Source organism: Hyperolius riggenbachi, chromosome 1 (genome assembly GCF_040937935.1).
Source record: "Hyperolius riggenbachi isolate aHypRig1 chromosome 1, aHypRig1.pri, whole genome shotgun sequence".
Taxonomy (NCBI): Eukaryota; Metazoa; Chordata; class Amphibia; order Anura; family Hyperoliidae; genus Hyperolius; species Hyperolius riggenbachi.
This window is the reverse complement of record NC_090646.1, coordinates 594,262,506-594,402,376: the sequence shown is the minus strand read 5'-3', so window position 1 is coordinate 594,402,376 and position 139,871 is coordinate 594,262,506. Positions and strand designations below refer to the sequence as shown.

The 139,871-nt window shown below is 47.4% G+C and overlaps 1 protein-coding gene across 2 annotated transcripts; it reads right to left on the bottom strand.

Annotated features, from left to right (window-relative positions):
* Positions 1–28,183: 28,183 nt before the first annotated feature.
* Positions 28,184–94,985, bottom strand: LOC137528058 (granzyme A-like). 2 transcript variants are annotated; one of them, XM_068249309.1, is made up of 5 exons: positions 94,921–94,985; positions 63,078–63,219; positions 51,259–51,400; positions 43,666–43,929; positions 28,184–28,613 (listed from the first exon to the last, which is right to left on the bottom strand). In XM_068249309.1, the coding sequence occupies exons 2-5, from the start codon at positions 63,209–63,211 to the stop codon at positions 28,395–28,397; spliced, it is 759 nt and encodes a 252-aa protein (XP_068105410.1). In that variant the 5' UTR covers positions 63,212–63,219; positions 94,921–94,985; the 3' UTR covers positions 28,184–28,394. The 2 variants fall into 2 exon arrangements, with proteins under 2 accessions (XP_068105410.1, XP_068105400.1); XM_068249299.1 differs by lacking the exon at positions 94,921–94,985 and adding an exon at positions 66,326–66,410.
* Between the last annotated feature and the right edge of the window lie 44,886 nt (positions 94,986–139,871).

Sequence of the window (139,871 nt, the reverse complement as noted above, 5' to 3'; positions counted from 1 at the left end):
ATGTGGGCCAAGCAGGGGACGTGGGTCAACTGTCCCCTGCTGATGGCAGCCAGCAGGTTTGCCGCATTGTCGGACACCACCAATCCCACTCTCAGGCCTCTGTGGGTCAGCCACGTCCTCTCCTGAACCCTCAGGTAGTAGAGCATGTTGGCTGCTGTCAAGCTGTTCTTCCCCAGGCTTCTCATCTCCAGCAGTGCTTGGCAGTGGCGGGCCTTAACGCTGCTTTGGCTGTGCGGTCGCTTGGCGGTGGGAGCTGCTGCTTCTCCCCAGACCCCGCGTGGTGGCACCACATAGTGGGCGACTGGTGCTGCTGCTGCCGCTGATGCACCTGAGGATGGACCTGCTGCTTCCTCGCTGGCGCATTCCACCAGGCTGTCCCACTGAGCCGTGAAGGACAGGTAGTGGTCTGTCCTAAAGCGGCTGCTCCACGAATCCATTGTTATGTGGATCTGCTCACTCACAGCGTGATCGAGCAAGCGGCCCACATTCACCATAGCGAATCGATGGAGTGCTGGGATCGCCCTGCGGGAGAAGTAGTGGCAGCTGGGGACTTGCCACTCCGGGGTCCCAAACTGCAGCAGTGCTCTTATTTCACTCCCCTCCTGCACAAAGGAGTGTGGCAGGAGCTGGGAGCACATGGCCTGGGCAAGCAACCCGTTCAGCACCTGGATGCGCCTGCCAGCAGCGGCGGCAGCACGGAGGAATCAGCAGGCATTACTAGGCAGCAGCAACCACTCACTTCTCATCACAGCCCTCCATGATGCTGTGTATACAAAGCAGGAAGGCAGATCCAGGAGGGGGAGGGCTTGAAATGACTTCACAGCAGATGGACTCAGCTAATCTGATTCCAGGTCAAACTTAGACTGAAGGCTCAGTCGGGATTCTTATCACAGCTGCTAACAGACTAATTGGACAGAGAGGAATTAAACTAAAAGCAGGGTAGGTGTTTACTGTCATGTTCCCACTGATATTTAGGATAAAATACATGAGGGTGCTTTGTCTCTGGTTCTCTTTAATTTTAAAATGTTGGGGACCATAAATATGATCATAGTTTATGCATAGTAACAGTAAAACCAGTAATGCAAGTAACAGAAATACATAGATCATGTATGGTTCAAAAAACCCTTATCAGCAGAATAGGTACATTTTCATCTGATAGAATAAGTACCGCAGAAATGAGAAACACGAGGGGAAGGACAGGACACTGCCCTTCAAGTTTATCAGCTACACAAGAAATATACAATGCTAAGGTAAAGATGTAGCTCTGTGCTAAGGTGAACTCTAGCTCTTCCTGCCACTCTGTTGGCATCTTTGTTTAAATGGATTAGGTTAGGCAGAGATGTGTTGGTACAGGTAACAAGCGTTTCTAGAAAAATTGTCTGCATACATCAAAGAAGAAAAATTTCACCAAAATGCCAAATTGCTGATAATTAGGAAAATAGCACCGTAGCTGTACAGATACTCATTGACAGCTTTCTCCTATTGTAGCAGGCAACTATAGGTAGGTAGTATAGTTGCCCCTATACTGGGGGCAACTATACTACCTACCTATACTGGAGGCACCTACCTGGCAAACCTATACTGGGGGCAATTATACTGGCTACCAATACTGGGGTATCTATGCCTGTTTACCTATACTGAGGGTACCTATAGCTTGCTACCTATACTGGGTGCAACTAGACCCGGCTAACCTATACTGCTGGCACCTATACCTGGCTCCACAGTAAATATGGGGGTGCAATTTTTAAACCCTCGCCCTGGATGCAATTTAGCCGAGAAACTGCCCTGCACGGCATGCTGTATAAACATTTTAGGATGTTTAGGATCAACTAACAGGTTCTAAAAAAATTATGATAAAACCTTTAGAATAAGTCTGTTTCGTCCTGTACCCACGACGTCACATATTTATTTCTCATAAAAGTGTTAAAATACATCATCACATACAGGCTGTAATATCTAGAGAAAAAGGGACACCGAGAGCCCAATATAGTGTAGTATGTATAATAAGGGGTATAATGAAAGTAAGTAAATACCGCAGTGGGAGTCACAAACCAGGGTTACCGTATAGGAAACCACTGTAAATGCAGGTGGGGAGATTAAGGCCTGTCCCCACACAGGATTAAGATGTCGCTCTCTGTAGATTGGAAGATAAAGGGTATAACACCCCTCCACCAGGGGTGGACACAGGTATCGCAGAAAAAGTAAACAGAGGTGCCAACATATTCTAGAGTATGCAAATAACATTTTTGTTTAAAAATCAACAGTTTCATGTCTGTTTCGGGGAGGTAAGTACCCCACTGCCTCCCTAGAAATTTTAAAGATTTTAGCATTTTTTATCCTGTTGGCGTCTCTGTTTACCTTTTCTGTGAGGCTGTAATATCTGTATAGCTTGTGAAATTAAGAATTCCACTCAGAAAACTGGAATTACATCGTAATAAGAATTCTGGTACTACAACCATTCCTATGAAAAAACAACATACTGTATCTATTACAAGCCAGCACACTGTCTATCATAAGCAGTGCTTAGCTTGCAACTGTATTTGTGATTGAACGTACAATAGGATATCTCTGTGCAGTGCTGCTCAGATACCCCTTTTCAAAATCCGAATTGAATTCCCAGATATCCGGATCCGAATCGAATATCCGAACTTTTTGGTATCCGAGTAGAATCGGATAGAAAACCGGAAGTGACGTTTAAATAGCTTAAAATGCTTTCAAATATCTCTCTCTCTCTCTCTCTCTCTCTCTCTCTCTCTCTCTCTCTCTCTCTCCTCTCTCTCTCCCCTCTCTCTCTCTCTCTCTCTCTCTCTCTCTAGGACTCAATGCCTCCCAAGTGAATTTTGCCTTGAAAGGCTCTATTCAGATATCCAAACTTACTATCCGTCAGGATTCCAGATTTTACATAGAAATCCGAATTTGCTCGGATAGTGCAATTCGGATTTAGACAGATATCCGGAATCTGAATCAAAGTTCCGATAGTGGAAAAAGTTCTGATTATCTGGGTGGTTCGGATACCCGAATATTGGATGAGCAGCACTATCTCTGTGTGTGTGTTAAAGTACACAGCCCTGTGATACACACACACAGCTGCTGTGTATTTGACACTGATTGTGTGCCTCTTTGTGATTACACACACTACCACTAATGAATATTGTGAGTATTACTGCATAACCCCAATATGGAAAAAATGGCAGGCAGAGGCAGGCCAGCCCTCAGGTCTTTTCAAGGTCGTGCTGGTGTGATTTTGTGTGGCCCTCGACCAATGCACAGTGTTCAGACGGCACGTACCATCAACCCTCAAAATTCTGAGGACTTAGTTGACTTAACGATGACATATCTTCCTCCTCCTACTCTGATTCTGGCGCCCTACAACTATTTACCACTCAGCCAGCAGCCACCACCACTACTACTAGCACCACACCCACTCCACTTGAAATGTTGGATGAATTTACTGATGCACAACCATTTTTGGTACAAGATAAAGGCGCTAAGGATGTTACACCAACACCACCTCATATGTCTGAGTTAGGCCTCACTACACACATGGATGTAAGTTGTCAGGATTATGATAAACTACCTGTTGTTTTTAATGTTTTGGAAGTGACTGATACAAGCAAAGCTATGGATGATGATGATGATGTGGGCGTGGATGCCACGTGGGAGCCCAGAAGACGAGATGAGCCTGGGGACAGTTCAGAGGGGGAGACAGAGAGAAAGCGGAGATGAGTTGCTGTAAGCAGCAGGGGGAGCTCTTCACAAACAGCTCGTGGCAGTGTCGGACGGCATATATCGCCACCTAGGGTCAGCCAGCCAAAAGGCCCTTCAACGCCTGCCGCTGCCACCACCAGAATGCCATTATCCCAGAGCTCACCAGAGTGGCATTTTTTTGTGTCTCTGCCTCAGATTACAGCGATGAAAAAAGCAACACCTACCTAGGGACAACTGCCTTACGAAGGCATTTAATCTCCTATCACAGACACCAAAGGGATAAGCACATAAGGAAAAGCAGCACACAAATGCAAAGACACCCTCCGCCTCCTCTTCCTCCTCCAGGTGCAGCATCTTCAGCCGCTTTATCCTCTGTTACCCTTGCACCTTCACAGCCACCCTTTTCCACTCCGACTCTTACCTTGAGCAGTTCCTGCTCCTATGTCCACAGCCAGGTGTCCGTTAAGGAAATATTTGTGCAGAAAAAGCCAATGTCTGCCAGTCACCCCCTTGCCTGGCATCTGACAGCTGGCTTGTCGGAACTGTCAGTCCACTAGCTGCTACCATACAAGCTGGTGGACTCTGAGACCTTCTGAAAATTTGTGGCAATTTGGGCACCCCAGTGGAAGATACCAGGCTGCAATTATTTTTCAAAAAAGGCGATACCCAAACTGTACTGTGATGTTGAAAGGCAAGTGGTGTCATCTCTGGCACACAGCTTTGGGTCAAGGGTCTGCAAAGCATGGTCAGGGCAGGTATATTACTTATACGGCACATTGGGTAAACCTGCTGACCACTACCAAGCATGGAGTATGTGGCTGTGCAGCGGACTCCTTGGCTGAATCCTACTCTACTGCTGCGCTCTCCTCTCAAACTGCACACCCCCAGCTCCCCTGGGCCTATTCCACATGCCAGGTATGACAGTATCACGCCATCTTGGACATGTCTTGCCTTAAAGCCGAGAGTCACACTGGACCAGCACTCCTGGCCGCTCTGAACAAACAGGTAGATCAGTGGCTGACCCCGCACCAACTGGAGATCGGCAACATGGTGTGTGACAATGGAAGCAATCTCTTGTCGGCTTTGAGTTTGGGCAGGTTGACACATGTGCCCTGCATCGCACATGTGCTGAATCTTATACTGTAATCCAACGATTTGTGTGTAAGTTCCCAGGCTTACAGGAGGTCCTGAAGCAGTCCAGGAAGGTGTGTTGACATTTCAGGCATTCCTACACGTCCATGGCGCACTTCACCGATATTCAGCAGAAAAAGAACTTGCCATTGAGGCGCTTGATTTGCGGTAGCTCGACTCGCTGGAATTCAACACTCCTCAAAATTGACCGCCTGCTATAACAGGAGAAAGCCATCAATGAGTATCTGTACAGCTACGGTGCTAGGGCAGGATCTAGGGGGCAAGGGATTTTCTTGCTGAGGTACTGGACACTCATGTGTAATGCCATGCAGGCGCATGCATCCGTTTGAGGAGGTGACAAACCTGGTGAGTCGCAGTGAAGGTACCATCAGCGACCTGATCCCATACGCCAGGTGCGAGCTAGGGGGGGTCGGGGTAGGACAAGTGCCCCGGGGCGCCTGGTCCCCAAGGGCGCCCAGCTGAGCTTCGGTTTTTTTTTAAAAAAAATTTATAATTTTTTTTGCGGGGGGGGGGGGGGGGGGGTGAGGGGAGCAGCGCAGAGAAGAGGGAGAGCTGTGCGGACGGTGGGGAAGGGGGGCCATCTCCAGCCTCCTTCCCTCCCCTTAGGTGCTCTCCCTTCCTCGCTCTCCCCTCCAATGTCCGGGTGGCTGGCTGGCAGCGGCGGGCGGAACTCACCTCCGTCTCGCTCCAGCGCCGGCCGGAAGTTCGGGTGCGTAGCCGCTGCTCTGGTCTGGACCAGACCAGAGTAGTGGCAGATCCATCCGGCGCTGCGACGAGACGGAGGTAAGTTCCGCCCGCCGCTGCCAGCCAGCCACCCGGACATTGGAGGGGAGAGCGAGGAACGGAGAGCAGCTCTTCTCTGCGCTGCTCCCCTCCTGCTGGGGAGGGGGACACCTGGCTACCTACTCTGGGCACATATACCCCTGCCTACATATATTGGGCACATATACCCCTAACTACATATACTGGGCATATACCCCTGGCTACCTACTCTGGGCACATATACCCCTGGCTACCTACTCTGGGCACATATACCCCTGCCTACATTGGGCACATATACCTCTAACTACATATACTGGGCATATACCCCTGGCTACCTACTCTGGGCACATATACCCCTGCCTACATATATTGGGCATATACCCCTAACTACATATACTGGGCATATACCCCTGGCTACCTACTCTGGGCACATATACCCCTGGCTACCTACTCTGGGCACATATACCCCTGACTACATATATTGGGCACATATACCCCTAACTACATATACTGGGCATATACTCCTGGCTACCTACTCTGGGCACATATACCCCTGGCTACCTACTCTGGGCACATATACCCCTGCCTACATACGGTATACTGGGCACATAAACCCCTAACTACATATACTGGGTGCATATACCCCTGGCTACATATACTGGGCATATATACCCCTGGCTACATATACTGGGCACATATACCCCTGGCTACATATACTGGGCATATATACCCCTGGCTACATATACTGGGCACATATACCCCTGACTATATATACTGGGCACATATTATACCCCTGGCTACATATACTGGACACATATAACCCTGACTACATATACTGGGCACATATACCCCTGGCTACATATACTGGGCACATATACCCCTGGCTATATATACTGGGCACATATACCCCTGACTATATATACTGGGCACATATATCCCTGGCTACATATACTGGGCACATATACTGGAGACACATACCCCTGCCTACATATACTGGGCACATATACCCCTGGCTACCTGTTCTGTGGACATCTCTACCCCTGGCTACCTGTTCTGGGGACATCTATACTGCTGGCCACCTATTCTGGGGACACCTATAGACCTGGGGCTACCTATTTTTGGGGAAGCACTGCTGTCAGATTGAGTGTATTTTGGGGAACTGCTGCCAGGTGAGAGGTGTCTACCATATTAAGGGGGCATTCTGCCTATTTAAGTGAAATGCTGTCTATTTATGTGCCTCATGACTGCTGAATTTGTCTTGTTGGGGGCCTCATGGTTACTGAATTTGTCTTGTTGGGGGCCTCATGATTTGTTGGGGGCCTCAAGATCGCTGAATTTGTCTTGTTAGGGGTCTCATGATTGCTGAATTTGTCTTGTTAGAGGCCTCATGATTGCTGAATTTGTCTTGTTGGGGGCCTCAGGATTGCCAAATTTGTCTTGTTGGGGGCCTCATGATTGCTGAGTTGGTCATGTTGGGGGCCTCATGTTTGCTCATGATTGCGGAATTTGTCTTGATGGGGGGGGCTCATGATTGCTGAATTTGTCTTGGAACATGCTGGAAGGTACATACTGAGGGAGGGTGGGTGAGCGTGAGCCTGCTAACCTCCATGTACATTTGAAGGGGCGTGACCAAATGTGGAGCACCCATAACCACGCCACATTTGGTCACGACCCTTCACCTTAGGGGGCGCATTAATAGTCTTTGTCCCCGGGCGCTAAAAAACCCTAGCTACGCCTCTGCCATACGCTTTCTTCCTGGAGTGTGCCATGAATAGAGTGGTGGATCAAGCTGTATAGGAGCATGAACAGAAAAAGAAAGAGTTGTGGGCACCATCACCACCAGAACCAGATTTGTCATCAACACCTGCGACAGCACAGAGAGGGGGGAGGATGAGGAGTCTGAGGAAGAGAAGTCAGAGGAGGAAGGTGGCTTAGAAGAGCAGATGGAAGAACAACCACAGCAGCAGTGGTGCTCAGCAAGATTTCTGATATCCGAACTACCCAGATAATCCAACCTTTTTCCACTATCCGAACTTCGAATAGCAATTTGGATATTTTTTAAAATCTGAATAGACTATCCGAGCAAACTCAGATTTCCCATAGTTAGTTAGTTCAGATATCCGAGCAGAAGCCAAAATCACCTTCAAGGGAAAAAATCCCTTTCGGAGAGAGAGAGAGAGAGAAGAGGAGAGAGAGAGAGGGAGAGAGAGAGAGGGAGAGAGAGAGAGAGAGAGAGAAGAGAGAGAGAGAGAGAGAGAGAGAGAGAGAGACCACCAAAAGGGATTTTGGCCATTTGAAGAGACTTTTGGAAGCATTTTGAGCCATTTTCAGGTCACTTCCGGTTTTCTATCTGGATACCCGTATCCGGCCAGATACTGAGGTCGGATATCCGATTCGGATCCGGATTGGAAAATTTTAAACTCGATATCCGACCTGGATCGGATATCTGGGTATCCGAATCCGAATTGGATCCAGATAGTGAAAAGTGGTATCCGAGCAGCACTGCACAGCAGATGTCGCAGGGGGCTTTTGCTGCTCACCTTTCAGGTACCCGTGGTATTGATCGTGGCTGGGGGGAGGAGGAGAACTTCCATGACATCAGTGAGGAAGAGGAAGAGGAGATGACGACTAGGTCAGAATTCAACCTTGTGCAGATGGGGTCTTTCATGCTATCCAATTTGTTGAGTGACCCTCGGATAAAAAAAATCAAGGCAAAGTGGCGGAGATGTTACCAAATTACCAGAAGGCTGAAAAGATGCAGCACTTACACAACAATCTGGCAAGTATGCTTTACACTACATTTAAGGGTGATGTCACAACACAATGGGAAAGAGGTGCCAGTATTCTTCCTCCTCTTCCTCCTATGTCCACGCAGGCAAGGACAGGATGCTCTAGCGATCTGATGGTTATGTTGGACATGCGGACATGTGGACATTTCTTTAGTCCAAAGCGTCACCTCAGCCCTTCGGGATCCACCATCTAACAATGGCTTCGACTGGCAGGTAGCCGACTACCTGACCTTAAGTGCGGATATAGACACTATGAGCACATGTCACAATTTGCCATCCAACTTCTGGCTTGCCCCGCCTCAATCTTCCTGTCAGAAAGGACCTTCAGCGCAGCGGGAGGCATTGTCACTGCCAAGTAGAGATGGAGCAAACCTCAGATTTTCTTTGGGGACAGGGGAAGGGCGGACGTCTCCCCTCCCTTCCCTCACCTTGGGGCTCCCCTTCCTGGCTCTCCCCTCCGGTATTTTTTAAATCTCGGCGGCTAAAGTGGGCGGAGACTTACCACCGTTCCTCCAGCCGCAAGGGACGGTCTGCTCTGTGTGCGGCTAGTCTGGTCTTGAGTAGATCAGACTAGCCGTGCACAGAGTAGAGCTCCATCCAGCGTCTGGAAGAACGGTGGTAAGTCTCCGCCCACTTTAGCCTCCGAGATTTAAAAAATACCGGAGGGGAGAGCCAGGAAGGGGAGCCCCAAGCTGAGGGAAGGGAGGGGAGACATCTGCCCTTCCCCGCTGTCCCCAAAGCTCTCCTTCTCTGCGCTGCTCCCCTCCTGCTGGGGGGACACCTGGCTACCTGGGGACATATACACCTGCCTACATATACTGGTCACATATCCCCCTGCCTACATATACTGGGCACATATCCCCCTGCCTACATATACTGGGCACATATCCCCCTGCCTACATATACTGGGCACATATCCCCCTGCCTACATATACTGGGGACATATCCCCCTGGCTACATATACTGGGCACATTTACCCCTGGCTACATATACTGGGGACTACTATACCCCTGACTACATATACTGGGGACTACTATACCCCTGACTACATATACTGGGGACTACTATACATCTGGCTACATATACTGGGCACATATACCCCTGACTACATATACTGGGGACATATACCCCTGATTACATATACTGGGGACTACTATACACCTGCCTATATATGCTGGGCACATATACCCCTGACTACATATACTGGGGACATATACCCCTGCCTACATATACTGGGCACATATACCCCTGACTACATATACTGGGCATATATACCACTGACTACATATACTGGGCACATATACCCCTGACTACATATACTGGGCACATATCCCCCTGACTACATATACTGAGCACATTTTCCCCTGCCTACATATACTGGGCACATATACGCCTGCCTACATATACTGGGCACACATACCCCTGGTTACATATACTGGTCACATATACACCTGGCTACATATACTGGGGACATATTCCCCTGCCTACATATACTGGGCACATATACCCCTGACTACATATACTGGGCATATATACCACTGACTACATATACTGGGCACATATACCCCTGACTACATATACTGGGCACATATCCCCCTGACTACATATACTGGGCACATATCCCCCTGCCTACATATACTGGGCACATATACGCCTGCCTACATATACTGGGCACACATACCCCTGGTTACATATACTGGGCACATATACCCCTGGCTACATTTACTGGGGACTACTATACCCCTGACCACATATACTGGGCCCCTATACCCCTTGCTACATATACTAGGTACATATACCTCTGCCTACATATACTGGGGATATATACCCCTGCCTACATATACTGGGGATATATACCCCTGCCTACATATACTGGGGATATATACCCCTGCCTACATATACTGGGCACATATACCCCTGCCTACTTTTAATGGGCACATATACCTCTGGCTACATATACTGGGCACATATACCTCTGGTTACATATACTGGGCACATATACCCCCTGGCTACATCTACTGGGGACAGCTATACACCTGGCTACATATACTGGGGACTACTACACACCTGGCTACTTATGGAACATATATACCTGGCCACCTATTCTGTGGACATCTATACACATGGCTACCTATTCTGGGGACATTATACACCTGGCTACCTATTCTGGGGACAACTATACTCATGGCTTCTTATACTGGGGACACCTGTAGACCTGTCTACCTATGCTGGGGGTACCTATTTTGGGGGAACTGCTGTCAGATTATCTGCATTTTTGGGGAACCACTGTTAACAGATTAAGTGTATTTTGGGGAACCGCTGCCAGATTATGTGTATGTTAGGGGAATGGCTGCTGCCAGATTTCACGTATTTCGGGGAACTGCTGCCAGGTTGTGTATGTTTGGGGGACCACTGCTGCCAGATTACATGTATTTTGGGTGTTACATGTATTTTGGGTGATCCGCTGTCAGGTTTTGCGTATTTTGGGGAACTGCTTCCAGATTATGTGTATGTTGGGGGAACTGCTACTGCCACATTGTCTGTTTTGGGGGAACCGAACCACTGCCATATTATCTGTATTTTGGAGGAACTTCTACCAGATTACGTGTCTTTTTGGTGAAATGCTGTCAGATTACATCTATTTTGGGGGGATACACTACGGCAGAGCTCAAACTTCCCCGGCAGACCTTTTACATCACTGCTAAGGTCATGTATAGTTGGCCCCACCCATTACCACACCCATGTTGTGCTTGACCACGCCCATTTTTGGTGCACCGCGCGTAGGTTTTCGGGGTGAGTCCACTCACCTCTTTTCCTAGGACTAGACCCCTGCTTTCAATGGTTCTTTCTCTAGCATTGTTAAAGCTTACATGTATTTTTTTTAATTACTTTACACGCAGGTACAGAGAAAATGAATAAATGCAGTGACTGCTGCTGGTAGTATATAATACAATTACTGTGGTCACACACAGGTACAGGTATGCAGCGTGGACTGGGGGTGGTATGGTCTTAAACAATTCAATGTGCGGCTTACACACACATGCAGGTACAGAGAAAATGAATAAATACAGTGACTGCTTCTGCTGGTGAGGTGACATATAATACAATTACTGCGGTCACACACAGGTATGCAGCGTGGACTGGTGGTGGTATGGTCTTACACAATTCAATGTGTGGCTTTCACACACGCAGGTACATTGAAAATGAATAAATGCAGTGACTGCTGCTGGTGGTGATATATACTGTAATACAATTAGAGATGTTGCGATCATCCGATTTTTGGTTTGCGAACCCAGTTCACTCATGCTGGCCAGAAAAGTGATGGAAAAGATGTTTCAAGGGCTCTAACACCTGGAGGGGGGCATGGCGGAGTGGCATACATGCCAAAAGTCCTGGGGAAAAATCTGGATTTGACGCAAAGCAGCGTTTTAAGGGCAGAAATCACATTGAATGCTAAATTGCAGGCCTAAAGTGCTTTAAAACATCTTGCATGTGTATACATCAATCAGGTAGTGTAATTAGTGTACTGCTTCACACCAAACTCACTATGTTACGCACCGCAACCAGCTGTTTGTGTAGTGACAGCCGTGCTGGACTGGTGTGCAACATGGCGAGACTGCAGGCCGTGGCAATTTTCCAGCCCATATGGTCGCCGGGCTGTGGTAGCTCAATGATAGAACAACAGTGACTGTCCAGCTAATCAAATTTGGTCTGACCACAATGAAGCAACGACCTTATTATCTTTGGTGTGCCATCCCCACCCGAGACACTCATATAGCCGGCGGTCATTGCTTCATTGTAATACGCAAGCCCCTTCACCACGGCAAGGTAATGATCACGCAGTGCAGCCAGAAAAATGAGGCAGGCATGTACACGCACCAGAAAAATTACTATAACGGCTGCGGCTAGCAGTGGCCTTAAAAATTCAGGAATTCGCCTAGAGTCCTGGACCCTGTTGGTGGTGACGGAGAAGGCAAGCGGCCTGCAGGCAGAGATGCTGTGTGTGGGGACTGACTTAGTCTTCGGGCGGGCAGTAGCCCTCCGGGATCCATGCCTCATTCATTTTGATAAAGGTGAGGTACTGAACACTTTTGTGACTTAGGCGACTTCTCTTCTCAGTGACAATGCCTCCAGCTGCACTGAAGGTCCTTTCTAAAAGGACGCTTGCGGCAGGGCAAGAGAGAAGTTAGATGGCAAATCGGGACAGCTCTGGCCACAGGTCAAGCCTGCACACCCAGTAGTCCAAGGGTTCATCATCGCTGCTCGCAGTGTCTACATCCACAGTTAAGGCCAGGTAGTCGGCTACCTGCCGGTCCAGGCGTTGGTGGAGGGTGGATCCGGAAGGGCTACGGCGAGGCGTTGGACTAAAGAATGTCCGCATGTCTGACATCACCATGAGATCGCTGGAGCGTCCTGTCCTTGCCTGCGTGGACATGGGAGGAGGATTACTGGCAGTGGTACCTTTGCGTTGTGGTGTGACATCACCCTTAAATTCATTGTAAAGCATACTTGCCAGCTTGTTCTGCAAGTGCTGCATACTTTCCACCTTCTGTTGAGTTGGTAACAGGTCCGCCACTTTGTGCCTGTACCGAGGGTCTAGTAGCGTGGTCACCCAGTACAGGTCATTCCCTTTGAGTTTTTTGATACGGGGGTCCCTCAACAGGCTGGACAACATGAAAGAGGCCATCTGCACAAAGTCGGATCCATACATACTATCCATCTCCTCTTGCTCTTCCTGAGTGACGTCACGTAAGTCCTCTTCCTCCCCCCCAGCCACGAACAATACCATGGGAACGTGGAGCAGCACAAGCCCCCTGTGACGGCTGCTGCGGTTGTTCTTCTGTCGCCGCCTCTTCCTCCTCCACAGAAACACCTTCCTCATCATTCGAGTCTGACTCCTCTTCTTCCCCACATGACTCCTCTTCTTCCTCCTCCTCCCCCCCTCTGTGCTGCCGCAGGTGTTGAGGAAACATCTGGTGCCTTCAGCGTGACTCACCAGGTTGGTCACCTCCTCGAACGGCCGCATGATCCTGCATGCATTTCACATCAGTGTCCAGTTGTTGGGCCACAACATCCCCATCTTCCCAGATTGTGTCCTTCTACTGTAATTGTACAGGTACTGGGTGACGGCTTTCTCCTGGTCTAGCAGGCGAGAGAACATGAGCAGGGTCGAATTCCAGCGAGTCGGACTATCGCATATCAAGAATCTCACCGGCAAGTTGTTTCTCCGTTGAATGTCCGCAAAGCGTGGCATGGCCGTGTAACACCGCCTGAAATGCCCACACAACTTCCTGGCCTGCTTCAGGACGTCCTCTAAGCCTGGGTATTTTGACACAAATCTTTGAACGACCAGATTCAGCACATGTGCCATGCAGGGTACATGTGTCAGCTTTCCCAAATTCAAAGTGGAAAGGAGATTGCTGTCGTTGTCACACACCACGTTGCCAATCTCCAGCTGGTGCGGGGTCAGCCATTGCTCCACCTGTTTGTTAAGAGCAGCCAGGAGAGCTGGTCCAGTGTGACTCTCCGCTTTGAGGCAAGACATGTCTAAAATGGCGTGACACGGTCGTACCTGGCATGCAGCGTAGGCTCTGGGGAGATGGGGCTGTGTAGCTGGAGAGGAGGAGATGGCAGAACCACTAGAGTTGAACTGCCACTCAGCCAAGGAGGAGGAGGAGGATGACAGCGAAGAGGATGTAGCAGGAGGAGAAGGAGAGGAGGTGGCAGGAAGCCTGCCTGCAAGCCGTGGAGGTGCCACAAGTTGGTCCGCTGCGCAGCCACATACTCCCTGCTTGCCATCGGTCACCAGGTTGACCCAATGGGCTGTGTACGTAATGTAGCGGCCCTGCCCGTGCTTGGCAGACCAGGCATCCGTGGTCAGGTGGACCCTTGACCCAACACTCTTCGCCAGAGATGACATCACTTGCCTCTCAACTGCACAGTACAGTTTGGGTATGGCCTTTTTTGAAAAATAATTGCGGCCTGGTATCTTGAACTGTGGTGTCCCAATGGCCACACATTTACGGAAAGCCTCAGTCTCCACCAGCTTGTATGGTAATAGCTAGCGAGCTAATAGTTCCGCAGAAATGGGCTTCTCCCGCTCAAAGACTTCCTTCACGGACACCTGGCTGCTGTGGGCAGAGGAGCAGGAACCGCTCAAGGGCAGAGGTGGTGTGGAGGAGGGTGGCTGTGAAGGTGCAAGGGAGAAAGCGGCTGAAGATGATGCACGTGAAGGAGGAAGAGGAGGCGGAGGGTGGCTTGTCTTTTGGGTGCTGCTTTTCCTCAGGTGTTCTTGCCATAGCTGTTTGTGCCTTTTTTCCAGGTGCCTTCGTAAGGCACTTGTCCCTACGTGAGTTTTGGCCTTTCCACGGCAGAGACAACAGATGGCTTTGCTCCGATCTGAGGCACACACGTTAAAAAATGTCCAAACCGCTGAGCTCCCCTGGGGTGATGGCACTATGGTGGCATCAGCAGGTGACGTTGTAGGGCATGTTGGCTGGCTGTCCATAGCTGGCAATACATGGCGCCGGACACTGCCCCCAGCTTTTTCTGAGGATGAGCTCCCTCTGCTTCTTTCATGGACTCGTCTCCTCCTACTCCTCTCTGACTCCCCCTCTAAACTGTCCCCCTGGTGATCTCCTCTATTGGGAACATACGTGGCATCCGTATAATCATCATCATAATCCTCCTGCCCAGCTCCACTTTCCTCAGACACCTCCAAAACTGCACCAACACCAGGTACTTCATCATCCCCCTCCTCAAACGTTACGTCCATACTATTGCCACCTAACTCAGTTGTATGGGGTGGTGTAACTTGCTTCATCTTGTTGTAGCAGTATTGGCTGTGAATCAGTGATTTCCACACCAAATAACTCCTGCAAAGTGTTAAATGCAGCGGATGTGGTGCTTGTAGTAGCGCTGGTGGCTGCGGGAGATGAGGTGTTCTGTGTTAAATAGTCAAGCACGTCCTGACAACCTTGGGAAGTGATGGCACGTGCCTTCTTCTGAGCACTGTACTTTGGACCAGGGCCGCACAAAATCACATCAACACAACCTTGCACAGACCTGCCAGTGCCAGGTGGCCTTCCTCTGGGTCTGCCTCTACCTCTTCCTCTACCTGGTTTGTCCATTTTGTCCATCTCGGGGGGATGCTAGGTGTATGCAGTGAGGTGGGTTCACTGAACACAAAAGGTAGTTATATGCATTGAGGTGGGTTCACTCAACACAACAGCTAGGTATATGCAGTGAGGTGGGTTCACTGAACACAAAAGGTAGGTAGATGCAGTGAGGTGGGTTCACTGAACACAAAAGGTAGTTATATGCAGTCAGGTGGGTTAACTCAACACAACAGCTAGGTATATGCAGTGAGGTGGGTTCACTGAACACAAAAGGTAGTTAGATGCAGTGAAGTAGGTTCACTGAACGCAAAAGGTAGTTATATGCAAATAGGTGGGTTCACTCAACACAAAAGGTAGTTAGATGCAGTGAGGTGGGTTCACTGAACGCAAAAGGTAGTTATATGCAGTGAGGTGGGTTAACTCAACACACAGTTAGAATTATCAAGGCTGTGTATGCAACACAAGTGTCAGTGGGACACACATAAGAAAAAAAATAGATCACAAGAACAGGATTAGCTCTGAAAAGAGCTGTTGTGGGGTGCTATTACAGCAATAAGATTCAGCCAGGAGCAAGCTAACAAGCCAAGAGCCTAACTATTCTTTCCCTAGGAGAAACAATCTGCGGCAGCTTACCCTAATCTGACTATTGCAGCCACACGAGTGAGTGTAATGGCCGGCGGAGCCTGCTTTATATAAGGGGGGGAGCGGCTCCAGGGCTGAGTGTAGCCTGATTGGCTACAATGTGCCTGCTGACTGTAGAGGGTCAAAGTTGACCCTAATAGAGCACTATGGGGCAAATCGAACTTCCAGGAAAGTTCGCCTTCGCCGTTCGGGTGAACCGTTCGGGCCATCTCTAAATACAATCACTGCGGTCACACACAGTTACAGGTATGCATTGTGGACTGGTGGTGGTATGGTATTACACAATACAGTACAATGTGCAACTGGCACAGTCTGTCACACACACAGGTCCAATGCCAGTGAAGTATACAGTAAATGTGCTGGCCCTGGCTGGCACAGTATTAATTAGCAATTGCAAGGGGCAGCTGCAACACACAGCAGGGCTGTATAATGCAGTGCAGTGGGCCAGACACACACACAAAAAAACAGATCACACTATAACAGTAGTTCTGAAAAGAACTGTTTGGGTGGTGCTTCTCAGCAACAAATAGCAGCTAGGAGGAAGCTACAAGAGCATAACTACGCTTTCCCTATCTCCAGCAAGCACTGTCCCTTCCTCTCACTATAGCAAGATCAGCAGAATGAGATATTGGCCCGACGCTGCGCTGTTTTTATAGGGGGGGGGGCGTGGGTCCAGGAGGGTGTGCAGTCTGATTGGCTGCCATGTGTCTGCTGACTGTGATGTATAGGGTCAAAGTTTAGCCCCATGATGTGGTATAGGGGGCAGGTCGAACTCGCTATGTGTTCGCGGTTCGCGAACCACCAAGGTTTGAGCGACAAGTTCGCCGGCGAACCGTTCGGGCCATCTCTACTGACAAGAGAAGTAACCTAGATCAAAAAAGTGTTCAGCATCTCACCTTTATTAAAATGAATGAGGCATGGATCCCGCAGGGCTACTGCCTGCCCGAAGACTAAGTCAGTCCCCACACGGCATCTCTGCCTGCACACCGCATGACTGCCTGCCCGAAGAGTGAAGACTAACTCCCCACAAGGCATATCTGCCTGCAGGTATCTCTGCCTGACTGCCTGTCCGAAGACTAAGTCAGTCCCTACACACAGCATCTCTGCCTGCAGGCCGCTTGACTGCCTTCTCCGCCACCACCAACAGGGTCCAGAACTCCTGGTGGATTCCTGAATGTTTAAGGCCACTGCTAGCAGCAGCCGCTACCAAAAATTTATATTTTTTCCTGGTTTGTGTACATGCCTAATTTTTCTGGATGTACTGTGGCTGCAACAACAACAAAACAAAAGGCATGTACATGTGTCAATTCCCCTTTGTGATCATTAACTTGCTGCGGTGAAGGGGCTTGCATATTCCAATGAAGCAATGACCTATATGAGTGTGTTGGGGGGCACACCCAAGGTAATAAGGTCTTTGCTTTATTGTGGAAAGACCAAATTCAATCAGCTGGACAGTCACTGTTGTTCTGTCATGGAGCTACCTCAGCCCGACCACATGGGCTATAAAACCGCCACCACCTGCTCTCTCGCCAACGTGCACAACAACACGGCCATCACTACACAAACAACTGTTTGTGGTGCATTAAACAGTGAGTTTGGTCTGTCAGTGTGAAGCAGTACACTACTTACACTACCTGATCGATGTATACAGTCCTGGCCAAAAGTTTTGAGACTGTCAAAAATATTAGTTTTCACAAAGTTTGCTGCTAAACTGCGTTTAGATCTTTGTTTCAGTTGTTTATGTGATGTACTGACATATAATTATAAGCACTTCATATGTTTCAAAGGCTTTTATTGACAATTACATGAGATTTATGCAAAGAGTCAGTATTTGCAGTCAGTGGCGTAGCTAAGGAGCTGTGGGCCCCGATGCAAGTTTTACAATGGGGCCCCCCCATGCACTCTATACATAACAATTGATACGGCGCACTAAAAGCTGGCAATGGCAACTACAGTGTCAGAGGTGCAAGAAGGGGATGGGGAACAGTTTGTTAATGATTACCACTATTCAAAGTATATATAGAAATGATTATTATGAGCACAGGAGCAATATAGAGCTAATACTGTAGTTGAGGTAGGGCCATTCGGGGCCCCACTGGCCCAAGGGCCCCGATGCGGTCGCTACCTCTGCACCCCCTATTGCTACGCCCCTGTTTGCAGTGTTGGCCCTTCTTTTTCAGGACCTCTTCTATTCGACTGGGCATGCTCTCAATTAACTTCTGGGCCAAATCCTGACTGATAGCAGCACTTTCTTTCATAATCACTTCTTTCAGTTTCTCAGAATTAGTTGGTTTTTGTTTGTACACCCGGGAGTTTCCAGGCCATGGACCCAAAAATTTCAAAGTTTTGGTCCCAGAGCCACTTAGTTATCACTTTTGCCTTATTACTCCATCGTGCTGGAAAATGCATTGTTCTTCACCAAACTGTTGTTGGATTGTTGGAAGAAGTTGCTGTTGGAGGGTGTTTTGGTACCATTCTTTATTCATGGCTGTGTTTTTTTGGCAAAATTGTGAGTGAGCCGACTCCCTTGGATGAGAAGCAACCCCACACATGAATGGTCTCAGGATGCTTTACTGTTGGCATGACACAGGGCTGATGGTAGCGCTCACCTTTTCTTCTCCTGACAAGCCTTTTTCCAGATGCCCCAAACAATCGGAAAGGGGCTTCATCAGAGAATATGACTTTGCCCCAGTCCTCAGCCGTCCATTCACCATACTTTCTGCAGAAGATCAATCTGTCCCTGATGTTTTTTTGGGAGAGAAGTGGCTTCTTTGCTTCCCTTCTTGATACCAGGCCATTTTCCAAAAGTCTTGACCTCACTGTGCGTGCAGATGCGCTCACACCTGCCTGCTGCCATTTCTGAGCAACCTCTGCACTGGTTGCACTCCGATCCCGCAGCTGAATCCTCTTTAAAGAGAATCTGTATTGATAAAATCGCACAAAAGTTAACATACCAGTGCGTTAGGGGACATCTCCCATTACCCTCTGTCACAATTTCGCCGCTCCCCGCCGCATTAAAAGTGGTTAACAACAGTTTTAGAAAGTTTGTTTGTAAACAAACAAAATGGCCACCAAAACAGGAAGTAGGTTGACGTACACATAGAAAATACATCCATACACAAGCAGGCTGTATACAGCCTTCCTTTTTAATCTCAAGAGATCATTTGTGTGTTTCTTTCCCTCTGCAGCTATCTTCCACTGAAGTGTCAGGCTGTTTCTTCCTGCAGAGTGCAGACAGCTCTGCCTGTATGTAATTCTTCAGTATGTGAAAGCCCAGCCAGCTCAGAGGAGGATTTATCCAGCTTGTAAAAGATAATAGAGCAGAGAGAAGCTGCACTAATCTAAATAATACACAGGCAGTGTGCAGAGAGGGGCCTGGAGGGGGAGATGCATCACAGAACCACAACACTGAAGAACTTGGCAGCCTTCCAGACACAGGCTGACAAGTCTGACAAGAGAGAGATAAGTTGATTTATTACAGAGATGGTGATAGTAGAACGTGCTGCAGTAAGCCAGAACACATTAGAATAGCTTTTGGAACTTGTAGGATGGAAGAAAACCGGATGAAATTTTTGTTACGGAGTCTCTTTAAGAGATGATCCTGGCACTAGTGTTGGGCGAACACCTAGATGTTCGGGTTCGGGCCGAACAGGTCGAACATGGCCGCGATGTCCGGGTGTTCGAGCTGAACTCCGAACATAATGGAAGTCAATGGGGACCCGAACTTTTGTGCTTTGTAAAGCCTCCTTACATGCTACATACCCCAAATTTACAGGGTATGTGCACCTTGGGAGTGGGTACAAGAGGAAGAAAAAATTTAGCAAAAAGAGCTTATAGTTTTTGGAAAATCGATTTTAAAGTTTCAAAGGGAAAACTGTCTTTTAAATGGGGGAAATGTCTGTTTTCTTTGCACAGGTAACATGCTTTTTGTCGGCATGCAGTCATAAATGTAATACATATAAGAGGTTCCAGGAAAAGGGACCGGTAACGCTAACCCAGCAGCAGCACACGTGATGGAACAGGAGGAGGGTGGCGCAGGATGAGAAGGCCACGCTTTAAGGGACCCTTAGGGGGAACATGACTGGTGAGTTTCGGGCCCCTAGGCCAAAGAGGTCATAGCCTAGGGTCACAAAAACCTGTTTATTTGGGCTATTTCAATGGTAGTGATGGTGACGTACATAAATCTCAGCTATGGCCGTTAGCAACGTCTGAATTTCACGAAATGTCTCATGCAGGTAGAAGACATATTGTTAGACTTGGATTCCAAAGATGGGGTCCCTACATCTCTGCAAACCAGAGTTACAGGGGTCCAAAATTGGTAAAATCCCCCATAGACTTTCATTGCCTCCCTATTTCACTTTCCAAAATCTCACATCTTTTCAAAGGGCAATGGCTCAGCAGTACTAAATTTTCTAGCATTGTAGGGACCCTTAGGGGGATCATGACTGGTGAGTTTTGCCACTGCTGAGCCATTGCCCTTTGAAATGGTGTGAGATTTTGGAACAGTAAATAGTAGGCCCAATGAAAGCCTATGGGGGATTTTACCAATTTTGGACCCATGTAACTCTGGTTTGCAGAGATGTAGGGACCCCATCTTTGGAATCCAAGTCTAACAATATGTCTTCTACCTGCATGAGACATTTCGTGAAATTCAGACGTTGCCAACGGCCATAGCTGAGATTTATGTACGTCACCATCACTACCATTGAAATAGCCCAAATAAACAGGTTTTTGTGACCCTAGGCTATGACCTCTTTGGCCTAGGGGCCCGAAACTCACCAGTCATGTTCCCCCTAAGGGTCCCTACAATGCTAGAAAATTTGGTACTGCTGAGCCATTGCCCTTTGAAAAGATGTGAGATTTTGGAAAGTGAAATAGGGAGGCAATGAAAGTCTGTGGGGGATTTTACCAATTTTGGACCTCTGTAACTCTGGTTTGCAGAGATGTAGGGACCCCATCTTTGGAATCCAAGTCTAACAATATGTCTTCTACCTGCATGAGACATTTCGTGAAATTCAGACGTTGCTAACGGCCATAGCTGAGATTTATGTACGTCACCATCACTACCATTGAAATAGCCCAAATAAACAGGTTTTTGTGACCCTAGGCTATGACCTCTTTGGCCTAGGGGCCCGAAACTCACCAGTCATGTTCCCCCTAAGGGTCCCTACAATGCTAGAAAATTTGGTACTGCTGAGCCATTGCCCTTTGAAAAGATGTGAGATTTTGGAAAGTGAAATAGGGAGGCAATGAAAGTCTATGGGGGATTTTACCAATTTTGGACCCCTGTAACTCTGGTTTGCAGAGATGTAGGGACCCCATCTTTGGAATCCAAGTCTAACAATATGTCTTCTACCTGCATGAGACATTTCGTGAAATTCAGACGTTGCTAACGCCAAGGCTGAGATTTATGTACATCACCATCACTACCATTGAAATAACCCAAATAAACAGGTTTTTGTGACCCTAGGCTATGACCTCTTTGGCCTAGGGGCCCGAAACTCACCAGTCATGTTCCCCCTTAAGGGTCCCTACAATGCTAGAAAATTTGCCACTGCTGATCAATTGCCCTTTGAAAAGATGTGAGATTTTGGAACTGTAAATAGGAGGCCCAATGAAAGCCTATGGGGGATTTTACCAATTTTGGACCCCTGTAACTCTGGTTTGCAGAGATGTAGGGACCCCATCTTTGGAATCCAAGTCTAACAATATGTCTTCTACCTGCATGAGACATTTCGTGAAATTCAGACGTTGCTAACGGCCATGGCTGAGATTTATGTACGTCACCATCACTACCATTGAAATAGCCCAAATAAACAGGTTTTTGTGACCCTAGGCTATGACCTCTTCGGCCTAGGACTGCATTGAACGCGACCCACGCATTGTGCGCATTCTGGACAACACCAATTACTGGGTTTATACCCTTCTGGATCCACGGTACAAACACAATGTTCCAAAACTGCTTGAAGAAAGAGTCCGACAGGTCAAAATGGAAGAATACCAGCAGGCCCTTGTGGAGACTTTAAAGAGGAGATTGACATCCTCCCCCTCCTCTAGCCAGTTGTTCGCCGACAGACTGACTTCCGCAAACCCAGGACGACCAGGAGGGCAGCAAACAACACAAGCCGCAGCTAGTGCCCAAAAGGGAATGGTATCGGCAGTGTCCTTGGAGTGGGAAAATTTTCTGACACCCATGCAGCAGCACACAGAACAGCAAGCGTGCAGATCCACCTCCAACACCGATCGCCTGGAGAAGATGGTCAAGGACTACATGTCAGATGGCATAGCTGTGTTGAACAATCCATCTGCACCCTTCAACTATTGGGTATCGAAGCTAGACACCTGGCACAAACTGGCAATGTACGCAATAGAGGTGCTGGCTTGCCCGGCAGCCAGCGTTATGTCGGAACGCTGTTTCAGTGCTGCCGGAGGCATTGTCACAGATCGGCGTATCCGCCTCTCCACAGAAAATGCAGACCGTCTGACTCAAATTAAAATGAATCAATCCTGGATTGGAAACGACTACGCAACACTCCCGGACCCCAACCAAGTAACATGAACAATGAACATCTGTGATGTGTTAGCGTTTCCGGTCCCTGTTTATTGAACCTCTCATCTGTATTACATTTATGACTGCATGGCGACAAAACGCAAATTGCTATCCGCACGCTTTTTGTCCTCATGCAAGGCCTGGGTTGTTGTGTCTCAAAGCGTGGCCTTCTCCTCCTGCGCCACCCTCCTCCTGTTCCATCACGTGTGCTGCTGCTGGGTTAGCGTTACCGGTCCCTTTTCCTGGAACCTCTTATATGTATTACATTTATGACTGCATGCCGACAAAAAGCATGTTACCTGTGCAAAGAAAACAGACATTTCCCGCATTTAAAAGACAGTTTTCCCTTTGAAACTTTAAAATCGATTTTCTCAAAAACTATAAGCTCTTTTTGCTAATTTTTTTTCCCTCTTGTACCCACTCCCAAGGTGCATATACCCTGTAAATTTGGGGTATGTAGCATATAAGGAGGCTTTACAAAGCACGAAAGTTCGGGTCCCCATTGACTTCCATTATGTTCGGAGTTCGGCTCGAACACCCGAACATCGCGGCCATGTTCGGCCCGAACCCGAACATCTAGATGTTCGCCCAACACTACACATGACCCGTTCGGCCAATCACAGCGCTAGCCGAACGTTCGGGTAACGTTCGGCCATGCGCTCTTAGTTCGGCCATATGGCCGAACAGTTTGGCCGAACACCATCAGGTGTTCGGCCGAACCCGAACATCACCCGAACAGGGTGATGTTCTGCAGAACCCGAACAGTGGCGAACACTGTTCGCCCAACACTACCTGGCACTTGCTGGACTTTCTTGGATGCCCTGAAGCCTTCTTAACAAGAATTGAACCTCTTTCCTTGAAGTTATTGATGATCCTATAAATTGTTGATTTAGGTGCAATCTTAGTAGCCACAATATTCTTGCCTGTGAACCCATTTTTATGCAACGCAACGATGGCTGCATGCGTTTCTTTGCTGATCACCATGGTTAACAATGGAAGATCAATGATTTCAAGCATCACCCTCCTTTTAACATGTCAAGTCTGCCAATCTAGCCCAATCAGCCTGACATAATGATCTCCAGCCTTGTGCTCGACAACATTCTCACCTGATTTAACAAGACCAGGGCCGGGCCGAGGCATAGGCTGGAGAGGCTCCAGCCTCAGGGCGCAGTGTAGGAGGGGGCGCAGAATTCATTCAGCTGTCATTCCTAATTGTGTTTGAAGCAGAAAGAAATAAGAAAAGGGGATACATGGCAGTGACTGCAAGCCAGATAACTAAATATTAAGGTGTTGGGGAGGTTGTGGGCCCTGTTGCGCGTCTTAGTCTAATAGCAATCAGTGTTTGATGGCTCGGGTGGCAGGGATGGAGGGGCGCACTTTGGTGTCTCAGCCTTGGGTGCTGGAGGACCTTGTCCCGGCTCTGAACAAGACAATTACTGAAATGATCCCAGCAGGTCCTTTAATGACAGCAATGAAATGCAGTGGAAAGGTTTTTTTTGGGATTCATTTAATTTTCATGGCAAAGAAGGACTATGCAATTCATCTGAACACTCTTCAAAACATTCTGAAGTATATGCAAATTGCTATTATAAAAATTTAAGCACCAACTTTTTTCATTTCCAATATTTTTGACAGTCTCAAAACGTTTGGCCAGGACTGTACACACGCAAAATATTTTAAAGCACTTTATGCCTCCAATTTAGAACCGTAATGTGATTTCTGCCCTTACGGATTATAACCCTACTCTGCATCAAATACGTATTTTTTCGAGGGACTTTTCGCATGTATCCCACTCCATCATGCCCCCCCCCCCCCCCCTCCAGGTGTTAGACCCCTTGAAACAACTTTTCCATCACTTTTGTGGCCAGAAATAGTCCCTGCATGTTTTTAAATTTGCCTGCCCAATGAAGTCTATGGTGGTTCGCCCGATTCACGAGAACTCAGACTTTTGTGGAAGTTCGCGTTCGCTGTTCGCGAACCCAAAATCTAATGTTCAGGCCATCTCTAATAACTAAAAATCATGGGGCCCCCCAGCAAAACTTTGATGATGCTACCCATTGTTCACACCTTTTCCAAACTCTACCGCTACTTGGAATAGCCAATCTCCATCTTTGCTATCCCTGCCACTGGCCAGAGTTTGGTGACACAGTACCTGAATTAATCTCTCGCTACTGAACTCTGGCACCTCTGGTAATTTAAAGAGAATCTGAAGCCAGATTAAAAATGGCTTTTTACCTTATATACATGTGAGGCATGTTTGCCCCAGCTAAAATGCTGCTATCACGCGGCATAACGAGGGGTCTTTACCCCCTAAATCCCCTCTGTGGTGCCCGGGGAGAACTTCCGTGTGAGGCAGGGCTATGAGCTGCAGCCCTGCCTCACACACGTCTGTCAGCGGCGGATCTCCGCCTCTCCCCCACCCCTCCCAGTCTTCCTTCACTGAGAGGGGCGGGGAAGAGGCGGAGATACGCGCTGACAGACGCGTGTGAGGCAGGGCTGCAGCTCGTAGCCCGGCCTCACACGGAAGCGCACAGGGGAAGCAAAGTCCACGACCAAGAAAGTCGTGGATTTTGCAGGGGGGGTTTGGGGGGTAAAGACCCCTCGTTATGCCGCAGGATAGCGGCATTTTAGCTGGGGCAAACATGCCTCACATGTACAGTGGTGTGAAAAACTATTTGCCCCCTTCCTGATTTCTTATTATTTTGCATGTTTGTCACACTTAAATGTTTCTGCTCATCAAAAACCGTTAACTATTAGTCAAAGATAACATAATTGAACACAAAATGCAGTTTTAAATGATGGTTTTTATTATTTAGTGAGAAAAATAACTCAAAACCTACATGGCCCTGTGTGAAAAAGAAATTGCCCCCTGAACCTAATAACTGGTTGGGCCACCCTTAGCAGCAATAACTGCAATCAAGCGTTTGCGATAACTTGCAACAAGTTTTTTACAGCGCTCTACAGGAATTTTGGCCCACTCATCTTTGCAGAATTGTTGTAATTCAGCTTTATTTGAGGGTTTTCTAGCATGAACCACCTGTTTAAGGTCATGCCACAACATCTCAATAGGATTCAGGTCAGGACTTTGACTAGGCCACTCCAAAGTCTTCATTTTGTTTTTCTTCAGCCATTCAGAGATGGATTTGCTGGTGTGTTTTGGGTCATTGTCCTGCTGCAGCACCCAAGATCGCTTCAGCTTGAGTTGACGAACAGATGGCCAGACATTCTCCTTCAGGATTTTTTGGTAGACAGTAGAAATCATGGTTCCATCTATCACAGCAAGCCTTCCAGGTCCTGAAGCAGCAAAACAACCCCAGAAAATCACACTACCACCACCATATTTTACTATTGGTATGATGTTCTTTTGCTGAAATTCTGTGTTACTTCTACGCCGGATGTAACGGGACACGCACCTTCCAAAAAGTTCAACTTTTGTCTCGTCGGTCAACAAGGTATTTTCCCAAAAGTCTTGGCAATCATTGAGATGTTTTTTAGCAAAATTGAGACGAGCCTTAATGTTCTTTTTGCTTAAAAGTGGTTTGCGCCTTGGATATCTGCCTTGCAGCCCGTTTTTGCTCAGTCTCTTTCTTATGGTGGAGTCGTGAACACTGACCTTAATTGAGGCAAGTGAGGCCTGCAGTTCTTTAGATGTTGTCCTGGGGTCTTTTGTAGCCTCTCGGATGAGTTTTCTCTGCGCTCTTGGGAAGGTTCATCACTGTTCCATGTTTTTGGCATTTGTGGATAATGGCTCTCACTGTGGTTCGCTGGAGTCCCAAAGCTTTAGAAATGGCTTTATAACCTTTACCAGACTGATAGATCTCAATTACTTTTGTTCTCATGTGTTCCTGAATTGCTTTGGATCTTGGCATGATGTCTAGCTTTTGAGGTGCTTTTGGTCTACTTCTCTGTGTCAGATATCTCCTATTTAAGTGATTTCTTGATTGAAACAGGTGTGGCAGTAATCAGGCCTGGGGGTGACTACAGAAATTGAACTCAGGTGTGATAAACCACAGTTATTTTTTAACAAGGGGGGCAATCACTTTTTCACACAGGGCCATGTAGATTTGGAGTTTTTTTTCTCACTAAATAATAAAAAACATCATTTAAAACTGCATTTTGTGTTCAATGATGTTATCTTTGACTAATAGTTAACATTTTTTGACGAGCAGAAACATTTAAGTGTGACAAACATGCAAAAGAATAAGAAATCAGGAGGGGGGCAAATAGTTTTTCACACCACTGTATATAAGGTAAAAAGCCATTTTTAATCTGGCTTCAGATTCTCTTTAAGAAATTAATTGTGGTGCCTATGGTGGTGCCCAATTTCTGGGCGACAAATCGCGTCAAAATTATCTGCTTCGGATACAGACAGAGATTAGGGAGAGAAAAAGGAGGATAAAGGGGGAGACACAGGGGAGCACAGATAGAGAGATCTGGCCTTGACAGCTCCAAAATGTCTGCTTCTACTATCCTTAAAATGTTTGAAAAGTCAGCAGGAAAGGAGAAGAGATGTTTCTGTTGTGTTAGCAAATCAGTTGAGAGCTAAGTGCAGCACACAGGGGTCAGAAGTCCAGACAGAGACCCACAGGAGACTGCATTACAGCCATCAGTATGTGTGCCTCTGCCAGTCAATCTGCACAGCTGCGCTTCAGATTCCCCCTGTACAGAGCAGTCACCAGGTACTCCCTCTCTGTTGTGCAATATGCAGCCTTTGTGCATTTCTAGCATTGGGTCTCCCGCAGTGCACCAGTTCTCTCCTCTGCTCCACCCCCCGAGTCACATGATACTGAGCAGACTCGAGATTCCAGCTGCCCTTGTGTCTTCTGCAGGACACGGGAGGAGAAAGAGAGTGATCAAAGACACAGCAGCACTGCGCCCCCTAGTGGTTTAAAGGAGGAGTCGCCCATGACACATGCCATGCATGCACCCCTGTAAATGGGCATCTGCATGTGCTACTATTATGTTCCCCTATATAACAAATTCCACCATTATATTACCATGTATAAATGCCACAATGACACCCCCTTTCATGTCTGACGACAAATGCAGGAATCCTGCTATACATCATCCCCACTGTAAATCTTGCACCATGTGGGCCCACATCCCCAGTGCTTTGCTATTGTGTGGACCTCCTGAGGTGGGTTCTTTTGCTAGGTATGACCACCTAAATAGTAAATTATTAGAATGAGGCAGAAGCCTGGAATGATCAGGAACCCCCCTTGTTATCTTCTGTGCCCATGTCTAGTTATGCTGTAGCCGGGTGAGGGGGAGATGGATGCTCATTGCTTGCTGTTGATTACTGGCCTCATAAACCTTTCACTTACTGAATGATTAAGTCATTTTCCTGTAAAAATAATTAGAAATACAAACAAACAAAAAACACACAAGCACAGCCACAAGGTGACTAAATGAATGAAATACTTTATTTCTTTGCACAATATACTAGAAAAAGCAAGGCACAGAATTGCAGTTGTATTAACAAATAGATGGTCCAGACAATGGACTTATTCTCACCTAATATGAGATCTTCATTTTTAAATGTATTTAATTGTTGCTCCAATCTAACTGTTTTTTATCCTTCTCTTCTTTCAGCTACTAATATGGCATTATTGGCAGCAAATAAGCACACAAGCAAGCAAAGAAAACAAAACAGTTGGCAAAAGCTGCTCATTTTCATTTCTTTTTGATTTCTCTTTTAATCCAGTTGACGTTTTTGATTGTTCCTTTAATCCAGTTGACGTTTTTGATTGTTCCTTTAATCCAGTTGACAATATTTTCATTGAGGAAAGCATATCCTGGTGGAAATTCAGTATGTCCACAATTATTTTTTGGGCCAAAAGAAACAACTCCTCGGAGCTCGTCCTGGCAAATCAAAGGTCCTCCAGAATCACCCTAAGGCAAAAAAAGAAAGAAACATCAAATCTATATTATTGATTGTACTGATTGTTGCCCATTGTTGTCTGCAGTTAGGTGATATGTTTTCTGTTTAAATGGTAATTAGTACAGTATAAAGTAAAAGGCTCCTATATTAAAAATACAATAGCCAACATACAGTACATAATTTTTAAATTATAAACTAAGGCTAGGCTCACAGTGCTCAGTTGCATTGCATAATAAGTCTGCATGTGAAATCACTACCCTTACTATTCTATGGGCCTGTTCACATATCTGTGTTGTGAGTGATCCCGTTACTCTAAAGCTTCGTACACACATACAACAAATATCGTTAGTTGTGAACAACGAACAATCTTTTAATTGACGAAAGAACGACCTAGCTTTTAAAGGTGTGTAACAATCTGATCGTTCGTTAACGAACGATCTGTTCCGCCCGCACGTAACGAACGGTTCAAAACGTACGTTACACTGTAAAACTAACGTTACGCATATGACATAACTAAATTTCTATTTCATACTGTCGGTATGTAATAGAGCATCTAGATAATATAGTGTTGACAAAACATAAAAAAATACACTTTGTCCTGTTAAAATAAAAATTATGGTATAATCATGTAGTACACAACACGTCACTGGGCACAATCATAGAACAAACGTTACATCGCGAGGGGAAAATTTAATGTGCTGTGACTATAAAACGAAGTGCGCATGTCTTGCCTACTACGAACGACCGTTTCTTAAAGAGACTCCGTAACAAAAATTGCATCCTGTTTTTTATCATCCTACAAGTTCCAAAAGCTCTTCTAATGTGTTCTGGCTTACTGCAGCACTTTCTGCTATCACAGTCTCTGTAATAAATCAATGTATCTTTCCCCTGTCCGACTTGTCGGCTTGTGTCTGGAAGGCTGCCAAGTTCTTCAGTGTTGTGGTTCTGCTATGAATTCCCCTTTTCAGGACCCTCTCTGCACACTGCCTGTGTGATATTTAAATTAGTGCAGCTTCTCTCTGCTCTCTTATCTTTTACAAGCTGGATAAATCGTCCTCTGAGCTGGCTGGGCTTTCACATACTGAGGAAATTCAGACAAGGGCAAAGCTGTTTGCAGGAAGAAAAGAGCAGCCTGAAACTTCAGTGCATGAGAACAGGGGGAAAGAAACACACAAATGATCTCATGAGATTCAAAAGGAAGGCTGTATACAGCCTGCTTGTGTATGGATGTATTTTCTATGTGTGGACATACTGTACATCAACCTACTTCCTGTGTTGGTGGCCATTTTGTTTGTTTATAAACAAACTTTTAAAAACGGTTTTTAACCACTTTTAATGCGGCGGGGAGCGGCGAAATTGTGACAGAGGGTAATAGGAGATGTCCCCTAACGCACTGGTATGTTTACTTTTGTGCGATTTTAACAATACAGATTCTCTTTAACGATGCACTACTTTTGCTAACGATCGTCATCTAAAAAAATCCGCCAGGACAGATCTTTCATTTTTAACGATCTAGCTCGTCCATCGGTTGACTTAATGATTGTTGGCTGTTTTTTTTAAACGATCGTCGTTTGAAATGATCGGGGAATGATCGTTTCAAGCGACTATAGTCGCATGTGTGTACGCACCTTAACTTGCTGCATGCAAGCTCTGAATCAATGTCTATCTATGTCCAGTCTCCATTGTAGTTCACACACTGTTTAATACATACGTTACAACACACACCGTGAATGTAGCCTTAAAGGACAACTAAAGTGAGAAGACTGTGGAGGCTGTCATGGTTATTTCCTTTAAAACAATGCTAGTTTCTGCAGCTCTGTTGATCTCTGTGGCTGCAGTAGATGGAATCACACAAGGAACAAGTATGCAGCTAATCTTGTCAGATCTGACAATATTGTCAGAAATACCCGATCTGTTGCATGCTTGTTCAGGGGCTATGGCCGAATGTTTTAGAGGCAGAGGACCATCAGGACTGCCAGGCAACTGGTATTGCTTAAATGGAAATAAATATGGCAGTCTCCATATCACTCTCACTTCAGTTGTCCTTTAACCGACAAAAAGTGGTTTTAAAGCACACCTGAACTGAAAGAGCTATGGGGGCCAACATATTTTTTTTATTTTAAACAATGCAAATTAAGTAGTGATCGTAATCGCCAATAATTCCCATAATTACATTCATAATCATTATTATAAATAGAAATGAAAATTATATTACAATTACGGGTCATAATTACTATTAAATAACATACATACACACATACATACATTTAAAGGAACACTATCAAACTAAGTGTTCTAAAATGACAATGTACAAATAATGTTTAAGTAGCTGTGTAAACATTTTCCTACTTTCTATGTTAAATATCAGAGCCAAAAGCTGTACCATATATACTTGAATGTAAGCCGACCCATGTATAAGCCGAGGTACCCACTTTTCCCTCAAAAACCAGGGCAAAGTGATTGACTTGCACATAAGGCCCCTCCCCAGTATAGCCCATCCACAGTAGACAGATGTCCCGCCAGTACAAGTCAGCGCCCCTCCCCACAACCAGATGTGCCCCAAAGATGATACAGCTGTGTTTCAAGATGCCACTAGATGGCATCATTGATAAGACACACAGTGATTGCCATACAGAAAGAATCCCTGATCACTACAATGCTGACATGTTGCTTGCACACTCTGCTCACAAGCAATGGCACACATGTAGTTTTGAACAGAACACTCTGCACACCATGTTGCAGAGGATGGGGCGCACTGACTCAGCAGGGAGTCAGCTGGCAAGAGCAAGACCACTAGTGCACGATCATTACGCTTCTCTGCCAGTAACAAAACCTGCTCCACCATCCGTTCTGTTCCATTGACTCGCATATGAGGCAAGGGGGTAACTTTCCACTATATTTTTTGTGCTGAAAAATTAGGCTTATATATGGATATATAAGGTAATTCATCGTGTGTAGATTTTAGTTTGGTTGGAATGTCTCATTTGCATAGGTGCATCTCAGCAGTCTGACATGCTAAGAACAGTAACAGTATAATATTTAAGCAGAGTTATATGACATGCCTCTGGTGTCAGGTTTCACACTCTATTACAAATGTTTATGTTGCACATAAGATACATTTCCTCTGCTTTCTGCAGAGAGCTCTCAGAGACAGGCAGCTGCAGTGAGAGCTATCTCTCTCACACAGGGTTAACAGATGTACTGTGTCAGCTAAATTTGTGTATTTGTATATACATGTCCATAACTATAATCTAGTGTGGGAAATGCTTTGGTCACAAATTACGAATTAGCAAAATGATTTAGTGGCTTCTGGTGTATATGTCAATCTTATCAGGGAGTTCATACGTTGATACAGGGCTCATTGCACCCCCACATATATCCAATCCAAAATTACTCTAAATGAATTCAACCTTTTCCTGGATGATTCCAGAATTTATTATTGCATTCCCAACAGCTGTTACATAACAGCAAAAAAAGTGCTTTTTTTTTGCTGCTATGTAACCGCTGTTGAGAATGCAACAATAAATTCTGGAATCATTCATGAAAATGTTGAGTTCTGTTGGAATAATTTTGAATTGATTGGTCTTAATCAATACATACATAAGAGATCTCATACTAATTAGAGGCTCTATTCATGCGCCAAGTATGGAAAATGTTTGGGGATTAAATCAAACCTTTGTATGCATAAGAAATATCACACCGGTGAGAATCTCTATGCATGTTCTGAGTGTGGGAAATGTTTTGCCCAGAAATCAGGCCTTGTCAAACACGAGAGATCACACACTCTTGAGAAGCCCTATAGATGTGCTGAGTGTGGGAAATATTTTGCTTGGAAACCACATCTTGTCAAACCAGAGATACAGTGGGCCTGATTCACAAAGCGGTGCTAACAGTTTGCACGCTGGTGAAAAGCCCTTTATCACGCCTAAACTCAGTTTAGGCATGATAAGTTTAGGTGTGATAAGTCTGGGTGTGATAAGTTTAGGCATGATAAGTTTAGGTGTGATAAGTTTAGGCGTGATAAGTTTAAGCACCAACTGGGTTAGCACTGCAGTGCACAGCTGATCAAAAGTTTTGCGCTAGCAAAGTCTGGTGCACTTCGCATAGAGTTTAATGGCGCTGCTTTGCGTGCGGGACTTTGCACGCAATCTAAACTTATCTAAACTTATCATGCCTAAACTTATCATGCCTAAACTTATCAAGCCTAAACTTATCACACCTAAACTGGCTTTTCATCAGCGTGGTGCAATGGTTATCATGCCTAAAGTCTCTAACTGGGTTAGCACCGCTTTGTGAATCGAGCCCAGTATCTCACATTAGCGAGAAACTCTATTCATGTGCTTAGTGTGGGAATGTTTTACACAGAAAACAGAGCTTGTTTCACATAAGGAGATCCTACACTGGTCAGGAGCCCTATTCATGTGCTGCCTTGGCACACCACCCATACCCGCAACCTTCCGGAGGTAACACATGCCACTGAACGGAAATGGAGGAAAACTTGACTCCAAACCAGGATTTCCTACAGTACAAGCCTAACCTGCTGCATTTCCACATGGCCCTTGCTGATGCGAAGCAGGAATACTTTACCAAGCTCATCAAAGCACAAGCTTCCAACCCCCACCCTCCATTCCCTCTGTTTCTGCCATGGATTTAGCCATCCACTTCACCAACAAAATTGTCTCCATCCATCTGGAAATAGCCAGCCTTTAATCCTCATCTCCCACTCCCTCCCATCTAACTCCTCCTCCACCCTATCCTATCATTGAGGAAGTCACCCACCTACTGTAGACTTCCCATACCACTACTTCACCCCTTGATCCTGTCCTTTCTGACTCAACCCGTCTTCACTTCTTGGATTTGGATTTGGCCCCAGTCCTCACTGCCCTGTTTAACCTCTCCCTATCCACAGGCACCTTCCACTCAAACATCAAGCAGGCAACTGTACTACGCCTGCTTAAGAAATCCTTCCTCGACCCCACACTACCCTCCAACTACAGCCCTATCTCCCTCCTTCCCTTTGCCTCAAAACTCCTGGAGCATCTTGTTCACAAATGCCTTACCCAGTACCTAAATGCCACTCCCTACTTGACCCACTGCAATCTGGATTTTGGCCTGCCCACTCAAGTGAAACAGCTCTCTCCAAAGTGGTGAATGACCTCACCTTAGCTAAAGCTGAAGGCAATTACTCAATGCTCCCCCTCCTTGATCTTTCAGCAGCAGCTTTTGACATAGTGGACCATTCCCTGATCTTCCATTGCATCCAGTCCATGGGCATTCATGACCTCACCCTGGCCTAGATCTCATCCGACCTCTCCAACTGCTCCTTCATGACCTTCTCCAATGGTGAGTCCTCATTCACCCCTAACCCCTTCTTGATTGGAGTCGCCCTAGGCTCAGACCTTGCCCTCCTACTTTTCTCCCTATACACATCCTCTATTGGCTAGGTTATCTCCTCCATGGGTTTTAACTATGATTTGTATGCAGATAACACCCAGATCTACTTCCACACCCCTGACCTATCCACCACTTCCAAGGACAAGGTCTCCTCCTGCCTATCAGCCATCTCCTCCTGGATGTCTACTAGGTTCCTGAAACTAAACCTGGACAAAACAGAAGTTATGATTTTCCCACCTTGACCCTCCCAGATGTAAATGTTACTGTTAACCACACTACCATTCGTCCTACCTCTCAAGCCCTCTGTCTGGGTGTCACCCTAGACTCTGCACTCTCCTTCACCTCCCACATCCAAAACCTCACAAAGTCGTGCAACTTCCACCTCCATAACATCTGCAAGATCCACCCTTTCCTGACCTCTGCCACCACCAAACTTCTCACTCATGCCCTCATAATTTCCTGCTTTGACTACTGCAATGCCCTTCTGTCTGGTCTCCCTATGACCCAAATTGCCCCACTGCAGTCCATCATGAATGTGGCAGCCAGAATTATCCACTCCTCCCATCACTCCACCATGGTGGCTCCCCTCTGTAAATCCCTCCACTGGCTTCCTATCCAGTTCAGAATCAGAATTAAGATACTGTGTCTGGCCTAAAAATCGGTCTACTGAACTTGCCCAAACTACATTTCTGCTCTTACTCAGAGGTACACACCTAGCCGCTCACTCCGCTCCTCCAATGAACTCCACCTGACCGCCCCCACATTAACCAGCCCCATGCACGCCTCCAGGTCTTCTCAAGAGCTGCTCCAACACTATGAAACGACCTACTTCCCCCCATTGGGGTTGCCTCCCCCCCCTTCAACATCTTCAAGAAGGCCCTCAGAAGGCACTTTTCCACTCTGACCTATCCCCCCTTACTGGTGTTCTAAACCAGCAGCTGAACTCTGGTCCCCTACTTTTCGTGTCCCTACCTCTCCCTCTAGATTGTAAGCCTTCGGCAGGGTCCTCCTCTTTGTGTCTCCTACCTGTTCACGCACCTCCATTACCATACACCCATGCTATGGATTTGAGTGAATCCTTGAGTGAACTCGACTTGCCCCATGCTCTCCATGCTCCCAACCAGAGATTGACTGAACAATACCTTGTACTCATACTGTGCTGCGTGATCTGGTTTGCGTGTATTCCTGTATTGTCTTATTGCTGTATGTCACCCCTAAATATAGTCTGTCACCCTAACTAATGTGCAGCGCTGTGTAATATGTTGGTGGCACTTTATAAATACAATAAATATATAAGTCCTGTAACATTACAGTGACAAAGCCTAGTGGGGAGTCGGATATTTGGGCAGTGTTCAAGCCTGTATGAGACTGTGCAACCTCTATTGCTGACTACTTACATATGAAGTTCTGGTAAATATCACCAGCCTGGGGAAAAGGATGCAACTTCTATCTAAGAGGTGCTATATATACATATACAGTGACAATACATGCACAAACTCTCCCGTGGGCCATCATCAGGAGTGAAATAAACAGGTGCAGTGCTATTTACAATAAATAGCGCTGTTTTTTTTTTACTCCTGCTTGTTAGTGGATGATGTGCCTGGAGATGTGAGCCTCGGCCGCTTACTCTGTCTTTTCATGTTTGTTTTATGTATGTATTTTTTTACAACCCAACCCGGATAACCTTCACCAGCCAACAATTACTGAGCATTCGGAAATTAGCTGAGTATAATCTACCCCTAGATATTTCATCTACTCTTGACCTTCTGGGAATTCTAAACAGCAGAGCTACTGTGCTGAATCACTCAGCAAGGCTTACAAAAAGAGACAAGTGATCCAGGATCCAGACTCGCTTTTGGTGCAGAAGACTGTGTTCTCTCCACTACCGAGAATCATACTCGCTAATGTCAGGTCGATATTCAACAAACTAGATGAGCTTCAACTACTGATCAGGACAGAGAAAGACTTTTATCTATCTGCTGCTCTTTGCGTCACAGAAATCTGGCTGTCTGAGCTTATACCAGATTACTGGATTTACACTCTATAGATCTGACTAGGACCCACTTATTTCTGGCAAAACCAAAGGTGGAAGACTCTATATTAATGACAGGTGATGCACAATGTTAAAGTTATCAAGAGAACATGCTCAGCTGGGCTGGAAACACTCTTCATAAACTTCAGACCCTACCATACACCCTGTGAGTTTTCTTCATTTATTCTGGTTGCTTTGTACATCCCGCCACAAACATGCATGCAGCCTGTGCTTCAAGATGCCGTGGATCAAACCATTGGGGCGGAAAGGGGGCACCCCAATTATTTTTTCATCATACTCTTGGATTTCAAAATGGCTATCCTGACCAGAGAACTTCCTAAATAAAGGCAACACGTCACAAGTGCAACTAGAGAAGTTTGATCACTGTTACACTACTACTTAGGACTCGTATAACTCTATCGGCAGGGCAGCTTTGGGGAACTCCGATCCAGGGCCAGCCTTTAATATGAGCGACCGGAGCAGTCACTCAGGGCGCCAGCTCTCAAGGGCGCATGCGCCCTGTTGCCCCTTGCCGCCCCGCTGTCTCTCCCTGCGTCCTCTCCATCTGTAATTAGAGCAGGACTACAAGAACATGGTCGCCGATGTCCACAAATGTGGACAATCGGCAGCCATTTTCCTGAAGCCCTGCTCCAACTACAGATGGAACGGAGGCGGGGAGAGAAGAGGGACGTCGGCGCTGGAGCTTGGAAGTCAGGTGACTTCACAGTCTCTGCCCGGCCTGCTGCCGCAGAAGGGGGGGGGGGGTTGACTGGGGGCATACTACCTACACTGGGGGCATACTACCTACATTGGGGGCATACCACCTACACTGGGGCATACTACCTACACTGGGGCATACTACCTACACTGGGGCTTACTACCTACACTGGGGGCATACTATCTACACTGGGGCATACTACCTACACTGGGGGCATACTACCTACATTGGGGGCATACCACTTACACTGGTGGCATACTACCTACACTGGGGCATACTACATACACTGAGGACATACTACCTACACTGGGGGCATACTACCTACACTGGGAGAAGCTATTGCTACTACACTGGGAGCAACTATGCTACTACACTGGGGGCAACTATACTTCCTACACTGGGGGTAGCTATGCTACCTATATGGGGCAACTATACTACCTACACTGGGGGTAACTATGCTACCTAGATGGGGCAACTATGCTACTTACACTTGGGGCAACTATACTAGCTACCTATACTGGGGCAACTATACTACCTATGCTTGGCTACCTACACTGAGGGCACCTACACATGAGATCCTATACTGAGGGCACCTATACCTGGCTACCTACCTACCTATACTGAGTCTGAGGGAATTTTTTGGGGAGGGACGCACCACAGCTATAACGAGCATTGCAAATTGTTGGTGCTGTATATGGGCCTGTGTGTGTATGCGCACAAAGAGAATGGGAGGCACCAAAATCTGGTTTTGCTCAGGGTGCAGTGGAACCTAAGGCCGGCCCTGCTCCGATCATGCAGTGATACAGCATGTCCCAACATACAGACTAAGACTAAAAACTGTCATACCTACAGTGACCACAGTTATGAAATGGACTAGTGAAGCAGTGGAAAAACTACAGAGCTGCTTTGATTCAACTACCTTGAATATATTCAAATAATCCACCAGTGACATAAATTAATACACTGATGCTGTGACATCTTATATTACCTTTTGTAAACAGTCCCGCATACCCACCAAAAAGTGCATCAGGCAAAACAATGATAAAGCCTGGTTTACATCACATCTTAGGAAGCGACACCTCAATAAAGAAAGGGTGAATCGTACAGGTGATAAAGTTATTTTGTTTGGGGGAGAAGGGGGGGCAGAAGGGGTTTACACACACACATACAGTGGTGTGAAAAACTATTTGCCCCCTTCCTGATTTCTTATTCTTTTGCATGTTGGTCACACTTAAATGTTTCTGCTCATCAAAAACCGTTAACTAATAGTCAAAGATAACATAATTGAACACAAAATGCAGTTTTAAATGATGGTTTTTATTATTTAGTGAGAAAAAAAAAACTCAAAACCTACATGGCCCTGTGTGAAAAAGAAATTGCCCCCTGAACCTAATAACTGGTTGGGCCACCCTTAGCAGCAATAACTGCAATCAAGTGTTTGCGATAACTTGCAACAAGTCTTTTACAGCGCTCTGGAGGAATTTTGGCCCACTCATCTTTGCAGAATTGTTGTAATTCAGCTTTATTTGAGGGTTTTCTAGCATGAACCGCCTTTTTAAGGTCATGCCACAACATCTCAATAGGATTCAGGTCAGGACTTTGACTAGGCCACTCCAAAGTCTTCATTTTGTTTTTCTTCAGCCATTCAGAGGTGGATTTGCTGGTGTGTTTTGGGTCATTGTCCTGCTGCAGCACCCAAGATCGCTTCAGCTTGAGTTGACGAACAGATGGCCAGACATTCTCCTTCAGGATTTTTTGGTAGACTGTAGAATTCATGGTTCCATCTATCACAGCAAACCTTCCAGGTCCTGAAGCAGCAAAACAACTCCAGACCATCACACTACCACCACCATATTTTACTGTTGGTATGATGTTCTTTTGCTGAAATGCTGTGTTACTTCTACGCCAGATGTAACGTGACACACACCTTCCAAAAAGTTCAACTTTTGTCTCGTCGGTCAACAAGGTATTTTCCCAAAAGTCTTGGCAATCACTGAGATGTTTTTTTTAGCAAAATTGAGACTCGCCTTAATGTTCTTTTTGTTTAAAAGTGGTTTGCGCCTTGGATATCTGCCATGCAGACCGTTTTTGCACAGTCTCTTTCTTATGGTGGAGTCGTGAACACTGACCTTAATTGAGGCAAGTGTGGCCTGCAGTTCTTTAGATGTTGTACTGGGGTCTTTTGTGGCCTCTCGGATGAGTTTTCTCTGTGCTCTTGGGGTAATTTTGGTCGGCTGGCCACTCCTGGGAAGGTTCATCACTGTTCCATGTTTTTGCCATTTGTGGATAATGGCTCTCACTGTGGTTCGCTGGAGTCCCAAAGCTTTAGAAATGGCTTTATAACCTTTACCAGACTGATAGATCCCAATTACAGTACTTTTGTTCTCATTTGTTCCTGAATTACTTTGGATCTTGGCATGATGTCTAGCTTTTGAGGTGCTTTTGGTCTACTTCTCTGTGTCAGATAGCTCCTATTTAAGTGATTTCTTGATTGAAACCGGTGTGGCAGTAATCAGGCCTGGGGGTGACTACAGAAATTGAACTTAGGTGTGGTAAACCACAGTTAAGTTATTTTTTTAACAAGGGAGGCAATCACTTTTTCACACAGGGCCATGTAGATTTGGAGTTTTTTTTTCTCACTAAATAATAAAAACCATCATTTAAAACTGCATTTTGTGTTCAATTATGTTATCTTTGACTAATAGTTAACGGTTTTTGATGAGCAGAAACATTTAAGTGTGACAAACATGCAAAAGAATAAGAAATCAGGAAGGGGGCAAATAGTTTTTCACACCACTGTATATATATATATCAGGACTGGACAGAAGGAAAACATAGAGAAATGTGCCCTGTATGTATATAGGGAGTCCAATTCCTCCTCATTTGTCATCACAAGTTGTAATTTGATCTCTCCCCTGTGTCACCTGATAAGCTCATTTGAAAGCACAGGATGTCAACAATGTAGCCATTTGGTTCCAAACTGCTTCTAAGCTAAGTGCTTCAGCCTGCTACCTGCACTGACCCCTGCCTGGATTTTGACTACTCTCTGCTTGCCGCCTGCACCAACCTCTGCCTGGATTGTGTCTACTCTCTGTCTGTCTTCACCGATGTCTGTGTTCACTGATGTCTGCCTGGATTTTGACTGCTCTCTGCCTGCCGCCTGCATTGACCTCTGCCTGGATTTTGACTTTTCTCTGCCTGCCGCCTGCACCAACCTCTACCTGGATTTTGACTACTCTCTGGCTGCCTTATTTGTACAGTTTCACAATTTTTTTCAGTTTATTCATAAATGTAATTAATTTAACAAATACGGTATGTGTTCTAGTCTTTTATTATATGCAGAATGGAATGTCTACCAGGCTTTTATTCTGACATATTTTGGTGAGTTATGATGACTTAAAGAGAAACTCCAACCAAGAATTGAACTTTATCCCAATCAGTAGCTGATACCTCTTTATACATGAGAAATAGAATGCTTTTCACAAACAGACCATCAGGGGGCGCTGTGTGACTGATTTTGTGCTGAAACCCCTCCCACAAGAAGCTCTGAATACCGTGGTACTCTGGGCAAACTGCCACAATGTAACAATGTTCACAGACAGGAAATGGCTGTTTACAGCTGTCTGTAACAGCCAGAACAGCTAGAAACAGCTACATAACCTGCCCACAGTAACAATGTCACCATGTAATACATGTCAGAATGTGAATCTGGAAGAGGAAAGATTTTACAATGAGCAAACACTGACTAAATCACTTATACATAATAATTGTAAAAACGAGGCACTTTTTTTATTACATTATTTTCATGAAGTTCCTCTTTAAAGAGACTCTGTAACCAAATTGTCAGCCTTATTTATTCTATCCTATAAGCTCCTCTACCTGTTCTAATGTGGTCTGGATTACTGCAGCCTTTTCTAGTTGCACTGTCTCTGTAATATAGCTAATATTATTTTCTTTGTCAAGCTTTGTCACCCGGGGAGGAAGGAGCTGCCTCTGCTGTGATAGGTACAAGTTTTACACGCTTCCTGCATGCCCCCTCCAGGGTCTGTGTGTCTTGCTTTGTGTATTCCTCACAGACAGTTTGTGAGGCTGAGGGGGGAAGGGAGCTGTGTGGTGTGTGGTGTGTATATATATATATATATATATATATATATATATATATATATATACATACATACATACACACGGACAGATAAAGTACAGAAGCGGAAGACTGATTCGGTATCCAGGTCAGGGATGGTCGTAGTCAGCCAACTTCGCTATGCTGGAACTACGCATAGTTTTACGCAATTATGCTTCGCCAAACTACGGCTTCGAAATCAAATAATCGCTTCGTATGCATTTTGTAGAATACGCGTTAAAATACGCAATTACGTGTAGTGCGAAGTGTAGTGTATGTGGATGCTTATGCCTGTATTCAGAAAATTTTACGCATTAATTCCTCCTTAGCTGCTTATCCCGGGAACTCTTCTATGCGTACATTCCCCTTTTCAATGCGTAAATTTGTAAGCATACAATTGTACGTGGAAAAATAGACGCGATTAATGCATACGTAGTTCACTACGCAATACACATGTTAACTACGCATAGTAAACATAAGCTACGCATAGTGGTACTTCGCTACGCGTAAATTCGTAAGCGTAGTTCTGCAACGTCACCTACGAACTATGATGCGTAGATGCAAACTACGATGCGTAAATTCGCACTGGCGTAGTTTCTGCTCATCCCTGATCCAGGTACAGGCAAAGTTGGCAACAGATAATCAGATGGGCGGAAGTACCAAATCAGAGAACAGGAGAGTAGTCAGGAAAGCCAAATGTCATAACAGGTTACAATAATGTATCACAGTCCTAGTCTTAGGTGTGAGGTCCTTGGTCTCAACACCTGGGATCTAGTCTAACAGATAAGCAGTAACAATGTAGAATCTCCTAGTCTTAGGTGTGAGGTCCTTGCAGGGCTGGTTTAAGCAACAATGGGGCCCCAGGAAAAAATAAACCTGCCCCCCCCCCCCTCCCCAACAGATACCCCGGAACAAAAATCGGCATTAAGGGACCTTTTTTTGCAGCTGGTATAGTCAGGGTGTGAAGCCCCAATCGGTCGGAGCTCCACATTCTGGCTACCCCAGCCTGCATAGGGGACAAGGGGTTAAAAAGTTTCAGGAGGGGGGACCCCACATAATTTTTTTTTAAAAAATTCCCACACTGTAAACATAAAAAAAATTGGGAAAATAGGAAAAAATGCAAGGGATCTTCATACAGCCATATTGCGACTGTATAGCGATCCCTGGCCAAAGCGCTGTGGCTGCGTATGTATCCCCTGGAAACCCCGTCAGGAAATGTATTGCTCTTTCTTTTGATGCATGTAAAATTACACTACTGTTAGGTTTGCTACTGAAGGTGACATTTACGGCATTTAAAAGTATACTTTTTTCCTTTGAAACTTTAAAATTGATTTTCTCAAAAACTATAAGGTCTTTTTGAAAAATAGTTTTTTCCTCTTAGTCCCAATGATCGCCTTAACATGTCCTGAAAATTTAGGGTTTCTAGCATTTAAGGTGGATTTGCTATTAACCATTAAAGTCGGCAGGTTTTTAAATGTGTATTTTTTTTCCTTTGAAACTTTAAAATCGATTTTCTCAAAAACTATAAGGTCGATTTGAAAAAAAAAATTCCTCTTGTAGCCACTGGGGGCCCTGGGGCAGTTGCCTCCTTTGCCTCTATGATAGCGCCGGCCCTGGGTCCTTGGTCTCAACACTTGGGAACTAGTCTAACACATAAACAGTAGCAAGCAATAGTACTTTAAAGCTATCAATAGAATCTGACTCAGTGTGAATTCCCAACTCCGGCTGGTTCTAACACACTGTGGGTTCTGACTCAGGTCTGAGCGCTCACACGTTAATGTTTGCAACAGCAGTCCTATATATACTAAAAGCGCTCCACAGCGCCGCCCCAGTCACTCAGCCAATCCGGAGCATAGCTGGAGTCAGCTGATCGGCATGATCAGCTGACTCCCCTTCTAGCAGCATAAAGGTCCTGTCGCCTGGCGCGCGTAGCTCTCCATCTGTGTGCACTAGAAGGACCAGGCAAAGCAGCATCACGCTGCTGCACGGCAGCAGCCGCCGGCTGGGACGCGGAGATAGCCGCCATGCCGCTTGCCCATGCGGCGGCATCTCCGCTATTCATTACAGTATATTTTTATTGTGCAAACCGGACAGTACAGATTCTCTTTAAGAATTGGAGGTCTAAAATTCTTGAAAAAATGTATTACTTTTAACTCATAATTCCAGACAGAAATAGACTGCCAGGGAGCTTAACCGCTAAATTAGAAGGCCGTTTACTGTAATGTAAAATGCAGAAAAGCCCCATTAACCAATATGCAGTAATTTTAAGCCAATCAGAATATTTAAAATGAATAAGCCAATCAGAGAATGCGAAAATTTCCACCTAAATCCGCTTTTTCTGATTGGCTTATTAATTCTGAGTCTTCTGATTGTCATAAAGTGACCTCATATTGGTAATGCAGATTTTCTGCCGAATTAAGCAGTTAATAGCACAGCCCACGAAGATGCTAGAAACATCAAATTTGCCAAATTTGCAGATTTGCGAGGTATGTTAAGAAAAAAAATGGGAACAAAAGGGAAAGAAAAACATTTTCAAAAAGACCTTGCAGTCTTTGAGAAAATTGATGTTAAAGTTGGCAGAAATTTCTGTGGAAATGTTCAGCAAAAAAATCTGCATCGGAATGCTAAAATCAGTAGCGGAAAGCGGAAGTGGTATTGGTAATCGGTAGTGGTTGAAAGCGGATTTTTTTTTGCAGAAGTTATTACGAGCTGTAATTATGAGATTGTAATAAGCATCCCTGGTGGTTCAAATCTAGTTATAGGAATCTTCTCAAATAAACAGAAGTATTATATACTCACATTGCAGGTAGTTTTTCCTCCTATGGCATCCAGAGTGCACATCATATTTTTGGTGATTTCATGACATCCCCACATGTCAGCACATGCCTCTCTACTTATAGCAGGCAGGCTGACTTCCAATAGCTTGTCTGACCCGCTGTTTGGCGCATTCCTGGTTCTGCCCCATCCTGCTGATTCACAAATGGTCCCAGGTTCCACATCACTGAATGTTGTTGGCAAATTCAGAGGTTTCACAGCACAGTTTAACGTTGCTTTACCAGAGAACTGAAAGAAGAAGTTTTGTAAAGACCTGGCTCAGGCAACAAGTCAAATCGCTCTAATAACTCTGAATCTATCCATTTTAAACATCACAGTTATAGAAAAATCTGAGAACTTGCTCAAGTCCCAAAGTATACATTCTATTTTGGAATTATAGTAGTGCCTGTGCTGCACTAGCCTGGAGCTATATTTAATGAAAACATATTTGTTATATTCAAACATTGCTGTTATTTTGGAAGTCAATTCAATGTAATGTATTAGTGTGCTAAAGCTCATGTCTAGGTTTGAGCAAGTTTGCCTTCTCATCCTACCCTCAAACAAACTTAAAGCTTATCCTTACAATCCCCCTTTTATTTGAAAGGTGTGCGTGTGTGTGTGTGTGTGTGTGTGTGTGTGGGGGGGGGGTATTGCAGTGGCATAGCCTCATATGAGTGTCACAATCCATCCTGTTGACTCTGATTGGAAGGGAGACATGGCTGGAACTAAAGATTTCTTACCAGTATAGTGAAAGATAGGGGTAAGGGGTTGTGATGTGGTCCATTGGCACTGTGGTAATGTGACAGTGAAATTCTTGAGATTCTTGGGAAAAAAATGCAGAAGCTCTTGAGGTACAGGGGTTGTACAGTGTAGCAGACAGTGGTGCTTGGAAACAACCCGATTACGAATTTGAGTGGTTTTGAATACGGCTTCACCTACTTCTGATTTGATCATAATCAAAATTATGAATAGGAGTTCCAATTCGAATGCGGTTACAAATCGGAATTACACATTATTTCCGTAACAATAAGTCTGAATCCATAATTCATTTAGTGGTTAATAGCAAAGCCCCTGTATGTGCTAGAAACAGAACATCCAAATGTGCAGGGCATGTTAAGAAGAATAGTGGAAAGAAGAGGAAAAAAAAACTAAAAACACCTTATAGGTTTTGAGAAAATCCATTTTAAATTACTCATTCTGTGTGTGCAAAATGTTTTAGCCGACTTTAGCAGTCAATGCTAGAAACACCAAATTTGCATGGTATGTTAACGTGGCAGTGGGAGCAAGAGGGAAAAAATGTTTTCAAAAAGACTTAATCGTTTTTTTTTTTAAATGACGTTAAAGTTAGAAGGAAAAATTAGCAAAGTCACAGCGCTAAAATGACAGGTAATGTATTCACATATATATATATATATATACATTTTTTTTATATGTTCAGTGTGTGGAAAATGTAAAAAAAATGATGTGGGGTCCTCCCTCCTGAGCCTCTTTAACCCCTTGTCCACCATGCAGGCTGGGATAGCCAGAATGCGGAGCCCAGATGTGTGAGGCTTCGCGCCCTAAGCTTTACCCGTCTGCATGGCTCATGGTATGGGGGGCTCCAGGAAAGAGGGACGACCAAGCCTTCCCCTCTCCCCTGGATCCCATGTCAAATTAATGGACAAGGGGCTCTTCCCCACCTCCGGTTCCACAGGAGGAGGTGGGGGCCGACAACACCATGGAGGGGGGGGGGTTATGGTGGTGTCTGGGAGTCCCCTTTAAGGAGGAGACCCCCAAATGTAATCCCCCCTCCTTGGAGAAATGGGTATAAGGGTACATAGTACCCCTTACCCATTTTCACAAAGGGTTAAATGACATAAAAACACAACAATGTGTAAGTCATTTATTACTCTTAATTAAAGTGAACCTCCAGACTAAAAATCTACTCAGCAGCACTGAAAAGGGTTGGTGTTTCTTTAACAGTTTCACAGCATCAGAACTTTGTTTTTCTTACCCAAGTCTCATTTTTACCTGCACAGAAAAAAACTGCTCGGGCATTTTCCCATGATGCTGTGCAAAGCATGATGGGATTTCTGATGTTGTTGTTCTCCTTCTGCTGTTTTGACACAAATTTTTTTTTTTTTTAATTTGAATTTGAAATTTGAAGCATATTGCGCGCAGCTGAAAGGGGTGATCACGACACAGGACAGTTGAAACTGTGTCTCATGCTCCCTGTCACCTCCTTTCAACCAAAAAAATGGCTGTCCCCACGAAAAAGATGGTTGCCCCATGAAATCACAAACATTCGCCTGTTATTTTAAAACAGGATGGGTAAGAGACTATATTACCTACAGTATCTATTTTAATTAACATAACTAATGTAACTTAATAACAGTATGTTTGTTTAGGCTGAAGCTCTCCTAGTCTCCTTTAACCATAAATACTTACCTGTACCTTTAAAAAAATGACCACATGCCAATATCCTTGGAAATGGTCCCATGCCAATATCCTATAATCTTGCGAGCTTGGTAAACTTGATTGAAGATCTCCGCATACCCACGTCACACACCACTGCCCCTCGTGCAGCTCTAGCTTTACTAAGTATAACTAGAGCTAAAGCATCTTTAAGTTTTGGCTCCAAGGCTCCCCAATGAGGATCCTCCTGATCTTCTCCTGTCTCCCAGATTTCACCATGAATTCCCCCCATGGCGTCATCGACCCCCACCTCCTCCTGAGGCAAAGGAGGTGAGGAAGAGCCCCTTGTCCATGGATTGGACAAGGGCTCTGGGAAGAGGGAAGGCTTGGCTGCCCCTCTCCACGAGAACTCCCCCCATACTCCGGACCATGCGGGCTGGTATAGCTCAGGGTGTGAAGCCCCACGTGTCCGGGGCTCCACATTCTGACTATCCCAGCCTGCATGGGGGACAAGAGGTTAAAGAGGCTCAGGAGGGGGACCCCACATCATTTTTTTTTAATTTACCACATTCTGAACATATAAAAAATACATTTATATACATGTTGATACATTATTTATCATTTTACCGCATTTAAATTGCAACTTTTTTACTCTAATTTTAATAAATCATCTTGCTGCTTTTTTTCTAACTTTAACATCGATTTTCTCAAAAACTATGAGGTCTTTTTGATTTTTTTTCTTCTTGTTCCCACTGTTCTTCTTAACATACCCTGCAAATTTGAAGTTTCTAGCACTTACGGGGGCTGTGCGATTAACCTCTAAAGTCAGCGGCCGCTGAAACATTTCCCACACTCAGAACAAGAAATTTAAAATGTTCTCAAAAACTATAAGGTCTTTTTGAAAAAAAAAATCCTCTTGTTCCCACTGTCCCCTTTGAACATACCCTGCAAATTTGGAGCTTCTAGCACATACGGGGGCTTTGCTATTAACCACTAATAATAGCACTCATAATTCCGACTCATAAGCCAGAGTTATGCGTCTTATGCTGCAGCTGATCATGGATGCCGATTCCGTAATTGCTCAAATCGGCCTGTAATTACAGGTTACCCGTAATTACGAAGTTGTAAGTGATGAGCACCACTGCTGGCAGCACCAATTGAAGCCAAAGGGGCCTTGGATGTGATTCTGCCCTATGGACTGTCTGGATGAATGTTAAGGTCATGTGACTTGAAAGATAAAGACATTTGTAGGAGAGAATATGGTGGATTTGGGTCACAAATTTACTGACAGTCCGGAGTGAAGGTAGGTGGAAAGAAGGTATAAGTAAGCTTCCACAACTGCAGAGCATGCAGTGGAGTAAAAGGTGTTAACTTAACTGTTCATTGGTGTGTCTCTGTCATAATGGCTACCCACAGTGTCAGTGTTCCTGTGACTTGCTGGCATGTAGCAATGTTCCATGAGAGACAGGAGTAGATATACTGGAAGAGGAGGGATTGTGATGGCAGGACAGGTAAGACAACCTTTTGCTTACTGCTGAATATTTTTTTGGGTGTGGGGGAGGTGGCAGCAACCTAATTGTGATGTAAGGGTTGAGAGCTGTCAGTAGGAAACCCTATTCTGATAAAGCGTAGTGGGGCTACAGGCAATATAATATTAATGGGGAGGAGGGTATCAACTGGAATCTTAAAACTGCCACGTTTAGAATCGCTCTCTCTTCTGCAAAACAATCATACTTTTCCTCCCTCATATCTTCCCACTCGCACAATCCAAAGTGCCTGTTCAGCACTTTCAACTCCCTTCTCTGTCCTCCCCCTCCTCCTCCTTCTTCATGCTTATAAGCTGAAGAATTTGCAACATACTTTACAGATAAAATTGCCAAAATCCGTAGTGTGTTTTCCATGCAGACATTAAACTCCATCTCCACTCCTCTTGATGATTGCTCTCTTTCCAGTTTCTCTCCACTCTCCGAACATTCTCTCCCCTCTCTTCTCCAAATCCCATCTAACCACCTGTTCTTTGGATTCTATCCCATCACATCTCATTCCACAGCTATCCACATCCCTCATCCTTGCCCTAACATTGCTGTTTAACCTATTCCTCTCAAGAAGGCTGTTGTAACACCACTACTTTAAAAACATTCTCTAGACCCCACCGAAGTTGCCAACTACCGCCCAGTGTCACTTCTCCCATTTGCATCTAAATTACTTAAACGCCACATTCATGCTGAGCTAATTCAGTATTTATCTGCAAATTTTTTGCTTGATCAGATCCAGTCTGGCTTCCGGGCAAACCACTCCACAGAAACAGCCCTCATCAAAGTAGCCAATGATCTCCTCACAGCTAAATCCAAAGGCTATTATTCCATACTAATCCTTTTAGATCCGTCATCAGCATTTGACACTGTTGACCACACTCTGCTCCTACAGATCCTTTCATCTAGAGGAATAAAGGACCTCGCTCTCTCCTGGATATCTTCCTACCTCTCTGGATGGTCTTTCACTGTTTCTTATTCAGATCAGGCCTCGTCTTCACATCCTCTGTCTGTAGGGGTACCTCAAGGCTCTGTTCTCGGTCCCCTCCTCTTTTCCATCTGCTTGCGCGGCCTTGGTAACTTAACTCATTTGGTTTTCAATACCACCTATATGCAGATGATGCACAACTGTATCTCTCGGCCCCAGACCTTAACTCCCTCCTCATACGGGTTCCCGACTGCCTGTCCGCTATTTCCTCTTTCATGTCCTCACGCTTCATAAAACTTAATATGATTAAAACAGAACTAATAGTCTTGTCCACCTCTTTGCCTGATATTACAATAAATGTTAATAACACGTCTATAAGTTCAGTTCCCAAAGCACGGTGCTTAGGGGTAATATTTGATTCTTCTCTCTCATTTATTCCTCACATTAACTCCCTAACCAGCTCCTGTCATCTCCAACTCAAAAACATAGCACATATCCGACCTTGTCTCTCTCATGACACAACCAAAATGTTAGTACATGCTCTTGTTATATCTCATTTGGACTATTGCAATATATTTATTGGCGGACTTCCAACTAACCGACTAGCACCACTCAATTCTGTACTGAACTCTGCTGCTCGACTCATTCATCTCACCCTTTTACTTTTCCTCTGCTGCTCCTCTTTGTCAAGCTCTTCACTGGCTACCAATTAACCAGAGGATCCAGTTCAAACTCTTAACCCTAACCTAAAAAGCTCTCCACAGTCTCTCTCCCCTGTACATCTCCTCACTAGTCTCCAGATACCAACCCAACCGCAATCTCAGATTTGCACACAAGCTTCTTTTATCCTCTTCTACAATTGCCTCCTCACATTCACGTGTACAAGACTTCTCACGTGCCTCACCCCTCCTCTGGAATGCCCTTCTACAGCACATCCGCCACTCTCCCACCTTTGAAATCTTTAAACGATCCCTCAAAACCCACCTCTTCCGACAAGCATATTCTCTAGCTTAGGCCATGCACCCTTCAACCTCACATGTACATTTACTCCTTACTAAATAACCTAATTATGCACTGCCTGTACATATACTGTATACTTACCCCACCTCTTGTTTCCACCCCATTCCTTTAGATTGTAAGCTTGCAAGGGCAGGGCTCTCACATTTTTGTGTCATGGAATGTTATTAATTTAATTGCTTGCACTCTGGTAGACATTTATACATTTTAGTCATCATGTTAAATTTGCTATTGTAATCACCAGTTCTGTATTTTGTACCAGTGTTCATATTTGATGTATATCATTGTCTGTATCATTATGTATCCCTTGTTTTGTTTTCTTACATTGTACAGCGCCATCATGGAATATGTTGGCGCTTTATAAATAAATAATAATAATAAACATGCATCAGTTCACTATCATGATGAGCCCACTCTCTTCAGTGAATTATACCCTGAGTGCAGACTCTGCAGTTTTCCTGTCAGGGCTGTTAGATGTCAGATGATGCTCCATTCATTGCTATGGAGCATCAGAGGACTTGTGCCAAGAGGAAAAAAAAGAGAGAAGAGGATGCATAATTAATGTGATCTCTTGCCTGGAAAACCTTTAGCTAGCACTAGGCTAGCAAGTGCAAGTGTCCAGCTCCCCCCGCTTGCCTGTGATCCCCCCCGACCCCCCATTAATACATTACCCAGCCAGGATCCAGCGATCGCGCAGCCTTCCCGCACAGCTCCGGGCTCTCTATGGGGAGGATCGGGTTTGCGCATGACGTCATGACGTCGGCGACATCATGACGTCATGTGCGATCCTCCCCATAGTGAAGACCATAGCTGTGCGGGGAGATTGCGCTGATCGCTGGATCCAGGCTGGGTAATGTATAAACGGGGGAGCAGCGGGGATCGGGGGGGTGCCAGACACTTGAGCTAGCTAGCCTAGTGCTAGATAATGGTTTTACAGGCATGAGATCACATTAATTTTACATGGGGGACACACACTGGCAAAATCTCCTGAGCGGCGTAACGCTCAGGAGGTTAATACACACTCTTTTCCCCATGAATGGAAATATTGTGATTCCGTGTCCCTTCTTAGTGACTTCTATACAATATATGCAGTTTCATGTCACATGCCAAGTCATCATGTAAATGTAGAACCAATCAAAATGTTATCATGGGCTAACTGTCAAAAAAATGAGGCATTAGGCTATGCAGGCCCCTCCTCCTCCCATCCCCCAACCGCAAGTGCAGGCAATTAGCAAAAAAACTCCACTTTCACTGAGAAAAATGTCCCTGGCACCTCCCCCTACCATGCAATAGAGCAAGTAGCGGGCACATATGTAATGCAGAACACTCCCTGCTGCCGTTCGCCAATCCCGATCACATGACCCTCATAGGGTTCAGAGACCAAGGGGACCCCATGCTATCATTTGTGCAGTGGTGTCCCTATTAAGTCTAGTTATGCTCCTGCCCAGTTACCATATAATATATTAAAATGTGGAACTAATTTCTAGCAGAGGCTTGTTCTGAAGCACCAGATGAGGCAATAAGCCCTGGGAAAGTTTGCCCTGAAATGTATGTTACTTTAAGGCACATTTTATGATTTCTAATCAGATAAGGATACCTTTCCTCACTCCAAACACAGAGATCCCAGGGCAGCAGCAGTTTCAGGAGAAGTATTGAAGAGTACTTGTGTGGTAAGTGTCTGGCGCTATTTGAGAATAGTGTACTTACCTGTACAAGCTGGACATCATTATCAAATGTTAATTTATTATAGCGAGGATGAGGACGCCACTTTGACACTTGCAACCTCTGTACATATTGATCTTCTTTACTCAGGGAGTGGAGCCCCAATTTGATTGTCGTGGCAGAATTACTAAAAAAAGAAAAGTATTGTAAATTGATGTCTTTAACCAGTTGTCGGAGCAGCGACATTATATCTACGCTTATTGAGACTTCATCTCAGCGTGCATGTCTTTTGACGGTGCCCAAATTACTGACTGAACGCTGCTATAGCCGTAATTTACATTAAGGTGCCTGGTGCCCACAAATTTCCTGCACCATTTAAGCCTGTCTCCAACAAAAGACCCTGTGACCCTTTTTAGAAAATAGATTTTAAAAATTGAAAGAAAATGTTTTTTTTTGTTTTTTTGCTAAAAAAAATTCATTTTGCAGAATTTAAAAAACATTTTTCATTTATATTTGAAACCGCTTGCCGCCTGCGTCACAGGACTGCCTAACGCCGAACGTGTAAGGTCCTTGGGGCGTGGTTTGGGGATTTAACACTGCGGTCCTCAAGTGGTTAAAATCAATCTTCTTGTTTTTTTTGTTTGACTTTTTTTTTTACTTGTTCCCACTATTCCTTTTACCATATGTAGCAGTTTTAGTGACAATAGTAGCATGCATGACAGTTTTGCTATTAACTCCTAAATTCAGCATGTAATTATGCAAAATTACATGAAATTATGCAAAAACATCTGGGAATATGCCTAAAGAAAGGGACTAGATCCCAAAAAGCTTGCATAATTTAACTCTATCAGCAATTAAAAGGTATTACTTTTACAAAATGTTATTTTCTACCTACATGAAATTACACAAAATTACAAATATATTTTGTGTCAAATGTTTAAATCGTTATTACATGTGGCTGCAATTGAGAAATGTAATGCAAAATTTTACGTAATTGTTATTACGATCATCACTACCTATCACTCATTCAAATATCCTTATAACCTCAAAGTTCAAGAAGGATTCAGTTTAACCACTTTGCATTCCTGGGTTTTTACCCCTTAAAGAGAATCTGTACTCTAATATTCTTACAATAAAAAGCATACCAGTCTATTCCTTATTTTATCCTGTGCCCCTCTGTGCTGTTTCTGCCACTCCCTGCTGCAATCCTGGTTTGTAATGAACAGTTTTAGGCAGTGTTAACAAACAAAATACTGGCTTCTAACCACAGTATCGTAACCTGAGAACTAGCTTACTGTGTGACTCATGCAGAGCTTGGAGGGTGTGTGTAAGGCTTCTGCCAATGACAAGCAGTACTGCACATTCCACACATTCCAGCCTCAGCCCGACAGACACGACAGGGGAAAGGAGATAAGATTTATCACAGAGACAGTGCAAGTAGTGTAAGACAGGCCACATTAGAACAGGTAAAGGAACTTATAGGATAGAAGAAATAAGGCTTAACATTTTGTTACAGAGTCTCTTTAAGATTTCAGACAATTTTGGTGTTTCATTTGTTAGACCTAATAGGGTCACACGCGCACCTCATTTTTAATGTGCATACGTTTTAACATAAATGTTCCCTCTTCCCGTTCAATAGTTATAGGCAAATGGGTAAGTCAATGGGAGTTTACTGTGGACCAGTTATTCTTAGAGTGTTAATACAATCATATGTCATTCATGATTGAAACCTTAATTTTTTTTAACATCTTATAAAAAATCAACAGACAACAATACAAAACTGGTATTATACTAAAAAGGAAAAACATTGGGGGCGTGACCAAAATGGTGCCATAACAAGACATGTTGAAGAGAGCTCCACTGCCTGGCCTCATCTTTAACAACCCTAAGCCATTATTCAGGCACTTTTCTGCACTGCTAATTACCTCCCGGCAAGTGATCACAGCACTGTGTACACTCTGAATCAGTTGTACAACCTACTGGTGCCAAGGCCTGTGGATGAAAAGTCATCGACCAGCGACACACAGGTGGCGGGCTCAGCCAACCCAAACATGTCGCAGAGAGATTCTCTCCATACAACAGTCTGGGAATGTCACAGAAAATGTCCAAGATGCAGAAGGACAAAGGAGAGAAAAATAAATCACTGGAGCGGCACACCTCCACCACTGCTCTACAACGAACAAGCAACAGAGCCAAGCTAGGTAATAAAGATACAGAACCTGTGGATGATATCTCAGATGAGTCTGCACAACCACTGAACCCCTTTAAAATAATGGAGGCTATTAAACTATGCAAGACCACACTTATCTGGAAAATGGAGTGCTATTTATTTAATTTAATTTATTTATTTAAGTATTTATATAGCGCCAACATATTACGCAGCGCTGTACAGAGTATATATTGTCTCTTCACTAACTGTCCCTCAGAGGGGCTCACAATCTAGTTCCTATCATAGTTGTATGTCTATGCATGTATCATAGTCTAGGGCCAACTCAGGGGGAAGCCAATGAACTTATCTGTATGTTTTTGGAATGTGGGAGGAAACCAGAGTGCCCAGAGGAAACCCACAACGACACGGGGAGAACATAAAAACTCCTTGCAGATGTTGACCTTGCTGGGATTCGAACCGGGAACCCAGTGTTGCAAGGCAAGTGCGCTAACCACTATGCCACCGTGCTGCCCCGTGCTATGAAGATGGCTTAAGTTTTCTTCAGCAAGATGTTAGCCACCTCCGTGACCGCACCAGCAAAGTGGAGCGCAGAGTATCGGAGATGGAATACACAGTCCACGCATACTCAAAAGTCATACCCAGCAAGGAGAAGCAGCTCAAATACCTGGAAAACTGTGCCATTGATGCAAAAAATAAAATCAGGAGCCACAACCTGAGTCTGCAAGGTCTCCCTGATGGAGCAGAGGGGAGGAATGTGCCTGAGCTTGTTGATTCCTTGCTGAAAAAGCTGCTGCCTGCAGTCACCTTTTCATCATTCTTTGTGATCAATACTTACCTAAGGAGAGGGAAGGCTCTGGATCCTATAGAGCCTTCCCATTCCTCTCATAGTCCACTCGTTCCAGTGCCGTCACCGCCATTCAGTGCTCCCAAAGACAGGCCAGTCCATACTGTGTATGCATGAGCATGCGGCAGAGCACACTAGCACAGGTGCGGTACGGTGCCACACATGTTTGGGAGCACTCAGGCTCGGGACTTCTGAAGCTTCCCGCAGCGGCACAGAGCAGTATTGGACCGATTGGTTGGATACTGCTACCGGGGGTGACAACGATGAAACGAGGGGACCATGAAAAGAGCAGGAAGGTTTTATAGCAGCCAGAGCCTTCACTCTCCATAGATAAGATTCTAGATTCTAGAATATCTGAAGGTATCCTGCAGCTCACAGCACCACCCCCTTTCTTTCCCTGCTATAGTTGACTTTGGATGTAGTAGCTGCGTGTCTAGAGAGAGCATGCGGCAGTTCTGGGGAACTTAACAGAGTCAGGTATGTGCACAGCCCCGTGCCCTGCTGTGTGAATGCTTCACTTTCCCCTTCATTACACTGTTATACTGTTTATATTATTTTTATACAATTATACTGTATTGTGAGTGGCTGAGAGAGACCTTTCAGGAATCCCCTTCCCCCTTGAAAATCCTGGGTTTGCCCCTGATGACAGTAATCAAGCTGAACCAGCCCCACCGCTAAAGATGACAGTGAAGAATGTTGGTATCTAGCATTCTTTGGAGTTTACCACCCATCAGCTAGGACAGGTTAGAGTTGTATTTGTTCAGTTCAGTGGAACTTCTCTGAATGATGTCCTACTCACTGGACCAAATCTAACAAACAGTTTGATTCAAAAAAGAACCTATTGCATTTACAGTTGATATTCAGCAAATGTTTCACTGCTTCTTAGTTAGAAAAGATCACAGATTGGATCAGACAGAGCCAGGACAAGGTCCTCCAGCACCCAAGGCTGAGACCGCAAAGTAAGCCCCCCATCCCTCCCACCCCAGCTATCCCACACTGATTACTATTAGACTAAGAGGCGCCCCAGGGACACAAACCCCCAACACCTTTAATTTCTAGTTATCTGGCTGGCAGTCACTTCCATGAATCCCCTTTTCTTATTTCTCTCTGCTTCAAACACAATAGGGGAATGATAGCTGAGCGAGTTGTGCTCCCCCTCCTGCACTGCGCCCTGAGGCTAAAGCCTCTCTCACTTCTGCCTCGGCCCGGCCCTGGGATCAGATGTCATATACTTTATTGAGAGAAACTTTTATGCTGATGATGGACTTAAGTCCATATCTACACTAGAGGAAGCAATTGATTTGTTGAAGAGAACTCAGCAGCTTTTGTCTTTAGCTATCTTAAGACTTCACAACAAAGCAGAGGCTTAGCTAGGGCTTTCAGCACCCAGGGACAAAGACAGTTTATGCGTCCCCTACAGTGGATGCAAAAAAGGGGCTGGACCACACATTAGTATGTCAGTGTGGTTATGGGGGGAGCCCAATGTGCAGAAAGTTGGCAGTGGCAAGAGGCCGCCCTCAGGTAGAGTGACCAGATTTTTGTAGGCTCAACCTGGGACACAGGGGGAATTGGGGGGGGGGGGCGGCTGCGGCGCTGAGCGCGCCACGTCGAAAAATAGGGGGTGCGTTGGTGTCTGCAGCGCGCGTGAAAAATGGGCGTGGTCATGACATTCTATGGGCGGAGCTAACAGAATGATGCAACAGCGAGGCATAAGAAAGCAGTGTTTACGCCGTGATGTGGTCAAACGTGGATTCACATCATAGGTGTGCAGAAACTGTGTGATGCTATTTAATAGTATGCCATAACCCCAAAGCAGCAAACACAGCCAACTATGACCATTAAATAATAAATGCAGCAACAGTTACCCCAGACACCACAAAATAAACGCAATGGGCAACATTTCAGCACAAAATAAACACATTGCGGGCAACATTTCAGCACAAAATAATCGCATTGCGGGCAACATGTCAGCATAAAATAAACGCAATGGGGGCAAACATGTCAGTACAAAATAAACGCAATGGGGGCAAACATGTCAGTACAAAATGAACGCACTGCGGGCAAACATGTCAGTACAAAATAAACGCACTGCGGGCAAACATGTCAGTACAAAATACACGCAATGCGGCCAAACATGTCAGTACAAGATAAACGCACTGCGGGCAAACATGTCAGTACAAGATAAACGCACTGCGGGCAAACATGTCAGTACAAGATAAACGCACTGCGGGCAAACATGTCAGTACAAGATAAACGCACTGCGGGCAAACATGTCAGTACAAGATAAACGCACTGCGGGCAAACATGTCAGTACAAGATAAATGCACTGCGGGCAAACATGTCAGTACAAGATAAACGCACTGCGGGCAAACATGTCAGTACAAGATAAACGCACTGCGGGCAAACATGTCAGTACAAGATAAACGCAATGCGGCCAAACATGTCAGTACAAGATAAATGCACTGCGGACAAACATGTCAGTACAAGATAAACGCACTGCGGGCAAACATGTCAGTACAAGATAAACGCACTGCGGGCAAACATGTCAGTACAAAATACACGCAATGCGGCCAAACATGTCAGTACAAGATAAACGCACTGCGGGCAAACATGTCAGTACAAAATACACGCAATGCGGCCAAACATGTCAGTACAAGATAAACGCACTGCGGGCAAACATGTCAGTACAAGATAAACGCACTGCGGGCAAACATGTCAGTACAAGATAAACGCACTGCGGGCAAACATGTCAGTACAAGATAAACGCACTGCGGGCAAACATGTCAGTACAAGATAAACGCAATGCGGGCAAACATGTCAGTACAAGATAAACACACTGCGGGCAAACATGTCAGTACAAAATACACGCAATGCGGCCAAACATGTCAGTACAAGATAAATGCACTGCGGGCAAACATGTCAGTACAAAATGAACACAATGTGGGCAAACACTTCACCTGCAAGAAAAAGCATTTACTCACCTGGCAGAAGACGTCCCCTCACGCAGCCGGCCTCTGGTGCCTCAGGTGCAGCTCCCCCTGGCCTGGACGATCTTCAATCTCCCGCTCAGCCTCTCACAGGCAGAGCAGGGCTACGGCAAGATGGCGTCCGGAGGCGGAGCCCTGTACTGGAGACAAATAGTCTCCAATACAGGGCTCCGCCTCCGGACGCCATCTTCCCGTAGCCCTGCTCTGCCTGTGCCTGCCGGAGGAGAACATTGCAGGCTGGAGCGGGGCTGCGGGGAATGAACTAGCGCAGCGTCTAGTAGATGCTGCGGCTAGTTCATTGTACGGTGGCCAGAGTCCCAAGGCCGGGACGTCCCGCTGCTAAAAGCGGGACGTTTCCCGGGACCTCATGCAGCCTGGGACAGCGCCCCCCGAAGGCGGGACGCGTCCCGGGTAAAGCGGGATGTATGGTCACCGTACCTCAGGCCTGCTGGTGGAGGGATCAGGCCTAGTGGGATAGAGGCCTCAGTCCTGGTGGCTTTTGGCTGGAGGCCTCAGGCTCAGGCCTGCTGCTTGTGTGTTCAGGCCTAGTGGGCTAAGAACCTCAAGACTGGTGGCGTCTGGCTGGAGGCTTCAGCCTTAGACCTGGTGGTGGTGGTGGGCTCAGGCCTAGTGGGAACTGAGCTGGAAAAAAATGGGAGTAGTCCTGACAGGATGTGGGTGAAGCTAAGTGTAATATAACAGTGTAACTCAAAGGCAGCGGGCCTAAGTTTTCTCCCAAAACAAAGGTAACGTGGGGTAATTAGATAACATTCCCCTCCCTGCAGAATAGTTTTTTTTTTTAAACACACATATAAGGAAGCAGTGTTTCCCCTATGAGTGGTGGAACAGGAAATTCGCATCGTGTACATGCAGACAATAAATCTGCAGAAACTGTGTGATGCTATCATGTTAATACCTGAGGGATGCCATGAAGAATAAGGAAGTTCTAAAGGCAAAAAGGGATCACACTCAGAACTAGCCAGATGTACCTAATAAAGGGACCAGAAGAAGATATATCAATGTTCCTGTTGTGTTTCTTCACATGAAATACAACAAATGTTAGGGCCTGTTTCCACTAGAAGTGGTGCGATGCGGCTACATAGCTGCATTGAACCGCAGGTGTCCTGAAATACAGTGGGTTGCAAAAGTATTCGGCCCCCTTGAAGTTTTCCACATTTTGTCATATTGCTGCCACAAACATGAATCAATTTTATTGGAATTCCACATGAAAGACCAACACAAAGTGGTGTACACATGAGAAGTGGAACGAAAATCATACATGATTCCAAACATTTTTTACAAATAAATAACTGCAAAGTGGTGTGTGCATAATTATTCGGCCCCCTTTGATCTGAGTGCAGTCAGTTGCCTATAGACATTGCCTGATGAGTGCTAATGACTAAATAGAGTGCACCTGTGTGTAATCTAATGTCAGTACAAATACAGCTGCTCTGTGAGGGCCTCAGAGGTTGTCTAAGAGAATATTGGGAGCAACAACACCATGAAATCCAAAGAACACACAAGACAGGTCAGGGATCAAGTTATTGAGAAATTTAAAGCAGGCTTAGGCTACAAAAAGATTTCCAAAGCCTCGAACATCCCACGGAGCACTGTTCAAGCGGTCATTCAGAAATGGAAGGAGTATGGCACAACTCTACACCTACCAAGACAAGGCCGTCCACCTAAACTCACAGGCCGAACAAGGAGAGCGCTGATCAGAAGTGCAGTCAAGAGGCCCATGGTGACTCTGGACGAGCTGCAGAGATCTACAGCTCAGGTGGGACACTCTGTCCATAGGACAACTATTAGTCATGCACTGTACAAAGTTGGCCTTTATGGAAGAGTGGCAAGAAGAAAGGCATTGTTAACAGAAAGCAGAAGAAGTCCCGTTTGCAGTTTGCCACAAGCCATGGGGGGGGGGGGGGGGGGGCAGCAACCATGTGGAAGAAGGTGCTCTGGTCAGATGAGACCAAAATGGAACTTTTTGGCCAAAATGCAAAACGCTGTGTGAGGCGGAAAACTAACACTGCACATCACTCTGAACACACCATCGCCACTGTCAGATATGGTGGTGGCAGCATCATGCTCGGGGGGTGCATCTCTTCAGCAGGGACAGGAAAGCTGGTCAGAGTTGATGGGCAGATGGATGGAGCCAAATACAGGGCAAACTTGGAAGAAAACCTATTGGAGACTGCAGAAGACTTGAGACTGGGGTGGAGGTTCACCTTCCAGCAGGACAATGACCCTAAACATAAAGCCAGGGCAACAATGGAATAGTTTAAAACAAAACATATCTATGTGTTAGAATGGCCCAGTCAAAGTCCAAATCTAAATCCAATCGAGAATTTGTGGCAAGATCTGAAATCTGCTGTTCACAAACACTGTCCATCTAATCTGACTGAGCTGGAGCTGTTTTGCAAAGAAGAATGGGCAAGGATTTCAGTCTCTAGATGTGCAAAGCTGGTAGAGACATACCCTAAAAGACTGGCAGCTGTAATTGCAGCAAAAGGTGGTTCTACAAAGTATTGACTCAGGGGGACGAATAATTACGCACACCCCACTTTGCAGTTATTTATTTGTAAAAAATGTTTGGAATGATGTATTATTTTAGATCCACTTCTCACATGTACACTACTTTGTATTGGTCTTTCACGTGAAATTCCAATAAAATTGATGCATGTTTGTAGCAGTAATGTGACAAAATGTGGAAAACTTCAAGGGGGCCGAATACTTTTGCAACCCACTGTACATGCACGGCATTCTGTGCATGTTGTGTGGAGCGATCTGAGAATCTGCAGCATGCTGTAGATTCTCACACGGCCGCAAATGCCAGCACCTGCATTCCATCTCCTCCAATACACTTCCGCATCTGGAAATGCGGAACTGATGCGGCCAGCAGCGGAACTGATGTGAAGCATTCGCATCACTATCCGAGTGAAAACGGGCCCTTACCTCTGAGTCTCTGACACATGATGTCTTTAACCTCCTAAATCCAACTGTCAACTGTTAGGGTTCAGTGAAAACGTTTCTAATAGAGGCTACTAGGAGTTTTTGATTCAGCAACACTATTAACTTTTTCACCTGAATTTTCTCCTAGGTGATTTGTTTACATCTTATCAATAAACTGCATTTTATTGGAAGTCTGAGGCGGGGTGAAAAAGTTGGCTTTTACAGTACTTACCTTAGACTTCTTCCAGCCTCCCATAGTATTGAAGATCCCTCTCTGTCCTCCAGGTCCCCTCCAATTTGCAACTGTCAGTCCTGATAAATTCCACCAGTTGGCAGATAACACACTTCTGCGCATGGGCTGACCTGGGTGGTGCACCTATTCAAGTGCGCTCCCCTTGCCAGGAGCATTTTGCACATCATGCAGCTCGACAAGATTTGTAATTGCACATGTACAGAATGTTCTTGTTGTTTGAGGAGACACACCTTCAGGTCAGCGCATGCGTCACAGGGCATGCCCCAGCTGAATTGCAGAATTTACCAGTGCTGACAACAGGTCTATGAAAGGGACCGAGTGGACATTGAGGGCCCTTCAAGAGTACGGGACGCTAGAAGAAGCCCCCGGTAAGTAAAAGCACACTTTATCACCCCACTGCAGGCTTCATTTAAGTCACCAGCAAGCAAGTACTTTTTTTGTAAAGCAAAGATAAAAAAATATTTTCTGGGAGAAAACTCAGCGGGAAAAGACAATTGAATAAGGGTCAATATCTATACAATCAGTGACGTAGCTAAGAAGCTGTGGGCCCCAGTGCAAGTTTTGGATTGGGGCCCCCCAAGCTCTCTATACATAACAATTGATACGCCACACCAAGGACAACCACAGTGTCAGAGGTGCAAGAAAGGGATGGGAAACAGTGTGTTAATGATCACTGCTATTCTAATCATCTATAGAAGTGAATATTATCAGCATAGGACCAATAAAGAGCTAATACTGTGGTTGAAGATGGGCCCCTTGGGGCCCCTCTAGCCCAAGGGCCCCGATGTGGTGGCTACCTCTGCACCCTCTATTGCTACGCCCCTGTATACAATGTCCTATTAAAACAAACTGGACTGCAACATGCACTGATAGAACAAGTGCTCTATAAACACTGGCAGGGTAGCTAAAACTAACAACACAAGGCATACATACTGAAACTAGTACGTTATGCAATAAATCAATTTATAGAGGACAGAGAATGCTGAATTGAGTTGTGGAAGTCAGGAGTTACTGAACCTTTATAGCTATATCACTGACGGGCCATGCTCTCATTTGCAGTGTTGCCAACTCATCCCTTTAATTACTGACACATCTAAGTTATACAGGTTCTGAGGCTAATCAGTGCCTTAAAGGGGAACTGAAGAGAGAGGTGTATGGAGGCTGTCATGTTTATTTCCTTTTAAGCAATACCAGTTGCCTGGCAGCCCTGCTGATCCTCTGCCTCTAATACTATTAGCCATAGACCCTGAACAAGCATGCAGCAGATCAGGTGTTTCAGTGGTTCAGACTTTAAAGTCAGATCTGACAAGACTAGCTGCATGCTTGTTTCTGATGTTATTCCGATACTACTGCAGAGAATTAGTCCAGCAGGACTGCCAGGCAACTGGTATTGATTAAAAGGAAATAAACATGACAGCCTCCATATACCTCTTTCTTCAGTTCCCCTTTAACTGCATCTACCTAGCCACAAAACCTGTATAATTCATATGTGTCAGTAATTAAAGGGATGAGTTGGCAACACTGCTCACTTGTAGTGCCACGACAGTTTTACAGCCATCTAGAGCCATCTCCACTGCAGCCAGCTGACAATCTTCATTCATACAGTGAAATGGTAGGGAGTCTCCACAGGATGAGCACCTCTTGTACTCAATTACGCATCATATTTTACACAGTGTGGCATTGTGTGTGGAGAGCAGGTCTGCTGAAATGCAGGCAAAGATACTGTAACAAACAGAACAATCAATGTGCAGAGATACTGGGAGAAGAGGAATCCACGGTGACAATTGCTGCACACTATGTTATGTATGCCACAGACTGAGAGGAGCATAACGGGACTGTAAACCTAAAATTGTCCACAGACTGCTTAGGCATTGTCCCCCTACCCCACCCCCTTCCATGTCCCCTTTTTCCCCCTGCTTTGGCAATACCTATATGAATCTTGGTCATGCCAATAAAGCTATCCTTGATTTGATTTGATAAGAGCAGGGAGGAAGCCACCGCAATAAATGAAAGTGCACATTCCATTCCTTGCTGTTTTGTTGTCTCTGGAGCCCGGCAAGTTACAAGACTTAGGTCAGAGGAGGTGTGGATGTAAACGGTGCAGAGGGAGTTACAGTCTGTGCTGAGTGTCAGAGGACCTTCAGATGATGTAGGGGAGGAAGGGGATCCTATACTGAGCGGAGTGTCTCACATGAGGCTCAAGTGAAGAGCTAGATATTTAAAAACAAAAATTCCCGGGCTAAGAAACACAAGACCGCATTGGAAAACCTGCCACTGCAGTCATCAGAAAGACTTAGCTCTGCTCTCCGCGTACCCATCCCCCTTTCACATTCGAGTCACTTGAATTTACCTAACCCCGGGGACTTTCTCCCCTCTTGCGAAGCAGCAACTCGCTCACGCATGTGACATCATGGACAGACAACACACTGACTTCAATTTAAAAAAAAAATTAAGACGCATGGAGTGCGTTTACAGTTCTGCGCCTGGGGACACATGTCCCTCCTGGCCCACCCCACCCTTCGCATCTGCAGTGAAGTGATGAAAGCTTTTAGTTGCGTAGATGCGAACTACGATGTGTAAATTTGCACTGGTGTAGTTTCTGCTCATTTTATAAATCAGCCTACAAAGTGTAGTAAAATCCTCAGTGAATCAAATACTCACATCCTGCAATGAGCGGCAGTCAGGACCCATCTCGAATCAATCAAGGTACCGCCACACGTGTATCCTTGAGTATTTATATAAGCCATGTATGGCCTTGAATGAGGTATGGCCTCCTTTCCTCCGATGATTTCCATGCACACATCTGAAAATAATTTACAAAGAAGGAAATATAAATAAAGTGTAAGATGTAACAATAAAAAGAAATATGTGATGTTAAAGTATAGCTGAGATGATTGGGAGAAAAGGATTTTTACTTACCTGGGGCTTTTTCCAGCTTCCTGTAGTCCATTAGCTCCCTTGTTGTTCTCCTAGTTACCTCCTGTAATGATCCGCTCAGCTGTCTGCACAGACAGACAGCTGTTTGACCATTCCTTAAGTCGGAGGGCTGCAGGTCTCTGGAAAAGAGACCTGTCTTTGCTTTGCAAGTTTCAGACCTGCTCTGCTGCTGAGGAATTTGCATACATTCGTTATGCACATTGCCTACTTGCCTCCTTTGAAGGCTGGCAGTATAAATACCATGTTCTCCCAGAATCCTTTGCTGGTCATCTTAATGGTTTGTTACTGCTAAACACTCCTAGAGTGTCTGCCTTGCCTGTTTGTCAAAGATTATCTTAGAGTAATTCCTTGGGACTGTACTAGGCATTCCCTCTAGTGCAGTCAGATTGTATTATCTGTTTTGCCTGTACAGTCTTTGCGTTGCAATTGTCCTGTCACCAGCGGTGGTCGACAGGAAATCGTTCTGTCTGTCTGGGGGTGCTAACCAGAGCAGCGGTTGCTACTGGTAGCCTCTTCTGTTCATCTGTCTGGATTGCATTAGCCCTAATGGTAGTGGCAATGCTTCCTTCTGTGTCTCGCTGCCTTGTCGCCAGTGGCGGTCGACAGAGAATCGTTCTGTCTGTCTGGGAGTGTAGGCCAGAGCTGCGGTTGCTGCTGGCTGCTCCATCTGTCTGGATCGCACTTGCCCTAGTGGTAGTGGCAGTGCCTCCTTCTGTATCTCTGCCTTATGGATGCTGGCCAGAGCAGCGGTTGCTACTGGCAGCCCCATCTGTCTGTCTGTCTGTCTTGTCTGATACGAACGCTTGCTGTAGGCTCGGTGAGGTAATCGTTTAGCAAGCGTTCGCGTTGTCTATTTCGTGTTTGTCTGTCATTGGTTAGTTAGGGTAGCCCGTTTATCACTGGGCGCCTAACGCGCGGTGATCGTGCAGAAATGCGTTCGCTGTTGCGAATGAGTGCGGTGTTCGCGTTTAGCTAGCGTTTGTTATTTTCCTTATCGTCTCATTGTTGTTTGCTGTGCCTTTGCTACTCTCATGCTCTGTCCTTCTCAGTCTGGTGTCTGTTGGCAATCGCCTCTCTCCTGCGATTGCATTCCCGCTTTTGTTTCTGCAGATGTGTGTTCACCGCCGCTGGGTGGGGGCTAGATTGGGGAACGCACATTTAGTCTCTGTGCTCTCTCTCTTAGAGGGCTACCGTGCCCTACTTTGCCTTATTTGTACAATTCCCAATTGGCATCTGTGGCCGTGCAGAGGCTGTGCTCGTCTGCACTCCACAGCTCCATCTGCTGGTGGGAATTGCCCTCTACTGGTGCATTGCACCTAACCTGGGTTCTCCCAATTACACGTTTGTGGAGGATTTCCGCCACGTCAGCGCACGTCTGGTGTGCTGACCACGGAAACGATTCCGCAAACGTTACACCTCCACTATGCTGCTGTCAGCCCCATAAACTCTTCATCTCAGCTCAGTCATGGGCTACTGCGCATGCACAGTCCCAGGCCACGCACACCCCCTGATAACACTCCCATTTATTAGGTCCATAGCTGCACTTACAAAAAATTTAGAAGCATTGGACCAATCAGAGAATGCAGAATTTGTTCTGTAAAAAGCAGATTACCGTAGTAATTTTAGACCAATCACAAGACTTGGAAGCTACCGAATATTCCTTAGTCTTGTGATTTGCCTAATTATTATTCCGATTCCCGTGGTAAAATTCTGCATTCTCTGATTGGTCCAATACTTCTGAGTCAACTTGGAAGAATTTAGCCAAAAAATGACCAACAAGAAACTTCAGAAATCGTCATTAGCAGAAATTGGAATTTGCATGAAATTGGAAATTGGCATTTCCAACCATCCCTAGTCCCAGAGTAGTTCTGAAGACTCACACATCCCTAAAGGGCATGTGCAAGTCCTTTACAAGCATGTCCAGGCAGTAGCTACTCGGGTTGACAGTGCTGGAATGATGGGCCAGATGGAGAAACAGGAAGGGTCTATGCTATCCAGAGCCTTGCCTTTAGTAAGTAAAGTATCAAACCTGAGGCCAGATTCTCTGGAGTACTGCATACAGTGATTTGCTGCAAGCCTACATACTACACAACTGAGCCCTATACTGGGAAACAGGGAGCACTGTCCTAGTGATAAATAGACACAATGGGCTTGATTTACTAAGACAAATAGCGTGTCTTATCCGAGTTAACATGCCTTATCAAAGATAACACACCTTATCAAAGTTAACACGCCTTATCAAAGTTAACACGCCTTATCAGAGTAGCATAGCGAGCGCTACGAACCTGCAGGGGCTCAGGGCAGGACAAGTGGAGTGCCAATTAGTAGGCATAAGTTTGTAGCACTCGCTATACTACTCTGATAAGGCATGTTAACTTTAATAAGGCGTGTTAACTTTGATAAGGAGTGTTAATTTGGATAAGGCATGCTATTTGTCTTAGTAAATCAAGCCCAATGGGCCCAATCCAGTTTAGTTTTTATCCAATTTTTCTCCTAGGTGATATTTCCCATCTTACCAATGAAATGCCTTTTCAGCCAATAGCAAGGCAGAAAATACTCTGAATTATTTTGACTGCACTTTTTCATCCAATTTTTGGTACATTTTCAGGTGCAGAGAGCTGAAAAGTTATGTTAAACTGGTAAAACATATATTTTAGGAATAAACTTTAGGAGGAAAAGGGAATAAAATAATAGCCATATGTTCCAGGTAACACTCAATTTCTGCTAAGGTACACAGACTGTATGGTTAGAATATGGTTAGAATATGACATCAACTTTTTAGGAATACGGCATCAGCGACAATCCATGGACCCGACCTACCTTTTAACATACAGTATTTAAAACAGTTTACCTGAATTTTGTCCCTCAGTTTGTAACTCAATTTCAAAATAAGCCTTATTATAAAAAAAGCAGTACTAGTGACTAACATGGTACAACTACTGCTTTTATAAAATGCAGGCATGTATACTTACATGGATGGATGAGTAAGGTGAATGTTGCAGCAAATAGTGGCAAGAAAACCCTCATGGTGACTGCAGAGTGTTGTCACTTGTGTGGTCAATGCACAATACAGTGAGAAGTTAGAGTAGCTTTTATATTGATGAAGCGGAGCCATAGCTGAAAGCTGTAGAAGTCTGATTGGTGCAGGGTTGGTCTGGTCACTGTAATAGGAACACCCTGAGCTCTGCCCCCTAACTTCCATCACACAATTCTCTTGTGTAACACCTTCCTGGTCTTTCCAGTTACTAGTCATGAAATAACGTCCACAGTGACAGAATGCTGGAAGACAACTTACTATTTATTATTTTTTAATTTATAAAGTGACAACATATTCCATGGTGCTGTACAGAGTAGTGGTGCTCAAATACCCCTTTTTAAAATTCGAGTTTGGTCGAATTCGAATAGTAAATTATTCGAGGTCAGTCGAATATTCGAGTCGAATAAATTTTACTATTCGATTCGACCTCGGACTTCGAGCTCACTATTCGAGTCGGTATTCGAGCTCATTATTCGAGCTGACTATTCGAATTGGCCTTAAATAGCTTCCCAACACTTGTTTTGAGGGTGAATGATGCAAGAAACATATTTTTTTCCAAGTAACAACAGCAAGTGATTATGTGGGGATGTTCCTTTAAAAAAAAAAAGGTGAAAAGAGAAGTTGTGTCCAGAATTTTGTTCAGTACTGTATATACTTCTTCTTCTTCTTCTTCTTCTTTATCTTCTATATCTTCTTCTTCTTCTTCTATATCTTCTTCTTCTTCTTCTATATTGTCTTCTTCTTCTTCTTCTTCTTCTTCATCTTCTTCTTCTTCATCTTCTTCATCTTCATCTTCTTCATCTTCTTCTTCATCTTCTTCATCTTCATCTTCTTCATCTTCTTCTTCATCTTCTTCATCTTCATCTTCTTCATCTTCTTCTTCTTCATCTTCTTCATCTTCTTCATCTTCTTCTTCATCTTCATCTTCTTCATCTTCTTCTTCTTCTTCTTCTTCTTCTTCTTCTTCTTCTTCTTCTTCTTCTTCTTCTTCTTCTTCATCTTCTTCTTCTTCATCTTCTTCATCTTCATCTTCTTCATCTTCTTCTTCATCTTCTTCATCTTCATCTTCTTCATCTTCTTCTTCATCTTCTTCATCTTCATCTTCTTCATCTTCTTCTTCTTCATCTTCTTCATCTTCTTCATCTTCTTCTTCTTCATCTTCTTCATCTTCTTCTTCATCTTCTTCATCTTCTTCATCTTCTTCTTCATCTTCATCTTCATCTTCTTCTTCTTCTTCTTCTTCTTCTTCTTCTTCTTCTTCTTCTTCTTCTTCTTCTTCTTCTTCTTCTTCTTCTTCTTCTTCTTCTTCTTCTTCTTCTTCTTCATCTTCTTCTTCTTCTTCTTCATCTTCTTCTTCTTCATCTTCTTCTTCTTCATCTTCTCCTATATCGTCTTCTTCTTCTTCACTTATTTCTCTTTTCATTTTTTTTTTTTAAAGAAATGCAGCTATTTTTGAGCGTAACAACAAATAGCTGGTGGCGCACGCATGTTGGAAGCGCCATTGTATGTGCTCCCTGGCAGTGGAAACACACAGACAGCAGGAGGTAAATTCAGCAGCAGGAGGAGGAGGATGAGTGTGTGGCAGCATGCAGTCAATGAGGCAGGCAGCGTGACATAATAGCCCTGGTACCTAGCGGTGATACCAGGGCTGTAAATAAACACAACAGGAGGTCCCAGACAGCGGTCGTGCAGCCCACATTGTGTCCAATACACAACTGGGACAACACAGTTTTCAACCCGGGCACCTCAGAAAAATTAAACCTTTTTTTGTAATGGTTTTGTAGTTTTGGTTTTACAACCAATTACACAGATATATAGCTATTTTTTGACGTAATAGCTGGTGGCAGAGTGGCAGCAGAAGGTAAATCTGTGTACCCTGGCGGTGGGAAACACAGACAGACAGCAGCAGCAGGAGTAATGGAGGAGTAGTGTGAGTGTGGCAGCAGGTAGACAGCGTGACATAATAGCCCTGGTACCTAGCGGTGATACCAGGCCGTAAATAAACACAACAGGAGGTCCCAGACAGCGGTCGTGCAGCCCACATTGTGTCCAATACACAACTGGGACAACACAGTTTTCAACCCGGGCACCTCAGAAAAATTAAACCTTTTTTTGTAATGGTTTTGTAGTTTTGGTTTTACAACCAATTACACAGATATATAGCTATTTTTTGACGTAATAGCTGGTGGCAGAGTGGCAGCAGAAGGTAAATCTGTGTACCCTGGCGGTGGGAAACACAGACAGACAGCAGCAGCAGCAGGAGGAGGAATGGAGGAGTAATTATGTGAGCAGCTATTGTTTGACGTAATAGCTGGTGGCAGTGTGGCAGCAGAAGGTAATTCTGTGTACCCTGGCAGTGGGAAACACAGACAGACAGCAGCAGCAGGAGTAATGGAGGAGTAGTGTGAGTGTGGCAGCAGGTAGACAGCGTGACATAATAGCCCTGGTACCTAGCGGTGATACCAGGCCGTAAATAAACACAACAGGAGGTCCCAGACAGCGGTCGTGCAGCCCACATTGTGTCCAATACACAACTGGGACAACACAGTTTTCAACCCGGGCACCTCAGAAAAATTAAACCTTTTTTTGTAATGGTTTTGTAGTTTTGGTTTTACAACCAATTACACAGATATATAGCTATTTTTTGACGTAATAGCTGGTGGCAGAGTGGCAGCAGAAGGTAAATCTGTGTACCCTGGCGGTGGGAAACACAGACAGACAGCAGCAGCAGCAGGAGGAGGAATGGAGGAGTAATTATGTGAGCAGCTATTGTTTGACGTAATAGCTGGTGGCAGTGTGGCAGCAGAAGGTAATTCTGTGTACCCTGGCAGTGGGAAACACAGACAGACAGCAGGAGGTAAATTCAGCAGCAGGAGGAGGAGGATGAGTGTGTGGCAGCATGCAGTCAATGAGGCAGGCAGCGTGACATAATAGCCCTGGTACCTAGCGGTGATACCAGGGCTGTAAATAAACACAACAGGAGGTCCCAGACAGCGGTCGTGCAGCCCACATTGTGTCCAATACACAACTGGGACAACACAGTTTTCAACCCGGGCACCTCAGAAAAATTAAACCTTTTTTTGTAATGGTTTTGTAGTTTTGGTTTTACAACCAATTACACAGATATATAGCTATTTTTTGACGTAATAGCTGGTGGCAGAGTGGCAGCAGAAGGTAAATCTGTGTACCCTGGCGGTGGGAAACACAGACAGACAGCAGCAGCAGGAGTAATGGAGGAGTAGTGTGAGTGTGGCAGCAGGTAGACAGCGTGACATAATAGCCCTGGTACCTAGCGGTGATACCAGGCCGTAAAAAAACACAACAGGAGGTCCCAGACAGCGGTCGTGCAGCCCACATTGTGTCCAATACACAACTGGGACAACACAGTTTTCAACCCGGGCACCTCAGAAAAATTAAACCTTTTTTTGTAATGGTTTTGTAGTTTTGGTTTTACAACCAATTACACAGATATATAGCTATTTTTTGACGTAATAGCTGGTGGCAGAGTGGCAGCAGAAGGTAAATCTGTGTACCCTGGCGGTGGGAAACACAGACAGACAGCAGCAGCAGCAGGAGGAGGAATGGAGGAGTAATTATGTGAGCAGCTATTGTTTGACGTAATAGCTGGTGGCAGTGTGGCAGCAGAAGGTAATTCTGTGTACCCTGGCAGTGGGAAACACAGACAGACAGCAGCAGCAGGAGTAATGGAGGAGTAGTGTGAGTGTGGCAGCAGGTAGACAGCGTGACATAATAGCCCTGGTACCTAGCGGTGATACCAGGCCGTAAATAAACACAACAGGAGGTCCCAGACAGCGGTCGTGCAGCCCACATTGTGTCCAATACACAACTGGGACAACACAGTTTTCAACCCGGGCACCTCAGAAAAATTAAACCTTTTTTTGTAATGGTTTTGTAGTTTTGGTTTTACAACCAATTACACAGATATATAGCTATTTTTTGACGTAATAGCTGGTGGCAGAGTGGCAGCAGAAGGTAAATCTGTGTACCCTGGCGGTGGGAAACACAGACAGACAGCAGCAGCAGCAGGAGGAGGAATGGAGGAGTAATTATGTGAGCAGCTATTGTTTGACGTAATAGCTGGTGGCAGTGTGGCAGCAGAAGGTAATTCTGTGTACCCTGGCAGTGGGAAACACAGACAGACAGCAGCAGCAGGAGTAATGGAGGAGTAGTGTGAGTGTGGCAGCAGGTAGACAGCGTGACATAATAGCCCTGGTACCTAGCGGTGATACCAGGCCGTAAATAAACACAACAGGAGGTCCCAGACAGCGGTCGTGCAGCCCACATTGTGTCCAATACACAACTGGGACAACACAGTTTTCAACCCGGGCACCTCAGAAAAATTAAACCTTTTTTTGTAATGGTTTTGTAGTTTTGGTTTTACAACCAATTACACAGATATATAGCTATTTTTTGACGTAATAGCTGGTGGCAGAGTGGCAGCAGAAGGTAAATCTGTGTACCCTGGCGGTGGGAAACACAGACAGACAGCAGCAGCAGGAGTAATGGAGGAGTAGTGTGAGTGTGGCAGCAGGTAGACAGCGTGACATAATAGCCCTGGTACCTAGCGGTGATACCAGGCCGTAAATAAACACAACAGGAGGTCCCAGACAGCGGTCGTGCAGCCCACATTGTGTCCAATACACAACTGGGACAACACAGTTTTCAACCCGGGCACCTCAGAAAAATTAAACCTTTTTTTGTAATGGTTTTGTAGTTTTGGTTTTACAACCAATTACACAGATATATAGCTATTTTTTGACGTAATAGCTGGTGGCAGAGTGGCAGCAGAAGGTAAATCTGTGTACCCTGGCGGTGGGAAACACAGACAGACAGCAGCAGCAGCAGGAGGAGGAATGGAGGAGTAATTATGTGAGCAGCTATTGTTTGACGTAATAGCTGGTGGCAGTGTGGCAGCAGAAGGTAATTCTGTGTACCCTGGCAGTGGGAAACACAGACAGACAGCAGCAGCAGGAGTAATGGAGGAGTAGTGTGAGTGTGGCAGCAGGTAGACAGCGTGACATAATAGCCCTGGTACCTAGCGGTGATACCAGGCCGTAAATAAACACAACAGGAGGTCCCAGACAGCGGTCGTGCAGCCCACATTGTGTCCAATACACAACTGGGACAACACAGTTTTCAACCCGGGCACCTCAGAAAAATTAAACCTTTTTTTGTAATGGTTTTGTAGTTTTGGTTTTACAACCAATTACACAGATATATAGCTATTTTTTGACGTAATAGCTGGTGGCAGAGTGGCAGCAGAAGGTAAATCTGTGTACCCTGGCGGTGGGAAACACAGACAGACAGCAGCAGCAGCAGGAGGAGGAATGGAGGAGTAATTATGTGAGCAGCTATTGTTTGACGTAATAGCTGGTGGCAGTGTGGCAGCAGAAGGTAATTCTGTGTACCCTGGCAGTGGGAAACACAGACAGACAGCAGCAGCAGGAGTAATGGAGGAGTAGTGTGAGTGTGGCAGCAGGTAGACAGCGTGACATAATAGCCCTGGTACCTAGCGGTGATACCAGGCCGTAAATAAACACAACAGGAGGTCCCAGACAGCGGTCGTGCAGCCCACATTGTGTCCAATACACAACTGGGACAACACAGTTTTCAACCCGGGCACCTCAGAAAAATTAAACCTTTTTTTGTAATGGTTTTGTAGTTTTGGTTTTACAACCAATTACACAGATATATAGCTATTTTTTGACGTAATAGCTGGTGGCAGAGTGGCAGCAGAAGGTAAATCTGTGTACCCTGGCGGTGGGAAACACAGACAGACAGCAGCAGCAGGAGTAATGGAGGAGTAGTGTGAGTGTGGCAGCAGGTAGACAGCGTGACATAATAGCCCTGGTACCTAGCGGTGATACCAGGCCGTAAATAAACACAACAGGAGGTCCCAGACAGCGGTCGTGAAGCCCACATTGTGTCCAATACACAACTGGGACAACACAGTTTTCAACCCGGGCACCTCAGAAAAATTAAACCTTTTTTTTTTTAATGGTTTTTTGGTTTTGTTTGTAAAAGAAATTACACAGATATATAGCTATTTTTTGACGTAATAGCTGGTGGCAGAGTGGCAGCAGAAGGTAAATCTGTGTACCCTGGCGGTGGGAAACAAAGACAGACAGCAGCAGCAGCACACAGCAGCCCACTGTAGGTGTAAAATGTGTGGCTGCAGGCGACGTAATAGTCAAAGTGAACCAGGCTGGCTTAGTGAGCAGGAGCCAGGAGGTGGTAAAGGGTGGTAAGGCACATTAACGATGGTTCTTAGACAGTTCATGTCCCCCTCTCGCCGACAACAGGGGCCAGGAACTCGCCTTCCACCCACGCCTGGTTCATCTTGAGAAACGTCAGTCTGTCCACAGACTTGTGAGACAGACGTGAGCGTTTCTCGGTGACCACGCCACCAGCTGCACTGAAGCAGCGCTCGGACAGCACGCTGGAAGGGGGGCAGGACAGCACTTCCAGGGTGTACTGCGCCAGCTCGCTCCAGATCTCCAGGCGCTTGACCCAATACTCCATGGGATCAACAGGGGCATCGCTGTCAAGCCCGCTGTAGGACCCCATGTAGTCAGCCACCATGCGGGTCAGGCGCTGGCTGTGACCGGTGGAGGATGCTGCTGCATGCACCTCCTCTCTAGTCACTGCTGCCGGAGCCTCTACAGTCCTGTAGAGCTCGTGGCTGAGAGACAGCAGGTCTGTGGGGCGCTTGCTGCTGGATGCAGGCACCTGCTGCTGCCTCTGTGCTGGCTGCTGGACAGTGGGGGTGGAAGGCTGGGGGAAGGCTTCCTCCAAGCGCTCAACAAGGGCCTGCTGCAAGCTCCTTATTTGTTGCGCTGGGTCTCCTCCTGCAGGCGGCAGGAACTGGCTCAACTTCCCCTTGAGGCGTGGGTCCAACATCATGCTGATCCAGATGTCCTCCCTCTGCTTCATCTGGATCACCCTGGGGTCTCTGCGCAGGCACGTCAGCATGTGCGCTGCCATTGGGAAGAGGCGGGCCACGTCTGCTGGCACATCGACGGCAGTGCTGCTGTCCTCATCCTCCTCCTCTGCCTCGTCAGCCTCATCCTCTCTCCACCCCCGCACCAACTCAGCTGCACTGTGCTGCTCCCCCTCATCAGCAGCAAGGTCAGGGACCTCCACCAAGTCCTCCTCCTCCTCCCCCTCAGAGGTGGACTGTGCAGCTGCTTGCCGCTCCTGCTGGTCCAAGGCTGCCGCTCCCTGTTCCAGCAAAGCATCGAGGGCCCTGTTCAGCAGACAAACCAGGGGCACCCACTCGCAGACCATAGCATGGTCCCTGCTCACCATGTTAGTGGCCTGCAGAAAGGGAGCCAGCACTAAGCACACCTGCTGCATGTGCCTCCAGTCATCATCGGGGACGATGGACGGGATGTTGCTGGTCTTGTCCCTTCTCTGAGCGGCGGAAACAGTGGCCAGGGCAAGGTACTGTTTGACAGCGCGCTTCTGTTCAACCAGACGCTCCAACATCGCCAGGGTGGAGTTCCAGCGAGTCGGAACGTCAAGGATCAGCCGATGGCGTGGCAGATCCAGCTCCTTTTGCACGTCTTCCAGGCTCGCACAGGCTGCAGCCGAGCGCCGGAAGTGACGCACAACGTTCCTTGCCGTTTCCAGCAGTTCGCCCATCCCCTGGTAGGTGCGCAAGAACTTCTGCACTACCAGGTTCAGCACGTGGGCAAGACAAGGGATGTGGCTCAGGTTTCCCCTGTCTATTGCGGCAACCAGATTGGCCCCATTGTCGGCCACCACCTCTCCGACTCTGAGGCTTCTGGGGGTCAGCCAAATCCTCTCCTGCTCCTGGAGTTTGGCCAACACATGGGTTGCCGTCAGCTTGGTCTTCCCAAGGCTGACCAAGTGCAGCAGCGCTTGGCAGTGGCGGGCCTTCACGCTGCTGCTGAGGCGGGGGGTTTGGCCAGGTGTGCCGGAGGATGGCAGAGGATCGGAGGAACCTGCTGCAGTTCCCCTGACCCTGCGGGGTGGCACCACCCACTGTGTTGCTGCTGCTGCTGTGCCCGCTGCTGCTCTCCCATCCTCACCCCCTTCCACCAAGCTGACCCAGTGGACAGTGAAGGACAGGTAGCGGCCTGTCCCGAAGCGGCTGCTCCAGGAGTCCATGGTGACGTGGACCCTTTCACCAACCGCGTGCTCCAGCCCTCGCTCCACATTGGCCATCACAAAGCGGTGCAGTGCAGGAATGGCCTTGCGGGAGAAAAAGTGTCTGCTGGGGAGCTGCCAGTCTGGGGCTGCGCAAGCAAGCAGCGCACGAATGTCGCTCCCCTCCTGCACGAGCGTGTACGGCAGGAGTTGGGAGCACATGGCCCGTGCCAGCAAGCCGTTCAGCTGCCGCACGCGACGGCTGCTGGGAGGCAGAGCCCTAACCACCCCCTGGAAGGACTCACTCAAAAGGCACTGGCGTGTTCTTTTGCTGGCACGGGAATCAGCAGACACAGCGGAGGAGGCCACTGAGGACTGGCTGCCAGAACAGGCCTCAGTGTCGGCGGCAGGAGTTGCAGAGGGGGGAGGAGCAGTGCGTTTCCGCACTCCTGCTGGTGCTGCTGGAGGAGCAGGAGGGCGGGTGGCTGCTGTTGCTGCTGCTGCTGAAGGCTGTGCAGTGATGGGTGTGGTGCCACTGCCAGCACCAGATGCCTTCAGCCTCTGGAACTCCTGATGCTGGTGGAAATGTTTCGCAGCAAGGTGGTTGATGAGCGAGCTGGTGCAGAACTTTAAGGGGTCTGCACCTCTGCTCAACTTCCGCTGACAGTGGTTGCAAGTGGCGTACTTGCTGTACACTGTGGGCATGGTGAAAAAGCGCTAGATTGGTGACAGAAACATCCCCCTACGGCATGGAAGCGCTGCTGCCTGTCTCCCTGTGGTGGTTGGGGGTGGGGCTTGGGGGGCTTGGGTGCGGCTGGTGGTGGTACTGGCAGATGCTGCTGCTGCTGCTGCTGAGCCTGAGACACCAGCAGGCTGTGGGACCTGCCTACTGCTGCTGCCAATGCTTGCAATGATGCGCCTCCTTGCAAGGCCCACAAGAGCATCCTCCTCCTCCTCCTCAGAGCTGCTGAGGACGACATCCCCTGGAGGTGGTGGCACCCAGTCTCTGTCTGTCACCGGGTCATCAACATCCTCCCCCTCCTGAAACATGTCCTGCTGGGATGAGGACCCCCCAAACTCCTCTCCTGATGCATGGATGGGCTGCTTGACTGTCGCCACAGTCTTGCTGTCCAATCCCTCATCCCCCAAAGTGCCCATCAGCATCTCCTCCTCAAGATCGCCAACAACAGCAGACAATTTACTCATGATGCCTGGGGTCAAAAGACTGCTGAATGACAGGTCGGCGAGTGACGGTGAACTGGCCTCCTCCCCAGACCCTGCTGGGCGGCTGCTGCGAACAGGGGTGGTGGTGGTGGTGGTGAGGGTGGAGGCCTCAGATGCAGAGCTGATGGCGGGCTGCTCATCCTCCGTCATGAGTTGCACCACAGTGTCTGCATGCTTTTCCTCAATGGGACATTTCCGACCCGGCTGGAGGAAAATCGGAGCAGGTGCTACACGCTGCTGCTGCTGTGTCTCTGCAGCGTGAGTTGCAGATGCTCCTGCTGGGCGGCGCCCAAGGCGTCCACGGCCAGTGGCTATGGGAGGAATGTTAGCCACTGACGCTGCTGCTGCTGCTGCGGAACTGTGCATGGTGGCGCGCCCGCGCCTGCGGCTTGCCACAATGCTGCTCCCTCTCCTCCTGATTCCCTTGCTGCCCTTCCCCTTGCCCAAACCGCGCTGGCTGCCACTTCCAGACATCTTCGATGTTTTGGGCGTATAGACAAAAGTTTTTTAAGAGGGCGGGTGAAAAGTGGGGTACTTTAATGGAGTGGGTTGGTGGGTGAGGTGACTGAGTGAGTGTCCCTAGTACAGTAAGTAAGTAGTAACAGTCAGGAAGTACAACTAGCAGTTACAATAATCAGTAATCACAAGTAAATTTAGTGTGTGTACACTACAGACAGTGAGTGCACGCACGCGCAAACACGCGCAGGAGCTAGCCTATGAACAGTGACTGAGTGAGTGTCCCTAGTACAGTAAGTAAGTAAGTAGTAACAGTCAGTAAGTACAACTAACTAATTACAATAATCAATCAGTTATCAGAAGGAAATAGAGTGTGTGTAGTGTGTACACAGACAGTGAGTGCACACACGCAGGAGCTAGTAGCCTATGAACAGTGACTGAGTGTCCTAGACTCCTAGTACAGTAAGTAGTAACAGTAAGTACAACTAACTAATTACAATAATCAATCAGTTATCAGAAGGAAATAGAGTGTGTGTAGTGTGTACACAGACAGTGAGTGCACACACGCAGGAGCTAGTAGCCTATGAACAGTGACTGAGTGTCCTAGACTCCTAGTACAGTAAGTAGTAACAGTGAGTACAACTAACTAATTACAATATTCAATTACAATAATCAATCAGTTATCAGAACTTGGAAATAGAGTGTGTGTAGTGTGTACACAGACAGTGAGTGCACACACGCAGGAGCAGCTAGTAGCCTATGAACAGTGACAGTGAGTGTCCTAGTACAGTTACAGTATATAACTACAATACTAATACAATCAGTAGTAAAGGACAGCAGAAATACTGGTATAGAATAGAGAGAAATAAACAGAGGACAGGAGGACAGCTGCCCACACAGGCAGGCCCTGAGGCCTAAAGCTGTAAGCCTGCAGCAGCTGGCCTGTCTCTATGTAACACAAAAGCCTACTAACTAAAATACAATGTCTAACTAACTAACAACAATATAGGTGTGTATAGGAGGTGTATGTGAGCAAAAACGCTAGGTAAATGACCACAATAAAGCTCTTGCTAAGCCAAAGCACAAAGGAGCAACTCTCTCTCTATGCAAGTCTCAGGCAAGGACGGAGAAACGTAACATGGCGGCCGCTATTTATAGGGTAGGGGCTGGCCAGGGTCCCCCTCTGTGATTGGCTGCCGTCAGAGGGCCTGGGAGCCCTCTGATTGGCTCTAAGGACATCAATCTGGGCTATGACGCTATTCGAGCTCGGTACCGAGCTCGAATAGCGCCGTTTGCTCGAATAGCTCGAATAGTGAATGGGCTATTCGAGTGTACGCGAATAGCCCATTCGAATAGCTACAGCTATTCGGAGCTCGAATACCGAGCTCGAATAGCTGGAAAAGAGCTCGAATATTCGAGCTACTCGAATATTCGAGCTCTGCTGTGCACCACTGGTACAGAGTACTAAACAGTCAAATGCATAAAGTACAGAGTACTAAACCCAAACATATGTCCTCCTGCCTGCATAGTACAATTGTAAATCCAGCAACACCAGTACTAAAAAATACATAGTTTATGCATGGTGTAAAGTAAGTACTGCATAGATAAGAGAGGAGATCCCTGGCCCTGCCCTTGCGAGCTTACAATCTAGAGAGTATTGGGGTGGAGTCAGTAGGGCCCATATGCAATTAACTCCTGAGTTTTATCCTAGGCAAATATTTTCAAACTTGTTAATAAAATGTCTTTTAATCAATTAGCAAGCAAGAAAATACTCGAAAATAGTTTCAATAGTACTTTTCCACCTTAAAGGATACCCAAAGTAACGTGACATGATGAGATAGACATGTGTACTGTATGTACAGTGCCTAGCACACAAATAACTATGCTGTGTTCCTTTTTTTCTTTCTCTGCCTGAAAGAGTTAAATATTTGGTATGTAAGTGGCTGACTCAGTCCTGACTCAGACTGGAAGTGACTACAGTGTGACCCTCACTGATAAGAAATTCCCCTTTTTATCTTTTTCTTGCTCTCAGAAGCCATTTTCTGCTAGGAAAGTGTTTTATAGTTGGAATTTTTTATCAGTGAGGGTCAGGACTGAGTGGCCGCTTACAAAAAGAAGAAGAATTTTTCTGGTGCGTGTACATGCCTGTCTACTTTTTCTGGCTGCACTATGGCTGCAACAACAAAACAAAAGGCATGTACATGTTTCAACTCCCCTTCGTGATCATTCCCTTGCCGCTGTGAAAGGGCTTGCATATCACAATGAAGCAATGACCTATATGAGAGTGTTGGGGGCACACCAAAGGTGATAAGGTCATTGCTTCATTATGAACAGACCAAATTCGATCAGGTGAAAATCCACCTGGAGTCCTGAACCCTGTTGGTGGTGGCGGAGAAGGCAGTCAAGCGGCCTGCAGGCAGAGATGCTGTGTGGGGATTGACTTAGTCTTCTGGCAGGCAGTAGCCCCCCGGGATCCATGCCTCATTCATTTTGATAAAGGTCAGGTACTGAACACTGTCATGACTTAGGCGACTTCTCTTCTCAGTGACAATGCCTTCAGCTGCACTGAAGGTCCTTTCTGACAGGACGCTTGTGGCAGGGCAAGAGAGAAGTTGTATGGCAAATTGGGCCAGCTCTGGCCACAGGTCAAGCATGCGCAACCAGTAGAGCAAGGGTTCATCGTCGCTGCTCGCAGTCGCAGTGTGTACATCCACACTTAAGGCCAGGTAGTCGGCTACCTGCCGGTCCACGCGTTGGTGGAGGGTGGATCCCGAAGGGCTACTGCGAGGCGTTGGACTAAAGAATGTCCGCATGTCCGACATCACCCCGAGATTGCTGGAACGTCCTGTCCTTGCCTGCGTGGACTGGGGAGGAGGAGGAGGATTACTGCCAGTGGTACCTTTATTGCGTTGTACTGTCACATCACCCTTAAATGCATTGTAAAGCATCATTGACAGCTTGTTCTGCAAGTGCTGCATCCTTTCCGCCTTGTGTTGAGTTGGTAACAGGTCTGCCACTTTGTGCCTGTACCGAGGGTCTAGTAGCGTGGCCACCCAGTACAGGTCATTCGCCTTGAGTTTTTTGATACGGGGGTCCCTCAACAGGCTGGACAACATGAAAGAGGCCATCTGCGCAAAGTCGGATCCAGACGTACTCTCCATCTCCTCTTGCTCTTCCACAGTGACGTCACGCAACTCCTCTTCCTCCCCCCAGCCACGAACAATACCACGGGAACGTGGAGCAGCAGAAGCCCCCTGTGATGGCTGCTGTGGTTGTTCTTCTGCCGCCGCCGCCGCCGCCTCTTCCTCCTCCACAGAAACACCTTCCTCATAAACGTCATCCGAGTCTGACTCCTCTACTTTCCCACACAACTCCTCTTCTTCCTCCTCCTCCCCCTTTGTGGTGCCGCAGGTGTCGAGGAAACATGTGGTTCGGATGAAAATCGCTCCCACGACTCCTCCTGCCGTAGCTGTTCCTGTTCCCGCGCCTCCACAGCTTCATCCACCACTCTACGCATGGCACGCTCCCGGAAGTAAGCGTAGGGGATCAAGTCGCTGATGGTGCCTTCAGAACGACTCACCAGGTTGGTCACCTCCTCAAACGGCCGCATGGTCCTGCATGCATTTCGCATCAGTGTCCAGCTGTTGGGTCACAACATCCCCATCTTCCCAGATTGTGTCCTTCTACTGTAGTTGTACAGGTACTGGGTGATGGCTTTCTCCTGGTCTAGCAGATGACAGAACATGAGCAGGGTGGAATTCCAGCGAGTTGGGCTATCGCATATCAAGCGTCTCACCGGCAAGTTGTTTTTTCCGCTGAATGTCCGCAAAGCGTGCCATGGCTGTATAAGACCGCCTGAAATGCCCACAAAACTTCCTGGTCGGGTCTACATGAAAAGGGCGCCGGTAAAAAAGGGCGCCTGGTGGAGCCCATATATACATACTTCGGCTACAAAAAAGGCGCCTGGTGTAGCCCATATAAATTTCGGCTACAAAAAAGGCGCCTGGTGTAGCCCATATAAAAACTTCGGCTACAAAAAAACTCGGGGATGTGTTAATTACTATTCCCCCTCCAGGCCGCCATGGATAGTGGGGGAATGAAATAATTTGGCTTCCAGCGCTTGTAGCCCATATAAAAACTTCGGCTAGAAAAAAAGGCAATAATATGGGCTACAAAGGGGCACCTTACTGTAGCCGTAAACCTTGTAGCCGAAAAAAATACGGGTTACAAAGGGGAGCCCGCTTGTAGCCGAAAACCTTGTAGCCGAAAAAATATGGGCTACAAAGGGGAGCCCGCTTGTAGCCTATATCAAAACTCGGGCGCCCTTTTCTACACCTTGTAGCCCATATTTCCAGAAATAACATTGATGTCTATGGCGGCGCCCTTTTCATACAGGCAGCTCGGGCGCCCTTTTCAACCGATCCCTCCTGGTCTGCTTCAGGACGTCCTCTAAGCCTGGGTACTTTGAGACAAATCTTTGCACGACCAGATTCAGCACATGTGCCATGCAGGGTACAAGTGTCAGCATTCCCAAATTCAAAGCGGAAAGGAGATTGCTGCCATTGTCACACACCACGTTGCCGATCTCCAGCTGGTGCGGGGTCAGCCATTGCTCCACCTGTTTGTTAAAGGGAACCAGAGAGGAACGGGGGGGTGAAAAAAGAAAAAGATTTTATACATACCTGGGGCTTCTTCCAGCCCCATAAGCCTGAATCGCTCTCACGCCGCCGTCCTCAGCTTCCTGGATCCGCCGGTACCGGGCCCATCACTTCTGGCAGACGCGGCCAATTGTCCGCATCACAGGGGCTCCCTCCATACATGTACGCATGCGGCTGCGCAGTTAGCAGCCACATGCGTATCTGTATGGGGAGAGCACCCTGTGATGCGGAGAATTGGCCGCGTCCGCCGGCCGACTTGCCGACTCGCGGCAATGACGGGACCCGGTGGCGGCGGATCCAGGCAGCGGAGGACGGCGGCGTGGGAGCGATCCGTGCGTATGGGGCTGGAGGAAGCCCCAGGTATGTATATTGCATCCTCTCTGGTTCCCTTTAAGAGCAGCCAGGAGAGCTGCTCCAGTGTGACTCTCCACGTTGAGGCAAGACATGTCTAAAATTACGCGACACCGTCGTACCTGGCATACAGCGTAGGCTCTGGGGAGATGGGGCTGTGTAGCTGGAGAGGAAGAGGAGATGGCAGCACCGCTAGAGTTCAACTGACACTCAGCCAAGGAGGAGGAGGAGGTTGACAGCGAAGAGGATGTAGCTGGAGGAGAAGGAGAGGAGGTGGCAGGAGGCCTGCCTGCAAGCCGTGGAGGTGTCACAAGTCGGTCCGCTGCACAGCCATGTACTCCCTGCTTGCTGCCATCGGTCACCAGGTTGACCCAATGGGCTGTGTACGTAATGTAGCGGCCCTGCCCGTGCTTGGCAGACCAGGCATCCGTGGTCAGGTGGACCCTTGACCTAACGCTCTTCGCAATAGATGACACCACTTGCCTCTCAACTGCACGGTACGGTTTGAGTATGGCCTTTCGTAAAAAATAAGTGTGGCCTGGTATCTTCCACTGCGGTGTCCCAATGGCCACAAATTTACGGAAAGCCTCTGACTCCACCAGCTTGTATGGTAATAGCTGGCGAGCTAATAGTTCCACCACACCAGCTGTGAGACGCCGGGCAAGAGGGTGACTGGCCGAAATTGGCTTCTTCCGCTCAAAGACTTCCTTCACGGACACATGGCTACTGCTGTGGGCAGAGGAGCAGGAACCGCTCAAGGGCAGAGGCGGTGTGAAGGAGGGTGGCTGTGAAGGTACAAGGGAGAAAGCGGATGAAGACGATGCACCTGAAGGAGGAAGAGGAGAAGGAAGGTGGCTTGTCTTTTGAGCAGTGCTGCTTTTCCTCAGGTGTTCTTCCCATAGCTGTTTGTGCTTTTTCTCCAGGTGCCTTCGTAAGGCACTTGTCCCTACGTGAGTGTTGGCCTTTCCACGCTAAATTTTCGGAGGCAGAGAGAACAGATGGCTTTGCTCCTATCTGAGGCACACACGTTAAAATATTTCCAAACCGCTGAGCCCCCCTGGGGTGATGGCACTACGGTGGCATCAACAGCTGACCTTGAAGGGCATGTTGTCTGGCTGGCCATAGCTGGCGATACATGGTGCCGGACACTGCCCCCAGCTGTTTCTGAGGACGAGCTCCCTCTGCTTCTATCATGGAGTCGTCTCCTCCTACTCCTCTCTGGCTCCCCCTCTGAACTGTCCCCCTGGTCATCTCCTCCATTGGGAACATACGTGGCATCCGTATAATCATCATCATAATCCTCCTGCCCAGCTTCGCTTTCCTCAGACAACTCCACAACTGCACCAACTTCAGGTGGTTCATCATGCTGCTCCTCACATGTTACATCCATACTATCGCCACCTAACTCAGACGTATGAGGTGGTGTACCTGCGCCTTCTTCTTGTTGTTGCAGTAGTGGCAGTGAATCAGTGATTTCACCACCACCAAATTACTCCTGCGAAGTGTCAAATGCAATGGATGTGGTGCTTATTGTAGTGCTGGTGGCTGCGGGAGATGAGGTGTTCTGTGTTAAATACTCAAGCACGTCCTCACAATTTTGGGAAGTGATGGCACGTGCCTTCTTCTGAGCACTGTACTTTGGCCAGGTCCGCACGAAATCACAGCAACACCACCTCGCACAGACCTGCCAGTGCCAGGTGGCCTTCCTCTGGGTCTGCCTCTACCTCTTCCTCTACCTGGTTTGTCCATTTTGTCTATCTCGGGGGAAAGCTAGGTATATGCAGTGAGGTGAGTTCACTCAACACAAAAGGTAGTTATATGCAGAGAGGTGAGTTCACTGAACATAAAACGTAGTTATATATGCAGTGAGGTGAGTTCACTAAACACAAAAGGTAGTTATATGCAGAGAGGTGAGTTCACTCAACACAAAACAGGTAGTTATATGCAGAGAGGTGAGTTCACTGAACACAAAAGGTAGCTATATGCAGTGAGGTGAGTTCACTCAACCCAAAGGTAGTTATATATGCAGTGAGGTAAGTTCACTGAACACAAAAGGTAGCTATATGCAGTGAGGTGAGTTCACTCAACCCAAAGGTAGTTATATATGCAGTGAGGTGAGTTCACTGAACACAAAAGGTAGTTAGATGCAGTCAGCTGACTTCACTCAACACAAAGGTAGTTATATATGCAGTGAGGTGAGTTCACTTAACACAACAGGTAGTTAGATGCAGTCAGCTGAGTTCACTCAACACAAAGGTAGTTATATGCAGTGAGGTGAGTTCACTGAACACAAAAGGTAGCTATATGCAGTGAGGTGAGTTCACTCAACCCAAAGGTAGTTATATATGCAGTGAGGTGAGTTCACTCAACACAAAAGGTAGTTATATGCAGAGAGGTGAGTTCACTGAACACAAAAGGTAGCTATATGCAGTGAGGTGAGTTCACTCAACCCAAAGGTAGTTATATATGCATGTTACACAAGAGAAAAGGGATGTGTGCTCAGACCAGTCAACTCCTGACTTCATTACTGGCTGCCTCAAGTCTGCTGGCTAATTAAAATGGCAAAGCGTTTGCATAATGCATTCGCCTACCAGAATGTGCAGGATCTAAACTATCAACCTGCCTTTCCTGCAGGAGTTGGCCCACGCAATGTGCATTGCATCTCAACAGGGGTGCCGCGTGTAGGCCTCCTTGTACCCCCAAGAAAGAAAGAGCAGCGCAGACACCCCCAAAAATCTGGGAGCGCCGCAACTGCCCCCCCCCCCGGGAGGGGGAAGCGAGATTACATGGCCGGTTCGCCCCCCAGACATGGCCTGTGTCCGGGGGGGACCACCCATGCAGCCCCCCCAAAGGATAGATTCCCTACCTTGCATATTTACTTACCTGTGGTGCAAAATTGCATGTCCTGGGAGGGAACACACCAATGGTGGGGTGATGCGGAGGGGGGGCAGGGCGCAGGCAAGGCCCCCAGACGCTGCCACCGCTGGGAGAGTCCGTCCGCACCCCGCCCCCCCCCCCCCACACCAACCACCACACCACCCCCAAGAAGGAAGAACCAGATGTATGCTACACAAGAGAAAAGGGATGTGTGCTCAGACCAGTCAACTCCTGACTTCATTACTGGCTGCCTCCAGGGATGCTCGGATGTGCCTCATCCACGAATTCGGAAATCCGCGTGGTTGCAAAAAAAAAATCCGCATTCGGCCCCGCCGCATGCGGATTTTCGTCCGCGTCCACGCAACCACGCGGATTTTTTCCCGTGAATGGCGTAATCACGCGCGGATTTACGCCCGGAGGCGGATTTTCTTTTAACGTTAATAACAAAGCCCCCATACATGCTACAGTCCCCCAAATAGCATGGATTATCGAGGTGATAAGGGGCAACATAACTTCAACATAAAAAATTCCCCCCAAAAAATTTTTTCTAGAGAAAATGGATTTTAAAGTGAAATCAACACTTTAAATGGGGCTATTAATTGGTAATAAGTGGTTTTAAAAAGGGATATACGCGTTAAGCAGTCAAAGAGGTGAAGGCGAGTTCCAATGGCACTTGGCGGCGAAGGTACCGCTGGAGGAGGATGAGTGGCTGACGGCAAAAAAGGCTCCAGAGAGGTTTTTGTAATTTTTTTTTTTTTTTTGCAGCAATTAGCAATGACATCGCAGCAGAGTTGTCAGTGGACACGGGCAGTGTGAACGCAGAGTGCAGTGGTGGTAGCGACTGAGTCAGGAGAAGGACTATGCGGGCGGTCAGTTCAGCAGCACAGAAGGACCACGGCAACATACTGGTGGTAGTAGTAGCAGCACAGCGTCATAGTGCTGGCCAAAAAATTAAATGCACCCGGTGACCCGGGCAGTGTGAACGCAGAGTGTAGTAGCGACTGAGTCAGGAGGACAAAGCGGGCGGTCAGTTCAGCAGCAGCAGCACAGTAGTAATAGCACAGCGTCATAGTGCTGGCCAAAAAATTAAATGCACCCGGCGACCCGGGCAGTGTGAACGCAGAGTGTAGTAGCGACTGAGTCTGGAGGACAAAGCGGGCGGTCAGTTCAGCAGCAGCAGCACAGTAGTAGTAGCACAGCGTCATAGTGCTGGGCAAAAAATTAAATGCACCCGGTGACTCGGGCAGTGTGAACGCAGAGTGTAGTAGCGACTGAGTCAGGAGGACAAAGCGGGCGGTCAGTTCAGCAGCAGCAGCACAGTAGTAGTAGCACAGCGTCATAGTGCTGGCCAAAAAATTAAATGCACCCGGCGACCCGGGCAGTGTGAACGCAGAGTGTAGTAGCGACTGAGTCAGGAGGACAAAGCGGGCGGTCAGTTCAGCAGCAGCAGCACAGTAGTAGTAGCACAGCGTCATAGTGCTGGCCAAAAAATTAAATGCACCCGGTGACCCGGGCAGTGTGAACGCAGAGTGTAGTAGCGACTGAGTCAGGAGGACAAAGCGGGCGGTCAGTTCAGCAGCAGCAGCACAGTAGTAGTAGCACAGCGTCATAGTGCTGGCCAAAAAATTAAATGCACCCGGTGACCCGGGCAGTGTGAACGCAGAGTGTAGTAGCGACTGAGTCAGGAGGACAAAGCGGGCGGTCAGTTCAGCAGCAGCAGCACAGTAGTAGTAGCACAGCGTCATAGTGCTGGCCAAAAAATTAAATGCACCCGGCGACCCGGGCAGTGTGAACGCAGAGTGTAGTAGCGACTGAGTCAGGAGGACAAAGCGGGCGGTCAGTTCAGCAGCAGCAGCACAGTAGTAGTAGCACAGCGTCATAGTGCTGGCCAAAAAATTAAATGCACCCGGTGACCCGGGCAGTGTGAACGCAGAGTGTAGTAGCGACTGAGTCAGGAGGACAAAGCGGGCGGTCAGTTCAGCAGCTCAGAAGGAGGACCATGGCAACTTACTGGTAGTAGTACCATAACACCAAAAAATTAACCAAGGTAGGCACTAGGCAGGTAGTAAATGTCTTTATAAAGGCAGGCATAGTTAACAACAGCACATGCAGCAGCCACTTCATGTCCCCCTGTGTCCGACAATAGGGGCCAGAAACTCACCTTCCACCCAAGCCTGGTTGATTTTCAGGAAGGTGAGTTTGTCCACAGAGGCGTGGGAGAGCCGAGAGCGCTTCTCTGTGACCACGCCACCGGCCGCACTAAAGCATCTCTCTGAGAGGACACTGGAAGGAGGGCAGGATAGGAGTTCCAGGGCGTACTGGGAAAGCTCGCTCCAGATGTCCAGTCTCTTGACCCAGTACTCCAAGGGGTCCACGGGGCTGTCGGTGTCATTGAGCCCGCTGGATGACCCCATATAGTCAGACACCATGGTGGTCAGTCGTTGCTTGTGCTGGTTGGTGGTGGATGCTGTGGCGGGCACCTCTGTTCTGGGCTGCTGCACTGCATACAGGCTCTTGCTTAGGCTCTTCAGGTCTCCGGGGCGCCAGTTGCTGCTGCTGCTGCTGCTGGTGGTTGTTGTTGTGCTGCTAGTGGCAATGGCAGGCACCTCTTGCTGGCTTGGCAGAGCAGTTACAGTGGGGGTGGAAGGCTGGGGGAATGCTTCCAGTAGTCTGCGCACAAGGGCCTCCTTCAACTCCCTTGTGCGTTGCTCGGTGGTGGATGGCGTCATTAAGTCTCCCAGCTTCCCCTTCAGACGGGGATCAAGCATCAAGGTAATCCAGATGTCCTCCCTTGAACGCATCTGGATCACCCGGGGGTCCCTGCGAAGGCAGCGCAACATGTGCACAGCCATGGGAAACAAGTGGGCCCTGCCAGCAAGATCTTCCTCGTCCTCGCCATTGTCCCATAACGCATGCCTGTCCTCTTCCTGTGCCATGTCGTTGTCCTCCTCAAACCGCCATCCACGTACAACGCCTGCTGCACTCTGCTCCTCCTCCTCCTCCTCATTCAGGTTAGGGACCTCCAACTCTTCCACTACCTGCTTTGAGCCCTCCTCTGAGCTGGACTGTGCTGCCATCTGCTCCTGTTCTTCCAACTGCCTCAGGGCAAGCGGAGGAAAGAGGCGCCCTGGGATGATAAAAACATTTAAAAACGACTAAAATAAGTAAGAATTTTGAGGTAGCTTACCTCAAAGACGAAATCTCTGCAAGTTATTACAAAAGATTTTTATTAGCACAAGCGGCAACGCGTTTCACGGGTCGCAGCCCGCTTCATCAGGCCAATTGCAGTGCCAAATGAATGAATTCCTAAAGCATAGGGAGCTTTGCTTTATGCTTTAGGAATTCATTCATTTGGCACTGCAATTGGCCTGATGAAGCGGGCTGCGACCCGTGAAACGCGTTGCCGCTTGTGCTAATAAAAATCTTTTGTAATAACTTGCAGAGATTTCGTCTTTGAGGTAAGCTACCTCAAAATTCTTACTTATTTTAGTCGTTTTTAAACGTTTTTATCATCCCAGGGCGCCTCTTTCCTCCGCTTGTGCTAAGTATACCCCCGAACAGACTCTGTTCGAGGGGTGGTGATACGCCACTAGTGGGTCTCCACAGTGGTGGTCACAACCTTTTTCCACTAAGAGAGCGACCGTTCCTCCGATCCTGGCCAGGACCACCCCGAGTGGAGTCGGGTTTATTGTCTCCACCTGCTTCCTGTGGTTGGTTGCCCCCAGCAACCCTCCTTTGTGAGTAGTGCTTTTATTCCTTCCATTACCTTGGTGTTTTAACATATTGCACTACTGGGCTCCCGTTTTTTGTCTCCTGTGTCTTTTCCTATAGGGTGCTGCATCACCCCTACCACTAACTGCCTCAGGGCTTCATCCCCACGCTCAATTAAATTGTCCATTGCCTGCTCCAGTAGACAAACCAAGGGCACCCACTGGCACACAGAGGCCCGCTCCTCACTGACCATCTTGGTTGCCTCCAGGAAGGGACTCAGCACCAGGCATACTTGCTGCATCAGTGTCCACTGAGTGGCAGTAATCATGGGGACTTGCTGGTTGCTGGGGACACTTGGGTCTAGCATGTAGGCCCTAAGAGCCAGCCTGTGCTGACACAGCCGCTCCAACATGGCCAGAGTCGAATTCCAGCGAACTGGCATGTCGATGATCATCCGGTGTTGTGGCCTTCCATACTGCTGCTGTAAGGTGGACAAGAGTGCAGAGGCAGTGGCTGACAGGCGGAAAAAGCGTACCACCGCCCGGGCATCCTGCAGCAGCTCGCTCATCCCCTTGTAGGTGCGCAAGAAGCGCTGCACCACAAGATTGAGCACGTGGGCCAAGCAGGGGATGTGCTGGAGGTTTCCCTGCTGCACTGCTGCCACCAGGTTGGCCCCGTTATCGGCTGCCACATACCCCACTTCCAGGCCTCTGGGGGTCAGCCACCTCCGCTCCTGCTTCCTGAGGGCGGCCAGGACGTTGGTGGCTGTAAGCCTCTCCTTCCCCAGGGTCACCAATTTTAAAAGGGCTTGGCAGTGCCGAGGCTTGGCGCTGCTGCTGCCGAGGCGGGCTTGCTTTCCGGGTGCTGAGGGAGTGTCGTGACAGGACCCTTCTGCATCCCCCCTGATCCCGCGTGGTGGCACCACTAGCTGGGCTGATGCGCTCTTGTCCTCCCTCCCTTCCATCAGTGTCACCCAGTGGGCCGTAAAGGACAGGTAGCGACCTGTCCCAAATCTGCTACTCCACGAGGCCATGGTCACGTGGACCCGCTTGCCCACAGAGTAGTCCAGGGAACGGGCCACGTTTTCCACCGCAAACTTGTGGAGTGCTGGGATCGCGCTCCTGCTGAAATAGTGGCGACTGGGGACTTGCCACTCGGGGATGCCAAATTGGAGCAGCGTCCGCATGGCGCTCCCCTCCTGCACCAGGGAGTAGGGAAGCAGCTGTGATGCCATGGCCCGGGCCAGCAAGCCATTTAGTTTGCGGATCCGCCTGTGGCTTGGAGGCAGAGGCTTGGTCAGACCCTGAAAGGTGTCGCTGAGCAGGGTCTGACGACGCTGGGATGCAGGGGAGACAGAGGAGAGAGACGAACACTGGCTGCCAGCCTCAATGTCTGTGTCCTGAGCAGCCGAGGTGGAAGAGCGCTTGCGTGCTACTACTGCTGCTGCTGTGGGGGATTCACGACCCTGAGGGAGGGAGGATGCTGCTGCGCTGGTGGGCCTTCTGCTCTCAGGAACCCCTGCCAGCAGTGCCTGCTTCCTCTTAAAGTCCGCATACTCGCGGCAGTGGCGGCTTCTCAGGTGGCCCTGGAGGGATGAGGTACCCATCTTGCTCAGACTTTTCCCACGGCTCAATCTTTTGCTGCATAACCTGCACACCGCATACCTTTTGTCATCAGTACATTCCTCAAAGCAATCCCACACTGGTGACTTTAATTTACTGCGGCCCCCACTAGCAGAGGGTGCAGCGGAGCAATGTGTGGTAGTAGTTGCCGGGGGTTGCATGGTGGTGGTGCCGGCTGAAGCAGTGTCCTGTCTACTTCCTCCACGCCCACTGCTGCCGATGCCCCTGCCCCTGCCTGACATATGGCGATATCCTTGCCTAGGCCGAGGTGACTCGTCATCCTGCTCTGACCATTCTTCCACGGACTCAGCAGGCTGCACATAGTTAGGGTCCACAACGTCATCATCAGCAGCATCATCATAATCCAGCTCTTCCTCTGACTCCCCCGCCTCCTCTTCTGTCCCTACATCCCCAGACACAGACCCCTCTTCTTCATCACCAGAACTCAACAACGCTTGTGATTGTGGCCCGATCTCAATCTCTGCCACATCAGTCCCCAGTAAGTCCTGTGCTTCTTGCATCAGCAGGTTCCCAGATGCCGGACTGAGGGACAGAACGCTGTCATCCTGGGAGGGCTGCTGACCAGTGGGTGCTGGGGTGGATGTCACAACAAGCGTGGGATGTTGGCTGCTGCTGCTACTGCTTGGAGTGGTGCTCACAGTAGAGGTCTGGGAGGAAGTCATGATGTCCATGAGTACGTCAGGTTCCATTTGCTCAACCACCACACGGGGACCAGAAACTTTAAAATATTTGGACAATGGCGTCCGCTGACTCGGCCCAGGCTTTGCTGCCCCCTTTTCTGCTGCATCACGACCACGTACAGCTGGGCGTCCTCTCCCTGGACGTGGAGCAGTCCCAGAAGTGGCTGAGGCAATTGAACTCCCTTTCCTCTCACCCCGCGAAACCCTGCCAGACATGTTGCTAGTAATGAATCACTGGATGCAGTGGGCACAGTACAAGGTCACTGAAGGATGCAGTGGGCACAGCACAAGGTCACTGAAGGATGCAGTGGCCACAGTACAAGGTCACTGAAGGATGCAGTGGGCACAGCAGTGGGCACTGGATATACAACTAGGTCACTGAAGGATGCAGTGGCCACAGTACAAGGTCACTGAAGGATGCAGTGGGCACAGCAGTGGGCACTGGATATACAACTAGGTCACTGAAGGATGCAGTGGCCACAGTACAAGGTCACTGAAGGATGCAGTGGGCACAGTACAAGGTCACTGAAGGATGCAGTGGCCACAGTACAAGGTCACTGAAGAATGCAGTGGGAACAGCAGTGGGCACTGGATATACAACTAGGTCACTGAAGGATGCAGTGGCCACAGTACAAGGTCACTGAAGGATGCAGTGGGCACAGCAGTGGGCACTGGATATACAACTAGGTCACTGAAGGATGCAGTGGCCACAGTACAAGGTCACTGAAGGATGCAGTGGGCACAGCAGTGGGCACTGGATATAATCAACTAGGTCACTGAAGGATGCAGTGGGCACACAAGGATGTCACACTGTGTAATGAGATGCTCATATGCCAGCGAGCGAGCGAGCAGTGGGCACTGGGCACGGCACAAGGTCACTGACAGAATGAATGAACAGCGCTGGCAGAGAGTGGCGGCGCTGGCGGTGTGACTGGCTGCCTGCAAATAGTACAAGTGTATAACTGTCACTGGAATATACAAGTGAACACTGCAGCTGCACTAACCTGCCTGCCTGCACTCTACACACAGATAATCCCCACTCCCACTACACTGCAGCACTGAACCTGCCTGCACAGCACTACACACAGTTAAATAATCACTAGACTCCCACACTCCCACTACACTACACTGACTACAACTAACTACAGCAATCACTCACTGACTAGCTAACTGTGTACAGTATAAGAGCAGTGTTAGCAAAAAAAACGCTTTGTTTTTAACACAATAAATGCACTTGCTCAAACAACAATGGCCTGGAGATAATCCTCTCAGCACCACAGTCTAGTAGCAAGGACAGAGCTTTTCCATCATGGCCGCCGCTTTATATTCAGGAGGGGAGGGCATAGCTCCCCTCCTGTGATTGGTTGCTAGGGCCTGGCTGGGGCACTCTGATTGGCCTGCAATGTGTCACTTCCGCATAGTTTGACGCATTTCCGCAAACCACGACTTCAGCCCCGGGTTTCACGAGCGTGAATGCGGATTTCTGTCCGCATTCACGCGAAGCCGAAGTAGATTTTCGTGGTTGAAAATCTATTCACGGATTTTCGTGTCCGAGGCGGAATGCGTCAAAATGGTCGTGAATCCACGCGTAAGCGTGATCACGACCTGGCGGTGAGCACCACTAGCTGCCTCAAGTCTGCTGGCTAATTAAAATGGCAAAGCGTTTGCATAATGCATTCGCCTACCAGAATGTGCAGGATCTAAACTATCAACCTGCCTTTCCTGCAGGAGTTGGCCCACGCAATATACATTGCATCTCAACAGGGGTGCCGCGTGTAGGCCTCCTTGTACCCCCAAGAAAGAAAAGGCAGCGCAGACACCCCCAAAAATCTGGGAGCGCCGCAACTGCCCCCCCCCCCCGGGAGGGGGGAGCGAGATTACATGGCCGGTTCGCCCCCCAGACATGGCCTGTGTCCGGGGGGGACCACCCATGCAGCCCCCTCAAAGGATAGATTCCCTACCTTGCATTTTTACTTACCTGTGGTGCAAAATTGCATGTCCTGGGAGCGAACACACCAATGGTGGGGTGATGCGGAGGGGGAGGGGGGGGCAGGGCGCAGGCAAGCCCCCCAGACGCTGCCACCGCTGGGAGAGTCCGTCCGCACCCCGCACCCCCACACCAACCACCACACCACCCCCAAGAAGGAAGAACCAGATGTATGCTACACAAGAGAAAAGGGATGTGTGCTCAGACCAGTCAACTCCTGACTTCATTACTGGCTGCCTCAAGTCTGCTTGTGCAGTGAGGTGAGTTCACTGAACACAAAAGGTAGTTATATATGCAGTGAGGTGAGTTCACTGAACACAACAGGTAGTTAGATGCAGTCAGCTGAGTTCATTCAACACAAAGTTAGTTATATGCAGTGAGGTGAGTTCATTCAACCCAAAGGTAGTTATATATGCGGTGAGGTGAGCTAACTCAACCCAAAGGTAGTTATATATGCAGTGAGGTGAGTTCACCGAACACAAAAGGTAGTTATATGCAGAGAGGTGAGTTCACTCAACACAAAAAAGGTAGTTATATGCAGAGAGGTGAGTTCACTGAACACAAAAGGTAGCTATATGCAGTGAGGTGAGTTCACTCAACCCAAAGGTAGTTATATATGCAGTGAGGTGAGTTCACTCAACACAAAAGGTAGTTATATGCAGAGAGGTGAGTTCACTGAACACAAAAGGTAGCTATATGCAGTGAGGTGAGTTCACTCAACCCAAAGGTAGTTATATATGCATGTTACACAAGAGAAAAGGGATGTGTGCTCAGACCAGTCAACTCCTGACTTCATTACTGGCTGCCTCAAGTCTGCTGGCTAATTAAAATGGCAAAGCGTTTGCATAATGCATTCGCCTACCAGAATGTGCAGGATCTAAACTATCAACCTGCCTTTCCTGCAGGAGTTGGCCCACGCAATGTGCATTGCATCTCAACAGGGGTGCCGCGTGTAGGCCTCCTTGTACCCCCAAGAAAGAAAGGGCAGCGCAGACACCCCCAAAAATCTGGGAGCGCCGCAACTGCCCCCCCCCCCCGGGAGGGGGAAGCGAGATTACATGGCCGGTTCGTCCCCCAGACATGGCCTGTGTCCGGGGGGGACCACCCATGCAGTCCCCCCAGCCCCCCCAAAGGATAGATTCCCTACCTTGCATATTTACTTACCTGTGGTGCAAAATTGCATGTCCTGGGAGCGAACACACCAATGGTGGGGTGATGCGGAGGGAGAGGGGGGGCAGGGCGCAGGCAAGGCCCCCAGACGCTGCCACCACTGGGAGAGTCCGTCCGCACCCCGCCCCCCCCCCCCCCCCACACACCAACCACCACACCACCCCCAAGAAGGAAGAACCAGATGTATGCTACACAAGAGAAAAAGGATGTGTGCTCAGACCAGTCAACTCCTGACTTCATTACTGGCTGCCTCAAGTCTGCTTGTGCAGTGAGGTGAGTTCACTGAACACAAAAGGTAGTTATATATGCAGTGAGGTGAGTTCACTGAACACAACAGGTAGTTAGATGCAGTCAGCTGAGTTCATTCAACACAAAGTTAGTTATATGCAGTGAGGTGAGTTCATTCAACCCAAAGGTAGTTATATATGCGGTGAGGTGAGCTAACTCAACCCAAAGGTAGTTATATATGCAGTGAGGTGAGTTCACCGAACACAAAAGGTAGTTATATGCAGAGAGGTGAGTTCACTCAACACAAAAAAAGGTAGTTATATGCAGAGAGGTGAGTTCACTGAACACAAAAGGTAGCTATATGCAGTGAGGTGAGTTCACTCAACCCAAAGGTAGTTATATATGCAGCGAGGTGAGTTCACTGAACACAAAAGGTAGCTATATGCAGTGAGGTTAGTTCACTCAACCCAAAGGTAGTTATATATGCAGTGAGGTGAGTTCACTGAACACAAAAGGTAGTTATATGCAGAGAGGTGGAAAATAGAAATATATAACACAGTATATATATATATATATATATATATATATATATATATATATATATATATATATATATATATATATATATATATAATCTTTGGTCGTTTTACTACAGCAGTAACTTTTTAATTATCTATGCCATCTTAGTGATACATGTCTTGTTTCTTTCAGTACAATCTAGCCTTTTTTGGGTAATATTTTTCTCCCAAAAATAGAGAAAAATTAGGCGTAAATGCAGAAAATAACCATTTTTTTTACCTTTCACCCCTCCTAATTTTCACATCACACGTCCCACAGTTATAAAATATTTACAAATAAATTATTTGGCTCTTCCCGATTAAAATGATACCCCATATGCCACATTTTACTTCTAGCTGAGCATGTGGCGGACCATTATCCACAGTCTGCACGTCTGTGGTGATCAAATGCGTTCGCTAGGGTGACAGTTCAGGGGGCATAGAGCTGTACAGATGCATCACTAGGTAATGGCAGAACGTTACATCTGTAGAGCATTGGGGCCTGAAACTTTCGCCCTAGTGATTACATTCAATTGCTACTGGCGGCAGTGATTACCGTATTTTTCGGAATATAAGACGCACTTTTTCTCTCCCAAAAATAGGAAGAAAAAGTGCCTGCGTCTTATATTCCAAAGGCAGGGAATCCCCGACTTCAGAACCGCCGATCCGCCGCATTGTCGGGGACTCCCTGCCTTGTCCCCCTGTGTGGTCTGCCGGTCCGCTCCCCGGGTAACAATAACTGCAGAGCAACTCACCTTTCTATGGATTCCAGCGCTGTGTGGTCTGCTGTGTGGTCTTCTGCTTCCAGCATGTCAGCTACACCTGTAAATGAAAAGTTAGCGCAGAGACGCTCACCTACTCAGCGGCAGCCGCGGTGGTGGCAGCACGATCTGCAGACATCTCTCCCGAGAGGCTTCCTCTAGTGACGGCTCCTGCTAATGACTCATTGAGTCATGGGGAATGACTCATTGAATCATTAACAGGAGCCGTCACTAGGGGGAGCCGCGCAGCTTCCCCTAGAGACGGCTCCTGTGAATGATTCAATGAGTCATTCCCCATGACTCAATGAGTCATTAGCAGGAGCCCTCACTAGAGGAAGCCTCCCGGGAGAGATGTCTGCAGATCGTGCTGCCACCGCCGCGGCTGCCGCTGAGTAGGTGAGTGTCTCTGCGCTAACTTTTCATTTACAGGTGTAGCTGAAATGCTGGAGGCAGAGGACCACACAGCAGACTACACAGCACTGGAATCCATAGAAAGGTGAGTTGCTCTGCAGTTATTGTTACCGGGGGAGAGCGTCGACATGGGGGGGGGGGGACAGAGGACAGGATGGGGACTGGGGGGGCACACACATAGACATGCACAGGAGGGGGCACACATAGGAGGACAGGAGGGGGACACAGGGACTGGAGGACCACACAGGGGGGGGACAGGGACTGGAGGACCACACAAGGGGGGTGAAGGGGACACAGAAACACACACAAGGGGGGCAGGAGGGGACACAGACACACACACACACACAGGGGGACAGGAGTGGACACAAGGGGCCTGGAGGACCACAGAGGGGGGCTGGAGGAGACACACAGGACATGAGGGGACACATGGGACAAGAGGATCACACAAGGTGGCAGGAAGGGATGCCACACACAGGGGGACAGAAAGGGACACATAGTGGACACAAGAGGACAATGGGGAGAACATGTACTGTACAATACGCTCCTGGAATATGGACGCACCAGGTTTAGTATATACTGTATACAAATTTTTTTTTCCAGATTTTTGCCCTCTAAACCTAGGTGCGTCTTATATTCCAGAGCGTCTTATATTCCGAAAAATACGGTAAACGTTTATAAACAGGCTTAGGTATTGTAGGGGTTAATAATGGGTTAATAGGCTAGGTTTGGGTTAAAAATTAATGGGTAATTAAAAAAGGAACTCTGTCACTTTAATCTTTATTTTTTTTTTTACATTTACAACTTTTTTTTCCTTAACTTTATGAATAATTGTTGCTAGCTAACAGCAACAATCATTCACTTGACCATTCACATGACTGTGCACAAGTGTGCACAGTCACATGCACGCGCGGTCATGTGCACTGTCACTTGCACACGTGGGAGTGCGCGTGCATGCGCTTGCACGTGCATGCGCGGTGGCAGACAGCGGTAATTAATGCAGGACGTAGATTCCTCAACCAAGAAAACAGGGGGGGGGGGGCTAATTAGGACGTAGAATTTATCTATTGTGAGTAGGATGGATATTAAGTGATATTTGAATGGGTTGAACCAGGCTTTATACTTCCAGACAAAAGCACCTTTGAGAGACACATTAGGGTTAGTGTTGGGCGAACATCTAGATGTTCGGGTTCGGGCCGAACAGGCCGAACATGGCCGCGATGTTCGGGTGTTCGACCCGAACTCCGAACATAATGGAAGTCAATGGGGACCCGAACTTTTGTGGTTTGTAAAGCCTCCTTACATGCTACATACCCCAAATTTGCAGGGTATGTGCACCTTGGGAGTGGGTACAAGAGGAAAAAAAAATTAGCAAAAAGAGCTTATAGTTTTTGAGAAAATCGATTTTAAAGTTTCAAAGGGAAAACTGTCTTTTAAATGCGGGAAATGTCTGTTTTCTTTGCACAGGTAACATGTTTTTTGTCGGCATGCAGTCATAAATGTAATACATATAAGAGGTTCCAGGAAAAGGGACCGGTAACGCTAACCCAGCAGCAGCACACGTGATGGAACAGGAGGAGGGTGGCGCAGGAGGAGAAGAAGGCCACGCTTTGTGAGACACAACAACCCCGGCCTTGCATGAGGGCAAGAAGCGTGCGGATAGCAGGCTTTGTACCGCCATGCAGTCATAAATGTAATAAAGATAAGTGGTTCAATAAACAGGGACCACGCGGCAACGCTAACCCAGCAGCAGCAGACGTGATGGAACAGGAGCAGGCGCAGGAGGAGAAGGCCACGCTTTGTGAGACACAACAACCCAGGCCTTGCATGAGGGCAAGAAGCGTGCGGATAGCAGGCTTTGTACCGCCATGCAGTCATAAATGTAATAAAGATAAGTGGTTCAATAAACAGGGACCACGCGGCAACGCTAACCCAGCAGCAGCAGACGTGATGGAACAGGAGCAGGCGCAGGAGGAGAAGGCCACGCTTTGTGAGACACAACAACCCAGGCCTTGCATGAGGGCAAGAAGCGTGCGGATAGCAGGCTTTGTACGGCCATGCAGTCATAAATGTAATAAAGATAAGTGGTTCAATAAACAGGGACCACGCGGCAACGCTAACCCAGCAGCAGCAGACGTGATGGAACAGGAGGAGGCGCAGGAGGAGAAGGCCACGCTTTGTGAGACACAACAACCCAGGCCTTGCATGAGGGCAAGAAGCGTGCGGATAGCATGCTTTGTACCGCCATGCAGTCATAAATGTAATAAAGATAAGTGGTTCAATAAACAGGGACCACGCGGCAACGCTAACCCAGCAGCAGCAGACGTGATGGAACAGGAGCAGGCGCAGGAGGAGAAGGCCACGCTTTGTGAGACACAACAACCCAGGCCTTGCATGTGGACAAAAAGCGTGCGGATATAGCAGCAATGCTTTTTGCCGCCATGCAGTCATAAATGTAATACAGATGAGAGGTTCAATAAACAGGGCCCGGAAACGCAACACCATCCCAGATGTTCATTGGTCATGTTACTTGGTTGGGGTCCTGGAGTGTTGCGTAGTCATTTCCAATCCAGGATTGATTCATTTTAATTTGAGTCAGACGGTCTGCATTGTCTGTAGAGAGGCGGATACGCCGATCTGTGACGATGCCTCCGGCAGCACTGAAACAGCGTTCCGACATAACGCTGGCTGCCGGGCAAGCCAGCACCTCTATTGCGTACATTGCCAGTTCGTGCCAGGTGTCTAGCTTCGATACCCAATAGTTGAAGGGTGCAGATGGATGGTTCGACACAGCTACGCCATCTGACATGTAGTCCTTGACCATCTTCTCCAGGCGATCGGTGTTGGAGGTGGATCTGCACGCTTGCTGTTCAGTGGGCTGCGGCTGCATGGGTGTCAGAAAATTTTCCCACTCCAAGGACACTGCCGATACCATTCCCTTTTGGGTACTAGCTGCGGCTTGCGTTGTTTGCTGCCCTCCTGGTCGTCCTGGGTTTGCGGAAGTCAGTCTGTCTGCGTACAACTGGCTAGAGGAGGGGGAGGATGTCAATCTCCTCTCTAAAGTCTCCACAAGGGCCTGCTGGTATTCTTCCATTTTGACCTGTCTGACTCTTTCTTCAAGCAGTTTTGGAACATTGTGTTTGTACCGTGGATCCAGAAGGGTATAAACCCAGTAATTGGTGTTGTCCAGAATGCGCACAATGCGTGGGTCACGTTCAATGCAGTCTAGCATGAATTGAGCCATGTGTGCCAGAGTCCTACCAGAATCCTCATCATCCTCTTGTGAGCGTTGTGATAGTTGTTGTGATGCATCATAGTCGTCACCTTCCTCCTGGTCTGCTTCTGCTGACCATTCGCGTTGAATTGTTGAAGTCCAACGTGCACCGCTCTGGCCCTCGTCAGTGGTGGCATGAAATTCCTGCTCCAACTCCAGCTGTTCCTCCTCCTCTTCTTCGTCATAGCTGCTGGGGCCAGCGTTCCCTGAGGCGGATGGCCTGATGTTGGTACCATCACGCTGATCGTTTTCTCCTTCAGATTCCCCCAGTTGCATCATGACAGCTGTTTCCTTGATTTTTAACATCGACCTCTTCAGTAAACACAGCAGTGGTATGGTAATGCTGACTGAAGAGTTGTCACTGCTCACAAGCAACGTGGATTGCTCAAAATTTTGGAGGACTTGGCAGAGGTCCAACATGTTGGCCCAATCGGATCCACAGAAGCTTGGCAGCTGGCCGGATGCGCCTCGGTACTGCGCCGTCATGTACTGGACCACTGCACTCTTCTGCTCGCAAAAGCGGGCTAGCATGTGCAGCGTAGAATTCCAGCGCGTAGGGACATCACACAGCAAGCGATGGTGGGGGAGATTGAAGCGCTCCTGCATCTTGGCGAGTGCCCCCGAAGCAGTACTGGAATTTCTACAATGTTTGGACACTCGACGCACCTTCAACAGCAGATCGGGCACGCCTGGGTATGTCCTCAGGAACCGCTGAACTACTAGGTTCATCACGTGCGCCAGGCAAGGGATGTGTGTCAGCTTAGCCAACCTTAAAGCGCGAATGAGATTACTCCCATTATCACACACAACCATGCCCGGTTTCAGGTCCAGCGGTGCCAGCCACAAATCCGTCTGTTCCTTTATTCCCCTCCAAATTTCCTCCCCTGTGTGCTGCTTATCCCCAAGGCAGATTAGCTTCAGCAACGCTTGCTGACGCATGCCAACAGCTGTGCTGCACTGCTTCCACGATCCTACTGCTGCTGGGTTAGCGTTTCCGGATGAGGTACAGCTTTGAGATGCGTTGGAGGAGAAGGAGTCAGAGAGGTAGGTGCTGCTGTTATCCAGTGGGAGGGACGGCGGTGCAGCTGTTTGTGGCGTGGGCAACACCCGTGCCGTAGCAGGTGAGGAATCGCTGCCAGGCTCCACAAGGTTCACCCAGTGCGCGGTAAGGGAGATGTATCGACCCTGGCCGAACGCACTCGTCCAGGTGTCAGTGGTGAGGTGAACCTTGCAGGCAACGGCATTCTTCAAGCTTCGGGTTATTTTGCTGACCACGTGCTCATGCAACTCAGGCACTGCAGAGCGTGCAAAGTGGTAGCGGCTGGGAACCACGTAACGTGGGATGGCCACTGACATCATGCCCTTGAAGCTGTTTGTCTCCACCAATCGATATGGCAGCATTTCGCAGGCCAGAAGCTTGGCTATGCTGGCTGTTACTGCCACGGCCCGGGGGTCATTTGCTGGCAATTTCCTCTTGCGCTCAAACATCTCCGACACAGACAACTGAACCGTAGCGCTGCACACGGAAGGGCTGTTGGTTGTTGTGTTTGATGAACACTGGGAGACCTCAAGAGCACTACTCCGGAAAGTGACAGTGTCAGCGTCGTCTGATGTTTGTGAATGTTGTGAACCACGCAATGGCTGGGCTACTGCTGCTGCTGAGGCGGGTCTGGTGAACCCAAGGGAGGCAGTGTTGTTTCTGGTACCCTGTCCTGACGCGTTTGCCCAAAGAGTGGGATGTTTGGATAGCATGTGACGGCTCATGCTGGTGGTGGAGAGGTTGTTAATATTTTTCCCCCTGCTCAGGCGGGTCTTGCACACCTTGCAAATCGCCATGGTAACATCCTCAGTGCAGTCTTCAAAGAAAGCCCAGACTTTGGAGCACCTGCCTCCTTGCTGGCGATTTCTGTTTGCTCCTCTTTTGCCTCTCACTTGAACTTCCACGCTTGTGGTGCCTGAAATTGCGCGCCGCCTACCTTGTGGCACAAGGCGAACTCGTGCAGCAGTGTGTTCTTCAACAGACTCATCTGTGCTGCTGCTACGACGGCGATGTTCTCGTTCACAAACAAAATCTGGGTCTCTGTCCACATTGTCCATACCCTCCTCTTCCATCTCCTCAAACTCGTCATATGTCATTGTGGGCCACCGCCGTGGAGTAGAGCTCCCCACAACAACCTCTGCGCAGCACACTCCAACGTCGTCTTCCAGATCTTGTCGGCCGACCTCCTGCAATTGCAACCCCTCCTGCCCAAATTGCTCTGGGATTTGGGTTTCCGAGTCCTCTTCGGACTCGCCTCGTATTTCAGTGCGCGGTACATTTCCCACAGTTAACGGTTGTGAATCCAGGCACAACATTTCTGGCTGTTCCTCCATTGACCTTTGAAAGGTGGAAGTTTGTTGGGCTGGGAATAGCTCCTGCGAATACCCCATTGTGTCCTGAGGTAATTCATCGGACTGGTTATCTGGCAGTTGTGTGCGTGGTGTCGCTGCCGGTTGTGTCAGCTTTGTGCCCACTGGCTCCTTGTAACTGGCTGAGGACTCGGACCTCGTGCGTGATGTGCTGGTGCTGCTTAACCCACTGCTGGACGCTTGAGAGGTCATCCAAGTAATTATCTGGTCCTGTTCTTTTGGATTTGTGAGGGTTGTTGTCCTGGACAACATGGGTGGTATTGAGTGGGTTTTCTTGGGTGCTCCCCTGTGGCCTGTACGTGAACCGTCAGGGGAAACACCTCTTCCCTTGCCCCTCCCTCTTTCACCGGATTTCTTCCTCATTTCACTTATCCTTACAGTACACGCTGACTGGCAGCAGTACAGTGGCAGTACAGAAATGCTATACAGTACCACTATTCCCAGCAGCGACACAGAGCACAATGCTATACAGTGACGGGTGAGCGGTGTACCACTATTCCCAGCAGACACAGAACAGTGAACAGAATGCTATATAGTGTGGCTGAGCGAGCGGTGTACCACTATTCCCAGCAGACACAGAACAGTGAACAGAATGCTATATAGTGTGGCTGAACGAGCGGTGTACTACTGTTCCCAGCAGACACAGAACAGTACACAGAATGCTATATAGTGTGGCTGAACGAGCGGTGTACTACTGTTCCCAGCAGACACAGAACAGTACACAGAATGCTATATAGTGTGGCTGAACGAGCGGTGTACTACTGTTCCCAGCAGACACAGAACAGTGAACAGAATGCTATATAGTGTGGCTGAGCGAGCGGTGTACCACTATTCCCAGCAGACACAGAACAGTGAACAGAATGCTATATAGTGTGGCTGAGCGAGCGGTGTACCACTATTCCCAGCAGACACAGAACAGTAAACAGAATGCTATATAGTGTGGCTGAGCGAGCGGTGTACCACTATTCCCAGCAGACACAGAACAGTGAACAGAATGCTATATAGTGTGGCTGAGCGAGCGGTGTACCACTATTCCCAGCAGACACAGAACAGTGAACAGAATGCTATATAGTGTGGCTGAGCGAGCGGTGTACCACTATTCCCAGCAGACACAGAACAGTGAACAGAATGCTATATAGTGTGGCTGAGCGAGCGGTGTACCACTATTCCCAGCAGACACAGAACAGTGAACAGAATGCTATATAGTGTGGCTGAGCGAGCGGTGTACTACTGTTCCCAGCAGACACAGAACAGTACACAGAATGCTATATAGTGTGGCTGAACGAGCGGTGTACTACTGTTCCCAGCAGACACAGAACAGTACACAGAATGCTATATAGTGTGGCTGAACGAGCGGTGTACCACTATTCCAAGCAGACACAGAACAGTGAACAGAATGCTATATAGTGTGGCTGAGCGAGCGGTGTACCACTATTCCCAGCAGACACAGAGTGGCAGTAAACAGAATGCTATATAGTGTGGCTGAGCGAGGTACACAGAGTGGCAGTAAACAGAATGCTATATAGTGTGGCTGTGCAAGCGGTGTACTACTATTCCCAGCAGACACAGAGTGGCAGTAAACAGAATGCTATATAGTGTGGCTGAGCGAGGTACACAGAGTGGCAGTAAACAGAATGCTGAGCGAGCGGTGTACTACTATTCCCAGCAGCGACACACAATGACTGGGGGGGACCCTGGCTAGCGTGGCTGGAGCGCGAACTACCCTGCCTGCCTACCCAAAGCTAAACCCACAGACAAATGGCGGAGATATGACGTGGTTCGGGTATTTATTTACCCGAACCACGTGACAGTTCGGCCAATCAGAGCGCGTTCGGGTCCGAACCACGTGACCCGTTCGGCCAATCACAGCGCTAGCCGAACGTTCGGGGAACGTTCGGCCATGCGCTCTTAGTTCGGCCATATGGCCGAACGGTTTGGCCGAGCACCGTCAGGTGTTCGGCCGAACTCGAACATCACCCGAACAGGGTGATGTTCTGCAGAACCCGAACAGTGGCGAACACTGTTCGCCCAACACTAATTAGGGTTCATATGAACATCATGAGTACAGCCATGCAAGAGTGGAGCTTCACTAGGCTATAAGCCATGCATGCCTAGTAGGCAGAAGCTCTCATGCATGTGTCTTTTTATTTCAGTCATGGAGGATGACATTTATCCACACCACCTCTGCCCACTAGACATACGGGTGAGTATACGGGTGTAAGCCATTTGGAAAGTTTATATTCAGTTATTTCTGTCTTCCGTTGAAGAAAGTTAGTTCATGCTCGTGTTGCACCACCTGTTGTTGTGGGGAAAAAGAAGCAGAATTCCAGTGAAATGTTTGAGCCTAATCATACTTTGAAATACAATTAGTAATTTGGACAATTGATACTCTTGGTCTAGGCCTTATTTCTTTGTTCTTGTTGTTTGTATTTTGTGTTAGTGATCTACTATTATTATTTATTGTAGTTATAAAGTGCCAACCGGATAATAAATAGGGATACATACAATGCAAACAAGGGGTGACAGACAGAGAGGTAGCAAATAGTTATACAACATAGCACAAGGTTATCCATGCAAGCACGATATAAGATGCATGATCATGTGATTTCACAGAGACCCAGCAAATCGAGTCTGAGTTAGTCCATGGGAAGGGTGTCATAGCTGAGGTTGCAAGATCAAGAAGGACACACGAAGGGAGGGGAAAACCCTGCCAAAGGCTTACAATCTACAGGCTGGGGGAGGTGTGGGATGGGATCTAGGTGGTTGATTTATCTTAGTGCAGTAGCTAATTATATTTGACTACTTTTCTCAGTTCTGCCCTGAGTGGGTTGGTCAAAGAAAGAGTTAAGGAGTCTACCTTTCCCTCGCCCAGGCGGGTAGCGCTCATTTCTGTACAATTGTGATGCTCATGATTAACTTGTTTAAGGTTTGTTGTAATGTTACTATTGGTGTGTAATGATCTGCTCTGCTGTCTGCACAGGCAGACAGCTTTTTGACCATTTTTTAGGTCTGAGTGCTGCAGGTCTCTGGAAAAGAGACCTGTCTTCACTCTGCAAGTTTCAGAGTTGCTCTTCTGGTGAGGAATTTGCATCCACTTGTCATGCAAATTGCTTAGCTGCTTCCTTTGATGGCTTGCAGTATAAATGCCATTTCCTTCCAGAATTCCCTGCTGGTCATGAAGGTTTGTTCCTGCTAACTTTCCTGGAGTTTCAGCCCCTCTGCTGTTTATTGGCGAAGATTCTAGTGTAGTTAATTATTGGGGAGTGCATTTTGCATTCTCTATAGTGCAGTTAGGCTTTGTATTATTTGTACTGTTTATTCCTGTGCTGTTTTTGTCTGGTCCCTGCGATTGCACTGTCGCCGGCGGCGGCTGGCAGTAAATCGTTTGGTCTCATTTCTAGATCGCCTTCGCCCTGGCGGTAGTGGCGGTGGATCTCCTTTGTCTGTCTTGGAGTATAACCTTAGCTGCGGTTGCTACTGGTTACTCCTTTAGTCTGTCTTGTCCAGCATGAATGCTTGCTGTTGTCTGGTGGGAGGCAACCGATTAGCAAGCGTTCGCGTTATTTGTCTGTCGTCTTTGTTAGGTTCATTTGTTAGTAAGGGTTGGCGTGTTTTGTCTCTGTTGCGCTTCTCGTGCGGTGACCGCGCCATTAACGTGTTTTGTCGCTGTTACGCTTCTCGTGCGGCGACCACTTTTAGGTAGTTTGCTTGTTATTTTCTTTGACGTTCAGATTGTGGTTCTTTGCTGTGCCTTTCCTACTCAGTCACGCTCTGTCTCATTCAGTCTTGTGTCTCTATTAGCAGTCGCCATTCTGGCGATTGCTTTCTCACTTTGGTTTTCGCTGTTGAATGTCAACCGTCGCCAGGTGGCGACTGGATTGGTGGACATACATACATTTTGTCTCTGTGCTCACTCTCTCTTTAGGGTTTCTGTGTCTTCCCTACTCAGTCACACTCTGTCTCATTCAGTCTTGTGTCTCTATTAGCAGTTGCCATTCTGGCGATTGCTTTCTCACCTTGGTTTATGCTGTTGTATGTCAACCGTCGCCGGGTGGCGACTGGATTGGTGGACATACATACATTCTGTTTCTGTGCTCACGCTCTCTCTGGGGGCTATCTTGCCCTGTATTGTTTCACCTCGTACAATTTCCAACTGGCATCTGTGTCAGTGCAGAGGGTTCATTCCTCTGCACTCCACAGCTCCATCTGCCGGTGGGAATTCCTCTCTATAGGTGCATTGCACCAAAGCTGGGTTCTGTTATTGAAACGCTTGTGGAGGATTTCCGTAGTATCAGCACACATCTTGTGCGCTGATCACGGAGATAATTCCCCAATCGTCACAGTATGACCAGCCAAACCAAAATTCCCAGTGTAGAGGGAATTTCCGATTTGTATGATTTTGTCGAATATGGTTCTTGTACCTTTAAGAGGTTTAAAAAACTTGACTCTGAAACCAAAGAGGACTTTCTTTCTGAATGTGTTAGATTTCTAGGAAATTCCGAGTTTCAGGGTACTCCCGTTTCTACCTGGGCGCTCCAGATAGCATATTGCCTGTTGCCGGGGGATCTGTTTAGCTGGGCCTATGAGGTTTTGAATCAAAGCGAATTTAAGGAAAGATCCTTGGAATTCCTAGCGTTTATGATTCACAACGTGTTTAAGGATATTGATTTGCCTTACCCTCTTAATGAGCTCTTAGCAGCAAGTCAATCACTTGTTCCATCTACTGCATACAGAACTATGCAGTTTACAAAGGATGGTATTGACAATCAGTTTAATGTCTCAGTACTTAAAGCAACTGAAGGTGAAATCTATGAGTGTGTACCTGCTAATCAGTCAGCTGTTCTATCCCTTCCATGCAAAACCATTCAGTGTAATAATGAATGCAGGAACAGCTCCCTTGTATCTAGACAGCAGCCACTTGTAGCGGTTAAAACTAAAAAGAGAAAGTCTAAAAGATGCAAACACCTGAATGAAACACTTCCTATAGATGTTGACAATAAAATGGTTCAGCCTGTGTCTAGGAAGGCTTCCCAGCGGAAAAATCCATTGCCCATAGCAACTACAAATAAAGAAATTATTTCTGTAAAGTCTGAAATGTGGAACACTCTTAAATGTGATGAATCCAGAGAGACTTCTCAGTCTCAGGTTTTATTACCCCAAGCAAAAGCATATGTGGATCCTATGGCAGAATTATTCAGTATATTAAAGGTGTAAGAAAATCTATGCAAGTTCCTGATCCCAACCCGTATGAGTGTTACCTTGATACAGGGTTGTTTGAGCCTCCATTTGCTTCATGGGAGATTGGGGCTTTGATTGAGGAGTTTGAGATTGATTGGAAGGCGTTTTGCGATTTTTACATCGCAGAAAGCGAAGAGATTCTTAATGCCTGTGTTAATTCTGTGTACACTTTGATTGATTCTGATGAGTGTGACAAATGTTTTGTGGATCCGGTGATTTGTGTGTGGCAGACGATTTTGGATGAATTGCACACACACCAACCAATTGACTCCAATAAAGAAACACCATTATCGGATGATTGTTCCTGCCTTTCTGGGGTAAAGCAAGTGAGTTTAGACTTTGTGCGATCTGAAATGATTGAGGGTGCTACTGTTGTAATACACCATTGTGAATTCTGAAAGATTCTTTCCCATGGCAACTGATTGTGTGGAGTTTGAATCTGTGCAATTCAATGCCTGTTTCTCAGGTGTTCCTGCAGATTATAATCAACATGAATGTGTCAGTTTTGTCAAAGATATGTGGGATCTCTTGTCATTTAAGAACAGATCTTTTTCTCCCAGTAATTCTTTAAGATCTTCCATCTATGATCCTGCTATGGGGAAAATTCCTAAACTATGCAACCTCAAGAGTAATGTTAATATGACTAATAAAGTTTCTCATGTTGTCACAACTTCTTCTGCAAATACATCTATGTCTCACTCTGTTCACACCTGTAAAGGCACGTTGCCAGATGACAGTTGTTCCAGTGTTTCTGTCCTGAACACTTTGCAGTCTGGTCCACAGATTGCGGAGGCTTGCGCTTTGGAAGCATCAGTTTCACAACCTAAAGCGATCTTGGATTTGCAAATTTTGCGTTCTGACTCCTCGGATTCGACATTGTAAGCCGAGTCTAAGGGAGAGACAGTGCTTTGGTTTTGCGAATCTGATACTGAGGGATCTTTGCTCTGTCCAGAGAATATTTCTGTGAGCCTACCCTGTACCATGAATGAATCTATGATGTCCACTCGCATTGACATTTGTGAGTCCCTTTCTTGCTCTGAAGAAAGTACTGACTTCCCAACCTGTACTCTGGATGAGTCAATGTTACCTTGCATAAAATCTCCTGCAGGGAGCCCAGAGGCTCATCTAGGTATTACAACTAGTCTCATCTGTTTTTCTGCCATTTCAGAATTGCAGTCTGGTTTGACTGCTATGAAGGATTCTGCCTGCAGTGAAACTAGACTCAGGGAGTCAGTGTTGGTTCCACTAGATATTCCTGTGCATCCTGTTCATGAAGATGAAACTCAGTCCCAGCGTATGGTAAAACCATCCCTGGGACATCTGCCCTGTCCGCAAAATGTATTTAATGTTTTGCCCTGTAACATGTATAGTTCAGAATCCTTGATTACTTTGTCAGAAAACTTGGGAAATGATGCTCCTGAGGTTTTGGTTGATGTTCTGGAGGTCTCCGAGTTCCTCCCAAAGGGTGCAGAACTTTTAGGAGATGCCTCCTGCCCCCCTAGTCCTTGTAAGGTTTTGCCCACTTTAGTAAGCATTGCTGTTATGCTGACTACTTTTGCAGCTCTTGTGGAGCTTCAGTCTTGCGTAGTCAATGATGAGTTTTGGTTAGGTATTATTACAGTCACAGAGACTTCTAAGTCTGAGACCAAGTCTTCTTTTGAAAGACCACTACTCGTGATGATTTTCTGCCCGGTCCTGGTTTTGGTCTTGTCGTGACGGACTCTGAGGTTTGCAGTTCCTCGACATGTCCTGAAGTTCCTCTTGTACTAGTGTACCCCGATGCGCTCTGTGAGCCAGAGTGCCCAAGTGTGTCTCGGTTACCAGCATGCTCAGGCGCTTCCTCGGTGGAGACATGTTCTGATGTTGCCTGCCTGCCTGCATGCCCAGAAGTGGTCCCTGAAAGCCCTGATCTTGATGGTTGTCCAGGTAATCCTGAATCCGGAGTTGTCATGGGTTCCATAGGGGTTCTTGATAGTTCTCCATGTGAACCTAATGAGCATTCTGACATCTTGGGATCTCTGCAGAGCTTCAAAGTGTTCTGGGAGATTCTGGGAGAAATTTTTCTTGGTACCCTGGATGGGATCAACATTGGCTTTTGGCTTGATAGGGACACTTCGAATAGGTATTGTGGGAGGTTTGGTATTTTTGGACGGTCCCTGGAAGGTGGTGGGTATTGCTCGGAGAGTTTCGATGGGTTCTTCTCTGGCACTCACAGTTCTGATGGGTGTTGCGCTGAAACTTGTAGTGCTGATGGGCATGTTTCGGTAGGTCCTGCTTCCGAAGAGTTCGGTTTCGGGAGGATTGACTCTGGAATTAGGCCTTGTCAGGCTGCCCCGGCCTTCATGAGTGTTCAGTCAGACTGCTTTGTTGGAAATATCAGTTTTGAGGGACGTCTGGAAGCCGTCCCTAGAGGGGGGGGGGTACTGTAATGATCTGCTCTGCTGTCTGCACAGGCAGACAGCTTTTTGACCATTTTTTAGGTCTGAGTGCTGCAGGTCTCTGGAAAAGAGACCTGTCTTCACTCTGCAAGTTTCAGAGTTGCTCTTCTGGTGAGGAATTTGCATCCACTTGTCATGCAAATTGCTTAGCTCCTTCCTTTGATGGCTTGCAGTATAAATGCCATTTCCTCCTAGAATTCCCTGCTGGTCATGAAGGTTTGTTCCTGCTAACTTTCCTGGAGTTTCAGCCCCTCTGCTGATTGTTGGTGAAGATTCTAGTGTAGTTAATTATTGGGGAGTGCATTTTGCATTCTCTACAGTGCAGTCAGGCTTTGTATTATTTGTACTGTTTATTCCTGTGCTGTTTTTGTCTGGTCCCTGCGATTGTACTGTCGCTGGCAGCGGCTGGCAGTAAATCGTTTGGTCTCGTTTCTAGATCGCATTCGCCCTGGCGGTAGTGGCGGTGGATCTCCTTTGTCTGTCCTGGAGTATAACCTTAGCTGCGGTTGCTACTGGTTACTCCTTTAGTCTGTCTTGTCCAGCACGAACGCTTGCTGTTGTCTGGTGGGAGGCAACCGATTAGCAAGCGTTCGCGTTATTTGTCTGTCGTCTTTGTTAGGTTCATTTGTTAGTCAGGGTTGGCGTGTTTTGTCTCTGTTGCGCTTCTCGTGCGGAGACCGCGCCATTAACGTGTTTTGTCGCTGTTTGTTTGTTATTTTCTTTGACGTTCAGATTGTGGTTCTTTGCTGTGCCTTTCCTACTCAGTCACGCTCTGTCTCATTCAGTCTTGTGTCTCTATTAGCAATCGCCATTCTGGCGATTGGTTTCTCACCTTGGTTTATGCTGTTGTATGTCAACCGTCGCCGGGTGGCGACTGGATTGGTGGACATACATACATTCTGTCTCTGTGCTCACTCTCTCTCTGGGGGCTATCTTGCCCTGTATTGTTTCACCTCATACAATTTTCAACTGGCATCTGTGTCAGTGCAGAGGGTTCATTCCTCTGCCCTCCATAGCTCCATCTGCCGGTGGGAATTTCTCTCTACAGGTGCATTGCACCAAAGCTGGGTTCTGTTATTTAAACTCTTGTGGAGGATTTCCGTAGTATCGGAACATACTTCTTGTGCGCTGATCACGGAGATAATTCCCCAATCGTTACATGGTGCTATTATAGTCAGGGACAATCCCTACCTTATGTTTGGCTTAATATACTTTGAAACAAGGGAAGAATAGTGCTCACAATACGCTAAGGCTAGGCTCACAGTGGTCAGTTGCATTGCAGAAAAATTCTGCATGTCAACTTGCTGCCCATACAATTCTATGGACTTGCTCACAGTAATGGATCGCATTATTCTAACTATATCTATCTATGTCCAGTCTCTATTGCCGTTCACACTCATTTTAACACGTGTGTTATGCAACTGACCACTGTGAATCCAGTCTAAGGCCTCTTGCACACTACATGCATTTCCGATTCAGATTCCACTTTTTAATCGGTTTTTACATTCGATTCCGATTCAGATTTTTAATCTTCACTGCATGCTGCGTTTTCTGATCCGTTTTTCTGTTGAATGTATTCAGGGAAAATCGGAATTGAAAATTGAAATCAGAAACGAAATCGGAATCAGAATCAGAAAACGGATTTGCAGTGTGCAGGGAGCCTAAGGCCCAGTACAAGATCTGTTAAGCGGTTCGATTTGGTACACATTCATATATATATATATATATATATATATATATATATATATATATATATATATATATATATATATATATATATATATATATATATACAGTGGGTTGCAAAAGTATTCGGCCCCCTTGAAGTTTTCCACATTTTTTTGTCATATTACTGCCACAAACATGAATACATTTTATTGGAATTCCACATGAAAGACCAACACAAAGTGGTGTACACATGAGAAGTGGAACGAAAATCATACATGATTCCAAACATTTTTTACAAATAAATAACTACAAAGTGGTGTGTGCATAATTATTCGGCCCGCTTTGATCTGAGTGCAGTCAGTTGCCTATAGACATTGCCTGATGAGTGCTAATGACTAAATAGAGTGCACCTGTGTGTAATCTAATGTCAGTACAAATACAGCTGCTCTGTGAGGGCCTCAGAGGTTGTCTCAGAGAATATTGGGAGCAACAACACCGTGAAGTCCAAAGAACACACAAGACAGGTCAGGGATCAAGTTATTGAGAAATGTAAAGCAGGCTTAGGCTACAAAAAGATTTCCAAAGCCTTGAACATCCCACGGAGCACTGTTCAAGCGATCATTCAGAAATGGAAGGAGTATGGCACAACTGTAAACCTACCAAGACAAGGCCATCCACCTAAACTCACAGGCCGAACAAGGAGAGCGCTGATCAGAAATGCAGTCAAGAGGCCCATGGTGACTCTGGACGAACTGCAGAGATCTACAGCTCAGGTGGGAGACTCTGTCCATAGGACAACTATTAGTCATGCACTGCACAAAGTTGGCCTTTATGGAAGAGTGGCAAGAAGAAAGGCATTGTTAACAGAAAGCATAAGAAGTCCCGTTTTCAGTTTGCCACACGCCATGTGGGGGACACAGCAACCATGTGGAAGAAGGTGCTCTGGTCAGATGAGACCAAAATGGAACTTTTTGTCAAAAATGCAAAACGCTATGTGTGGCGGAAAACTAACACTGCACATCACTCTGAACACACCATCCCCACCGTCAAATATGGTGGTGGCAACATCATGCTGAGGGGTGTATTTCTTCAGCAGGGACAGGGAAGCTGGTCAGAGTTGATGGGCAGATGGATGGAGCCAAATACAGGGCAAACTTGGAAGAAAACCTCTTGGAGACTGCAAAAGACTTGAGACTGGGGCGGAGGTTCACCTTCCAGCAGGACAATGACCCTAAACCACGCCCAGTCAAAGTCCAGATCTAAATCCAATCCAGAATCTGTGGCAAGATCTGAGAACGTCTGTTCACAAACGCTGTCCATCTAATCTGACTTAGCTGGAGCTGTTTTGCGAAGAAGAATGGGCAAGGATTTCAGACTCTAGATGTGCAAAGCTGGTAGAGACATACCCTAAAATTGATTCATGTTTGTGGCAGTAATATGACAAAATGTGGAAAACTTCAAGGGGGTCGAATACTTTTGCAACCCACTGTATATATACTTTGATCATTTTTAGATTGAATATCAGACACTGATACCAGACGGAAATACACACAAAATTATGGTAGGAAGTATACATGGGTGAGTATACTGGTGTAAGCAGTTTGGAAAGTTTATGTTCAGTTATTTCTTTCTTCCATTGAAGAAAGTCAGTTCATGCTTGTGTTGCACCACCTTTTGTGGGGAAAAGAAGCCGAATTCCAATGAAATGTTTGAGCCTAACCATACTTAAAATACAATTACTACTGAGACTCTTGGTCTAGGCCTTTTTTCTTTGTTCTTGTTGTTTGTATTTTGTTTTATTGATATATTATTATTATTATTATTATTATTTATTGTGCTTCTAAAGCGCAAACTGAAAAATAAAGCGTGATACATACAATGTAAACAGGGGGTGACAGACAGAGAAGTAACAAACGGTTATACAGCATAGCACAAGGTTATCCATGCAAGCACGATATAAGATGCATGATCATGTGATTTCACAGAGACCCAACAATTCAAGTCTGAGTTAGTCCATGGGAAGGGTGTCATATCTGGGGTTGCAAGATCAAGAACGACACACTAAGGGAGGGAAAGAATGTGCCAAAGGCTTACAATCTAAAGGCTGGGGAAGGTGAGGGGATGGGATCTAAGTGGTTAATTTATCTTAGTGCAGTAGTTAATTTTATTTGACTACTTTTCTCAGTTCTGCCCTGAGTGGATTGGTCAAAGAAAGAGTTAAGGAGTCTACCTTTACTTCGACCAGGCGGTTGCATTCATTTCTGCACAATCGTGATGCTCATTATTAACCTGTTGTTTAAGGTTTGTTGTAATGTTACTATTGGTGCTATTATAGTCAGGCACAATCCCTAATATACTTGGCTTAATATTGTAACGATCGGTGAAGCACAGAGAGGATCTGATTACCGGTGATCTGCAGTATCATTGGGAATACAGATGTATACCAGATTATAAGTGATCTGCAGTATCACCGATAATCCGATATACCAGCTAACCTCTGTTCACCTGAGTAGAGTGTAGTGTTTGGTGTAACAGTAACACTTAGAGGACTAGGCCTCAATGTAGTAAGGAGTACTACGCAGATTCCTTCCGAAGACCTGAGCTCTCCAAGGCGGGAGGAGTCAGTTTGCAGGAGTAGGAAGGTTTGTCCGAAAGTGACACTCTGGAGGAAGTGTCATTAGCCGGATGGGGAACCGCCTCTAACAATAAGGTTGGTTCTCGAGGTCAGACAAGCTAGGTCGTAAACACACTGGCAGATAAAGTACAGATACAGTAGGCAGAGGCGGAGTCTAAAGTACAAGCAGGGTTCGGCAACAGGGGATCAGAAATATCGAGGTACAAGATCAGGAGGCAGGAGCAGAGTCAAGGACGAGCCGGGGTTCGGCAACAGAGTATCAGAAATATCGAGGTACAAGATCAGAGTTCAGATGGATAGTCAGGCAGGCAAAGAGTCATAACAGATAATCACAATCAAACTAGCACTTTAGCTATCAAACAGAATCTAGCTAAGTGTAGGATTACAGCTCCAGCTGGTCCCGCCACACTTGCGGATCTGACTACGGATCTGGGTGCTTCCACATAAGTGATCGCAATGCCAGACACCAGAGAAATGACCAGCTAGCAGTATATATACATATCTGCACTCCCAGCACCTCCCTAAGTGCTGGACCAATGAGGAGTGGAGTCAGAGTCAGCTGACCAGCCTGGTCAGCTGACTCACTTCTGACTGTAATATAAATCCTGCCTGAGTGCGCGCGCGCGCGTCACTCTAAATCTAGAGGGACTACGAGTCCCAGCCACATCACTGTGCGGCAAGCCCTCGGGTGCCCCATGCGCGGGGTTGGCCGCACCGCTAGCCGTATGGGCGGCAGCCTCCCCGCGCTGGGACCCAGTGGAGACAGGGTCACGTGCACCAACCGCCGCGTCAGACGCGGCGGTTCCTCCGCATTCAGTGGGAGCAGCCGCCTCGCGCTGATCAGAGGCGGCTGCTCCTCCGCGCCTCCTTACAGTACCCCCCCTCCCCCCCCCGAGGAGTGGACTCCGGACAACTCCTACCAGGCTTTTCTGGGTGCACAGTGTGAAACTCCCTCTTTAACTCATCAGCAGGCTGCTTCAGGGTCAAGTGACGTGTGGACACCCAGACTAAATCCCCTGGCTGAAACTTCCATTCCACGGACCGTCTCTTGTCCGCTTGACCCTTCTGACTCTGAAACGCCTTCTGCAAGTTCCCCTTAACGATTCCCCAATTGTCCCTGAGTGATCTCTGCTAATCCTCCAGTGCTGGAAATGGAGAAGAGACAACTGGAAAAGGGGAGAATTTGGGTGACCTCCCTGTCACAATCTGGAATGGCGAGAACCCGGATGAAGAATTCTTCAAATTATTTTGTGCGAGTTCCGCGAAAGGCAAAAATTTTACCCAGTCACTCTGTGCCTCCGCAACGTAACATCTTAGGAATTGCTCTAAAGACTGGTTAATTTGTTCAGTCTGCCTATTTGTCTGTGGGTGGTAGCCTGACGAGAAAGACAATTTCATGCCCATTAGATGGCAAAATGCCCTCCAGAATCCAGACACAAATTGGACTCCCCTATCTGACACAATGTCTTCCGGAATGCCATGCAGCCGGAAGACGTGAATGATAAACAATTCGGCCAGTTTTTGAGCCGAGGGGAGTCCTTTCAGGGGCACAAAATGGGCCATTTTGCTAAAACGGTCGACTACCACCCAAATTACCGAAATGCCTTCAGACCTGGGCAATTCCCCCACAAAATCCATGGACAAGTGGGTCCATGGCTCACTCGGGGTGGGCAAAGGCTGCAACCTTCCTACAGATGCCAGCTGGGAGGGTTTACTCTTGGCACATACCGCACACTCCCTGACATACTCCTTGCAATCTGTTGCCAAAGAAGGCCACCAAGCACACCTGGCAATTAGATCCTGCGTTCTGGCAGCTCCAGGATGACCAGCATTCTTATGGGCGTGAAAGAGTTGCAGGACTTGTAAACGAAATGGCAGAGGGATAAACATGACCCCTTCGGGTTTTCCTTCAGGAACATCCTGCTGAAAGGGACCCAAAACCTCCGTCCAATCCTCCCAAGTCTCGGTGGCGGCTAACACTAGTTTCTGCAGGATGATGGACTCAGGAGCGGGAGGCTGTGCCGTCTCTGGTTCAAAACACCTGGAGAGGGCATCTGCCTTGACGTTTTTGCTGCCTGGAGTGTACGTGATTATAAACCTGAACCTCGTAAAAAATAAAGACCACCGGGCCTGTCGGGGACTTAGCCTCTTAGCCCCCTCGATGTATTCCAAGTGCTTGTGGTCGGTGTAAACTGTGATCATGTGTTCTGCCCCCTCTAACCAGTGGCGCCATTCCTCAAACGCCAATTTAATGGCCAGAAGTTCCCGGTTGCCTATATCGTAATTTTTTTCTGCAGGTGAAAACCTACGAGAAAAGTAAGCGCACGGGTGTAATCTGCCCTGCAACCCAGACCGCTGAGACAGCACCGCCCCCACCCCAAGTTCTGAGGCATCAACCTCCACGATAAAGGGAAAGGACGTGTCCACATGCCTCAAAATTGGTGCTGAGCAAAATAATTTCTTCAAATGAGAAAATGCTGCCACGGCTTCAGGGGACCAGTGGTTGGTATCTGCCCCTTTTTTCGTGAGACTGGTAAGGGGGGGCAACTATCGTGGAGTACCCCTTAATGAACCACCTGTAATAGCTTGCAAAACCTAGAAATCTCTGTAGGGCCTTCAACCCCACTGGCTGTGGCCACTCCAACACAGCTGTGACTTTGGCAGGATCCATTGAGAGGCCCGAGGTAGAAATTACGTACCCTAGGAACGTGACAGTGGTCACCTCGAAAATACACTTTTCCACTTTAGCATAGAGCATATTTTGTCTTAATTTGTTCAAAACAAACTTCACGTGGACCCTGTGCTCGGAGAGGTTATTGGAATAGATTAGTATATCATCAAGGTATACCAGGACGAATCTACCCAATACCTCCCGGAATACCTCATTGATTAATTCTTGGAAGACGGCTGGCGCATTGCACAACCCGAAGGGCATCACTAAGTACTCGTAATGCCCGTCGGGTGTGTTGAAGGCCGTCTTCCATTCATCGCCCTTTCTAATGCGTATTAGGTTGTATGCCCCCCTCAGATCCAACTTAGAGAAGATCTTTGCGGTTGTGACCTGCGTGAATAAATCGTCTATCAAAGGTAACGGATAGCGATTTTTCACCGTAATTTTATTAAGACCCCGGTAATCGATACAGGGTCGAAGACCCTCGTCTTTCTTCTCAACAAAAAAGAAACCGGCCCCAGCAGGCGACCGGGACGGCCGGATGAACCCCTTGGCCAAGTTGTCACGAATGTATTCCTGCATGGCCACCTTCTCTGGACCGGACAAGTTATACAGGTGACCCCTAGGGGGCATACAACCAGCACGGAGATCAATGAGGCAATCGAAAGGGCGATGAGGAGGTAATTGATCAGCAGCCTTGGGACAAAATACATCAGAAAACTCAGAATATTCCTCGGGAACACCCTCCACGCAAATCTTGGTCTGACCCAATGTCACCTTCCCTAAACACTGTTGGTGACAATGATCGGACCATCTGGTTACCTGACCCGTAGCCCAGTCTATTTGTGGAGAATGGACTTGTAACCACGGCATGCCTAGGATGATAGTGGAGGTTGACATATGCAGTACAAAAAACTGTAATTGTTCCCCATGCAGTACCCCTATCGTGACCTTCATCTGCGGGGTCTGTGACAGGGGGCGATTCCATTGCAGAGGGGAATCGTCTACTGCCGTGACCTGAATGGGGGGACTCACTGGAGTAAGAGGAATACCCAACTCCTGAGCAAATTCTACGTTCATAAAATTAGCCGCTGAGCCAGAATCAATAAAAGCCTCAGTGGCTACAGACTTATTATCCCATGTAATCGTACAGGGGAGAAGCAATTTTTTCTCTTTTTGGGGTGAGAATGGTGTGCCTAGGATGTCACCCCCCACTACTCCTAGGCAGACTCGTTTCCCGGCTTGTTAGGGCAGTTTCGCACTCTATGCCCCGCTTCTGCACAGTACAGGCACAATTGTTCAGTTAGTCTCCGCCTCCGTTCCACCTGGGTCAGTTTTGATCGACCAATCTGCATTGGCTCGGGTGGTGGCAGGGCTGGAGAGGGTGAGACAGGCGGAGATGTCGTTACTAAGGGCGCAGCGGAAGGTGCCGTATAAGATGTCACCCTGACACGGTGACTGCCCCTAGTCTGCCTCTGATAACGTAGCCTACGGTCGGCTCGAATGGCCGATGAGATGGCCTCATCGACTGTCTTGGGCTCGGGTAAGGTTAACATTAGGTCGGAGACCTCCTCCGACAACCCAGACAGGAAGTAATCCATCAGGGCATAGGTGTCAAATCTGGCAGTAACTGACCACCTACAGAATTCTGCCGCGTAATCCTCGACCGAACCTCTGCCTTGCCGCAAAAGTTTGAGCTTCCACTCCGAGGTCGCAGCAAGGTCAGGGTCGTCGTATATTACGGCCATGGCTTTAAAAAATTCCTCTACCGAGGTCAGAGCTGTATCTGTGGGGGGTAAGTTGTATGCCCAGGACTGGGAGTCACCAGTTAACAAAGTTTTAATAAAAATGACCCGTTGGGTCTCAGTCCCCGAGGATCGGGGTCTCAACTCAAAATATGATAACACTCTACTCTTAAAATTCCGGAAGTCAGACTTGTGGCCGGAAAATTCATCAGGTACAGGCATACGTATGTCATCATTAGGAGGGGATCGCACTGAATCGACTGACGTCTGGAGGGTTCGCACAGAGCCCGACAGGGCATCAATTAAGGCTTTGTGCTGGCCCAGTGCTTGATGGATGTTATCTACCGAAGTGGAAAGCACATTCAGAGGATCAGCGCGTGCGTCCATCTGTATTTTGGTCTGGCGTTCTGTAACGATCGGTGAAGCACAGAGAGGATCTGATTACCGGGGATCTGCAGTATCACTGGGAATACAGATGCATACCAGATTATAAGTGATCTGCAGTATCACCGATAATCCGATATACCAGCTAACCTCTGTTCACCTGAGTAGAGTGTAGTGTTTGGTGTAACAGTAACACTTAGAGGACTAGGCCTCAATGTAGTAAGGAGTACTACGCAGATTCCTTCCGAAAACCTGAGCTCTCCAAGGCGGGAGGAGTCAGGTTGCAGGAGTAGGAAGGTTTGTCCGAAAGTGACACTCTGGAGGAAGTGTCACTAGCCGGACGGGGAACCGCCTCTAACAATAAGGTCGGTTCTCGAGGTCGGACAAGCTAGGTCATAAACACACTGGCAGATAAAGTACAGATACAGTAGGCAGAGGCGGAGTCTAAAGTACAAGCAGGGTTCGGCAACAGGGGATCAGAAATATCGAAGTACAAGATCAGGAGGCAGGAGCAGAGTCAAGGACGAGCCGGGGTTCAGCAACAGAGTATCAGAAATATCGAGGTACAAGATCAGAGTTCAGATGGATAGTCAGGCAGGCAAAGAGTCATAACAGATAATCACAATCAAACTAGTACTTTAGCTATCAAACAGAATCTAGCTAAGTGTAGGATTACAGCTCCAGCTTGTCCCGGCACACTTGCGGATCTGACTACGGATCTGGGTGCTTCCACATAAGTGATCGCAACGCCAGACACCAGAGAAATGACCAGCTAGCAGTATATATACATATCTGCACTCCCAGCACCTCCCTAAGTGCTGGACCAATGAGGAGTGGAGTCAGAGTCAGCTGACCAGCCTGGTCAGCTGACTCACTTCTGACTGTAATATAAATCCTGCCTGAGTGCCCGCGCGTGCGTCACTCTAAATCTAGAGGGACTACGAGTCCCAGCCCCATCACTGTGCGGCAAGCCCTCGGGTGCCCCATGCGCGGGGTTGGCCGCACCGCTAGCCGTACGGGCGGTGGCCTCCCCGCGCTGGGACCCAGTGGAGACAGGGTCACGTGCACCAATGCGGTTCCTCCGCATTCAGTGGGAGCAGCCGCCTCGCGCTGATCAGAGGCAGCTGCTCCTCCGCGCCTCCTTACAAATATACTTTAAAACAAGGAGAGAATAGTGCTCTGCTCAGAATATTCTAAGGCCCAGTACAAGACCTGTAAATTGGTTTGGTTCATAATATGATGTGTAAGGAAATTTAACCGTTACTACTCCTATTTCTCCTACTTCTTCTTTTATACCTATTTTTGGATAAGGCTTAATCAATAGCTTATGAGTTGCACACTGTATGCACCAAACGTGGATATTCTTGCTACTTCTTGTATCTACTTTTTCTCGTATGTATAAAAACTCCAAATTTGAATGGAAAAAAAAATACATATACCTTGTTTTTCTGTTTTCCAGATTTGCCAGTTTATTGTTAGAGGATACATGAGGGGCAAAAATTATAGCACATTTGCTTACCTGAGGCCTCCTCCAGCCCCTAGCAGCCTTTATGGCCCTCACTGCAGTGCCGCCTTCAGCCACTCTTCTGGGGTCCCCTCCGTACCAGCCGCCAACCCATCCAGGTCAGCAGCTTCTGCACATGTGCAAACACGTGGATGGACACGCCGCTCATGGTCGTGCTTTCATGGCCAGGAGTATTCTGCGCAGACACAGAAGTACTGCACCTGCATAGACTGCTCCCGGCCATGGCAGCATGACTGTGGGTGGCTATAAATATTTCAACCACATGTATCTAGGGTTGCTCGAATACCCCTTTTTACTATTCGAGTTGCCGCGAATTCAGGTTTGCAGAAATCAGAATTCGGCAGTGAAAAAGACCATACAAACTAATCCGAATCTGCATTCGCTTTGTGATTACGGCGGAATCCGGAATCACGATTCGTAATCGCGAATTCGGCCTTTAAATTGCTTCCAAAACTTATTTTAAGGTAAATGACGCATAAAGCATCATTTTAATTTTTTTTTGAAGAAAAACCAAAATTAATTATGTATAATTAAAATAAAAATTGGATGAAAAACATTTTTTCCTGTATTTGTTTGTTTATTCTTCTTCACCATCTTCTTCTCCTTGTTCTTCTTCTTCTTGGTGTACTAAAGAGATTCCCAGCCAGGCAGCCACCTCATGTCCCCCTGTCGCCGACAACAGGGGCCAGGAACGTGCCTTCAATCCAGGCCTGGTTGATCTTCAGGTGAGTCTGTCCACAAACTCTGGGGACAGATGAGAGCGCTTCTCGGTGACCACGCCACCGGCCGCACTGAAGCACCTCTCGGACAGCACGCTGGAAGGGTGGCAAAACAGGACTCCCAGGGCGTACTGCTCCAGCTCACTCCAGATCTCCAAGTGCTTGACCCAGTACTCCAAGGGGTCCACAGGGTCATTGTCGCCGGTGTCGAGCCCGCTGAAGGACCCCATGTAGTCTGCCACTATCCGGGTCAGGCGCTGGTTCTGGTTCTGACTTTGAGAGGAGGATGCTGCTGCTGCAGCTGGCACCTCCTCTCTCAGCAGCTCTACCGTCTTGTATAGTGCCTTACTCAGAGACAGCAGGTCTCCTGGGCGCCTGCTTCTGCTGCTGGCCACAGGCACCAGCTGCTGTACTGGCTGGACAGGAACAGAGGGGGTTGAAGGCTGGAGGAAGGCTTCCTCCAATCACGGAACAAGGATCCGCTGCAGCTCCCTTGTTCACTGCTTAGGCTCTCCAGCAGGAAGGAACTGACCCAGCTTCTCCTTCAGCTGTAGGTCCAGGATCATACGGATGCAGATGTCCTCCTGAGCACGCATCTGCTTCACCCTGGGGTCCCTGCGCAGGCACCGCAGCATCTGCACTGCCACGGGGAAAAGTTCTGACACAGCAGAGACGTCATCATCAGGGTCGTCGTCAGTGGTACCCCCAGAGCCGACATCTCTGCTGTCCTCCTCCTCTGGCCCCTGAGCCTCGCCCTGCTCTCTCCACCCTTGCACCACTGCAGCTGTGCTCAGCTGTTCCCCCTCAACAACAAGGTCAGGGACATCAAACCCCCCCTCCAACAACTCAAACTCCTCCTCAGCGGTGGATTGCACAGCCGCCTGCTGATCCAGATGGGTCAGGGCCTCCTCTCCCGCTTCCATCAGATCACACAGGGCCCTGTCCAGCAGATAAACCATGGGCAACTACTCACAGAGGGATGCCCATTCTTGGCTCACCAGGTTGGTTCCCTGCAGGAAGGGAGCCAACACCAAACACACCTGCTGCATCTGCCCCCACTGTGCGTTGGAGGGGTATTGGAGGTTGGTGGTGCCGGAAATAATCGCCATGAGGATGTAATGGCTGACAGCCCTCCTTTGCTCAAGCTCCAACATCACCAGGGTGGAATTTCAACAAGTTTGCACATCGATGACAAGCTGGTGTTTTGGCAGGCCCTGGCACTGCTGCAGGTCGGCCAGGTTTGCTGAGGCACTGGCAGAGCGGCAGAAATGGCGCACAATTTTCCTTGCCGCTTCCAGCAGATCGTTCATCCCCTGGTAGGTGCACAGGAACTTCTGCAACACCAGGATCAGGATGTGGGCCAAACAGGGGATGTGGGTCAAGTGTTCCCAGCGATGGCAGCCAGCAGGTTGGCTGCATTGTCGGACACCACCAATCTGACTCTGTGTCCTCTGGGGGTCAGCCACCTCTGCTCCTGCTCCCTGAGTTGTTGCAAACTGCACGGCTCTTATCCATGTCGGACACGAGAAAAAAATGCCAGATTGGGGATCTGAACTTTTTTTCCTTTGGTTGTGCCTTTTTTCCCTTTGGTTGGGGGTTGACTGGTGCGGGTGCCGGTGGTGGTAGTAGTGGCTGAAGCAGCAGGCTGTGGCTCCTGCCTTCTGCTGGCCCTGCCCCTAGTTGCCATGCTGCTGCATCTCTGTGCCACAGCCGCTGCCTGCTCCTCCTCCGAGCTGCCTTCACCCAACTGGGGCACATAGGGATGGTCCTGCACCTCATCATCATCACCATCATAATCATCATCCCCAAACAGCTCCTCTGAGCCCCCAACCACCTCTTCTGCCCCAACATCAAGCCTCTTATCCCCCAAGTCCTCATCAAAATCAGGTTGTTGTTCGCCGACAACAACCTCCTCCATCTCAAACTCCTCCTCACCTGTCCCCATCATTCCTCAAACTCTGCCACAACAGCCCTCAAGTCGCTCACGGTCTTTGGGGTTAACAGCGAGCTCAGTGAGGGCGGGCTGGTGGCCGCTGGGGTCGACGTGACCTTAAGTGGTGGTGGCGGGCGGCGGCTGCTGCTGCTTCGGACCGGAGTGCTGGTGATGGTACTGGTCTCACTGGAGGTCTGGGTGGAACCGGTGGCCTGCTGCTCCGCCATCAGTTCAACGACAGCCTGTGCCTGACTCTGGTCATGGTAATTAGTAGACAGTAGTAAACTAGAAGACAGCTCACTCATGCAGTACAAGTCACGAACGATGACAGGTAGAGGTAGTTCACTTCACTGCACGTGAGTGACAGACGTCAGTGTCCCACTACACTATAGAAGACGAAGTAATTTAGCACCACTAGCTAGGTAACAAGAGTGACAGAAAGTGACACTAAAACACTGTTTGACTCTCACAATGCACATATTCTGGCCTGCCTGCTGCTAAGTGCTAACTAGTACTGCGGCTGCTAGTCTAACACTAAATGAAGCGATAAACAACAGTACAAATGATGAACTACTAGGCTAAGGCTACCCTAGGCTAGCTAGCAGGCCTAGCCTGCACACAGACCTAACACTAGCCTAGAACAGTATACAGTATATACACTAGCTGACTGAAAAATATAACACTCAAATCACTAGCTATCTATACAGCAATATAATTCAGAAAGTGGTTAGGATGCAAAAAGCTCTGTTTTCACAGTAAAAGCACTTGCTCGGACACACAGCAGCACTGGAGATGCTCTCAGTACCACAAGTCACACAGCAAGGATGAGATCCTTAAGATGGCTGCCACCTTATATAGAGGAGGGGGGACCAGGATCCCCTCTGATTGTCCCAACGATTTTAGCCAAAGGTTACTGTGCATGTGCAATGCGAATTCCTGAACGCCGAATTTCCGCTATTCACGTATTGACGCAAATTCGGAATTCGTGATCTGTATTGATCACGGATTCATTATTTTCCCGAAATTCAGAACCAAAAAATGCTCGTAATCACAGGTATTCTGTGATCACGAGGTACTCGAGAGCATCCCTGCATGTATCCTTTAACAGAATGGTTTTAAGTTTGAATAAAAGTTTTCATATAAAGGTAGTCCCCGGGTTACGTACGCCCGCTTTACGAACTCCTCGCCGATATGAACGGCCCGCCGATAGCTCCGCCCCGTCCATGACGTCACTGCGAGCGCCGGATTTTTGTGATTTACGAGTTATTAAGTAATTTAACATTGCTCTAAAGACGCGTGTGTGGGGAGGTAAGCAGCTACATACCGCACACCTCCCGTGCCCTGGCGTCATCCTCTGTCTCTGAAAACCACCTCCGTATCACTAAACAGATCGGCGTCCTCTGACGCAGGCCAGGAGGCGACCCGGCGTACTGCGCTTGCGCATCCAGTATAGTATCCGGGTCAGAGGGCGCGGATCTGTTTAATGATACGGAGGTGGTTTTCAGAGGCAGAGGGTGACGCCACGGCACGGGAGGTGTGCGGTATGTAGCTGCTCACCTCCCCACACACACATGGCGTCTTTAGAGCAATGTTAAAGTACTTAATAACTCGTAAATCACTAAAATCTGGCGCTGTCCCGACTTAAGGACAGATTCAGGTTAAGAACGAGATGACAGTCCCTATCTCGTTCGTTAACCGAGGACTACCTGTACTCATTTGGTTTTTCCTCTAACGTCTATGACTTTTAGGCTGGTTTCACAGTGGGACGTTACAGGCGCACGTTAGAGCAGCCTGTAACGCAGCCCACCGCACAGTAATGAAAAATCAATGGGGCTGTTCACAGTGCGGACGTTGCGTTACATTGTAACGCTGCGTCACAAGGCAACGTACTGCATGCAGTACTTTGGACGCGGCTGAGCCGCGTTAGACTGCTTGCACATGCTCAGTAATGTTGGGGAGGAGCGGAGAGCGGCCAGGCACATGGCTAATTAATATGCACTGCACGTTATGACGTGCAGTGTTTACTTCCTGGAGCAGCCGCTCTGTGCGGCGATTGGCCGGCGGGACCACGTGATGCCGCATGCGCACAATAGTGCGCATCACGGCATTACTGACGCCAGAGTGAGCTGCACAACGCGGCTCACTCTGACGTCCAGATCCAGCACAACCAGGCGTTGAGTTAGGGGGACGTTATGCGACCTTAACGCCCCCTCTAACGCAACGTCCTGGTGTGAAATTAGCCTTATAATGTCAGATCTGAAATCAATCATATTTTTTAGCTTTGATCATGTTTGAGATTGGATATGGGTAAATGATACCAGACTCTGACTTACACATGATGGTACAAATGATGTACAAATGTAACAAATGACTTACAAATGATGGTAGGAAGCTTAATTAATATTTTCCAGCCTATCTAATCTGCTTCTGATCAAGAAAGAGAATGATTTTGAGCTTGGGATTGGGCAATTATAGACTGTGTGTATAATTCATTAAACCAATCAATTTATCAATTGTAAGTAGGATATTAAGTGATATTTGCATGTGGTGTACCAGGCTATAGACTACCGGACAACAACACCTTTGAGACACACATTAGGGTTCATATGAAGTACAGCCATGCATGAATAAAGCTTCACTAGGCTAAAAGCTGTGCATGCCTAGTTGGTAGAGGCGCTCATGTACGTGTCTTTTTTTTTTTTTTCTTTTTTACTCAGTGTATGGAGGAAAACAAAATCCATCCATGACAACTTCTGCCCACTAGACATAAGGGTGAGTATACTTGTGTAAGCAGTTTGGAAAGTTTATGTTCAGTTATTTCTTTCTTCCGTTGAAGAAAGTTAGTTCATGCTCGTGTTGCACCACCTGTTCTGGTGAAAAGAAGCAGAATTCCAGTGAAATGTTTGAGCCTTACTATACTTTGATCTAGTGCTGATTTAACAATTAATTCAAATACTTTAAATATAAAAACAAATCTGTCAGTTGTCTGCTCTTCAAACCTCCCCCTGCACAGCAGATTTCAGAAAAAGAAAGCCTAAAAGGCTTATATGTATGTAGGAATTGCATGTACTGACGTAACATTGCATTTAGCTATGGGATAGAAATAGTAGAAGTATTTCAGAGAGAGGCAAGTGAATGAAATGAATCAGGAATATGTTGACTGAAGCAGGCAGGTGACAAAGCAACCACAGCTAATGGTGTCTCCCAGGGGCGTAACTAGAAATCACTTTTAGGGCCTGTACACACTGCTGCGCTTGCGCTGCGCTTTTCAAATCGCACACGCTTTTTAATTGCAAGGTCTTTTGAAATATAATGAAAATCGTGAAGACCTGTACACACTGAAGCGATGCGCTTTTTCTATTCTCATGAAGGCTTGCGATTTTAAAATCGCATGCGATTTTAAAAGCGCAGCAGTGTGTACAGGCCCTAAGGGCCTTTTTCCACTAGCCTGCGATTTGCGATTTGCTTCTGATCGCAAATCGCAAGGTACATTAAACTAATGGAAACTGCAGCAGCAATTTCCATTAGTGCGATCCGATTGCGATGCGATTTTGGTCAAAGCGCAATCGTTGTCCTGCTGCGTTTTGTATGCGATTGAGCTGGACTAGAATGAGTATAGTAGCTCAATCGCAATCGCAATCGCATGGTGGAAACTGAAACGCGATTGCGATCGCGATCGCATTTCATAGTGGAAAAGAGCCCTAAGGGCCTTTTTCCACTAGCCTGCGATTTGCTTCTGATCACAAATCGCAAGGTGCATTAAACTAATGGAAACTGCAACAGCAATTTCCATTAGTGCGATCCGATTGCGATGCGATTTTGGTCAAAGCGCAATCGTTGTCCTGCCGCGTTTTTTATGCGATTGAGCTGGACTATAATGAGTATAGTAGCTCAATCGCATGGTGGAAATTGAAACGCGATTGCGATTGCGATCGGAATCGCGATCGCAATCGCGATCGCATTTCATAGTGGAAAAGAGCCCTAAAGCCCCATCTACACGATACGATTCTTTGTACGATTCGATTACGATTCTATTTACGATCCGATTAAATCCGACATGTCCGATCGGAATTCGATTCGATTGAATTCGATTTGCCATTGTTATAAAATGGCAAATCGAATTCAATCGAATCGAATTCCGATCGGACATGTCGGATTTAATCGGATCGTAAATAGAATCGTAATCGAATCGTACAAAGAATCGTATCGTGTAGATGGGGCTTAAGACTTTAAATGGGGCCCTCTCCTCTCCCCTCCTTTTCTGCACAGGTAAACCATTGTTATTCAACTGACTAGTGCACACTTCAATGTGTTTTCTCCATGCAGATAAAGTCTGAAAGCAGTGAACCACTGCAGGCATTTTCTCTATCAGCTTCTGTGATAAGCGTGCATGTTCACACATACAGACACACATGGGGTTTGATTCACTTAACCGTGATAACTGATATCACTGTTGCGCTAGCATTTTGCGCACGTTATAACACGTGTAACAAATTTGCGTGCAAATACGAATTTTTGCACAAAAATGTGCGTATGCGTGTGAAAAGCCCATGGTGTGCAGAAAACGCATAAAGAAAATGCACACAGAAAATGACAGAGGAGTCTTCTCCCAGCCACAGCTTCTTATTACACTCACTATGTCCTCCTCTGGTGGAGCATAACTGGCTCTGCAGATTTCTCCAGCATCACTACAGTACACAGCACTTGGGGAGTGGTAGAGAGGTTGGTACATAAGACACACAAGACTCTGCTGCACATTGAGTAGGGACTGTATACAATTTTTTGTCTACAAAACTTTGTATGATTTCTTATCAGTGACTGAGCAGATGCAGTCATTAGAACAATTGTGCAGAAAGAAGAGAGTTTTTTTCTCTCTGCGTCCTTAGTTGTCAGTCTCTCAGGACAGGGAGAAGAAATGTCTCATTCCATAGGACCTCCTGAGGCTTCTAGCCCCCCCCCCTTTTCCCCGCGGCTGCATCCCTTGCAGGGTCTATTGTTATGCCCCTGGTGTCTCTTATTTGGAATTTGCCTCTAAACAATGCAGATTGCCTCTAATACTTTTAGCCATAGACCCAGTACAAGCATGCAGATCAGGTGCTGTGAAGTCTGACTGCACTAAGCACAAGCTTGTTCCAGGTGTGTTATTCAGACACTACTGATGCCAGAGAAATAAGCAGGACAACCAGGCAACTGGCATCACTATTCTACCTGTGCATTAGGTGAGGTTGCCTACAAAACATGCACCGTTGGGGAGTCACAAGGACAGGTTTGAAAAACACTGCCCTAGATGAAAACTCAGGTGAAAAAATGAATTGCATATGGACCTTAACCACTTGCCAACCGCCCACAGCCGATGGGCGGCAGCAAAGTGGTGCGCAGAACGACCGCAATACGCCCATCGGCGGCGGCTCGTTCTGCGCTCTCTGGCCGAGGATCGCGCGCTCGTTGCGCACGCATCCGCCGGCAATAGGCTCCGCCCACCCATGACGTCAACCCGCCGGCCGTTCGGAAGTGCCGGCGGGTTGTTAACCGCCGCACAGTAAGCGTATAATACGCTTTGTAATGTATACAAAGCGTATTATACAGGCTGCCTCCTGCCCTGGTGGTCCCAGTGATCTAGGGACCACCAGGGAAGGCTGCAGCCCTCCCTGTCTGCACCCAAGCACCCCCCTAATCACCCATCAATCACTCCCTGTCACTATCTGTCAACGCTATTTTTTAGGTTAGGTCCTAAACTGCCCCCTGGGGGCTCCTGATCACCCCCCAAACCCTCAGATCCTCCCCAGACCCCCCAGACCCCTCCCCCTGTGTACTGTATACATCTATTCTTCCCTGTAATCACCCACTGATCACCTGTCAATCACCTGTCAATCACCCATCAATCACCCCCTGTCACCACCTGTCACTAACACCCATCAGATCAGACCCTAACCTGCCCCTTGCGGGCGCCTGATCACCCGCCCGCACCCTCAGATCGGCCGCAGACCGCCCTCAGATCGCCTCCAAAGTGCATTGTTTACATCTGTTCTCCCCTCTAATCACCCACTAATCACCCATCAATCACCCATCAATCACCCCGTCACCACCTGTCACTGCTACCCATCAGATCAGGCCCTAATCTGCCCCTTGCGGGCACCCAATCACCCGCCCACACCCTCAGATTGCCCTCAGACCCCCCCCCCCCCCCGTATCAATTTGCCAGTGCATTGCTTGCATATATTCTCCGCTGTATTCACCTACTGATCACCTATCAATCACCCCATCATCCCCTGTCACCACCTGTCACTGCTACCCATCAGATCAGACCCTCATCTGCCCCTTGCGGGCACCCAATCACCCACCCACACCCTCAGAACGCCCTCAGACCCCAGCCCTGATCACCTCGCCAGTGCATTTCTTGCATCTATTCTCCCCTCTAATCACACCCTGATTACCTATCAATCACCCCGTCATCCCCTGTCACCACCTGTCACTGCTACCCATCAGATCAGACCCTAAACTGCCCCCTGCGGGCACCCAAACACCCGCCCACACCCTCAGATTACCCTCAGACCCCGCCTGAACACCTCTCCAGTGCATTATTTGCATCTGTTCTCCCCTCTATTCACCCATCAATCACCCATCAATCACCCCCTGTCACTGCTACCCATCATACCCATCAGATCAGACCCTCATCTGCCCCTTTGCGGCCACCCAATTACCTGCCCACTCCCTCGGATAGCCCTCAGACCCCCCCCCCCCTCGATCACATCCCCAGTGCATTGCTTGCATCTATTCACCCCTCTAATCACACCTTGAGAAACCCATCAATCACCTCCTGTCACCACCTGTCACCCCCTAGCACACCTACCCATCAGATCAGGCCCTAATTTGCCCCGTGTGGGCTCCTGATCACTCGGTCAAACCCTCACATCCCCCTCAGACCCCCTTCCAATCACCTCCCCAGTGCATTGATTGCATCTATTCTCCCCTCTAATCACCCCCTGAGACACCCATCACCCCACCAAGTGACCCAATTTTAGAAAGAAGACACCCCAAGGTATTCCATTAGGTGTATGATGAGTTCATAGAAGATTTTATTTTTGTCACAAGTTAGTGGAAAATGACACTTTGTGAAAAAAAAAAACAATAAAAATCAATTTCCGCTAACTTGTGACAAAAAATAAAATCTTCTATGAACTCACCATACTCCTAATGGAATAACTTGGGGTGTCTTCTTTCTAAAATGGGGCCACTTGTGGGGTTCCTATACTGCCCTGGCATTCTAGGGGCCCAAAACCATGAGGAGTAGTCTAGAAACCAAATGCCTCAAAATGACCTGTGAATAGGACCTTGCGGCCCGTTAGCACACCTAGGCTGCAAAAAAGTGTCACACGTGTGGTATCGCCGTACTCAGGAGAAGAAGTATAATGTGTTTTGGGGTGTATTTTTACACATACCCATGCTGGGTGGGAGAAATATCTCTGTAAATGACAATTGTTTGATTTTTTTTTTACACACAATTTTCCATTTACAGATTTATTTCTCCCACCCAGCATGGGTATGTGTAAAAATACACCCAAAACACATTATACTATTTCTCCTGAGTACGGCGATACCACATGTGTGACACTTTTTTGCAGCCTAGGTGCGCTAAGGGGCCCAACGTCCTATCCACAGGTCATTTTAAGGCATTTGGTTTCTAGACTACTCCTCACGGTTTAGGGCCCCTAAAATGCCAGGGCAGTATAGGAACCCCACAAGTGACCCCATTTTAGAAAGAAGACACCCCAAGGTATTCTGTTAGTAGGATGGTGAGTTTAATCTTCTATGAACTCACCATACACCTAACGGAATACCTTGGGGTGTCTTCTTTCTAAAATGGGGTCACTCGTGGGGTTCCTATACTGCCCTGGCATTTTAGGGGCCCTAAAGCGTGAGGAGTAGTCTAGAAACAAAATGCCTGAAAATGACCTGTGAAATCCTCATAGGACGTTGGGCCCCTTAGCGCACCTAGGCTGCAAAAAAGTGTCACACATGTGGTATTGCCGTACTCAGGAGAAGTAGTATAATGTGTTTTGGGGTGTATTTTTACACATACCCATGCTGGGTGGGAGAAATCTCTCTGTAAATGGACAATTGTGTGTGAAAAAAATAAAAAAAATCTCATTTACAGAGATATTTCTCCCACCCAGCATGAGCATGTATAAAAATACACCCCAAAACACATTATACTATTTCTCTAGAGTACGGGGATACCACATGTGTGACCCCTTTTTGCAGCCTAGGTGCGCTAAGGGGCTCAAAGTCCTATGAGCACCTTTAGGCTTTACAGGAGTGTGTGATGATCCGCTCAGATGGCTGCACTGGCAGACAGCTGTTTGACCATTCCTCTAGTCTGTGGGCTGCAGGTCTCTGGAAGAGAGACCTGTCTTTCCATTGCAAATTTCTGGTCTGTTCTGCTGCTAAGGAATTTGCATACATTCGTTATGCAAATCCTCTACCTGCCTCCTTTGATGACTGGCAGTATAAACCGCATACCGCGCCACGAACAAACGCTGCCACAGGGGGAGGAGGTCAGGTGCCCGAGTGAGACTCAAGAAGAAGGGCCTACGCTCTCCCATCCCTGCTATCCTCCTGGCGAATGTGTGCTCACTCCCGAACAAGATAGACAAACTGCTCCTCCTACTCGGCAGCAAGCCCTCGATCAGCGGGAACACCCCGGTCCTCTGCTTTACTGAAACCTGGCTGAATGACAGTATCCCTGACAACTCCCTGCAGGTGCCAGGTCACGTCATCTTTCGAGCAGATCGGGACCAGGCCCTCTCCGGAAAAGAACGAGGAGGAGGCATATGCTTTTACATAAACACTGCCTGGTGCACCAACAATACTGTCCTCAGCAAGACCTGCTCCCCTGACGTCAAGCTACTAGCGATCAACTGCAGGCCTCGGTACCTACCCAGGGAGTTCCCCTCCCTTGTTATCATCGGAGTCTACATCCCCCCCGATGCAAACACCAAGAATGCCCTGCAGACTCTCACAGACAGCATCTCGCAGTGGGAAACGGCTCTCCCTGAAGCCCTCCTCATCATCCTGGGGGACTTCAACAGCGCTAACCTTCGCCAGGAACTGCCTCGGTACAAGCAACATATCACCTGCCCCACCAGGAATCAAAACACACTGGACCACTGCTACACAGTCCAAAAGAACGCATACAAGGCCATCCAGGGAGCTGCTCTGGGTAACTCCGACCACTGCTTAATTCACCTGATTCCCACCTACAGGAGGATCCTTGAAACCACCAAGCCTGTCATCAAAACTGTAAAAAAGTGGACAGATGATGCGAAGCTGACACTGCAGGCATGCTTGGACTGCACGGACTGGTCGGCCCTAGAGGCACCCTCCTTGGAAGAATGGACAGAGAACGTAACCTCCTATGCCAGCTTCTGTGAGGAGTCGTGCATCCCTACTAAGACCTTTAACCCTCCTGGCGTTATAAAAAAATTCGCCAGGAGGGAGCGCAGCAGTTTTTTTAAAAAAAAAATGTTTTCCTATATCGTGTAGCGAGCCCAGGGCTCGCTACATGATAGCCGCTGCTCAGCGGCATCCCCCCGCCCTCTTCGATCGCCTTCGGCGATCTCCGATCAGGAAATCCCATTCAAAGAACGGGATTTCCTGGAGGGCTTCCCCCGTCGCCATGGTGACGGGGCGGGATGACGTCACCGACATCACTGACGTCGGGACGTCATTGGGAGTCCCGGGCAACCCCTCGGCGCTGCCTGGCACTGATTGGCCAGGCAGCGCACGGGGTCTGGGGGGGGGGGGGGCGTGCGGCGCGACGGATAGCGGCGATCGTGCACGGTGCAACGACGATTAGGGTGCTGGCGCAGCTAGCAAAGTGCTAGCTGCGTCCAGCAAAAAAAAAAAAATTAAACAAAACTACGTTTCGGGGTTACCGCCAAGGAGGTTAAGGCCTTCCCCAACAATAAGCCCTGGTTCACCAGCAAGCTGCATCGGCTCCGCAAGCTCAAAGAGGAGGCACACAAGTCCAGCACTCCTGCTGAGTTCAGGGAGGCCAGAAACACCCTGAACCGTGAACTAAGAGCAGCAAAGAGAGCCTACTCCGATAAGCTGAGCCTCTGTTTCCAGTCCAACAACTCCCAAGAAGCTTTAAAAGGCCTCAGGGCAGTCACCAACTTCAAACCCACCCACTACCAGGCGACCCCTAGCATCCATCTGGCTGAGGAACTTAACAAGTTTTATTGCAGATTCGAACACCTCCCCTCACCGACGGACATTCCCCCCCTTCCACCCCTCCTTAAGGGGCACGAAGCGCCGATGGTTATCCAGGAGGGGGATGTACTGTGCCAACTCCGTAAACTCAACAACAGGAAAGCTGCAGGCCCAGATGGAGTGTCATCGAGCTGCCTCAAAACCTGTGCGGCACAGCTAGCTCCCATCCTCACCTCAATTTACAACAGGTCCTTAAAGGAATGCAGGGTCCCCCCCTGTCTCAAAAAGTCTACAATCATCCCAGTCCCCAAGAAACTGGGAAACGCTGAACACAATAACTTCAGACCTGTAGCCCTCACTCCCATCATCATGAAGGTCTTTGAGCGACTGGTCCTTGCATTCCTCAAGAGCTCCACAAATGCCCTCCTTGACCCCCATCAATTTGCATATAGAGCAAATAGGTCAGTCGAGGATGCCATCAATATCAGCTTGGCATACTTCACGGAGCATCTCGACAACCCTGACTCCTACGCCAGGCTCCTGTTCTTGGACTTTAGCTCGGCCTTCAATACAATTCTGCCAGACATTCTGCTCGGCAACCTCACGCAACTCGGGATCGATCCATCCCTCTGCAGGTGGGTGGGGGACTTCCTCTCAAACAGGACACAACGGGTCAAGCTCAGGGACTGCTCCTCCAGCGTGAGAATCACCAACACAGGGGCACCACAGGGGTGTGTTCTGTCCCCACTCTTGTTCTCCCTCTACACCAACAACTGTATCTCAAATTCTGACTCCGTTAAGGTCATCAAGTTTGCGGACGACACAACCATCATCGGCCTCATTAGCAAGAAGGAGGAGCAGGCCTACCGCAGCGAGATAGAGAGGATCTGTAACTGGTGCAAAGACAACAACCTTGTCCTCAATGCGGCCAAGACTGTCGAACTGATTGTGGATTACAGGAAACTCCCTCATGCCCTCCCACCAGTCTGCATTGGGGAGACCGAAGTCACCAAGGTACCGTGCGTTCGGTTTCTAGGCACCACCATAACCAGCGACCTCAGGTGGGGGCAAAATACCACCAAAACCCAGAAGAGTGCCCAGCAAAGACTATTTTTCCTGCGCCAGCTGAAGAAATTCGGCATCCCACGGGAGCTGCTCACTAGTTTCTACTCTGCCACAATTGAGTCCATCCTGTGCTCCTCCATTATTGCCTGGTATGCAGGGGCAACAGCTAGCGACAAGTATAAACTACAGAGAGTAATAAGCGCTGCAGAAAAGATCATCGGCACGCCCCTGCCCCCCTTGACCTTATTCACACCGCCAGATTGAGGAAAAGAGCCTGCAAGATCGCACAAGATCCTTCCCACCCAGGTAGTCGCTTCTTTGAGCCACTCCCACTAGGCCGCCGTTTCAGAACAATCCACACCAGAACCACAAGGCGCAGGAACACCTTCTTTCCTCAAGCTGTTCTCCTGCTGAACACTTGTCCATCGGAGCCCCTATAGTTTTTGTTCACGGTCCACCCAGCTCCCTTTTCTGTCTCTTGAATCACTGAAATGCTCTGTCTATTGTAACTATTGAATGTCTCAAATGTCTTAATGTCTTAAATGCCTTAAATGTCTCACGCTCTCCTGCCTTTGCCATGTGTACCACAACCAATTCCGGGTATGTCTACAGCATACTCGGCGAATAAACGGATTCTGATTCTGATTCTGATTCTATGTTTCCCAGAATGCTTGGCTGGTCATTCCTTCAGGGTTTGTAGTAAACACTCCTAGAGTGTCAGCCATGCTACTTCTTGTTAAAGTTATCTTAGAGTAATTCTTTGGACTGCACTAGGCAGTTTCCCTAGTGCAGTTAGGATTGCATATCTGTTTGTTTGTCTGTTGCGATCGTCCTGTCCCAGCGGTGGTCGACAGGAAATCGTTCTGTTTGTCTGGGGTGCTAACCGGCACTGCGGTAGTTACTGGTAGCCCCTTCTGATCTGTCTTGTCTGGATCGCAGTAGCCTCTAGCGGTAGTGGCTGTGGATCCTTCTGATCTAGTTTCTGGAGTGTAAGCTGGAGCTGCGGTCGCTTCTAGCTACCTCGTCTAATCTGTCTTGCCTGGATCACAATAGCCTCTAGCGTTAGTGGCTATGGATCCTTCTGATCTAGTTTCTGGAGTGTAAGCTGGAGCTGCGGTTGCTTCCGGCTACCTCATCTGCAGTGGCGTAGCTAAGGAGCTATGGGCCCCGATGCAAGTTTTACAACGGGGCCCCCCAAGCACTCTATACATAACAATTGATATGGTGCACCAAAACCTGCCAATGGCAACTACAGTGTCAGAGATGCAAGAAGGGGATGGGGAGCTGTTTGTTAATGATTACCACTATTCAAAGTATCTATAGAAGTGATTATTATGAGCACAGGGCTAGTAGAGAGCTAATACTGTAGTTAAGGAAGGGCCCTTTGGGGCCCCTCTGGCCCAAGGGCCCCGATGCGGTCGCAACCCCTATTGCTACGCCCCTGCTCATCTGATCTGTCTTGTTTAGATCGCGCTAGCCGCTAGCATTAGCGGCTGTGGATCTTTCTGATCTGTGTTCCTGCTTGGATCACACTTGCTCTGGCGGAAGAGCGGTGGATCCTTTCTGCCTAGTTCCTGTTTCTCGTTTGTCTGTCTTGTCTAATACGGGCGCTTGCTGTAGGCTCGGTGAGGTAACCATTAAGCAAGTGTTCATGTTCTTTGTTTCGCGTTTGTTTGTCGATGGTTGGTTAGACGTGCTTGTCTCTGTTGTGCTTAACACGCGGAGACCGCGTTATAAATGCGTTCGCTGTTGCGAATGAGTGCGGTGTTCGCGTTTAGTTAGCGTTTGTTATTTTCTTTATCATTCTCATTGTATTATTTGCTGTGCCTTTGCTCCTCTTGTGTTCTGTTCTAGTCTGTCTTGTGTCACTTCTGGCGATCGCCTTTCTCGCGATCGCATTCCTACTTTTGTTTCTGCTTATGTGTGTTCACCATCGCAGGGTCGCGACTAGATTGGTGAACACACATTCGTCCTGTCACTGTGCTCTTTCTCTTTATGGGCTGTTCAGCCCCGCATTGTCTTGATCTGTACAATCCCCATCTGGCATCTGTGGCCGTGCAGCGATTGTACTCGTCTGCACTTCACAGCGCCATCTGCCAGTGGGAATTGCCCTCTGCTGGTGCATTGCACCTAGCCTGGGTTCACCCAATTATACGCTTGTGGAAAGTTTTCGCTGTGTCAGTGCGCATCTCGTGCGCTGACCACGAAAACGATTCCGCAAACGTTACAGAGTGCTTACAATTTAGCACCCCTGGGGGGGGGCGTGGCTTCCGCGCTGGAAGAGACAGACGTGGAGTAGTTAAGCTCCTGCTAGAAGGCAGACAAAGCGTCCCAAACCAACAGTGCCCGGCGATCAAAAAATGTCCCAAACAGAGGAGGAGATGGTGCTGGAGACTGATGTCTCAAAAAAAAGGAAGCAAGCCCCACCACAACCTCGTAAATTAACAGACTTCTTCCACCCCCGGCAGATGGAGCAGCTCCAAGATGGCGACGGACGAGTAGCAGATGCACAGCTCATTCAGGTAAACAGCTCCCACAGCGAAAACAACAGCTACTCACAGGAGGCTGAGCAGAGCAACACGCAGAGCGAGACCTCCTCTCCTTCAGGCAGCCCAGCTAAATCAAGACCGAGGAGAGAATCTCCAGACCTGGTAAGCGAGGCAGCACAACCCTCCCCCATCACAGACAGCTCATCCATCTCAATAGAATCCTTCCCAGCAGCAGACACAGCAGCTACGCAAGCCTTTATCAAGGACATTCTACTAACATTCCGTTCCTCCCTCATGGCAGACTTTGCCTCACTTACTGCTAATATGCAAACAGAACTGGCTTTTCTGGGGAACAGAGTTAACATGATAGAAGATAAAATGGGAGAAGTGATCACTGAACATAACACTATGGTAGAAGCTTCAGCTGCCAATACCTCAGATATACAATGGCTGAAAGCCAAATCGTCTGACTTAGAGGACAGAAGTCGCCGAAATAATCTAAAATTCAGGGGCATCTCTGAACAAATTCAAACAGCAGAACTGAAACATTACCTGCAAAACCTTACTAAATCTGTCCTGCCTGACACCGCAGAAATCGAACTTACTATTGACAGAGCCCATCGGCTCCCTAAACCCCCTCATCTAGCTGACTCTGTGCCTAGAGATGTGATTGCACGCTTTCTGTTCTTTCATGTAAAAGAGGGTCTTGTGATGGAAACTCGCAAAGCAGGCGGGCTGCCAGAGCCATACAATCATATCCACTTATATGCCGATCTGTCTGCTACTACTTTAAACCTTAGAAGAGACCTGCAACCTTTCACTAAGGCGCTCCAACATCTGAAGATTCCATATAAATGGGGATTCCCCACGAAGCTCCTTTTCTCCTTTAAAAACAAACATTATTCGGTGACCAACACAGAATCAGGATTTAAACTGTTTAAACAACTACAGATCCAAGCACAACAAGCCCAGACACCACCTCACCCTTCAACTAGAGCCAGCAAACTGACACCGGATTGGCGCAAACAAGGAAAACGCTGAGTAGCTTATGTCAGGGCCACTGGACTTTAAGAGTCAATCTGCAGTCTGCTTTCCTTTGCTGCCAGCAGAATTCTTTCTTTCTCCCCCCACCACTGCATGTGGGCCTGGAACTATGTCTCACATTACTTACTGAAGGCGTCTAAGATGTCATTTGTGTTAAATCACTTGAGTTTTATTCTGTTATTAATGTTAAGGTTAATGTTATCTAGCTCTTCTATAACAAGTTCACTAGTACAAGTTGTTATACTTCTGAGTGTTCTACTTGCCCTCAAGAGGTTCAGACTCATGTATGCTTACCGTAGCTTTAATGTATGCTCAGTTCAATACCTAAATCCTATTAATGCACTTCCTAACTTGATATGCCTTTAAAAATTACTTCTTTGAATGTTCGGGGCCTAAACTCCCCATACAAGAGACATCTATTGTGGAATGAAATCACAACACAGAAATCGCAAATTCTGTTTATTCAAGAGACCCACTTATTAGGGAAAGACACTCACCTCTGCTCTAACAGTAACTTCCCGCTAATTTACCACAGCACTTTTACGAAAAAGAAAAGAGGTGTGATGATGGCATTCCACAAAGATATAAAAGTAACACCTGAGTCAGTTAATATTGATCCCAATGGCAGATTTATTATATTTGTTGGGCAGATTAATGACATTCCCTATACGCTAGTTGCAATATACAGCCCTAACTCCTCGCAAAAAGCCTTCCTGCAAAAGCTGTGCACAAAAATCAACTCATTACAGAAGGGTCATATACTCCTAGGCGGAGATTTCAACGCTTGCCCATCCAAAATGGACTATTCGTCCAGCTCTAATCACCAACTAATCGATAAACAACTACATTGGAACGAGCTAATCGACGCTTGGCGAGTGTTTCACCCTTCTGAACGTGATTACTTCTTTTTCTCCCAGGTCCACCAATCCTACTCCAGGATTGACCTTTTTCTCACTGATAAATTGCTTTTGCAGAAAGTCCTAGACACCTCTATCGGTACAAAGGTGTGGTCTGACCACGCTCCAGTCCACATTATATTAGAAGACAGTATAATGGTAGATAAACCGTTTATGTGGAAACTCAATTCATCTCTACTAACGAACAGATCATTTACAGACAAATTTATATCTGAGGTCCAAGAGTTTATAAAATCTAACTCCACCCCCAATATGAAAGCTTCCACCATATGGTCAACACTAAAGGCCTTCTCAAGGGGCATTCTGATCAGGCAAGGCTCCTTTATTAAAAAAGATAGAACTGCAAAGATAAATGCATTACTAGAACAAATTAAGAGCCGGGAAATTCTTCACAAACAATCCCCAACCCAAGAATTAGGAAAAGAGCTCTTCCTTCTAAGACAGGAGCTCTCTGCCATACTCCAGGCTCAGTACGACTTCATTCTCCAAAAAGCTAAAATGAACATCTACTCCCAAAACAACAAAGCGGGTGCATATTTAGCAAAGCTACTAAAACACAAGCAGATGAAAACCAAAATCCACTCGATAATCCATCCTACTACAAAACAAACAACCTATAACCCAAAGTCGATTGCTGATGCATTTTGCGATTATTACACTCAGCTTTATAACTTAAAAAATGACGATCCCCTAGTTCAACCTACAGACGAGACTATTTCCACCTTCCTAGACACAATTAAGCTCCCTAAACTTAACCAATCTCAACTAGAGCGATTGAACGCCCCCTTTAGTATGGCAGAGATATCCAAGACAATCCAATCCCTTAAAAGAAACAAGGCCCCCGGCCCTGATGGGTTCTGCAACGAGTTCCTACTAACATTAAATTCGACTATATCACCTCTCCTTGAAGAAGTGTTTAATGAGTTTGCCCTCTCTGGCCAGATCCCGGCAGAATATCTGGAAGCGACTATCACTGTCATCCCCAAACCAGGGAAAGATCCCAACCTCACCTCTAATTACAGACCCATCTCACTACTAAATGGGGATGTAAAATTATATGCTAAACTTTTAGCCAATAGACTTATGGTAATCACCCCATTACTCTTAGCCCATGACCAGGTAGGCTTTACTAAAGGCCGTCAAGCATCTGATGCCACTAGACGAATGACAACTATTTTGAGACACATTGAGCTCTGTCGGACGCCTTCACTGCTTCTCACTTTGGATGCGGAGAAGGCGTTCGACAGAGTTCACTGGCGATTTCTCAAGGCCACTTTGGCTAAATTTGGCTTCTCTGGTACAATTATTACTGCCATTATGGCGCTATACGCTGCCCCATCTGCTCGAGTGAATGCTGCAGGGTTCATCTCCAAATCCTTTGCCATAACCAACGGCACCCGCCAAGGATGCCCCCTATCCCCAATAATTTTTGTCCTACTAATGGAAACAATAGCACAAAAAATAAGATCCAACCCTAATATCTCTGGAATTAAGATAAAAGATACAACACATGTAATCAGCATGTTCGCTGACGATGTAGCATTACTAATAACCAACCCTGAAACATCACTCCCATCTCTACTATTAGACCTTCAAAACTTCTCTGAAGTTTCTTTATACAAATTGAACCAACACAAATCGTATATCCTAGCACTAAATATCCCCCCTGCTACTGAAATATACCTAAAGTCACAATATACATTCTCTTGGGCAGATGGGGCAGTGACATACTTAGGTGTGCAACTGACAAAACGGGCCACTGAACTATTTAAACTTAATTTTGTCAACTTATTATCGGATATTCGGAAAGAATGTGAAACTTTTAACAACTTCTGGCTGTCCTGGTCAGGCCGAATAGCGGCTTTCAAACTATTTTTGTTGCCTAAAATTCTGTATTTGCTCCGCACCTTACACATATTGATACCTAAATCATGGTTCTGTGACCTTAAAAAATGTATTAGCAACTTTGTGTGGAAGGGGAAAAAAATTAGGACTGCATATCAAGTTATGACTCTAGCCAAAGCTTTAGGGGGCATGGGACTCCCTAACATTGAAATATATTACCAAGCTTCCATATTAGAAATGGTGAGAAGTTGGTGGAATCCTACTTCAGATAAACCCTGGGTAAAACTGGAATCCCAGATTCTGGGCGTAAAGCTTAGGAACTTATTGTTAAGCATTGCCATGGGTGCAAGAATCCCGTCCAATAACTATCCCTCAATCCAATCCTCTATAAAAGCATGGGAATATTTTTTAAAACACCCCCCACCC

What these genes read in the sequence shown, in the direction of transcription:
- LOC137528058 (XM_068249299.1), bottom strand. Translation starts at nt 66,380, where the DNA reads ATGAGGGTTTTCTTGCCACTATTTGCTGCAACATTCACCTTACTCATC. An exon ending in CACCTTACTCATCCATCCAT is followed by an intron (nt 63,220 to 66,325) that starts GTAAGTATACAT and finishes AATTATTTTCAG; the next exon opens with ATGTGTGCATGGAAATCATC. An exon ending in ACTGCCGCTCATTGCAGGAT is followed by an intron (nt 51,401 to 63,077) that starts GTGAGTATTTGA and finishes TTCTTTTTTTAG; the next exon opens with TAATTCTGCCACGACAATCA.